This window comes from Elephas maximus, chromosome 20, assembly GCF_024166365.1.
Source record: "Elephas maximus indicus isolate mEleMax1 chromosome 20, mEleMax1 primary haplotype, whole genome shotgun sequence".
Taxonomy (NCBI): Eukaryota; Metazoa; Chordata; class Mammalia; order Proboscidea; family Elephantidae; genus Elephas; species Elephas maximus.
Genome location: NC_064838.1, coordinates 41,384,502 through 41,522,784, shown reverse-complemented (window position 1 = coordinate 41,522,784; position 138,283 = coordinate 41,384,502). Strand labels below are relative to the sequence as shown.

Below are 138,283 nucleotides of genomic sequence, written 5' to 3'. Positions count from 1 at the left end.
AACCTTTTTAGAAAGTAATTTGGTACTATCAAAATTACAAATACAAATATGCACTGATCTTGTAAATGTCATTTTGGAGAGTGGAGCCTACAGAAATAAAAGCACCAGCATAGAAGGACATGTGTAAATGGATGTTTTATTGCAGCATTGTTTTTAGAGGCAAAAAAAAAAAAAAAAAAAAAACCCTGAAAACAATGGGAATGTTTATCATTTGGAAAATTGTGGAATGAATTCCGGTATATCTTTGACATACAATATTATGAGTCTATTTCAAAGAAGAAGATGTCACTTTGAAGACTAAGGTGCTCCTGACCCAAGCCATGAGAGCCATATTTTCAATCGCCTTGTATGTATGCAAAAGCTGGACAATGGCAACATTTTGTTCCGTTGTACATGGGGTTGCTATGAATCAGAACTGACTCAATGGCATCTAACAACAACAACAACATTTAAAAGAATAAGTTAAATGTGTATCTGTTGATCGAGAGCGATAGTGATACTGTGTTTTTTTTTAAAAGCCAGCTGCCAAGAAATATGTATACTATCATTTCTGTAAAAAAAAAAAAAGTGTATTTATTTAGATATTGTTTGTATGTGAAAGAGAAAGAAATAGAAAAACGTGGAAGGAGGCACTTCAGTCTATTAATATTTGTTACTTCTACATATGGAACTGGAGTAGGGTGTGGAGCAGCTAGGATTTTTTTCTTCCATATAACTTTGGATTATTTCACTTAAAACAAGCATGAATTACTTTTAAAATTCTTTCAAGCCTTAAAGAAAATTTAAGAGAAAAAAATCATGATGAAGTCTATAAGAAAATCTAAAACATTTCCGAAATATAAAATGACAGAATAAAAATATTAAACTGAATTCTTGATTTGATTCAAACTGTAAAAATTAAACATGTATGTAGATAAGGACTGGTAAGGACAGAGTAAAACAATTTTTTAGTTTTTTAAAGTGCTAGAAGTATGTATACTTTTTCTGTTTTTGTATCTGAATGTTTGTGATCAATAATAATAATTGTTCTATTACATTAAATATGTAACCCATGGGTGCTGTGGACAAAATGTAAATGAAAAAAATGAACATTGTTTAGTAAGGATGGCAGGCTTATGAATAAGTTTTTTAATTTCCCCCAAACTTTTTGTAATATTACACTTGTCTTTATAATAAAAATAACTCCTCCAGAAATTGGAACCCTCATCCATTGCTGGTGGGATTGTAAAATGGTAAAGCCACTCTGAAAAACATTTTGATGGCTCCTCAAAAAGCTAAATGTACACCTACCATATGATCCAGCAATTTCACTCCTAGGTATATACCCCAAATCATTGAAAGCAGGATCAAAAACAGATATTTTTACAATAATGTTCAATGCAGCACTATTTACAATAGCCAAAAGGTTGAAACAACCTAAATGCCCATCAACAGATAAATGAAGAAATGTAGTAAATACATGGCAATGGAATATTAGTCAGCCATAAAGAAAATGAAGTTCTGATACATGCTACAACATGGATGAATTTTGAAAACATCATGCTGAGTGAAATAAGTCAATCACGAAAGAACAAACAGTGTATGACCCCACTTATAAGATATCTAGAATAGGCAAGCATATAGAGACAAAACACAACCAGAATGCTCCTTGGAAGCAAGGATGGCAAGACTGCATCTCACATACTTTGGTCATGTTGTCAGGAGGGATCAGTCCCTGGAGAAGGACATCATGCTTGGTAAAGTAGAGGGCCACCAAAAAAGAGGATAACCCTCAATGAGATGGATTGGCACAGTGGCTGCAACAGTGGGCTCAAGCATAGCAACAATTATGAGGATGGCACAGGACCAGGCACTGTTTCTTCTGTTGGGCATGGAGTCACTATGGGTCGGAGTCATACCTAACAATAACAACAACATAGAGACCAAAGTTTATTAGTGGTTGCCAGGGGTTAGTGGGAAACCCTGGTGGGGTAGTGGTTAAGTGTTACGGCTGCTAACCAAAGGGTCGGCAGTTCGAATCTGCCAGGTGCTCCTAGGAAACTCTATGGGGCAGTTCTACTCTATCCTATAGGGTTGCTGTGAGTTGGAATCGGCTGGATTCCACTGGGTTTGGTTTTTTGGTTTTAGGGGTTAGTGGGAGGGAGCGGTAAAGGGAACCCATTGAACTTCTGTTGAGAATGATAGAAAAATTTGGAAACAGAGAGTGCAACATGATGAACAAAATTCATATCACTAAATTATACATGTAAAAAGCATTGAAATGGCAAATGTTTTGTTACATATATATTGACCACACACACACACACACACACACACACACACACACACAAAAACTTCTCCCTTGGGTCCTATTTTCGGTTCTCTCTCTTTTTTTTTTTAATTCATGACATTAGAAGAAAAGACAGAACACAAACTTGTATCATGCTACAATTACAGCTTTGACAAATACAACTCTATATGGATAAAAACCATAGGAAAGAATGCAGAGATTGTTGAGGGCTTTCTAGTTATGATTTCCTTTATAGTTATATTGCAGAAAATACAATTCAAGAGTAGGAAAAAAAAAAAAAGAAACTTTTAATTTGTGTTTTCCCAGCCTCCAGCTCTATCTTCTTTTCCAAATAATAAAAATTCCCTCTGATCAGGAAGTCCCTGAGACACACTAACGCGAGCTGTTGACCTTTGGAAAGCAAGTCAGAGACTATATTGAGAAAGAATTGTAACCAGAGCTATTTAGGACACAGCCTCTTGCTCAGCTATAGCCCAGCCATGGGATCGGGAGGGTCATTGGAACATGGTGACAGCTGCTGTGTTCTGGGCACAAGCACAGAAGATCTGAGCCGTCTGTGAAACGGAAGGAAGCCACATAGATTCCTTAGCAGTCCCTGCCAAGCCAGAAGAGTGATATCTGTGTGAATGTGTTTTTGCCATGTCTAAGCAGGGCCTGCGAATTGAATGTGGCCCAAGCAGGTCACATTTCCCTGCAATGTGAAAACACAAAGTCAATCCTAGACTTGATAGAATTCAAATCAATTGGAGCAGGGCCTCTCAGAGGTTGAGAGAGGCTTGGGCCACTTCTAATTTGGTTTATTAGGTATGAAGAAATATCAATAAATTAGGAGTACTTGTAATTCCCGATTTTAAGACATGCTATACAGCCATAGTCATCAAAACAGCCTGGTACTGGTATAACAGTAGACACATAAACCCATGGAATAGAATTGAGAGCCTAAAAATACACCCACACATCTATGGTCAACTGATTTTTGACAAGGGGGCTAAGTCCATTTGATGGGGAAAGAAGAGTCTCTTCAATAAATGGTGCTGGGAAAATTGGATTTCCACATGCAGAAAAATGAAACAAGATCCGTGCCCGACACCATACACAAAAACAAATTCAAAATGGATTAAGAACCCAATTGTACAAACTAAAACAAAAAAGTCTCTATAAGAACAAGGAGGGGCAAAGCTGTCAGACCTAGCTTTCAACAATGGATTTTCTAATATAAAAATAAAAGCACAAACAGCAAGAGACAAAATAAAGAAATGGAACCTCATAAAAATAAAAAATTTGGTTTATCAAAAGACTTTACAAAAAAAATGAAAAGACAAGCTACCAACTGGGAGAATATCTTCAGAAACCATACATCCAACAAGAATCTAATAACCAAAACCCATTGCCAATGAGTCGATTCCAACTCATAGCGACCCTATAGGACAGAGTAGAACTGCCCCATAGGGCTTCCAAGGAGCGCCTGGTGAATTCGAACTGCCGACCTTTTGGTTAGCAGCTGTAGCACTTAACCACTACACCACCAGATTTTCCATCTAAGAACCAAGATGTATATAATACTTGGATAACTTAACAACCAAAAGATAAATAACCCAATTATAAAATAAGTGAAGGACTTAATAGACATTTCACCAAAGAGGACATGAAAAGATGCTCATTGTGATTAGCCATTAGAGAGATGTAAATCAAAACCACAATGAGATACCATTTCATTCCCACTAGGATGGCTATTGGGTCGCTATGAGTCAGAATCGATTCGAAAGCAGCAGGTTTGGTTTTGGTTTTTAGGATGGCTAAGATAAAACAAACAGAAAACACCGAATGTTGGTGAGGATGTGGGAAAGTTGGAACTCCTATCCATTGCTGGTGGGGATATAACATGGTATAGCTGTTATGGAAAACAGTGTGGCGGTTCCTCAAAAAAACTAAAAATAGAACTACCACATGACCCAGCTAGTCCACTCCTAGGCATATGCCCAAAAGACTTGAAAGCAGAGACTCAAACAGATGCTTGTACACCAATGTTCATTACAGCACTATTCACAAGAGCCAAAAGGTGGAAACAACCTAAAAGTCCATCAACAAACGAATGGATAAACACAATGTGGTACATACATGCAGTTGAATACTATTCAGCCAATAGGAGAAACGAAGTCTTGATGCATGATACAATATGGATGGAGCTGGAAGACATTATACCAAAAAAACCAAACCCGCTGCTGTTGAGTGGATTCTGACTCATAGCGACCCTATGGACAGAGTAGAAAATGCCCTATAGAGTTTCCAAGGAGCGCCTAGTTCATCTGAACTGCCGACCTCTTGGTTAGCAGCTGTAGCACTTAACCACTATGCCACCAGGGTTTCCGAAGACATTATACTGAGTGAAATAAGTCAGTCACAGTGGACAAATATTGTATGAACTCACTTATATAAAAAGACATGAATAGTCAGTCGCAAAAGGACAAATAGTGTATGAGACCACTATTATAAGAACTCAAGAAAAGGTTTAAACACAGAAGAAAGTATTCTTCAATGGTTACGAGGGTCAGGAGGGAGGGAGAGGGGTATTCATAACTAGACGTAGACAAGAATTATCTTAGGTGAAGGGAAGGACAACACACAATACAGGGGAAGTCAGTACAACTGGGCTAAACCAAAAGCTAAAAAGTTTCTTGAATATAACCAAACACTTCAATGGACAGAGTAGCAGGGGTGGGGGTCTGGGGACCATGTCTTCGGGGACATCTGGGGCAATTGGCATAGCAAAGTTTATTAAGAGAAAGTTCTGCATTCCACTTTGGTGAGTGGCGTCTGGGGTCTTAAAAGCTAGAAAGTGGCCATCCAAGATGCATCAATTGGTCCCAAGCCACCTGGAGCAAAGGAGAATGAAGAATGCCAAAGACACAAGGAAAATATGAGCCCAAGAGAAAGAAAGGGCCACATAAACCAGAGACTCCATCAACATGAGACCAGAAGAATTAGATGGTACCTGGCTACCACCAATGACCGCCCTGGCAGGGAACTCAACAGAGTCCTTGACAGAGCAGGAAAAAAGCGGTGTGCAGAACTAAAATTCTAGTAAAAGGACCAGACTTAGTGGTCTGACTGAGAATGGAGGGACCTCAGAAGATATGACCCCCAGATTCTCTGTTAGCCCAAAACAAACCATTCCCGAAGCCAACTCTTCAGACAAAGATTAGACCGAACTATAAGACATAAAATGATACTTGTGAAGAGTGTAGTTCTTAGCTCGAGTAGATACAAGAGACTAAATGGGCAGCTCCTGTCTGGACAAGGCAGAAAGGGACAGGAGCAGGTTGAAGGGACACAGGAAATACGGGGTGGAAAGGAGGAGTGTGCTGTCACATTATAGGGAGAGCAACGAGGGTCACATAACAACGTGTGCGTGAATTTTTGTATGCAAAACTAAACTTTCACTTACAGCGCAATTAAAAAAAAAAAAAAAAGATGAGAAAAGGCAAATGTATAGAGACCAAAATTTATTAGTGGTTACCAGGGGTAGAAGGGAGAGGTAAAGGGGAGGTTATTGCTTATGGAGTACTGAGTTTCGGTTTACAGTGATGGAAAAATTGCATTAAGGATAGGGTTGCACAACTAATTTTTGTAATTGCTGTCAATTAGTTGTACACCTGTAAAAAAAGAGTAGCTGCTGAGGCTGCTTATGTGCAAACAAACACCTCATGGAATTTGATTCTTTAGTTTGGAGGTTTAGGGTCATGGTTTCATGGGACATCTCAGTTATTGGCCTAATAACATGTTTAGTGCTTCTGTTCCATCTCCTAGTTTGTTGTGTAGTGCCTGGGGTCTTAAAAGTTTTCAAGCAGTCACCCAAAGCATAACAATTGGTCTCCATTTGCCTGAAGCAACAGAGGAAGAAAGAGAGTCAGGAATGAGAGGAGGATATGGAAAGTGTGGCCAATTGCCTCCATGAACAACTGCCTCCATTGCCATGAGACCAGAACTGGATGGTGCCTAGCTACTATTACTGAACCTTTTGATCAAAGATTCCATAGAAGAATCCTGATCAAAAGAAGGAAAATGTAGAACAGAATTTTAAATTTTCATGTGCTCCAGACTTCCTGGAGCCATACAGGTTGAATGAACCCCTGAAACTATTACCCTGAGATAATCTTTAAGACTTAAACCAAAAATATCCCTGGAAGTCTTCTTAAAACCAAACAATTGTTTTGCTTAACTAGTAAAAAATCTCTGCTTTGAGCATCATGCTCTTTTAAGAACTATCTATATGGCATCAAAGTGACAATAGCAACTTGAAAGATTAGATAGAAAACTTAAGGGGCAGTGAGTTTATGTTAATGGGGGAGTAACAACTCAGGAAAGGAGTGTAAGAATATTTGCACAACTCGAAAAATGTAATCAATGTCACTGAATTGTACATGTAGAAACAGTTGAATCGGTGTATGGTTTGCTGTGTATATCCTCAACCACAACAACAAAATAAAATTTTAAAAAATCAACAACTTAACCCAATAACCCAATAACCAATAACCCAGTCAATAACCCAATCATAAAATAGGCAAAGAATTTAAATAGTTCACGCAAGAGAACATTCAAATGGCCACCAAACACATGAAAAAATGCTCAACATCATTAGCCATCAGAGAGATGCAAATCAAAACCACAATGAGAAAAAAAAAAAATTTGTAAAATGGTGGTATCATGTTTCTTCTAACTTCAGGGGGTGTGGATAATAACCACCATCAGCATTAGCCCAAAGCTGATTCCTGTGAGGTGAAGGTCAGACATACTTCCATTCTGCAACCTTTTTACCAATCTGACACCAATTTTCCCTCCCAGGGTACTCTCCACTTCTCTGCTGGGTTTGATAATTTGTTGCAATGGCCGCACAGAACTCACAGACCATACTCACAATAATGGGGTTTATTAGGGAATTAACAGGTTAAAAATCAGGATCAGAATCAACTTGGAAGTAACATGAACAACTCAGGAGAAAGGATACAGTCCCTCTATCAGGACAGCTTCTTCTCAGTCATGCCTGCACACAGGCCTCTGCTGCTGTGCCCTGCTCTGGCTGGCCTCTGCCGTGTGTTACAGCTCTTTAGCTCACAAATAAGTACGTGGAGTCTCCCGGCTTCACCAGGAAGCCTCCTGCCTAAAGGCACTCAGCTCTCTCTCTCTCTGTGTTGGCACAGCCCTCCACTTCTTACAGCTCTTCACTGTTACAGCTCTCTTCTTGTCTTCTGGGTCTAGGAGATTCTCAGCTAAGTGACCCTGGGTCCAAAGAAAGTGCTCCACTCCTGGCTCTTCTTGATGGTAGTGAAGTCCCTTCTCACCCTATAAGATTGGCTTTTTTTAAGTTGAGCAGAATGGCAAAACTGACAGTCTGCATGGTGGACCACAGACAGATTATTTGAAATGTCCCAGCCGATCCCAGCAAGAGTTTTGCATACCTTATTTGCGTAGTCTTGCCCAGTCAGCTTGAAAGGTTAGAAAAGGATCTAATAGTTCATTTGGTTGGTTCACTGAAACATACACTAAATCAAGTTGAAGTGCCAGACCTGCCTTGGTATACTGTAGAAGAAGGTGTCCAAAGACTTAGGGAAATTGGTATATTAGAGTGGATTTATCAGGTTGGATCCACAGGCTGACCCATGGAGTGCCCAGAGCACACATCTTTTACCACAACTGTGAGGAACAAATTTGTGAAGGGAGCCCCAACATCCTTGAAGACTGCTGTGATTACTATTTATATAAGTCAGATTTGACAGTGGGAACTGCCCTAACTGAATTAAGACACCTAACTACAATGGGGCCGATTGGACCCCATGGTGGTAGGGGCCAAGTAGTGGCAATTAATCAAAAAAGACAAGGTGGGCATGGTTGCTGTGATAGATAGCAGAGTCAAAGCAGTGATCAGGATAGTCTGACTTGTATGAACTTATGTCATTGGCTACTTAGTTGTGGTGTCCCTATGCGTGAAATAGATGAGAAAGTTACTAAATATTTACTTGATCTGTACAAATGGAAAAATTCTGGGTCAAGTGAATGGCAGTCTAACCTGAATCGCCAGAATAGACAGTTATGACCCCTCAATTAACTCCCAGCCTTGAGCCAGTTTGCAGACTTATAACCCCTTGAATGAAGAAGAGGCTTGGTCCCCTTGAGGAAGGACCTCACTGCACTGCCAAAAATGTATACCGTTAATCTTTCTCCCAGCCTTTACCAATCTACAGCCTTTTACAAGAGTGACTGCTCATCAGGGAAAAGGAAATAATCAGACTTTTTGGGTATTAGTGGACACTGGCTCCGAACTGACACATTACAGGAGACCCAAAGTGTCACTGTGGCCCATGAGTCAGAGTGAGGACATATGGAGGTCAGGTTGGAAATAGAGTCTTAGCTCAGGTCCATCTTACAGCAGGTCCAGTGGGTCCCCGAATCTGTCCTATAGTGATTTCCCCAGTTCCAGAATGCGTAATTGGAATAGACATACTCAGCAGCTGGCAGAACGTCTACATTGGATCCCTGACATGTGGAGTAAGGGCTATTATGATAGGAAAAGACAAGTGGAAGCCATTAGAACTGCCTTTACCAGGGAAGATACTAAACCAAAAGCAATACAGCATTCCTGGAGGGGTTGTGGAGATTAGTGCCATCATCAATGTTAGTTACCATTATTAAGTGATCAATATCTTCTCAATAATTTTAAATGGCTGTATAGCATTCCATTTTATTGATATACTGGCATATGTATAATAAATATCTATGTAGTGTAATATAAATATTTGTTTATAGAAACATAAATATATTTATATAATACAGATGTATAACTTATAATATGTTGTTGTTAGTTACTATGGAGTCCATTCCAACTCATGGTGACCCCGTATGTGCAAGCTAGAACTGTGCTTCATAGGGCTTTCAAGGCTGTGACCTTTCAGAAGCAGATCACCAGGTCTGTCTTCCAAGGCACTTCTGGGTGGGTTTGAATCACCAAATTTTTAGCTACTAGTCACCCAGGGACTCCTACACACACATATGTATGTGTACATATAAAACCAAGTCCTCACTGTTGGATGTTCAGGTTGTTCCTTCTTGTTCACTATTATAAACAATCCTGTAATGAACATCCTTACAGCTAAATATTTGTGCACATCAGTAAATATTTCACTAGGATAAATTCCCAGAACTAAAATTGATGGGTTAAATAAAATATCTTAAACATTTCCCAGTTGTTAAACATATTTTGTATTAATTACCAAAGTGTTAACCTCAGCTGGAATGCAGAGGAATTAGGACAAGCACCATGGATTAGTCTTGACCATTTCTGACCTTTTAATAAAGGGAATCATGCAGCGTTCATGAGTGTGAGACTCAGCCAGTTGTTGCATGGTCTTCTCTGCCAAAAAAGGGTGTATTCCACTGCCACACCCTTTGACTGTCTGCTTTTAGTTGCTTCTACACTTAACTATGCATTACTAAAGTCCAGACTTTACCCAACTTCCTAGACTTACTTACATTTATGAGCTAAGAATAGCTATCATTTCCTTTGGATGATTTCTTTTGTGAAAATTCTAGTACCATCGCGAACACTAAGGTTATTGAATAAGTTAGCATAAAAATTCTAAGCTTTGGTGGGTTAAATCTTTTTTATTGGTCTCTCAAGAAACCTTTAAAGACCTTCCCAGATGCCCCCAATAAGAATAAAATCACAAATTAGAAATTTTAGGAAACCTTTCTGCTTTGAAGATGGTTGCTTCTACCCTGCTATTAGCATGCTACCCAGCTTTAGTCATCCAGACCAAAAACGAAAACCGTTGCTTTCAAGTCAATTCTGACTCATAGCGATCCTATAGGACAGAGTAGAACTTCCCCACAGGGTTTCCAAAATGGTAATCTTTACAGAAGCAGACTGCCACATCTTTCTCCTGTAGAGTAGCTGGTGGGTTCAAATTGCCAACATTTCAGTTAGCAGCCAAGTGTTTAACCACTGTGCCACCAACCCTTGGAGAGCATAGTCCAACTCATTTTGTAGAGAAGACAGGTCCAGAGAGGGGCAGTGGCTTGTCCATGCCTCTTAGCTGGTGGCAGAGGTGGACCTGGAACCTCCATAATTTGACACCAAGTCCAGTAGTCCTTCTGCTTGATGACAGCCTGTGTTTCCTAACATGTGACCTTGGCCAGCTATTGCTTCTGCTTGTACTCTTCCCTCTCTCATGATCCATCTGATCACTGAGCAAAAAGTCTGAGCAAGCCGAGATGACGCCGAGCTGAGGGTCTAGGAGGAGTAAGGGTGGGGGTAGAAGGTGATACAGAAGTGGTTGGTTACTCACAGGAGGGAGAGAGGCTCTCACACTGCCAACTGGGGAAGGCATCATGGAGCTGGGCCAGATAGGATTTGAATTTAGAAGGAGCAAGTAAAGGGAATGGAAGTCAGCAGGAGCAACGTAGAAGCTGGACAAGAAAGATCTGGGAAGGAGAGTGGTGGAAAAGAAGTTTGGAAAGGCAGAGTGGAGCTGGCACGGAGGGCCCTGCATGCCAGTCATATTTAGTTCTGCAAAGCTGCGGAGCCAATGAAGGGTTTTGAGCAATGGTGGAATAAGCTCTCTTCCCCATGTCACCTCCCCCACTGGCCTGCTCCAGGATTCCTGAGGGCTTAGGAAATCACTTCTATATGAACTGCCTGCTTTTGGGCTTTGGCAGCCACACCCTGGAGGGTTACTTCTCCTTTTGGTGTTGGCATTTCATTCGTTAGTGATGAACTCACCCATTAATCCTAAAGACGTTCCACTGTAAGAAAATTCTGAGCAAAATGTGAGATCTCCTTTATTCCAGCTAATTTCTGCTTTGCTATATATTTTCTTCTCTCCTTGGAAACTTACTTATTAGAGGCTACTGGATTCAGGGAAAGGATTGGTGTTCTGGCTCTGTAGCCATTAGCAAGTCACTGAACTTTTCTGGACTTGTTGCCTCATGGGGGATTTTGGGAGATGTGATGCCTGAGTTATTTTTTCAGAAGATTGTTTCCCTTGCTACTTGGGGGGGAAAAAAAACCTAGTTGTATTGTATATCTTTGTAGTACTTCTGACATTTCTAAGCTTGATGTTGAGATTTTCAAACTGAGATCCTAATTATATTTAGGTTTACATCTTAAAACAGCTTTATTTTTTTACTGCAGCCCATATGGGATCATTCAAGTACATACTCCACATGCTTTTGGAAACTTGTTATTTTTTATCCATTTTAAAATTATAATATTTATCTTGTCTTGGAAGAGAGCCCTGGTGGTGCAGTGGTTAAAGAGCTCAGATGCTAACTGAAGGGTTGGCAGTTCGAACCCACCAGCCACTCTGAGGGAGAAAGATGTGGCAGCCTGTTCCTGTAAAGATTACAGCCTTGGAAATCCTGTGGGGCAGTTCTACTCTGTCCTGTGGGGTCGCTATGAGTTGGAATCAACTTGATGACAATGGGTTTGACTTTTTGGGGAGGTTTATCTTGTCTTGAATTTTCCTCTCCTGGGAGGATGCTGATAAAGGTATCAAAGCAGTTTTCACTTTTCACAACTTATGCATTTGGGGGTAATCTTTTCAATTTGTTCAAAACCAGCAAACAACATGTAATTTTACATGTGTATGTGTGTGTGTATGTGTGTGTGGGTGTGTGTATAAAGGAGCCCTGGTGACACAGTGGTTAAGTGCTCGGCTGCTAACCGAAAAAAGGTTTACGGTTCGAACCCACCAGCTACTCTGCAAGAGAACAATATGGCGGTCTGCTTTCCATAAGATTTACAGCCTTGGAGACTCTGTGGGGGCAGTTCTACTCTGTCCTACAGGGTCACTATGAGTCGGAGTGGACTCAACAGCAGTGGGTTTGGTTTGGCATGTGTATATATATATATATATATATATATATACACATATATATGCATGTAATGTATATAAACACTTTTTTGTAAATACATTCTTTATAACAATACAATGGTAAGAAAGCAGTGGCAGTGTTTTCTGCTTGGATTATTTTCTAGATGCACCAGCAGTTATTGCTTTGACTTCAGTTTGATTAATTTATAACAGGTAGAAGTGATGAGATTACTGTACATGGAAAATATTACATTAAAAATCTATTAATATAATATTGGAGCCCCGCTGGCACAGTGGTTAAGAACTACTGCTGCTAACCAAAAGTTGGACAGTTTGAATCCACCAGTCGCTGCTTGGAAACCCTATGGGGCCACTCTACTCTGTACTATAGGATTGTTATGAGTCAGAATCAACTCAAAGGCAACAGGCAAGGTAAGGTAAGGTAAGGTAAGGTAAGGTAAGGTAAGGTAAGGTAAGGTAAGGTAAGGTAAGGTAAGGTAAGGTAAGGTAAGGTAAGGTAAGGTAAGGTAAGGTAAGGTAAGGTAAGGTAAGGTAAGGTAAGGTATAATATTAAAATAAAGTCCCATAATAAAGCATGAAATATTTTATATATTTTAAAGTCTATAGTTACATGTAGACTACAAATTTCCTTGCACCAATTAATGCACACTTTTTAATCAAGGTTTTTATGTTACAAGACTCCTAATCAAAGGGCAAAAATACAGAATTTCAAATTCTCTTGGAATCCAGACTTTCTGGAGCCATGGAGACTAGATGAACCTCTGAAACTATTGCCCTAAGATAATCTTTAAACCTTAAAACAAAGATATCCCTGAAGTCTTCTTAAAACCAAACAATAATTTAGCTTAACTAGTAAAGAATGTTGGCATTAAGCATTATGCTCTTTTAAGATCTATCTATATGAGATCAAAGTAACAACAGCAACTCAAAGGATTAGATAGGAAACTTAGGGGGCAGAGAATTTATGTTAATGGGGGAGGACCACCTCAGAAAAGGAGGGTGAGACTGGTTGCGTGACTGAAAGAATGTAATCGATGTCACTGAATTATACATGTAGAAACTTGAATTGGTATATTTTTTGCTGAGTATATTCTCAACAACAAAAAAATTAAAGAAATTCTTTAAAAAAAGATTTATATGATGCAATAAAATCCATGTTTTTTATATTTAACTGGCTTGCCCCAGACTCCGAAGGCCTAAGATATATTGCATATGAACTCTGTTGACTCATTTGTATTTATTTTTGAGAATGACAGTTCTAGAAGGCAGGCTGATTATCTGAGGCCCTGCCTGGTAAAGTAAAATATCTAAAAGCAAACAATGCTTACAGTTGTTCTGATTCAGCACAATTTCAATTCCCTTTTGGCAAAGAAAGCTAAATGATTCTCTGCAACTCCTCCCCAGTCAATACAGAGAGCTCCGAGCTCCTGGTCCAATAACCCCCCTTCCAGGGGCAGCCTCTGAAGAGTGGGGCGAGGAGCCAATGTGGCCGCCTGTGTCACAAGAGGCCCCCCCGCTCCCCGGCAGCACAAGGCTGAGGTCACCTCAGCACAGTTGTTTGCAAAATGAAGGTTGATTTGTACTGTTGTGGTTTTCATTGGAAACAAAATGAAAAAATAATGATTCAGGTAAAGAATGTAGCCCTGATCCACACAGCTTCATACATTTAGGCTCTGGCCTGCACAGTCAGAAATCCTCTTTGTCTTCTTTTACTGAACACTGAGCCTTTTTTGTTGTTTTTTGAATCAGTTGAAAATGTAGAGAGGTGGGGGTTTAGGGATTTTTTTTTTTTTAATGATTAATCCTTCCAAATTACAGTTGCAAATTCAACTCAGTGCGGCAGTTTAGTGGTCTGAGCATTCAAATCCAGGATTCTGCCAGGTAACAAGATGTACCAAGATGCTCCCAGCTGGCCTGGATACACCCTTTCTCTTTCAATTTAACAAATGGCCATAAACACCTACCCTAGGCCAGCATTGGAGAGGCAGAAAAAGTTCTTGACCTAGTGTCTATCCCTGGTAACAGCCAGTCTAGTGGAGAAGAAGCACTCAGCACAGTTCACAGCATACCAGATAGAATGGCAGGCCCAGCAAGGGGGTCTGAAAAGTACTTTCTAAAGAGACCATGTTTAAATTGAAGGATGAGTGATTCACCAGAGAGTCAAGGTTGAATGAGAAGGGAGAGACTGAGGATCTCCCAGGAAGAGCAGACAATATATATTAGGGTATTGTGATGGTTAGTTTTATGTGTCAACTTGTTCAGGCTATGGTTCCCAGTTATTTGGCCAAAGACTAGTCTAGTTGCTGTTCCATAATGTAAATTGTAATATAATCACCTTCTATAACACAATCTGATATAATCAGTCAGATGGCCCATGATTTAATCTGTGATTAAATCAGATTGCCGATGCAATGTGGGTCGTAAACCTAATCACTTCTGAGTTATAATATGGCTAGAATAGAGACAGAGACACACACACAGGAGAAGACAGATGACATGTGAAGATTGTCTATAAGCAAAGGAACCCCAAGGACCACCGTGAGATATTAGAAATTAGGAGAGAGCCTCACAAAAGGAAACAACACAGCTGAGACTTGATTTGGGCTTTTAGCCTCCAGAACTGTAAGACAATAAATTTCTGTTCATTAAAGCTATCCACTTGTAGTATTTCTGTTATGGCAGTCCTAACTAAGGCAGGCATGGAGGCAGGAAACAGTTCAAAAAACTGTCCAAAGTCCAGTGTGGCTGGAGGAAAGGCTGGGAATGAGTGGAGAGATAGGCAGGGACAGATCACATTTAGCACCCAAGTGCTTAACCATTGTGCCACCAGGGCTCCTTCAGCTTAAATAAGGGTATAGCAAATTGAAATCAGAATTGCCTCAATTTGTGCTACTGCAAATAATTTTTAATTGGAACTTAGACAAAAGGGAATTTAAGATAGCTAGAGAATTGAAAACATATGTCCACACAAAAACTTGTGCACAAATGTTCATATCAGCATTATTCATAATAGCCAAAAAAGTGGAAGAAAGTCAAATGCCCACCAACAGATGAATGGATAAGCTGTGGTATATCCGTATAATAGAACATTATTCAGCCATGAAAAAGGAATGAAGTATTGATACATGCCACAACATGGATGAATCTTGACAACATTATGCTCAGTGAAAGAAGCCAGTAACAAAAGGCTACACATTATATGACTCCACTTATATGAAATTCCAGAATAGGTAAATCCATAGAGACAGAGGAAACCCTGGTGGTGTAGTGGTTAAGAGCTACGGCTGCTAACCAAAAGGTCGGCAGTTCAAATCCACCATTCACCAGGCTCTCCTTGGAAACCCTATGTGGCAGTTCTATTCTGTTCTATAGGGTCGCTATGAGTCAGAATCGACTTGATGGCAACTGGTATGGTATGGTATAGAGACAGTAGATTAGTGATTGCCAGGGGCTGAGGGAAGGGAGAAATAGGAAGTGACTGCTAATGGGTATAGGGTTGTTTTGGGGGGTGTGATATGTTCTGGAACTGGGTAGTGGTGATGGTTGTACAAGGAGCCCTGGTGGCACAGTAGTTAAACACTCAGCTGCTAACTAAAAGGTTGGCGGTTTAAACCCACCATCCGCTCTGCAGGAGAAAGATGTGGCAGTCTGCTTCCATAGGATTACAGCCTTGGAAACCCTATGAGACAATTCTACTCTGTCCTGTAGGGTCCCTATGAGTCGGAATCAACTTGACAGTAACAGGTTTGGTTTTGTTGGTTTGATAATAACTCCGTGATTACACTAAAAATGACTGCACTGTATACTTTAAAAGGGTGACTTTTATGGTCTGTCAATTATATCTCAATAAAGCTGTTTAAAAAAAGTCTATCCCTTAAAGTTGTTGTGCAGATTAAACAAGATCATATGGCATTAGAGAGAAGGGCCAAGGATGACTCCAGGGCTTCTAATCTGGACAAATTGATAAATTGTGACTGGCAGGGACTTTAAAAATGGGGGCCAGGTTTTTTTGTTTGTTTGTATGTTGAGCAAAGCATACTGTAGCTTAGACAAGTTGTATTTGAGAGGCATGTGGAATACCCAGGTGAAATTACCCAAATCGTTGTTAAAGACACAGGTCTTAAGCTCAAGGAAGAGGTGGGGGGTAAAGGCAGAAGATGTGTAGTCACTCAGAGATTGCAAATGCAGTCCATGAATGGGTTCCATTTGGCCAGAACATTTAAAAAATAAGTTGCCAGTAGTTAAAAATTCAGAGGTTTCTCATAAAAGTCAAGAATTTCAATTTCTCTGGAAAAATCAAGTTTCTGGCAACCCTGATCCTGTTCCCCAGAGGTGACAATTAGCTGGAGCTGAATGGGGCTGCCCCTTTAGACAGGGGGCACGCTCTGGCTGGTCTCCCTCATTTTCATTCTACCTGGCCCCTGGAATTAAGTCTGTTCCTTTCAGTTCAGGAGTCCCTGGGTGGTCCAAACTGCTAAGCACTGGACTATGAGCCGAGAGGCTGTCAGTTCCAACTCGCCCAGAGGCGCCTCGGAAGATAGGCTTGGCGATCTGCTTCTGGAAAGTCACAGCCTTGAAAACCCTATGGAGCAGTTCTACTCCACACACATGGAGTTGCCATCAGTTGGAATGAACTCGATTCGATGAACTTGGTGTTCATTTTCTGTTCGATTGTCCTTCCACCTCAGCCTGTTTTCTGTGTGTTTCCCTAACCCTTAGCTTGGCTTCCCTTCTTGTTGCTTCATCAAAAATCGAATTATAGTCAATCTTGGAGAATGTAGACCACTGTACTTGGAACTACTTTTCAAATTTCTCCTTTTTTTTTTTTTTTTTTTTTACATGTTAAGGACTTTAATTATTTGCTTTATTATGATGTATGTTTCTCAACTTTGATATAGAAATTTTACTTAGATTCTCTAAGAAACAGAAATCTTTACTTCTGTGTAGACCAATATATCCATATATATATATATTTTCTATTCTTGCCTTGTTTTTAAAAGTCCCTCCTATTCAGAAGGTAAATTATTGTTCATATTTTCCTTCATTTTTATGGCTCATTTTTCTGTATGTTTTATGTTTTCTCATTATAGCTATATGATTTACATTTAACAGTTTAAACCATCTGGATTGTATTCTGATATATAGTATAAAGTTAAAATTTTAAATTATCAGCCCTTCTAGCTAGCCAATTGTCATAGTGTCATTGTGGAACAACGCTTTCTTTGCCCAGTGATTTTTGATGCCTTATTTATGAAGAATTGAATCTTATAAAAATAGTTTTTATTTCTGTGCTTTTTAATCTGTTTCAGTGATCTGTCCATTCTTTGCTGTAGCTTTATGTTTTGATAGTTTCATTGCATTGCTTTTTTCTTTTATATTATTATCTGTTCACTCTAACATATGAACTTTAGAATCATTTTCTCAAAATAAATAAAATCCCCTTTGGACTTTGATTCGATTGTGTAAATACTACAATTAACTGGGAATAAATGACCTTTTTTCAATATTAATTTCTTTTGAATCAGAAAATACTATTTTTTTTAATTTTTAAATCTCGTTTATTTCATCTTTGCCTTTTAAAAAAAATAATATTTTATTGTGTTGTAGGTGGAAGTTTACACAGAAAATTAGGTTCCCATTTAACAATTTGTATACAGATTGTTCTGTGACATTGGTTACATTTTTCACAATGTGTCAGCATTCTCATTGTTTCCATTCTTCTTGTTCTGTTTCCATAAATCTAGATTCCCTGCTCCTTCTTACCTTCTTATCTTTGCCTTAGGGTAAGTGTTGACCATTCAGTATTATATAGTTGATTAAGGGAACACAGTGCTCATGGGTAAAACGGTTTATTTTATAAGCCAATCTATTATTTGGATGAAAGGTGACTGCTAGGAATGGATTGAGTTCCAAGTTCAAAGGGTATTTTAGGGTGATAGTCTTGGGGGTTCCCCTAGTTTCTATCAGTCCAATAAGTCTGGCTTTTTTTGGAATTTGGGTTTTGTCCTACATTTTTCTCCCATTCCACCTGGGACCATCTATTGTGTCCCTGGTCAGAACGGTCGGTAGGGGTTGCTGGACACCATCTAGTTCTTCTGGTTTCAGGCTAAATGAGGATGTGATTCATGTGGGCTATTAGTCCTGTGGACTAGTTTCTTCTTTGAATCTTTGGTTGTCTTCATTCTCTTTTGTTCCAAACAAGTAGGGACCAATAGTTGTATCTCAGATGGCTGCTTGCAAGCTTTTAAGACCTCAGGTGCTACTCACCAAACTAGGATGTAGAACATGATCTTTATGAACTGTGTTATGCTAACTGACCAAGTTGTCCCACGACACACTTCCTTTATCCCTCTTTCTCTGTCCCAGCAGAAGACAACTGGAAATCAGAAATTAAGATTAGCTCTATTCTTCCAATTCATTTTAGTGAAACTCTTGGATTAGATAGTAAGAGTGAATGAGATAGGAAGTCTTCAGGTATTTTGCCCAAATGGTTAACTGACCAAAAATGTAGAAGAACCACTGTGATATAGGGTAAAAATGGCGGGGCATAATTACCCTTCATAAGTTCCTATGAGTTGTTCTCTAATATTCAAATAATAACATATGAATAGCACTTTATAGCACACTTCTTATGTACTTTATCCTCAACTACACAACCCTCTCATGAAGTACGTATCAACCTTCACATGGTACCATGTTGTTGTTGTTAGCTGCTGTCAATTTGGCCCCAGACTCATGGTGACCCCCCCGGGGTCTGACTTGTGGTGACCCTCCACCCATGGGGATCCCATGCCCATTGGAACAAAATGCTGCCCAGTCCTGCACCATTTGTAGTTCAGACTGTTGTGATCTATAGGATTTTCATTGGCTGATTTTCATGAGTAGATCACTAGGCCTTTCTTCCTAGTCTGTCTTAGTCTGGAAGCACCACTGAAACCTGCTCAGCTTCCTAGCAACATGCAAGCCCCCACTGACAGACGGGTGGTGGCTGCACATGAGGAGCATGGCCAGGAACTGAACCTGGGTTTCCTCCATGGAAGGTGAGGATTCTACCACGAAATCTCAAACCTCCCATGATACAGTAGTTCCATTTAAAAACCATTCGTATTTCTATCAGTCTAGGAGATGCCAGATTCTGTTTACTGTACCATTGCAAAGGCCAGCATAAAACATAAGCCAACCAATGTTGTCATCCAGCAGATCAAGGCTAGAAGGAACTTAAGTCCAACAAGAAATACCTGTGGAAAATGAGGTGTCTCTAGGACTTTCTAGCAAGATATAAAGAATGCTGAATCCGAAGAAATCAACCTGAGATATCTCAGGTGTGATGCTGAGAGAAAAGGGAATATTCATCCGATAATAATATCTTGAAGGCCTACATTCCAAGTACTCAGGTACAGGGACTATAAAAATGAGCTAGACCTTGCCTACTGTCTTAGTTATCTAGTGCTGTTATAACAGAAATACCACAAGTGGGTTTAATGAAGAGAAATTAATTTCCTCACAGTAAAGTAGGCTAGAAGTTCAAATTCAGGGCGTCAGTTCCCGAGGAAGGCTTTCTCTCTCCAACAGCTCTGGAGGAAAGTCCTTCCCATCAATCTTCCCCTGGGCTAGGAGCTTCTCCACGTAGGGATCCCGGATCCAAAGGACACACTTTTCTCCATGCACTGCTTTCTTGGTGGTATAAAGTCCCTGCTCTGCTCCCTTCCCTTTCCTTTTATCTCTTGTAAGATAAAAGGTGGTGCAGGCCACACTGCAGGGAAACTCCCTTTACATTGGATCAGGAATGTGACCTGAGTAAGAATGTTTGGATCCCACCCTAATCCTCTTTAACCTAATCTAATCTTGCCTCATTAACCATAGGCAGAGATTAGGATTTACAACACATAGGAAAATTACAATCACAAAATGGAGGACAACCATACAATACCGGGGAGTCATGGCCTAGCCAGGTTGATACACATATTTTTGGGGGACACAATTCAATCCATGACACCTGCCCTTGACCTTGTAGGGCCTACAGTTTAGAATCATGTGATGAAACTTGGAGATTTGTTTTCAAAGATTTCCTTATTTTAATTTTCAGAGTTGTCTGTTTTCCTCCTTTATTGTGGATCTTAAATGGTTTCATTTTTTATGCCCTTCCACAATATTCCAAGGTACTGTACCTTATACAAGAATATATAACCAGTTGCCATTGAGTCTATTCTGACCCACAGTGACCCTATAGAACAGAGTAGAACTGCCTTATAGGGTTTCCAAGGAGTGGCTGGTGGATTTGAACTGCTGACCTTTTGGTTAGCAGCCAAGCTTTTAACCACTGTGTCACCAGGGCTCCACAGGAATATATAAAGGTCTTAAACGTGGGAAGGGGAAAAAAGTGGGTAAGGGTCTGTGGGTATGTTGTTGGGAACCTTGAGGTGGCTGTTCTTCATTCAAGAAGGACCCATCGAAAATCAAAAGTCCTGGGAAATCTAAGACCCTTGGCCAGTGTCCCCCAACCTCTCAGTGGAAATTATTCATTGGCTTTTATTCAGCTGGGACTACTACACTAAGACTTCTGGAAAGATAATAGTCAGGAAGGGTAAAAGGGAGATGTGATAAGGAAGAGGGACAGAAATCAAAGACAAATTTCACATTCCTGTTTAGCCTTAGGTCCCCCTGAGGCCCAATCAATATTCTTGGGGTTGTATATGTTGAGAGGAGGCTTTTTAGCCTTCCTCCGATGTCATTCTTCCAGTTATCAGGGCTTTTAAGGTGCTGCGTGCAGGTGTGTGCATATCCACCATCCTTAACCATCCCTCTATTAGTACTCCACTCCCCTCTGCATCACCAGCCCCTCACACACACACACAGAGCTCTGTTGGCAGTTTCCTTGGAAGAGGAGGCATCGGGAAGAGCCAGTTTAGCTGCCGGTCTGTAGGCATTCAGTGTTCCAGGCACTCACTGTGTGCTCCAGGTTCTGCCCTGGAAGTGCCAGGCTACAGAGGCATGAAGCAGACACTTGTTTCTGTCTTCTTCTCCCAGCCCGCTCAATTTAAAAACACTGTTAATCCTCAAGACCACTAGGCCAAAGTGTCATGATTACACAATAGAGTTCCTAACGGAATCCAAGGAGAAAACTTTCTTATGTTTTACTTTTAGTGGTATTTCTGGAGGATCTTTTCTCCCAACATAGTTATCACACAAATGACTCTGACAACAGATCCTTAAGGCCTGTAAAAGTTAGAAGGCAGATACTAATATTAGGTGGGAGGCTCTGGAAATGTCTCCACACCCTCTCCCTCTCCTCCTCCACCATTAAAGCCAGTTTTCCAGTTGTCACCGAGTGGACTCCAACTCATGGTGACCCCATGTGTATCAGAGTAGAACCGTGCTCCATAGGGTCTTTAGTGGTTGATTTTTCAGAAGTAGATCACCAGGCCTTGCTTCCAAGGTACCTCTGGGAGGACTCAAACCTCTGACCTTTTGGTTAGCAGCTGAGTGCTTTAAACATTTGCACCACCCAGGGACTCCCCACTGTTAAATGTCACTTTGGTTTTTACAGTGTGTCCTACACTGGTGCCACTTGCATGGCACAGACTCAGGTTTTGCCAAATTACCTATTGTTGTGCACCACATTTGTGATCGTTTTCATTTTGTTATACTTCCTCTACTCTTATTTACTTAACGCTTATTTTAATTCAACTGGCTTTTTAATTCTTTTTAATTTTAAGAGGAAACTTTATATTACTACCTGTATTCATTTCCTGGGGCTGCAGAAACAAAGTATTACAAAATGGTGACTTTAACAACAAAAATTGATTGTCTATAAGCTAGGGATCCGTTTCTGGAGAAGGACATCATGCTTGGTAAAGTACAGGGTCAGCGGAAAAGAGGAAGACCCTCAATGAGATGGATTGACACAGTGGCTGCAACAATGGGCTCAAGCGTAATGATTGTGATCATGGCACAGGATCGGGCAGTGTCTCGTTCTGTGGTGCATAGGGTTGCTATGAGTTGGAACTGACTCAATAGCACCTAATAACAACACAACAACATAGGCTAGAAGTCCAAATCAACAAGTCAGCTAGCCAGGCCATGCTCCTTCCAAGGTCTCTAGGGGAAGTTCCTTTCTTGTCTCTCCCAGCTTCTGGTACCCCAGGTGTTCTTTGGCTGGCAGATGCTTCTTCACATGGCAGCCCTTCCTCTATTTCTCTTCTCTATAAGACCACTCTGATTGGATTAGGATCTACACTACTCCCTTATCACCTGGTGTTAACTGATAACGTCTTCAAAGAGCTTATTTCCAAGCAAGTTCACATTCCCAGACACCAGAATTAGGACTTCAACACAGATTTGGGGGGGAAACAGAGTTCAACACTGCTCAAATGGAAAGACACTCTAACTTGCCATCTTATCATAATAATATGATTATGTTCTAGATGGCTACTATGACCTGTGGTCTCCTCGTTATGAGAGGTTAAATACAGTGCTATAGAGGAGAATTTCTCCTTGAGATAAATTGAAGGATTGAAAGAGACTCGAAGTGAGACTTTATTATCATATGATTCATCTTTAGCTGGTGCTCTCCCATACACCACCTAAAAGTATTTCACACCCACCCTGTGAGAAACACTATGTTAGGATGCTAACACCTCCTACTTAAATACGTACATCTTACCTGGAGAGGTTGTGCATGAATCTATGAGATTTCTGTAAGGACTACATGAGATAACAAAGGTTAAAATACCCTTGATAGTGTGGCAAATAATAATGTCTCAATCAATGCTGGTTGAATTTTTATGTGCAAACCCTAAAGTTCTATGTAAATGTAGGTTAACATGATAGTCCCTGATGGAATGGGGCAGGTCAACCTTGAAAAGAAAAGAAAATGGCCCTGATCAACCCAGGAGGTCCCTAGGAAACTAGCTGTGTATTTGGAGCAAGAAACAATGAAGCACAAAACAGATAAAACTAACCACCCGCTTCAATTTTGCTCAGAGTTGTCTTTGAATTCTGTGCCAACCCAAAGCAAACTCAATTTTGGTTAAGTCAGTAACATTAAGAGTCAGTTTTACCCCCTTGAGAATACTGCATTGGATGGGGAAGCCAACATCTAACTAAAGGGAAAAATTACTTCCAATCAGTCTTCAAAAACAATACAATTACTCTGATTGCCTGTTCACATATCAAAATATTTCCTTTCTATGCAACGAATCAGTATAGAAAAGGAATTTCATGATATATCAGGCTGTCAGACACTGATCTAATGATATTGTACCTTGGTAAAGCACTTTACAATTGCAAAACATTTGCATATATTAAACATTTTTAAGTCCTTACCAGAGCCCTTTGAAAATATCCAAAGCCACTTTTTCTTAACATTTGTGTAACGTGGATAAAATTTCATGCTCCTAGAAATCCTAGTACTTGCCTTTATGTTTCTGCTGTGGTTGGAAGAAAAATTATAGAAATATATATGTTTCTTCATCAACAATTTGGGCAATTGCAATATTCACATAAATAAATGATTCAAGATAATTTTGCACAATGAATGTGTTGTAAGGTCATTTGTCCAAGCGATGGCTCAAGTTCGAATTGTTAACTACGCAGGGCCTATGCAGCAGTTTCACAAAGAGCACTGCGCCACTCCAAGAGTGACTCACTCAGCCTCGGGAGGACAGCGCTGGCTGTGCCAACTGCTACCATCCACAGCTTTACAGTCAGGATTGCGGAAGCCTGGCTTCCACTTCAGTCCGAGGACAAAGAATAAGCAGCTGTGCAGATGAAAAAATTAGAAAAGAAAAAGGAAGCCTATTACCTGAAATTGCACTGGTTTGGCTTGCCCAGAAGCTATTTCCCTTTAAAAGCCATTTCGTTTGCACTGACCCTACGAAAATAATCTGCATTATCTGTGACTGGCTGGAGGGTGAGTCAGGATTCTAAATTCTGGCTGCAATGCTGAGAAAAATAAATATACCAGTGAAGGAGTTCAGCATGATGTCAGCAGTTTCCAAGGGCTGGTCAAAATGTTGAAAGACCTGGCTGGTTTTGTGATGCAAGAAATGTATCTGATGCTTCCAGAGAATGAGGCAAAGGGTTTTTCTGACAGCAAATTGAAGGACTCATGGCTCCTGCCCTTAAACAGGGGCAAGTTTTGATATGCTCTGTCTAGCACCCAGCACACCACCATTGAAGCAAATTACTGGCATTTAAGAGATGCAAAGGAAATACTACAGTGCCTGGTGGTGCAGCGGTCTCCACGAACTAAATGGGGGCAGCTCTGAACTACCTTCCCTGAATGAAGTCCCTCTGTCCCTTCATCGATGATACAAATCCAAGTGTCAGGAACTCATTATCAATTCCTAAGCTTTCCATTACTTTAAGAAACAGTGATCACCAAAATGTCAGCACAGACAATCTTGTGTAACTGACAAAGGATTACTATCCAGAATATATTAAAAAAAAAAAACTCCTAGAAACTAGTAAGAAAAAGGCAGACAACCCAACAGAAAAGTGAGCAAAACAGGCCCTTCTCAGAAAGGGAAATATAAATGGTCTATAAACATATGACGAGATCTTCGACTTCATTATTGATAATCAGGGAAATGCTAATTGAAATAATGAGATACTGTATAATTCCATTTGTATAATATTTTTGAAAGGATATAAGTCTTAGAAATGGAGAACAGAATAGTGGTTGTCAGGACTGGCCACTGGGAGGGCAGAAGGAAGTGGGTGTGGCCATTAAAGGACAACAGGAGAGGTTAGGTAACTGCTCTGGATCTTGACTACTGTGGTAGATACACAAACCTACACATGAGAAAACTGAATAGAACAAAACACAAACACACACACAAACCTGTACAAGTAAAGCTGGGAAAATCTGAACAAAATCAGTGGATTTTATCGATGTCAATATCCTGGTTGTGACATTGTTCTATACTTTCACGAGATTTTACCGTTGGGGGAAACTAAGTAAAAGATACAACATATCTTTCTGTACTATTCCTTTCAACTTCCTATGAACCTACAGTTATCGCAACAAAAGTTAAAAAAAAAAAAAAAGACACCATCTTTCACCCATTAGATTGGGAAAAAAAAAAAAAAGTCTGACAGTATAAAGTATTGGCAAGGATGTGAGAAAGATATGATTTAGTACAGCCCCTTTTGAGAGTAATATGGCAAGCATTCAGCGAAATTTAAGATACATACCGTTCTTTGCTCAACAATTCTACTTCTGGGTATGTAAACCTACAGAAACTCTTCCACTTGTGCCTGAAGATACTTATAAATAAAGATGTTTATTATAGCATTGTTTATAATAGCTAAAAAAGTAGAAAGAACATCAATTTCCTCCAATGTTGTTGTTAGGTGCCGTCAAGTTGGTTCCGACTCAGAATGAGTCTGTATACAACAGAACAAAACACAGCCCTGTCCTGCATGATCCTCACAACCGTTGCTATGTTTGAGCCCATTGTTGCAGTCACTATGTCAATCCATCTTGTTGAGGGTCTTCCTCTTTTTTGCTGACTTTCTAATTTACCAAGAATGACGTCCTACTCCAGGGACTGATCCCTCCTGACAACATGTCCAAAGTATGTAAGACGTAGTCTCTCTATCCTTGCTTCTAAGGAGCATTCTGGTTGTACTTCCTCCAAGACAGATTTGTTTGTTCTTTTGGCAGTCCATGGTATATTCAATATTCTTCACCAACACCACAATTTAAAGGTGTCATCCTCCCATAGGAGAAAGGATAAATAAAAGGTTTCATATTTATAATATAATAAAATGTAATAAGTAGATAAGAAGGTCTATGTACATGGATTGATAGGTCTCAGAAACACAATACAAGATACAGGTTGATATTTATTCATTCGGGAAATATTTGATTGCCTTCCAAGTGCAAGATGCTGCTGGGAGTACAGCAGAAAACAGATAAAACAAGACAAAATCCCACACGTTCTTGTAAAAGGACATAGACAAATAAAAAGTAGATAAGATACTATTTATGTAAAAATTTTAAGCATGCATCTATTATTTGGTATATATAACAAAAAATGAACCAAAAGGATACATGCCAATTTTATGGTATCGGGAGGAAGAGAAGGAAGTAGGATTTGGAGTGAGGATGGTAAAAAAGGAACATTAGTCATATCGGTTATATTTTATTTATTTAAAACCAATTCTTTTGCCAGGTATAAACACAAATGTTCTCTTTTGTAGCTACAATTCACAATAGAAAGACATTTTCATAGCCTAAAAATTTAGAGTCTGAAGTTAATGCTTCTTAAATTGAGGTCTGAGTACATTTCTCAAGATGGAAAAACACTGAGGTATTTATTGATTCATCCTTGCCAAACTCACAAGGAACTCCTTTATAAACTAGTATGACTATTTCTGTTAATTTCCAAAGAAAAGAACTGGAGAAGCAATGAGCAAACGTATAGTATTAGATTTGCGCTCTTCAATTAATCAGGTCATAAAGATGGCTGGCAGCCCCTTTGATGAGATCTGGGGGGCACCCTACGTTAGTTCATGTTAAAAAAAATCAGTTCTCTTTGGGACTTTGAGGAAGGTTGTGCAACTCTGTAGGCCCCATTTTCTCATTTAAAATGAGAATATTAAGCTAAATACTCTTCTAGATCTTAGATTTGAATTTGCCCAAATATGTAGTTCTTTTTCAATTTAATCTTTAAAAATCAATTATTATTTTTGTAGATTATGGCACTACATAATCCAATTTACACATTATAGTGTTCTCAAAAAACAGCTTAATACAGCTTGTGAAATAACATAAGAAAGCAATTTAAGCATACTATTATTTTGCCATCTACTTTCCACCTAGTCCAAGTTTAACTAAATAATGTTTAACTAAATAATGTAGATGCTTGACATGAAATTACTTTTTTTTTAAATAAAAAAACCAAACTCATTGCCATTGAGTTGATTCTGACTCATGGCAACCCCATACCTGCAGAGTAGAACTACACCACGGGGTTTTCAAGGCTGTGACCTTTTATAAACAGATCACCAGGCCTTTTTTCCTAGGAGCCTCTTGGGTGGGTTCAAACTTTCCCAACCTTCCCATTACCAGTCAAGTGCTTAACCCTTTGCGCCACCCCTTTTCTTTTAAGGAAATAAAGAATGGCTGGCTTTACTTTTAAACCTTTTAAAACTATTTGCAAATAATGTTTTTCTATAACTAGTTAGTTTTCAGAAGACAAGACATTCAATTCAAGGTCACAGAGGAGGAAGTCATGTGATGGAACACTTCCTAAATTATTCATCAGGGTTGCATATTTTTCTGTATTTATCAGAGAGCATTCCCTGCATTGTCACTTTAAGGAGCCAATGGGAAATTGTAGCATTAGGTCTCAACAGTTACTAGGAGGCCAGTACCATAGTCTTTAAGCACATGGGCTGCCTCTGTTTGAAGCCTGCCCCTGTCATTTATTTATTCTGTGACCTTGGGCAGATTACTGAAACTCTCTGAATCTGTCTCCTCACCGGAATAATAAAAGTACCTATCTCATAAGGTTTTTGTGAAAATTTGTAAACAGGTTATAAGCAATGCCTGGCACACAGTAAGCATAAAAAGGAAGAGGAGGAGGAGAAGCACTTTAATAGCAATTATTGTGTGCCAAACCAAAAAACTGAACCCGTTGTCACTGAGTAGATTCCAACTCAGAGCAACACTATAGGATGGTGTAGAAATGTCCCATAGGGTTTCCAAGGAGCAGCTGGTGGATTTGAACTACTGACCTTTTGTTTAGCAGCCTGAGCTCTTAACCACTGTGCCACCAGGGCTCCTATTTTGTGCCAGGCACTGTTGTAAGAACTTTACATATATTAGCTGTTTTCGTATGAGGAGCCCTGGTGGCGCAGCGGTTAGGTGTTTAGCTGCTAACCAAAAGGTTGGCAGTTTGAACCCACCAGCCGCTCCATGGGAGAAAGATGTGGTAGTCTGCTTCCGTAAAGATTTACAGCCTAGGAAACCCTACGGGGCAGTTCTACTCTGTCCTATAGGGTCACTGAGTTAGAATTGACTCAACGACAATGGGTTTTGGTTAGTATTTCTGATTGCTATTTCAGGATCTAGCTTAGTAAACCATGTTTCTGCTTCAGAAGCAGACACAAGAGGTGGAAAGGAAGCATCAATTTATTCTACTCAACCTTGGTTACATACTTTATAAGTCACAAAGCATCATTTCCTTGCTGGTAGAGAAAACAAGACATGGAAGACCTTAGAAGGATATCTGATACCATCTCAATTTAATAGCTGAATCTAAGGCATGTGCTATGCAGTTAGGCATTTCAGCGGAAATGAAGAGCTGGCAGAAACTGCCGCTCAACTGGTACCCATTTAAAGGAATCCTGAATCATGCTGAATCACAGCATTTTAGCTGGTCCTCTCTCAAGACACTTACGTAATACTTTCTTATGGCTCTTGTTATCCGGCAAGTTCAAGGGCAAGGTCTATGTCTTAACTAGCCACCTTTGAAACCTCTGCAGTCCTCAGAACAATACTGGGTAAGACTGATCATTGCAGGGGAAAGGAAGGTAACCAAATTTCAAGGGGGAGGGAGATGTAATAGGAGCCTCTATCTTCAAATACTGTTGTCATTTCATCTTTTGAATGAGCTGGCTTTTTCCTTTCTTCAAGTATTTTCAAACATCTCTAGTGAAACAGGTGTTACCCAAGGGCATACCCAGGCAATATGAGCTACTGTAGTTAAATTCCATCATAGACAGTCATAATGCCTCATAATTGGTCTATGAGCTGGAATTGACTTGATGGTAATGGGCTTTTTAAAATTTTCTTTAACTGGTTTTTCTTTTTAAATATTAGGAACATTCAGCTCCTGGATCTACAATGAATAGCAAACTTTTTATGTAGCATTGTGGTTAGAAGTCAGAAAAATTGAATATTATGGTTGTTGTAACAATTTTACCTTGTCCTCCAGGCATGCTGCGGATGCACCAGCCTGGATTCCATACTCTTGCATGATACTGGCTCACTCATAGGGTTTTAGGAAGTCACTACTTAAATGTTTACAATTGCAAAACCACTCCCTACCTCAAGATATTATAAAGATTAATCAAATTAGGGAGGGGAAAATCTATAAACCTGTATAAGTTTCACGGTGATAAAACTATACAAATACAAAATTCATTTTAATATTGGTAACTTGGGTGCCATAGCTCACTACACAAATAGCTGCTAGGTATTTATTCAATTGGATTAGAAATAGGGCTTTTCATACTGAATTTAAAAACGTTTTTACTTTAAATTGTTTTAAAAAATTATTGATCCTTAAATTAGTACATTCACTCTAATTATTGCTACCCTTTCTTGAGCACTGGGCCTGACAATCTGTTAAAAGCACTAGTAATTTGATGGTGAGCCCTGGAGGCGCAGTGGTTAAATGCTTGGCTGCTAACCAAAATGTTGGTGGTTCAAACCCAACAGCCGCTCTGAGGGAGAAAGATGTGGCCGTCTGTTCCCGTAAAAATTAAATGAAAAAAAAAAAAAGCCCACTGCCATCAAGTTCATTCCGAAAACCAATGGGGCAGTACTATTCTGCCCTATAGGGTCGCTAGGAGCTGGAACTAACTCAACGACAATAGATTTGGTTTGGTTTAATGATTTGATGGTGCAAATGGTTAATGTGCTCAGCTGCTAACTGAAAGGTTGGAGGTTCCAGTCCACCCAGAGGCACCTTGGAAGAAAGGCCTGGAGATCTACTTCTAAAAACCACCCATTGCAAACCCTAATGAGCACAGTTCTGATATACGTGGAGTCGCCATGAGTCAGAGTCTTCTCAACAGCATCTGGATTAGGGATTTGAACTCAGGGTTTTGTTTTTTCTGTGTGTGTGTGTGTGTGTCTACCTCTCAACACCTGTACTCTTAACACTTTGCTATATACTGCCTCCTCACACGAATTCAAAAATCATACAGACTTGGAACTAGAAGGATCCAGTAAGAGGAAACAAGGGGCAAAAGAACAGCGCAAGTCTACACAGCTACTACTGAGCCCCAGCGACCCAGTGAGTAAAGTGATTGTTAACCAAAAGGTCTGCAGTTTGAAACTACCAGTGGAAGAAAGGCGTGGCAGTCTGCAGAAGATGTGGCAGTCTGCTTACCTAAAGGTTTACCCCTATGGGGTCACTATGAGTCAGAATTGATGACAGTGGGTTTGGTTTCAGTGGGGACACAGCTACTAACAGAAATCATGCTACACACTAGGGCTGTTCATGCCAGTTTTAACATCTTAATAGATCTGTGCACTTAACTTCAAAGAATAAGAGTCATTAAAGGAATGAAAAATGCACTGCTGAAATACAGCAGCCAACAACATGGACTGGATGCTGCCCTCAAGAACCAAAATTAAGTTTAACATGAGGATAGTAATTTCAGAGCCTCTTAGAGCTCAAGAGGGGCTCTGGTGGAGCAGTGGTTAAGAGCTACGGCTGCTAACCAAAAGGTTGACAGTTTGAACCCACCAGCTGCCCCCTGGAAACCCTATGGGGCAGTTCTACCGTCCTATAGGTTCGCTGTGAGTCCGAATCGACTCGACGGCAACGGCTTTGGTCTTTTGGGTGTTTAGAGCTCAAGAGACTCGGACTCTTTTTTTTTTTTTCTTCATGTTTCAGATAAAAAACATTACACAAAATTCTAGAATATTTTAGTTCACACTGAACATTTAAATTGGATGATGAGAGCGAGCCTTTTGGTTTCAATCTTGACTATCTGTGATACATACACAATTTCTTTTGCTGAAAATACCAAATCTATATTAAAAGCTATTCATGTATGTGATTCTTTCAGGACCAAATGGCTCTCCTGCACTCTCCGTATCCCTTAAGTTCCAGAGAATGTCACTTGTAAATATGCTAAGCAGGTCCCACGACTGTGTTATGAGACAGGTAAGTCTCAATTCCATTCCCCTCACCATCTTCACACCTCCCCAGGGCAGGCTCCTTTCCCTCATCAGGCACTCCTTATGGGTGGGATACAGCAGTCCCGGCCAGGAGAGCAGCAAGGCCTTCCCGGCCCTGCCCAGGCTCACACAAAACCCCAAGGTCTACAGCCTGCACTCACGTCCATGGCTTGCAGCCCCGGCTTTGAGACAAACCTAAATATGTGTATCGGACAATGTGGCCTGGTTCTGGAACTCTGTCCAGACCGAGTCAAGGGCGTACGGGTAGGCGCCTTCTTTCCACCCAGGGAGGGGAGGAATCTTCCCCGGCTTCGCGCTAACCACAGTCACTTCACTGACACCCGTCCCCGGGCAACGCCCCTCGCAGGCTGCCCGGAGAGATCGCCACAGCAGGCACTCAGATTAGAGGCACGCGGCCGAAAGCTCTCCCCCGGTGCCCGCTTGGTCCCGTCGCCGAGTGGGGCTGGGCTGGCGTCCCAGGCGGGAACGGCCGCCGCGCGCGGAGGAAGAGGACCCTCCCGCGCGGCGCTCGGCGGGGCGTCCCTCTTCGCGGCGGCTCTGATTGGACGGCGGGTCCCCGCGCGCTGATTGGTTGCGTGGGCGAGGCGGAGGGAGCCGTGCGCAGCGGCGTGTGTGGGGCCGTGTGCAGACCCGCGTGTGGCGCAGGCAAGGACCCTGAAAATAAACAGCCGCTACTTCGCAAGCCGCCTTCCCCGGGCTGCGTCCGAGTCTCTGTCGCTGCGGACCCGCTCAGACGCCGAAGGTGAGGGCCGGAAGTGGGGGCCCGGGCTAGGGGAACCGCGGGTGGCCTCTGGACCGCGGCGGACGAGGGGATAGGGAGCGGTGGGGCGGCGATGGCGGCCGCACTTTGGCCTGCACCGTTGCTGCGTCAGGCGGGAAACTCGGCTGCCACCGCCGCCTGCGGCGCGGAGTTCGGGCCTGCCGCAGTCAGGCGACCCTCCCGCCGTCGCTTCCCTCCTAGGAAGCTGGGCTGCCGCGCCTCTGGGCCTCTCCCAGAGCCTAGGCCGCACCCCAGGCCACAGGCTTACGGCCGAAGAGGCCCGGACCTGTGCGCCCTTGGGGCTGAGGTCCTAGGGCTTCGAGGGTCGCCGAGGGAGGGACTGAGGGTCAGTTTGGCGGGAACTTACTGGAAGGAGGCCGGGTGGTGGGAGAAGGCCCTTAGATGTGGATGGGGGGGATGGGATGGGTACTTTCGCAGGCCATGAACCGGGATAGTGGGCCTTCCGGGCCTTGTGACCAGACAAGGTTTCTGGTGGACCTAAAAGGTCCTTGAAGAAGATCTTGTGTTTGGGGTGGCGGGGTGCCCCGGAATGAGGCTTGGGAGCCTTTGGAATCCCATATTATCTGTACTTGATAGCTTTCTGATCTTGAGTTTTTATTGTCGTTCAGATGCTCTTAAGTTAGTTGTCTTATGTTGCCAGTCGAAAAAAGTCTGATAGAACCTGCTTTCCTTGAATCAGGGTGACTTTAGAGGGGCGCGTTAGAAATCCCATTACCAAAACAGCCATCTAAATTTTTCAGACCTCTAAAGCCATAGCATCAGTAGTCTTTATGTTATTTTTTAGGTTAATTAAGCAATTATAATTTGATCTAGAAATAAGAGATGAAGTTTAATTAGCCAATCTCCGTCTATTTTCCATAACGTGAAAACCTATTTTAGGATGGCATAATCGCCCACATTCGGGCTTGGGTGTTGATTTTATTATGGGTAAGGCTTATCCTTGTTGCCACATGTTAACCACATGGCCTCAGCCACAGGGCAGCTCCAAAGGAAGTGACTATGTCTAATCTTGTGGGGGGGGTGTCTTTAAAAAAAAAAAATTTCAGTAATCGTTTGTGCCTTCAGGTAGTGTGTCTCAGGCATTAATTCAGAAGAGCCCGCATAAAGGGTAAGATAATCCAAGAGTCTGCATTTGGCTTTTTGTTATTTTTTTTCTTTTTAAGTAAAAGAGAATTCTTACTTTGCCCCAAATTACAAGTTTTTATAAAAATAGGTGTTTTTCTTTTCCTGTTTGCGTGATTCAGCTTTGGAGAGAAACCAGTTAATCTTTGTATCAATGAGGTGACCTTAGAATTTAAATTAGCAGTCTCATGTTAATCATTTGTCCAAGCGCTACATATTGAGTATAAGGCTTTGAAGGTCTTAAAAAAGATGTATGAAACATAGTCCCTGCTGCCAAGGCTTTTCCTCCTCCTGCAAAAGTTTTTTAAAAATGCTTGTGAAGAATTATTCTGATCAGTGCTTATCAAAACCCTGCAAAGTGCCAGGTAACTAGGTATGTACTGTTTTTAGCTTGCTGAGCCTGCTTTTTGTCTACAAGTAAGCTCTCTGTGTACTAGAATATAAAAGGAATACTTTATTAGCTTCCCGAGGACTGAATTATAAACTTTGAAACATTTCCAAACTGCAGTTACCTTTTGGCAACAGTTTAAAAAAAAAAAAAATGTATTTGTGTACTTACCTATGTATGTCGCATTAGAAACCTAGGGTAAGTTTTCCTTAGGATCCAAAAAGTCCATGTTCTGATACCAAGAGAGGTAATATATCACAAAGAGTCGTGAACACTAAACTGTTTTGAGCTAAATCAGTGGAAAACCAAGGTAAGTCATTTCTTTACACTGGAACATCTGGAAACAGGCAGAGAGGTTTGTTTTTTTAAGGTGTTATAAATTAATTTTGTGATAGGATTCTTTCTACATTTCTTTTAAAATCTGATGATAAATTTACATTGCATGTATATGGGAAAGTAGCAAATTGGTACTTAACAGCAGTAGAACAACATTTGACCGATTGGTCTATTGGCCAAACACTTGCCACAGGGAGATTTTGCTTTCTTTCCTGCAGGAGTGAGAGTTATTTAAAAAAAAAAAAAAAAAAGCTATTTTTCTTCCTAATCTCCTGACAGTAAGTGGAGAGCCAGAAGACTGATGCCAAGGCATCCTGGCCTGCAACGTGAACAGTCTTTACATGCTGCCTCGCTTAATCGAACTCCTGTTCTGGCAATGTCAGATGTACCGCAGTAAGGGAATGCCATTGAGAGATTCCAGTAAGCTTACAGCATTTTCATGTTGAAAAAAACCTGCTGGAATAATAAAATGAGACCATGTGGCCACCGAAATTCAAGTTGTAAGTAGAAGGGTATAGTTACTTAGGAGTATGAGCATACACTATAGTGATCACCTGGAGTGGTTCCATAATTACAAATGAGGGTAGTAAGTAATGAAATCAGGTTGCTAGTTTTTGGGGTGTGTGGTGACACTTCTGGCTTGTAGAAAGTAAGAAAAAAGTCTATCTTGGCTTAAAATTCAGGGAAGCTGTGTGGTGGCATACTATGAATAAATTCAGAGTTACGGCTGTGGATTTTTAAAAGTTCTACTTTGATTTACGTAAGGAGAAATACAGAGCAAATTTTTTTCATTAAAATTAGCATATGCTTTTTATAATTGCTTGCTGTGTGGTTGTAATATTTTTGGAGTAGAGAGTAAATTGGTGTACCCTTCTGTTAATAGCATTTTCTTTATTACTTGACCCTAAGAATTGGTATCAAAGCTCAAAGAATTATACTAATTTGTCTTCATAATTAATATCAGTAATTGTACCACACTTTTGATACTAAGAACAAAGCCAGTAAATTACTTAAATCTAATAACCTTGGTCAAAACTAAAAATACGAGTTCCAGTGAATAAAACAACTGTAAAATTCTCTCTGTCCTAGGAAATACATTTAAAATAAGTAATAGGAAAGCTGAGGGTAAAGATCACATCAGCAAAGTATAGTGGGTATCTGGCTAGCTTTATTGTTTTATATGGTTTTCCTAACACAGCTGTATTCACATTTGCTGTACCCCTAGTTATTTTCCCAAGCTCGGGGTATTCTCGTCTCAGGGTATGTTGACCTAACTGCAGTAAAACTGTAGTGAAGCTTTTGCCCCCTGAATGCACTCACTGATTATTCTTCAATAAGTCCATTTAGTGTTCCAGCATGGTACTGAAACACTTTATATTGTTGTAACAAAAATTAACTACAGACAAGTTCTGCATTACCTGCTTTCTGGCCAAAATGATGGCAAATAGAGTACAATACTAGGAACAATTCTAGGTTCTTAGCCTAGCTTTTGTATTTACTGCCTGACCTTGGTTAATTACAGGGTTTCAAATTGGTTCCATTTGGAACCCCTGCTGAGAATTTGCATTTCTAACAAGTTCCTGTGGTGCTAATGCTGCTGGTTAGGGACCGATTCTGAGAACCACTAGTAGAGCAGTGTTTCTCAAAATTTATATATAAGAATCACCTGGGCATCTTGTTAAACTGTAAATTTGATTCAGTGTATCTGGGGTGGACGTGCAAATTCTCAACAGGGGTTCAAACCAGAATGAGCCAGTATGAAGCCCTGATGAATTATACCTCTTTCTCTCTGCCCTGATTACTTCCGAAGGGCTGTAATAGCTGAATATCTACTATAAGTACTTATAAACATGTTATCTATGATCTTTACAAACCTGCATGTATTCTTGTTCCCATCTTATTGGTAAGAAAACTGAAGATCTGAGACCAAGTCATTTATCCAAAGCCTTACAACTAGGAAGTTCTAGAATCAGAATTTCAGCAAACAGCCTAGCTTTCAATCCTCTGCAGAACTGCCGCATAGGGTTTCCAAAGCTGTAAATCTTCACAAAAACATACTGCCACATCTTTTCTCCTGTGGAGCAGGTAGTGGGTTTGAACCACTCATCTTTCAGTTAGTAGCTGAGTGCTTTAACCACTGCACCACCAGGGCTCCTTCTGTAGCTCATACCACCTCCTTAAGTGAGGTTTATGTCGTAAAAATATGATACGCAAAAACTGAAAATTAGAAACAAATATCTGATTTCTGGTAGTTGAAAATATGAATCCACTTAGAAATCATCCGTTTTTTTCCTCCTCTAGGCCTTTCTCATTCCAGTCAGAAGGTATGTACGAGTTGGGAAGAGAAGAGAAATGAGCGTAAACAGAGTTAGGACCACTCTAAGCCTGCTTTTATATGGCTGTTGGATTGAGTTCTAATTAAAGTCCACCTGTAAGAAATCATTTAATTGGGAGAAATGCAGAAAGGAAATAATTATGTAAGCAGAAGCCATAAACCCTTAAAATGTTCTTTTAAATTGAGTACAAGGAACCCAGTGTAACAGTTTTTACTGCAATTCAGTTTTTATGTTTTCCTATAAAATATATACCACAAAAATTTGCTGTTTCAGCAGTCTGAAGTGTACAATTCAGGAACATGAATCACGTTCATCATGCTGTGCAACTGTCACCACTGTCCATTCCACAAATCCATTTTAATGTCACCCTTTTACAAATAAGGACAGAGGGCTCAAGTGTCTTTTCTGAGGTAACACACCAAGTGGTTAAACTGGGATTCAAACTCAGAGTCACCCATGGTCCTAAAATCTTTGTACTGTGTCAGGATACATCAGTGTAGATATATCAGCGGTTTTTAGCAGCAAAAGGAAGAGAATACATGCTCTCTGGCTGTTCGGTGACACAGTGAAGATACAGTGTTTTGGTTTTCGTCTGAAATTAGTATATATGTTTTGTAGCATTCTGTAAAATAATTTACTGAGGTCTGGTTGCTTGTCAGCTCTTGGAATAATAGGGAAAGCCTTGAACGGCAAGTTACGGACTCTGGCCCTGTTGCTGGCTGTTTTTAAGTGACCTTGGGTGAATGTTTTTTCAGCCAAATGCAGGAATCGTACTAGATAATCTGAAACAGATATTCTTTGATTTTATCAAATTCAGCAGTTTCTTCCTTGTTTCTCCTAGTCTTAGCGTTATTATAGATTGGCAGCCCAAAAAGAACATTTATAAGTGTAGGTTAATGCTGTTTTGGGTCGTTTTTAATTATATTAGCAATATCTTTGAGCAAAAAACCAAACACCAGACCCGTTGTCTACGAGTGGATTCCAACTCAGCGACCCTGTAGGACAGAGTAGAACTGCCCCTCAGGGTTTCCAAGGAGTAGCTGGTGGATTCGAACCACTGACCTTTTGATTAGCAGCCGAGCTCTTAACCACTGTTCCATCAGGGCTCCAATCTTTAGAGCAGTGGGCCTTAATCCCTCTGAGAAGTTGAAAAGTGTAGTCTCTAAAAATTCGTTTGCGCGGAATCTTACCTATGATTCAGGAAGCTGGGAATTCCAGAGAATGAGCCAATCCTTCATGAGTACATAACTGAAAAAACCAGTTGCAGTCGAGTTGACTCCAACTTGTAGCCAGCATTTTTTGGGAGAAAGTGTCCTTCCCAGCTCGTATATCCGCTTTTCTGGAAACAGAATCCACCACCCACAGGGTTAAACTCCAGCTGCCACCATAGCATGGGACTCCCAGCCCCCTGGACACAGCTGTCAGAGTAGAACTGTGCTCCATAGGGTTTTCAGTAGCTGATTTTTCAGAATTGGATTGCCAAGGCACTTCTGGGTGGACTCAAACCTTCAACCTTTCGGTTATAGCCAAGCACTTAATTGTTTGGACCATTATTTTAAATTAATGGTGCAATAACTGTTGTGAGTGGTCACAGAAATTTATGTGTTTGTTAGTGCTTGATGAGATTGGCTTGGGTCTCTATGAGATATACAATTGGTTTCATTCAGTAAATGACTATTAGAAACCCCTCCCTGTAGACTGAAAGAAGCAGTTAAAATCCTGAGTTATATAACTGCTACTAGAAGGATAATTATATGGGGTGCTGTGGTGATTCAAAGGTGAATTACTACTTGGTCTCTGCCCTCAAGGAATGTGATAAAAGGCAGTATGGCAGTGCCATCAGATAGATACTAATAAAGCTCCCTTGGCCTTGATAGGAAGGAGAGTTCCAGGCTGGGTGATGTGGTCAGATTCTTTTATAGAATTGGCATCTGAATTGGCCCGTGAAGGTTGGAAAAGATTGTGACAGGTGGACAGGACAGTACAGCAGAATTACAGCCAGGAGCGGTCATGGAGCAATTCTCCACTCAGATTTTGTCTTACCTCACTGCCTGTAGTTTGCTTAAGTAGTTTCATGAAATTCTCTAAAGATTTTTTACCTAAATACATTTTTGTAACACAGATAACTGCCTCCGAGGGTAGGTAGCATGCCTCCAAAAACACAGCAGGAACCAACTGGTTTAACAGTGTTATTAAAGAGACAAGTCCATCCCAAGGGACCAGAGTGAAAGTATAGAACCAGCTGATTCAGTGTTTATGACGGGCTTGGCCAAGAAGGCAGATTGCATACACATTAACTAAACCCACTGGAAAGATCTCTTAAAAAAGTATGGGTCCTACTGATGATGGATCTTTGGGATGTTAATGGTTAATGTTTTTTCTCTTTAAGACTTACTGCATTTTCGTTTTGCTTTGTTTTTTACCTTAATTCAGAAAACAGAATTATATGAGGCTAAAATTTGCTGATGGACCAACCAAGCATTCAAAACTAAACTTGTTACAATGTATGAAGTTCTGCCTGTGCCACTGAGTTGTGCATGTGTTTTTTTCAGAGTTGTTTAATTACAGTCTTATAAGATGCTTTGTTAACTAGATTATTTTGTATCTAAATGGAGAAATACTGCTTTCTCTAAATGTAATTTATAGTTCATACCCAAATGATCACATTTGTAATCAGCTTTCATTTGAGAGGAGGTAAAGCTTAATATTTAATCTTACGATGTCATTTTAGCTGTCTCCTTTCTAGAAATAGTTCTTTTCCTGTCTTTTATTTTCCCCTTTTACATACTGGAGCTAGGTCCCACAAATAGAAGGAAACAGAAGACAAAATGGAGAAAGGGAAACAGTTCAGGGAAAAAAAAATCTTCGGATTGGTTCATCAGTTCTTGAGTAATTAATTTTAAGTAATATTTATAAGCCAAAGATAAACCTAAAGTTATAACTGCTGACTTTATTTCACTGATAAGCATGCAGTGATTTATTATAACATTCCTTTTCCTTTGTACTTTGCGATTATAAAATAAACGAGGTCCTGTTTTGAAAAAGACAGTCCGAAGGGGAGATTATGGCAGGAGCGATCATTTCTGTAGCTCTAGAAATGCATTCTGAAATATTGGATTGTCCGAGTTCTGTTTGTCTTTTCAAAAAGATAAGTATCTTGTTTACATATTATAGAATATTCAGGATTTGTCAAATTGCCTAGATTACATTGTCAAAGGATATATGATAATTTCTTTGTAATAGTTAAATGTGCTCAAATGATCTGACTAAACAGAAGAAGATGCACAGTGAAGAAAATAGGGATGGAAGGAGGGGGTGCCGTAAACAACTTTTTTCCATTTTTGTATACAATTTTCTGTTTACTTTTTATTGCTAGATTTTTTTTAATAAATACTTTTTTAGTGCTTACATAGCAAATTAGGTTCCCATTTAACAATTTCTATACACATTATTCAGTGATAAGTGGGTTTATGTTATATTTTTCAGTGTGCCATTATTCTCATTCCCTTCAGGTTGTACCGTTTCTAGTACTCTAGTTTTCCTGCCCACTTAACATTTCATCTTTATTTGGGTGTGATTTCTGACCATTTGGTCTCCTATAGTTTTTTTTTTTTTTTAAGAAGCTTATTAGTCAGGGGTGATAGTTTTTATTTTATGATCTGATCTGTATGCCAGTCATTTTTTTTACCTTGACTATTCTCTGGGGGAAATCAGTACCTCATTTAGAATGCTAACATTAATAATGGTGTAAGAACAGTTACAAAGGAAATCTAATATCAGATTCTGTAAAAATACGTTTTTAATCTCCTTCACTGGCTGATTTCAATTAAAATTGCACATTATACATTTGAAACCACTGATTTTACAAGTATCCCATACAGCCAAGTCTGTTTTTCTTTATATGTTCATGTAGCAAGTGCAAGAGTTGATAGATTATTCTTTTGAACATTTGATTCCAGAGAGTTGGAATAAGTGAGAATTGGCATTTCTTCAATGTTTGACAGTGTAAACTTCTTGAAACTAAACATTTTTGGTCACTAATTTAACTCTAACCTAATAAACAGTTACTGAAAGGGTGAGGAGAGGAGAACTTGCCATTTTTCTAAATGCCATTTGGTTTTTTGGGACTTGGGAAAGAGACTGTGCGGCTGATATAGCTAATTTTACTATTCAGTCAGTTTCTGCTTAAAGTTGAAACAATGTGATTTTTTTTTTTTAGCTCGTTTATTTTTTAAAAGCCACTCGACTAGGAGTTTAATCTATAACTTATGAATTCAAGGGATAGCCTCAGTTTATTTTTAGATTGTTATGTAAAGTACAGAATCCGTTTGATTTAGTGAGAGTTTTTAATTTTATTTTAATGAGACCTAATAAAGGAATCTTTTGTGGAATTTCAAATAGCCTTGCTTTAAAAGTAAAATTACAGAAAAATTTGGTAAAGGGGGAGGAATGGTCCCAGTACTGTAGGTGCTGTTATCATTTTGTTGTACCTCTTTCTGGTCATTTTTCTAATATTTTAAAATGCATTTGTCTTCTCTAAAGTTAACATTTATATCCTTAAAAAAAAAAATCCATTCTGTAGAATATCTCAATTAGCAAACATTTGAATGCTGTTGTATAACTAAGGCACTAAATTAGGTGCTAAGGTATGAGAGAGAAATTGTTTTTCTTCACCTGCCCCTCACTCCCAAATTCTATACTATAGCTCCATTGGTTTGGGTTATTCCAATTTTATGAACAGTAAATGACTTCCATTTGCCCAAAATAAAGCTACTGGATTATAACCATGAAAATGTGTTCAGTAAGTTGGACCTGGAATGAAAAATTACTACATCTTATTTCCAGTACTGGATGTTCATTGACACTAACCCTGTAAATCCCATCCCGTCACTCTATGAGTAACTTTATTAATCTGTATGGGTTCATCTTAATGGTTTTAAAGATCAAAAATTGTATGAAAACATATACAGTGTTTTATAATGCTTAATATACATACACACATATATATAATTTTGTTTAGAATGTAAGAATTTAAGCAAGGAGGAGGGCATCAAATCTGGGGTAAACCCATTGCCATCAAGTTGATTCCAACTCGTCGTGACCCTGTGTGTTACAAAGTGGAACTGCACTCCATAAGGTTTTCTTGGCTGTAATCTTTACAGAAACAGATTGCCAGACCTTTCTTCATAGCGCCTCTGGGTGGATTTGAACCACCAACCTTTCAGTTAGTAGTTGAGCTCCTAACTGTTTATGCCACCTAGGGACTTCTCTTAATATATCCTAATTATCCGTGTCAATGCATAAAATTTAATATCTTATAACAGGTATATAATGCCTAGGTATGTAGGCATGTAATATTTTTTCCGAACAATATATTGGCTGACTTTTTCCTCTGGAATAATTTTCTAAACATGTACTTAAAGGGGGATTAAAAGTGAAAAATAATTTCAGGTGGTTTAATGTGTGACCATTTTTAATATTTAGAAGACCTAACTGCAACCATGAGCAGCAATGAGTGCTTCAAGTGTGGGCGATCTGGCCACTGGGCTCGGGAATGTCCTACTGGAGGAGGCCGTGGTCGTGGAATGAGAAGCCGTGGCAGAGGTGGTTTTACCTCGGATAGAGGTATTTTGTCGAATAAAAAAATTTGAAGTATTGCAATATTCATGAATATCAAGACTGGTCTAATTAGCCACGTTCTTTTTTTTTTTTATTTGCTCAAAATAGGTTTCCAGTTTGTTTCCTCATCTCTTCCAGACATCTGTTATCGCTGTGGTGAGTCTGGTCATCTTGCCAAGGATTGTGATCTTCAGGAGGATGGTAAGTATTTAACACTTCCTTTTCATACCCTACTAGAACTAGGAGAGGTGAGCACGTACTGCTGCAGCATAGCATTGGGAAGGATTTTCCACCTTTGAGGCTTTGTATTGTGTGGTTTAGAATATAGCAACACTTTTGTAAAGGTTTTATAGTCTTGGTCTGCTTCTTTTCCTTATTGTTGAAGCCTGCTATAACTGCGGTAGAGGTGGTCACATTGCCAAGGACTGCAAGGAGCCCAAGAGAGAGCGAGAGCAGTGCTGCTACAACTGTGGCAAACCAGGCCATCTTGCTCGTGACTGTGACCATGCTGATGAGCAGAAGTGCTATTCTTGTGGAGAATTTGGACACATTCAAAAAGACTGCACCAAAGTGAAGTGCTATAGGTAAGTTTTTAAAATGTTGTTGGAAGAAACTCATTGCAGAAATTCTTATGTAGATGAGTTTTCTGTAAACAGAAAGACCTTGTGGGTTGGTACATTTGGTGAAATTTCAGATGGGACAGGTTGTTGGCATTCATAACCAGCAACCTATCTGCACAGCAATCAGTGTTCTGCCATGATAGCTTGTGGCTTATGGGACCTGGACAGTCCATACAACTATGGGATCTTAGAACTCAAATATGAATGTTACATTGTAGTAATTTGAAGCTTCCAGAGACTCTTCCCCCCCAATAAAACCAGTTAGCCGTTCTAGAATGCTCTCTGAAAATCTCTAACTAGTACAATCCCAGTTGCCTTTCCATTCCCAGAGACTGTTTGTATAGAAAGTTGTATAATTCATATGTATATATATAACTTTGTAATGTATGTAGAAGTCTTTTGCTTGTTTGTGAATGTGACTACAGTAGACTGCACATTTTGAAAGTGTACAGTTGTATAAGTTTTGACACATACACACCTGTGAAATCTTAGGCATTAATTTGCAAAAAAAAAAACTAATCTTGGTTAGTATTTTAGACTTCATGTTGGTTGATGTCTTATGGAGAAAATTTTAGTTTTATGGCTTAGGCTGTACAATTGAGAGTAGCTCTGTTATGTAATTCCTCCTTCTGGCATTATCTGCCTTCAAGTTTAGGATTAATGGTTAGATTTATTGTTTAAAACAGAAAAATACATGGCTTGGCTTGTGGCTTTTTGTCCTGCAATGTCTGTTGCATTGGTTGTCAATTTTACATTTTCTGAATACGTGTGAAAACTCTTAATTTCTTTTTTAGGTGTGGTGAAACTGGTCATGTAGCCATCAACTGCAGCAAGACAAGTGAAGTCAACTGTTACCGCTGTGGCGAGTCAGGGCACCTTGCACGGGAATGCACAATTGAGGCTACAGCTTAATTATTTTCCTTTGTCGCCCCTCCTTTTTCTGATTGATGGTTGTATTATTTTCTCTGAATCCTCTTCACTGGCCAAAGGTTGGCAGATAGAGGCTACTCCCAGGCCAGTGAGCTTTACTTGCCGTGTAAAAGGAGGAAAGGGGTGGAAAAAAAATCGACTTTCTGCATTTAACTACAAAAAAAAAAGTTTATGTTTAGTTTGGTAGAGGTGTTATGTATAATGCTTTGTTAAAGAACCCCCTTTCCGCGCCACTGGTGAATAGGGATTAATGAATGGGAAGAGTTGAGTCAGACCAGTGAGCCCGTTCTGGGCTTCTTGAAGTGTTCCCATGTAGGAGGCAAAACCAATTCTGGAAGTGTCTATGAACTTCTGTAAGTAACTTTAATTTTAGCATATGATGGCCTTGGATTGTCTGACCTCAGTAGCTATTAAATAACATCAAGTAACATCTGTATCAGGCCCTACATAGAACATTCAGTTGAGTGGGAGTAAACAAAAAAAGACAAACATGAGCGTTAATGCCTACGCGAGAGAAATCAGGATAAAAGCCTAAACAGAAACAACTTCATCACAAGAGTTGATGATGGATATACACGTGGTGATGGCAAAGGTTTAGAACACATTTTTTTCAAAGACTAAATCTAAAACCCAGAGTAAACATCGATGCTCAGAGTTAGCATAATTTGGAGCTGTTCAGGAATTGCAGAGAAATGCATTTTCACAGAAATCAAGATGTTATTTTTGTATACTATATCACTTAGACAACTGTGTTTCATTTGCTGTAATCAGTTTTTTAAAGTCAGATGGAAGAAGCAACTGAAGTCCTAGAAAATAGAAGTGTAATTTTAAACTATCCAATAAAGCTGGAGGAGGAAGGGGAGTTTGACTAAAGTTCTTTTTGTTTGTTTGAAATTTTCATTAATGTATATAGTGCAAAATGCCATATTAAAGAGGGGAAATGTGGAGGACTGAAAGCTGACAGTTTGGACTTTTCTTTTTATACTAACTCAGTTATGTCTTCAGTAAAGAAAAACAGCTATTATAAGGAAGCGTAGGATTTAAATACTTTGGTGTCATTTGTTCTACAGGGGTATGGAATATTTAATACTTCTTTGTAATCCATTATAATGCCTTTTAGCTCTGTTCATCTCGAACTGTCTCTGAATACCATTGCTGTGTTTCAACATTAGCAGATATTTCCTGGGCTTCGTAAGGATATGAAATGTTGGATTCCTTGATTTTCTAGGATCTGAAATGGACCTTAGAAATCATCTGGTTTAATGGGCTCACTTTATAGATGAGTTATTAGAAGCTTAACTTGCTTGAAGGGTGTATATCTAGTTTGAGCCTACAACTCCAAGCGTTCTTTCCATCCCATGCCCCCCCCCCACTAAATTAAATACATTTTGCATATACTTTCCCAACTTCATTTTCCCCTCCACACTGCTGTGTGATTTCTCAACCTGGATTTATTGTGTGCTTTACATCCTCCATGTAGTTTTGGTCAATTTTTGATGATATATCACTTGTTGGTGTCTCAACTGTGCTTTGCACATTGCAGTTTTATAAACATCATAGTCCAAAACAAAGACTTATTTTGAGGGTGTCACTGCTAAATATAATTCCGGGTTGGGGGTAGTGTACATGGGGTCATTTCCATCCATGGTTTCTGGCCTTATGTAGGAAAACTCAGAACATAGCAAATGATATGCTGTGGCACTTTAGGTCACCTCATTTCTGATTAATAAGTCATTTTCTTTCTCCTGTGTTAAACCCAGCTTTATGTGTTGGGAAGGGAGAAGGCAAGGAGGCTTTGTTAAAATTTAGAACTGCTTTGCATCACACAGCCATTCATTGTGCTGCATTTGTAGAACCTAGCTGGTTGTGTTTTGAGATCCTCAATACACATAATTAAGGATCTATCCCAGCAGACCACAAAATGTTCCTTCAGAGGGTATAATTTATTTGCATTGATCTTGGTGACTGAGTAAATGCAACATGAAAATATATTTTATATGGAAATCAATCTAATTATAAGACCCAATGTGCAGTTTATGTAGGAATTAATGTTTTGTTGTGAGACTTGGTTTTAAGGTGCCTTTTTTAAAAAACAGTTTTCAGAGAGTAGCCTTGCCTTGACTGTCTGAGAAAGGCACACTGCCCATCTTGTGTTCCTTCAGAATGTCACATTGATGTATGCATGGCTTTGTCAAAGTGAGGTTTGGAGGGGAGAGCTTTCACCTTTGAGTAAGAAACCTGGATTCTTTACTTGACGTGAATTCCTCCTTCCCCGGGGAGAGATGGGCCAGGAAGAAAACCAATCCCTTATGTTTCTGTAATACCTGCTTAGGCTGCCCATCCCTACAAGTAGCTAAAAGGTTAAGGTTCCCCCCCCCCCATCATGGGTTGAGGGGATGAGAGAAATATAAATGGAGGTACTACAATGAATTATGCATTATCTAATGAATAAAACTTCATCTTGCTTTTGCCTTCCTCTTCAGTTTTTGCTGTCTTGGTGCCTAATTGATTAATCTTAATACTTTCAAAACCACTTGTAGAATAGCTTAGTCTCCTCTGCCTCTTGAGGCTTCATCAGTGACTTAAATGAGTTGACCAAATACAGCTCTTTCCCCAAAACTTCTTTTGAAGAATCTTATAAACAGTTAAAAGAATAACCAGTGTATTGAACACCTATATTTATATTCTGTATTAGGATTCAACAATTGATATTTTTTGAACCATTTGAAAGTTGTAGATGTGATGCTTTACCCCTGAATATTTCAGTATGCATCTCAAAAGTAGACATTCCACTTCATGATCACAATACCATTTTCACACTTAAGAAACGTTAACGGTTTCCCTAATACTTAATATCTAATGCCATACACCAATAGCCCCAGTTGTCCCAAAGAAGTCTTGTATAGCCAGTTTTTCCAAACCAGGATGCAGTCAGGGTTTATGAATTGTTTTTGGTTAATATGTTTGTTATGTGCTGTTGAGTCAGTTTTGACCCCATGTGACAGCAAGAACTGCTCCATAGGGTTTTCTAGATTTTTTGAGAGCAGATTGCTGGGCCTTTCTTCAGTGGAGCAGCTGGGTGGGTTCAAACTGCCAGCCTTTCGGTTAGCTGCTGAGCATGCTTAGCCAATATGCCACCAGAGCTCCTTTGTCTCTCTGTCTCCTAACAGTTCTCAACTTTTTTTGCCCATAACCTTGACTTTCCAGACTGGAACTGTTTTCTTGAGTGTCCCGTATTTATCATCCGATTGTTTCCTCGAGGTGTCATTTAACTGGTTCTGTATCTCCTGGGCTTTCTGTTCTAGAGGCTTGATCATTAGGTTCAGCATGAACTTTGTAGCAATGACGTTTTAAAGGTGTTATGTACTTTGTATCACTTGAGTTTCACCACAGAACTTGATCACTTAATGTTTCCAGGTTTTTTTTTCAGTGTAGTGGTATACATTTCCTTTGGAAATTTAGTGATGTATTTCTTCCCCAGTATCCTTTTACTTAATGCTTTTAGCATTTATTAACCTTCCTGGAGGTGCTGCTTTGAGCCTGTAAACTTGTTACACAATTGATAGAAATGTAGATTTCTATCTGGTTTGCTTCCACAGGTTTAGCGAAAACTAAGTTATATTGGGAGTAATAGTCCACTTCCAAGATCTTTATAAATATTGAATATTGATTAACAAACCACATAAGGAAAAATTGGTTTTAATTTTTTTTTTTTTAAATAAGTTATTTGTACTTATCCTTAGCACGCAGCAATTCCAGGGTCAGAAGATTAGACCTAATTTTTTAGTCGTGGCAGAGTATGAGACATTTTCTCTGGGAAGTAAAGTGGCCCATCTAGCTGGAAGTGGGAAGCTTTTTTTAGCATTGTATTCTTATTCAGAATTATGTATAATTTGAATATGCATATCAGAGAAGCTACGCTGTTGGTATTTTTTTAGCTGTGATAATAGCACAGCAGTCCCAAACTTCTGGCCAACAGGAAACACAGATTTTGGTACCTTGAAATGTGGTGCTACTGTTAACAACTATCTAAAAATGTGGAGGTGGCTTTGGAATTGAACAATGGACAGAGGCTGGAAGACTTTTGAGGAATGTGATAGAAAAACTCTGTAGACTGCCTTAAACAGGCTGGTAGTAGAAAAATGTGGGTGTTAATACTGCTAATGAGGATTCGGAAGTGAAGAGGACAGTAGGGAAAACCATCTTAGAAAATGCTTAAATCATAAAGTCTGTTAGTAGAAATAGGAACATTAAAAGCACTGCTGATGATGGCTCAGAAGGAATTGAGAAACTTCACTGGATACTGAAGTAAAGGGGATCCTGTATAGTGGCAGAAACTTAGCTGAACTGTGTCCTGTAGCTATATGGAAAGCAGAACTTGTAAATGATGAACTTAGATATTTAACTGAGGAGATTTTCTGGTTTCTTTTTGCTGTCTATAGTAAAATGCAAAAGGGAAGAACTGTTAAAATGAAACCAGGGCCTGATGATTTGGGAAATTCTCAGTACCAAGTTTGCAAAAGATGCTAAAATTAGGATTTTCACTTTCAGAAAATTGTGCTCTGGAAAGAAAACCACATAGGGTGGCTGTCGTAGTCATCTAGTGCTGCTGTAACACATACTACTAGTGGATGGCTTTAACAAAGAGAAACTTACTCTCTCACAGTTTAGGAGGCTAGAAGTCCGAATAAAGGGTGCCAGCTCCAGGGGAAGGTGCTTTCTCACCTCTGGGGAAGGTCCTTGTCATCAGTCTTCCACTGGTTGAGGAGCTTCTCAGCATCAGGACCCTGGGTCCAAAGGAGGTGCTATTCTCCTGGCTCTTGTTTCTTGGTGGTATGAGGTCTCCATGTCTCTGCTCACTGCTTTTATATCTCAAAAAAGATTGGCTTAAAACAAAACCTAATCTTGTAGATTGAGTCTTACGTCATGAACATAACTTGATAATCCCACCTCATCAACATCATAGAGATAGGATTTAGAACACAGGAAAAACTCGTAACAAAACGGACTGTCACACATTTTGGGGGGACACAGTTCATAACAGTGGTCATCAGGCAAAATGGACTCTACAGTAACAAACAAATCTTCAGTCTGGTGATTAAAGGCTGAATAGAGCTTTTACAAAGTCCTGCAAGACTTTGAGCCTGATTCAGCTGACTACATGGAGGTTAGGCAAGGCTTCATAATAAATCTGCAGAGCATGGGGCTTTTGTTTTTGAAATAATTGAGAACTTTATGTAGATCTGAGCACTATACATGCAGTGTCTTCTTCAAAACAACAGCTCTGTAAGGCAAATACCTCAATTTCACAGATGAAAAATGAGAACAGGAAGGTAAATACCATTATACCAATTTCACAGCAGAGAAAAAAGTAACAGGTTCAGTGTGTTATCTAAGGCAACAGAGCTAATAAATAGTGGAACCTGTTTATGAATCCAGGTAGTGTACACTGTCTCAAAAGATAAGTAGGCATTTACCAGACAATCAAGTGGAAGAAGGATGGAGGAAGGGAGCAGCAAGGACAGAGGCAGCACCAGTATGAGCGGAGAAAGAAAGGCCATTTAGCAGATTGTGGCAAGAGAAATGGTGTTAGGGTGCTCTCAGTTTCAAGTACCAGTAAGTCTGACTTATATTCAACACTAGAGGGCATTTATTGGTTCATATAAAAAAATTTTTTTTTCTTTTTTTATAACTGAAGATCTAGTAACTGAACGGGCTTGAGGCAAAGCTTCATTGAGCAACTCAATGATATCAAATACTAAATGTCTAGGAGTCCAAAAGTGGCTGACATCCAGCAGGAAACACTGTATTCTAGCATTGCAAGCAAGTCCTGAGACTGAATAGGTGGCTTGGGTCTTAAGCCCACCTATCAGTATGCCTAGGGAGATGGGATAGGCTGATTAGCTTAGGGTTTGGAGCTCCCTTCTCCAGAACCTGAGAGTTCTCCCAGTAAAAGTCAGGTAAATGGGTGGGGGGAATGGACGTTGAGGGGACAGGCCACATAAGGTAATGCTTCTTGGATCCTGCTATATGCGATCTCTGCATCCCAGAAGAAACTATCAGGTCAGTGGTTTAATGGATAAAGGAATGGAGGTGTGAGAAAGCCTCATTTGAGTGGGGAAATGATACTGCCTTTTGGAAGTAGGTATAATTTAAAGGTTTTTTGTTATGCAGTAGCATAAACAAAAGTTTCTCGTTTTACAGAGCTTGGTGTTCCAAGGGCTGGGGGTAGGGGTGTGGGGGGACTCTGGCATGCTCACGAGACTTCCATTTCTGAGTTCAAGGTGGTGGTTTCCCTCAGCTGGCAGAAAAGGGGTAAGGGGAAGGCAGGCCCATTCATTTCATGACGTGTATCCCTTTGACTCACTTCCATTGTCCATTATTTAGTCACAAACACCTCACTATCAGAGAGGTGCAAAAATGTAGTTCTGGCGGGGTGACCATATGCCCGCTAAAACTTGAGGAGAGAAAATTTGCTGTCTTTGCCACAGTTCTGGCATGAGATCTGATGTCTCTTTTCCTAAGTACTTGTCCTGTCTGATCCTGAACCACACGTCTGCTGCTTCCTGCTTGTGCCTTGCTGGCCACAGGCAGGCTGCCCACCACCGGTTAGGTCTTCTGGTAGAGGTAATCTCCATGCTTGAGAAGGGAAAGCTGCTGAAAACTAGCTGAATTTGATGCAGGCCCTCACAACAGTTTACCCCATTGCTGACACCACGTGGGCATGCAACCCACAACCACTTCTATCAGTGGCCTCCCCTCTCTTCTGGTTCCTGCAATGTGCCCATCACACAGATTGACCGCATCTGGCAATCTGCCTGTCCAGGTAGTGACTTAAATCACACCTAACTACCCTCCTCCCCCAAGTGATTTTTTCTTTCGTAAGCTTTAAATTCTGTATTTTAAGAGGTGACTTCAAGCACGGGTCCAGCTCTGAAAGAACACGCGATTCCAGGTGAAGATAAACGAAGCCCGTAAAAGTACGAGACTTAAGGCCTTCAGTTCCCTGTCATTTACTTAGGGAACTGAAGGAGTTTGCGAAGCCCGGCCAGCACCACCTCCTGGAGGACAGACTCTCGCACTGATCTACCCTGAGAGGCGTTTCAGCGCCTGCTAACCGGAAACTGCGGGCTCGGACAGCGGCGCTACTGGGGCAATAGTTCCTTCGTCGATGCAGGCGGGGTAAAGACCCTGTCCAGCAACCCCCGGCGGTTGTGAACCCAGTTCATTCAGAGGAATGAGGACAAGTAACTTCCAAAAGGGGCTGCCTGCTCTCATATCTAGAGTGGCGACTATGAATCCAGACAAGTTCCCACACTGTTGTACCCAAAGGCGCAGGCTTCTGCCGCGTCTAGTAGTTAACGCGAGAAAGCTTGCCTTTATTATCGCGAGAGTAAAGCCTGCCTCCCGGCACTGAGCCGGAAAAACGTCAGATCCATTTCGCAAGTTTGGTCTACGCCCCATCCCACGTACGCGTGAGACGGTGGGACGTCCAGATGCTATCGGAAGGCGGCTCACAGAGGCGTGCCTGCGTTTACTCCCAAGACCCGGGTCAAGTCGCTCACCCTCACTTCCGGTCCTTTCCATTTATCCTTCCGACATAAAGGCTGGGTTCTGCAGGCGGGTAGAGCCTTCAGTTCCGGTCAGGGCCGGTCTGCGACGATTGTGAAGCTACCGGGGACGGGGCCGCGCCGCCCGGGGGTGGCTCCCTTCCCCGCAGCATGGTGAGTGGGGTGGGCGTGGGGGTGGGCTAGCGGGCAGGCGGGGAGGACTCCCAGCCCCTCCTGGGGCGCTTCTGGCCCTGGAGCCCAGCCGGACACCGCTGCTGGCCTCATGCTCCTCGGCTGTACCTTGGGAGTTCTCTTCCTGCCTTGTGTAGCTGTCATTAGTTGGAGGAGAAAGCTGGAACCTTGGGGACCGCATGATCATCTTGGACAGTATTTAATCCCATTGACACTCTTTACGTTATCAAAAGGAAATCGGGGCACAGAGAGGCGCAAGGACCTACCCGGAGTCACGGTGCATGGCGCGGGCTGAATTGTTGGCTCCCAAGTCCCACAGCGGAGATGAAGAGTAGTTGTGGCTATATGTTTCTGGAATTGGTTTAATAATAGACCGCCTGTTGTCGGTCTTCCTCACAAGAATATAAGGTTCTCGAGAGTAGGGCCTGTTTACCATTGCTTCTTTAATGTCTAACAAGGTGCCTGACACGTCGTAGGTGTTCCGTAACTACTGAATGAATAAATGGCATGGACAGGAGGTATTGAATACGAGTGTGCTCGCTTGGTTTGGCGTCCTTTGATTCCTTCATTAGTTCAAGAAGCGTTCACGTCGTGGAACTATGAGAATGCACAGGACTGGTGCAAAGGAATCGCTCGTGCATGTTAGTTACTGTGATATTTTCATTAATGAAGCTGATATAAGATGCACATGACACTATATAGTAAGGCTGTAAAAGAGGTATTGGAAGCCATTGCAGATCGATGATCACAAGAGCCCAAGTAAGGAGAGACACTAGTCCTAGAAGCAGCCTTTTATGTGAGATTTGCCCCAAGTCACTGCTTCATACTGCCCTGCCCAGACTTGAGGGATTTTCCTTTCTAAACTCTGACAGTCATAGGGAATCCCCTCCCTCCATTCCCTAGCAGGGGAGAAGGAACCTTGAGCCTTGATGTTTCTATCTACAGGAGCTATTAGGTATTTTCTATAACTCTCACTATCACATATACATATTTACAGACTTCCATCACCTTGAGTATGTACCCTATTACTATATTAATTTGTAGTTTTCTGGGGGAGCTCCTATGAGCTCCCTTGAAAGCAAGAATCATGGCAAAGTTCCTAGCACCTAGCACAGAGTTGGAGGCAGTGGTGTTTCAGTGGCAGAATTCTCACCTTTCATGCAGGAGACCTGGGTTTGATTCCTGGTCAAGGCACCTCCAGCTTAGCCACCATCTGTCTATCACTGGAGGCCTGTGCGTTGATACGATGCTAAACAGGCTTCTTGGGAACTTCCAGGCTAAGACAGACTAAGAGGAAAGGCCTGTCGATGTACTTCCAAAAATCAGCCAATGAAGACCCTATGAATCTCACTACAACACTATTCACAAAGCCAAAAAAGGCAGAAACAGCCTAAATGCCCACCAGCAGATGAATGGGTAAACAAAGTGTGGTATATACATTCAATGTAATATTAATTAGCCAGTGGGAGAAATGAAATCTTGATACATGCTACAATGTGGATGGAGCCTGAAGACATTATGCTGAGTGAAATAAGTCAGTCATAAAAGGACAAATATTGTATGACCTCACTTATGTAAAAATACAAGAAAAAACGGAGGTACAGAGACCAAAGTTTATAAGTGGTTACCAGGGGTGGGAGGGAGGGGGAAGAGGGGGCTATCATTTATGGAATACTGAGTTTCGGTTTACGGTGATGTGTAGATAAACAAATCACATTGATTAAGGGTAAGGTTGCATAGCTATTATAGTAAGTGCTATCAATAAGTTGTATGCCTATAAAAAGTTGAATTGGCGAAAGTTGTGTGATAGATATATTTACAATGACAAAAAAAAAAGTAGCTGCTGAGTCTGCCTGTGTACAGCCAAACACCTCATGGGATTTGATTCCTTGGTTTGGAGGTTTAGGGTCATGGTTTCATGGGACATCCCAATTAATTGGCCTAATAACGTGTTCAGTGCTTCTGCTGTACCTCACAGTTCGTTGCGTAGTTCCTGGGGTCTTAAAAGCTTGCAAGCGGCCATCCAAGGCACAACAATTGGTCTCTATTCTAGTGGAGCAACAGAAGAAAAAGGAGACTCAGGAATCGGAGGAGAAAATGGAATGTGTGGCTAATTACTTCCATGAACAACTGGCTCCTTTGCCATGAGACTAAAAACTGGATGGTGCCCAGCTACCATTGCTGAACATTTTGATCAAAGATTCTATAGAAAAATCCTCATCAAAAGAGCCAAACCGCATGACAGAATTTAAAATTCTAAATTCCATACTTTCTAGAGCTATGAGGCAGGATGAACCCCTGAAATTATTGCCCTGAGATAATCTTTAAACCTTAAACTAAAAATATCCCCTGAAGTCTTCTTAAAACCAACCAACAGTTTAGCTTAACTAGTACAAAATGTCTGCCATGAGCATTATGCTCTTTTAAGAACTATCTACATGGGATCAAATTGACAACAGCAACTCGAAAGATTAGATAGGACCCTTAGGGGGCAGTGAGTTTTTGTTAATGGGAAGGAACAACTCAGAAAAGGAAGATGAGAATGGTTGCACTACTCAAAGAATGTAATCAGTCACTGAATTATACGTGTAGAGACTTTTGAATTTGTGTGTTTTGCTGTGTATATTCTCAGCAACATCCATTGCCATTGAATTGATTCCAACTCATAGTGACCATATAGGACAGAGTAGAACCACCCCACAGGGTTTCCAAGGCTGTAATCTTTATGGAAACAGACCGCTACATCTTTCTCCTGCGGAGTGTCTGCTGGGCTGAAACTGATGACCTTTTGGTTAGCAGCCGTTCAGTTTAACCACTGCACGTCCAGGGCTTCTTCTCAACAACAGCAACAAAAACCTATCTGTGTATCTCATGTACAACATAATGATCCAATTATGTTGTACATGAGGTCCCCATGAGTCGAGGCTCAACTCGACGGCAGCTAACGGCAGCAACACAGTGTTAAACATGGAAAAACACTGAATTTAATATTTAAAATATGTAAGCTTTAATGGCTACCACATATCTGTCAGTTTGTCATTCTGTGGGGGCTTATGTGTTGCTGTGATGCTGGAAGCTGTGTCACCATGATTTCAAATACCAGCAAGGTCACCCATGGTGGGCAGGTTTCAGTGGAGTTTCCAGACTAAGACAGACTAGGAAGAAGGACCTGGTGATCTACCCCTGAAAAATTGGCCAATGAAAACCTTATGAATAACAGCAGAACGTTGTCTGATACAGTAGTGCTGGGAGATGAGCCCCTCAGGTTGGAAGGCACTCAAAACGCGACTGCGGAAGAGCTGCCTCCTCAAAGTAGGGTCGACCTCAACAACGTGGATGGGGCCAAGTTGTTGGCATGTTCATTTGCTCATGTGGCATGACTCAGAATGAGACAAAACAGCTGCAAACATCCATTAATAATAGGAACATGAAATGTACGAAGTATGAATCTAGGAAAATTGGAAGTCATCAAAAATGAAATGGAACACATAGACATTGATATTTAGGCATTAGTGAGCTGAAATGGACTGGTATTGACCGTTTTGAATTAGACAATCATATGGTCTTCTATGCCTGAAATGAAAAATTGAAGAGGAATGGCGTATTCATCATCAAAAAGAGCATTTCAAGATCTATCCTCAAATACAACGCTGTCAGTGATAGGATAATATCCATACACCTACGAGACAGACCAGTTAATACGACAGTTATTCAAATTTACATACCAACCACTAATCCCAAAGAAGAAGAAACTGAAGATATTTACCAGTTTGTGAGGTCTGAAATTGATCAAACATGCAGTCAAGATGCTTTGATGATTACTCGTGATTGGAATATGAAAGTTGGAAAAGAAAAAGGATTGGTAGTTGGAAAATACGGCTTTGGTGATAGAAATGACCCCAGAAGAGACTGCACTATAGAATTTTGCAACAACATAATTGGCAAATATACACATGGGCCTCACTGGAAAGAATACACAGGAATCAAATTGACTACATCTGTGGAAAGAGACTATGGAAAAGTTTTATATCATCAGTCAGAACAAGGCCGGGGTGGACTGCAGAACAATCAACTGCTCCTATGTAAGGTCAAGTTGAAGCTGAAGAAAATTAAAATGAGTCCATGAGAATCAAAATAGGATTGTAAGTATATCCCACCTGAATCTGGAGACCATCTCAAGATTAGATTTGACACATTGAACACTAATGACCAAAGACCACAAGAGATGTGGGATGACATCAAGGACATCATGCGTGAAGAAAGCAAAAGGTCATTAAAAAGATGAGAAAGAAAGAAAAGACCAAAATGGATGTTAGAAGAGACTCTGAAACTTGCTCTTGAATGTAGAGCAGCTAAAGCTAATGGAAGAAATGATGAAGTAAAAGAGCTAAACAGAAGATTTCAAAGGGTGGCTTGAGAAGACAGAGTAAAGTATTGTAATGAAATGTGCAAAGACCTGGAGTTTGAAAACCAAAAGCGAAGAACACACTTGGCATTTCTCAAGCTGAAAGAACTGAAGAAAAAATTTGAACCTTGAGTTATAATTTTTACGGTTTTTATGGGAAGAATATTAAACGACACAGAAAGCATCAAAAGAGGATGGAAGGAATACACAGAGCCACTGTACAAAAAAGAATTAGTTGACCTTTAACCATTGAAGGAGGTAGCATATGACCAAGAACCGATGGTATTGAAGGAAGAAGTCCAAGGTGCACTGAAGGCATTGGCAAAAAACAAGGCTTCAGGAGCTGACGGCATACCAGTTGACATGTTTCAACAATTGGATACAGTGCTGGAAGTGCTCACTCATCTGTGCCAAGAAATTTGGAAGACAGCTACCTGGCCAACCGATTGGAAGAGATCCATATTTGTGCTCAATCCAAAGAAAGGTGATCCAACAGAACGTGGAAATTACATAACAGTATCATTAATATCACCCGCAAGTAAAATTTTGCTGAAGATCATTCACAGGTGGTTGCAGCAGTACATCCACAGGAAACTGCCAGAAATTCAAACTGGATTCAAAATGAGGGATATCATTGCTGATATAAGATGGATCATGGCTGAACGCAGAGAATAGCAGAAAGGTGTTTACCTGTGTGTACAAAGGTGTGGATCATAACAAATTATGGATAACATTGTGAGGAATGGGAATTCCAGAGCCCTTAACGGTGCTCATGTGGAACCTGTACATAGATCAAGAGCCAGTCCTTCGAACAGAACAAGGGGGTACTGTGTGGTTTAAAATCAGGAAAGGTGTGCATCGGGGTTGTATCATTTCACCATACTTATTCAGTCTGTATGCTGAGCAAATAATTCTAGAAGCTGGACTATGCAAAGAAGAATGCAGCGTCAGGACTGGAGGAAGACTCATTAATGACCTGTGATATGCAGTTGACACAACCTTGCTTGCTGAAAATAAAGAGGACTTGAAGCACTTACTGATGAAGATCAGAGAGTACAGCCTTCAGTATGGATTACACCTCAACATAAAGAAAACAAAAATTCTTACAACTGGACCAATAAGCAACATCATGATAAACAAAATATTGAAGTTGTCAAGGATTTCATTTTACAATCATTTCAACGTCCATGGAAGCAGCAGTCAATAAATAACCTATTGCACTGGGCAAATCTCCTGCAAAAGACCTCTTTAAAGTGTTTAAAAGCAAATATGTCACTTTGAGGACTAAGGTGCACCGAACCCAAGCCACGATATTTTTAATTGCCTCGTATGCATGCAAAAGCTGGACAATGAATGAAGAACACCAAAGAAGAATTGATGCATTTGAATTGGGATGTTGGCGAAAAATATTGAATATACCACAGACTGTCAGAAGAACCAACAACAAGTCTGTTTTGGAAGAAATACAGCCAGAGTGCTCCTTGGAAGTGAGGATGATGAGACTTTGTCTCATGTACTTTGGATATGCTATCAAGAGAGACCAGTCCCTGGAGAAGGACATCATGCTTAGAGGGTCAGCAGAAAAGAGGAGGACCCTTGGCGAGATGGATTGGCACAGTGGCTACAACAGTAGGCTCATACTTAGCAACACTTGTGAGGATCATACAGGACAAGGCAATGTTTCGTTCTGTTGTACATAGGGTCACTATGAATCGAAACTGACTCGACAGCACCTGAGAACAGTAACAATAGACTTCAATGAAGAATTGAAGTAGTGTCTTATGGTTCTCTAGAGAAACAGAACCACTGAGGTATATATATGAGTGTGTATATGTATATGTATGTGTATATATATATATATACACACACACGAGGGTAAGTCAAAAAGTATTGCTACAGAATCATAGAAACCTTTATTAAACAAAAATATCAAAACGTGAAATTATTATTTCTCGACATATCCTCCATCTAGGTCGATACACTTCTGAAGGTGGTGTTTCCATCTCTCTAATCCTTCCCCAAAGAATTCTTCACTCTTTGATTTACACCACGCCAAAACAGCAGTTTTCGCATCATCAATGGACTCAAAACGTGTTCCTTTTAAATGTTCTTTGAGTTTTGGAAACAAAAGAGAAGTCTGAAGGGGCAAGATCAGGGCTGTAGGGTAGGTAAGGTTTCCCATGAAATTCTTGTAAGGGAGCCCTTGCTGCCCTCAAAGAATGAGCAGGTCCATTGCTGTGCTGGAAAAAAATTCCTCAGTGCAAATTTCCTGGCCTTTTTCTCACCAATGCAGCTTTCAGTTTTCTTAAAACTCCTTTGTAATAAGCCCCTATAATCTTCCTGTGTCCTTCAAGAAAATCTATCAAGATTATCCCTTTGGAATCCCCCCAAAATAGTCACCATAACCTTCTGAGTAGTCTTCCCTCTTTTGGCTCATCTTTGAGGTCTTCCTGACCTTCCATAAAGTGCTTGATCCTTCTAAAACCTGTTGTTTTATGTGGAGCAGCATTCCCATAAGCTGTTGCAAAGCTCCAGTGATTTGGGAAGATGTCCACTTGAGTTTTGTTAAAAATTTGATATTAGCTGTGACTTCAAAATCAAAATCATTTTTTCCCATGGTATAACAAGTATCCTTTTTTTTTGAAGGCACGCTAACGAGACTAAGACAGGTGTGTTAACTGAGAGAATTTGTTGGCAGCCATCCACTGATTGCAGAACTGAACCCGAGTGGCAATACTTTTTAACTTATCCTTGTGCGTATAGGTAGATAAATAGATGTTAGCTACCACTGAGTTGGCCACTGGCTCATGGCAACTCATAGCACAATGGAATGAAACACTGCCCAGTTCTGAACCATCTTCATGATTGGACTATTGTGATCCATAGGGTTTTCATTGGCTGATTTTTAGAAGTAGATTGCCAGGCCTTTCTTTCTAGCTCATCTTAACCTGTAAGCTCTACTGAAAACTGTTCAGCATTGTAGTGACATGCACACCTCCACTGACAGATGGGTGGTGCTGCGCACAAGGTGCATTGGCCAGGAATTGAACCCCAGTCTCCCACATGGAAAGTGAGAATTTTACTACTGAACTACTTCTCTCTCCCTCTATAGATAAATAGATACAGCTTTACTTCAGGGGGTTGATTGACGTGATTGTGGGGGCTGGCAAGTCCAAAATCTGTAGGTCAGGCAGCAGGCTGGAGACTCCTGCAGGCTTATTTCCCAGGATCCATAGGTCAGGTGATGGAAACAGTGCAGTGTGGAGCGAGAGTTCTACCAAAATACCTATTTGTAGTTTGGAAGCAGAACACACCCTAGGGAAACTCCTTTTTCACTTGATTGATTATATTAGATTAGATTACGTTATGGAAGAGCAACTAGCATCATGTTTGGCCAAACCACTAGGAACCCTAGCCTAGCCAAGTTGATTCATAAAATTAACCATCACAAATAGGTAAGACACAGCCTTAGCCTTCAAGGTGATGGCTTCCCCTGGGAAAGCCTCTCTCTTTTATTCCATGATAGATGTCATTTTTATTTATCCACTAAGTATTTGCCAAGTTTGTCCCTGGGTCAGTTGAAAGGGAGGGTATGAAAGGAGATTTAAGTTAGATTCACTTTTGCTGAGTATCTACGAACTGCATGGCTGATATCTTCATATCTTTATTTCATTAAATCCTCACGGCATTCCCACGAGATGAGAAGTATGATCCCTGTTGTAAAGATGGGGAAAATGAGCCTTAAAGAGACTACTTCTCAGGAATGGTAGGTGGTAGAGCTAGGAGTAAAATTCAGGTCCCTGACTCAGCAAGTACTCTTTCTACTTACGCTACAGCTCAGAAAACGTGTTCTCTCTCTGATGGTAATGTCACTAGTATGACAGTGCTTACATAAAACTCACTTTGTAGAAGCCAGTCTTGAGGTTTTCCTTCCCCAGATTCCACTGGCAGAGAACAGACAGCTGTCATACTGGGTATTAAGTGCTGTGGTTGGTGTAAGCCCAGATGAAAGGGCCCCAGCCCAACTGGGAAGAAGGGGTGAGGGAAGAACTTCCTGGGGTGGTGATGACACAGGTAAATTTTGAAAGGTGAGTAGGAGTTACAAGGGGAATGAGATACAGGGGGAGTGAGGACAGTGGGGGAGGAAACCGTTTAGGTAAAGGGAGCAACGTAAGTCACAGGTTTTGGATTTCGTTTTTTTTTTATTGTTGCTGTCGTTCATGGACTGGTTCAAGCATTCTGTGTATGACTGTGTCTTTGTAAAACTTTTCACTAAGGAGTAAATGGAAAAAAAAAAAGATATTTTAAACATTGGCATTTTTCTTTTTCCTTCCAGGCTCGAAATGCAGAAAAGGCCATGTAAGTATCAACTGGTTTTTGGATGTAAATTTTATATAACTCACTATCTACCATGGAATGGTTTTTAATATTTGGCATATGAGCCTTTCGAGAAGTTGTTTCTATCTTCATGTGTTTTAAAATAGCATTCTCATATCTGCCCGTTTGATTTTCCTGTTAGTATTTTCTGACAGCTCCCAGACTTAGGGTGAATAAACATTTGTTCACCAGGAGATGGTACAGGGGCTGTGCGAATGACACCTGGGGCACCCTGTGATACTGGTCTTTAGGATATTTTGTTCACCACAGGGGTCTGATTAGTGGAGTTTCTCACACTCCTTACACACGGTGTAAGTAAAATAGATACTTGTTTGTTCAAGAACTCAAGTGGCCTCCTCATAAAAACTACTTCTTGGAACGTGGAAGCCCTTAACTGCCCTGTGGTTTCTTAATCACAGTGTGTATATGGATGACATTAAATATGGCCGCGAGCAGTCTACCCCATCGAGGAACCTGGGTGATAAGAAATCTGTGAGCAGAACCTAACAGCATCTTCTCTATCCCTGGTAGGACGGCCTTAGCAAGATTTCGCCAAGCTCAGCTGGAAGAGGGAAAAGTGAAGGTTGGTGTATCGCTTCCTCATGAATTGTAAAGTGTCAAGAACAAATGCAGTAAAACTCCCAGGGAGACTTTAAACTCCAAATCTTACTATTTCCTGTCTGTGCTTGCTTTAATTAAGAGTCTATACACTTGAATTCCAGGTGTGCCTTCTTGTAATTAGGGCAGTGCAATAATCTGGCTTTTGCTTCTTCCATCTCCTCTGTAACTTGATGGTTGAGTCCCCTTATTACCCCAGCTCTGTCGAATACTGAATATTGGAAAGTAGAGTGTGATCTGGGGAGCAGCTCTAAGCTGAAACTAGTAAGTGATCTCAACTCATGGAGACTCAGCCAGGCTATGGATACTATATACCACTCTTTGAAAATTTTTCTTTCTTTGTTTTTTTAAAATTTGTACTCACACACACATATATCTATGTTCTATCTCTTTTTAAAAACATTTTTATTATGGAAAGTTTCGAATGTATACAGAAGTTCAGAGAATGTTATAAAGATCCCTCTGAATGCAAACTCATCATTTACCTTCAACAGTTATCAACTGTCATTTTTTACGAAAGCAATATTCATAGACAAGTTAGAAAAGAAAGAAAAATAAAAAGAAGAGGGAGGATAGTCTCTTATATTTTTACTACCCAAAGCCAACTGCAGTTATTAATATTTTCTGGTTATTTCTTTGCAGTGTTTTTTTCTCGGCTCAAGTGTATGTGTACATATTTTAGCGTATTTATTATCTCATAAAATAGTTTTATATCTTACTCTTTTTACTTTAAATAATATAAGCATATCTTTGTTCTAAACACTAATAACCATCGTTTCTTAAGGTAGTATAAATATTTCATGAAGTGGATATAACCTAAAATTTATTTAGCCAAGTCTCCGTTGGATAGAAAGAATCTCAATATAACAGTAATTGGACATTAAAGTTGTTTCCAGTGTTTCACTGTATTAGATACACTGTAGCGAATGTGTTTGCCCGTATGGTTGCTTCCTAAAGAGAGATTGTAGAGTTAGGTTTAGGCTTGATGACGGTCATCTGGAACTGAAACTTCAAGTGTGGTTAGACCGTTAGACATTTTAGGCCCCAGATCTGAACCCGCTGTGAATGTTGCAAGAAGCTTGTAACTAGCGCAGTGGCAACGTGTGCATTTTATTACTCCCTAGGAACGAAGACCCTTTCTTGCCTCAGAATGTACCGAGCTGCCCAAAGCTGAAAAGTGGAGACGGCAGGTACGTTCTGGGTGAATCTGATCTTAGTAGAAGAAACAAGTCTCTGAATGCTTCTTATTATCTGATTGATTTTTAAGCCAGAATTCTAAGTATTTTTAATTACTAATTTTGAATTGTATTTTTAATATGCTTTCAGGAATATTCAAGTGTCATGAAAATTTATTACCTTTCATTTCACAGATTATTGGAGAGATCTCTAAAAAAGTGGCTCAGATTCAGAATGGTAAGCTAACCGTCCTCCTTAAAGTGCTGGATTCTCAAATCCACAATTGGACTTAGAGACTTTCATCCCCCTCTCTCAGTAATTGATACAACAGTAGACAGAAGATCAGTAAGGACATATAAGACCTGAATAATACTATGGAATAGTGTGACCTAGTTGACATTGTTGTAACAGTTAACAACAGCAGAATACAGTTTCTTTTTTTAAGTGCACATGGATAGAACATATTCTGAGCTATAAAACAAATGCTAACAAATTTAAAATAATAGAAATCATGCAGATATGTTCTCTGGTTATAACAGGATTAGCCTAGAACTCAATAATAGAAAAAGATCTGGAAAATTCCCAAACATTTGGAAATTAAATAACATACTTCTAAATAACCCATGTATCAAAGAGGAAACCACAAGAGAAATTGCAGAATATTTTGTATTGGGTGAGAATGAAAAAAAACTAGCGTGTCAAAATTTATGGGCTACAGCTAAAGCAGTAGTTCTTAGATGAAAACTTATAGCATTAAAATAATAGGAAAGAAATGTCTCAAATCAATTGTATAAGCTTCCAACTAAGAAATTAGAAAGGAGAGCAAATTAAACCCAATGCAAGCAAAATGAAGGAAATAATAAAGATCGGAAATCAATGAAACTGATAGGGAAAGTAAATTAAAAAGATCAATAAAATTGATAAACCTCTAGCCAGACTTACTAAGAAAAAAAAAGAGTGAGGACACAGATTACCAACATCAGGAATGAGATTGGGAACATCACCTCAGACCCTAAAAATTATTAAAAGGATAATAAGGGAATATTACAAATAACTTCATACCCATAAATTCAGTAATTCAGATGAATGTAAAAACAGCATGGAAGCAGTGCCTGACCTCCTTTAACTTCACACAGGGAAAGGAAAATCAAGATCAACATCCCAAAGCTGATTCCCATGAGGCGGAGGTCAGACATGCCTTCTTTCTCCTCCATCTTTACCAATTCTGACACCAACTTTTCTTCCCACACCACTCTCTACTTCTCTCCTGGGTTTGATTATTCTTTGCAGTGGCCACACAGAATTCACAGACCATACTCAGGCTTATGGGGTTTATTAGGGAAGTAACGGTTACAATTCAGGCTCAGAAACACTCGGGATACAGTTACCTTGGCCTCTGCCCATAGGCACTCAGCTTTCTCTCTCTGTGGGCTGGGAACCCCACCAAGCTGTCTCCTGCTGCCAGGTCTCTGCTGTTGGGTCTTTCCTGCCAGTGCACCTCACCGTGTTCAAGGTTATAGCTTGCTGTCTCCCAGGTCTAGGAGCTTCTTAGTGCAGGGATCCCAGGTCCAAAGGATGTGCTGGCTTCTTGCTCCTCTTCCTTCATGGTTCTGAGATTGTCCTCTCTGCTCTGGAATTGGCTCTCTTTTTAAAGTGAAACTGACCAATCCCCTTGGTGGGCCACAATTACCCTGTCTTACACAGTCCCACCCAGTCACCTGGGCGGGAGTTTCAAGACCATGGCTAGAAAGGCCACACAAAAGTAATCAATTGCACTGCAATGAAATGGACCAGTTCCTTGAAAGACACAAACTACCAAACTAACTCAAGAAAGGGGGGCGATTTTACCCCTCAGGGGACATTTGGCTGAGTAGGAGAAATTTATGGTTGTCACAACTGGTGGGTGGAATAGGAAGGGAGGGTTGCTACTGGCGTCTGTTGGGTGGTGGCCAGGGATATTGTTAAGCATCCTACAATTCGTCCTACAAAGAATTTTCTAGCCTGAAGTGTCACTAGTGCTGCTGTTGAGAAGCACTGCTCTAAAAGCAATACATAAGCTGAGTAGCCCTATATCTATAAAAGAAATTGAATTCATAGTTAAAAACCTTGCAACAATGAAATCTCCAGGCCTAGATGACTTCAATGATGAATTCTACCAAATATTTAAGGAAGAAATAATGCCAGTTATACTCAGTCTCTTCCAGAAAGTTGAAGAGGCCAGCATTACTCTGATACTAAAATCAGAAAAAGATATTACAAGAAAAGAAAAGCTATAGACCAATATCCCTCACAGATAAACATATAAAATTCATTGACAAAATATTAGCAAGTTAAATCCAGCAATATATAAAAAGGATGATACATCACAGCCAGTTGCATGGCTGGTTGAGCATTTAAAACCTAATTAATGTAATTCACCATATCAACATTCTAAAGAATGAAAACTATATGATCATCTCCATAGAGGCAGAAAAAGTATTTGAGAGAATTCAACATTCATTCATAATAAAAACAGAAAACTGGGAATAGAAGGGAACTCCTTTACCCAGAAAAAAATGCTTCCACCAAAAAAACCTACAGCCAACATCATACTTTCTGGTAAAAGACTGATGCTTCCCTCCTAAGATCAGGAACAAGGCAAAGATACCCATTCTCCCCACTTCTCTTCAGCATTGTCCTGGAAGTTCTAGCCAGCATGATAAAGCAAGAAAAGGAAATAAAAGGCATATGGGTTAGAAAGGAAAAAAAAAAATTGTCTCTATTCTCAGAGGACATAATTTTATATGTAGAGAATCCCAAGGACTCTACAAAAAGGCTCCTGAAATGAATAACTGGGTTTAGCAAGGTTACAGAATACAAGCTCAGTAAATAAAAATCAATTTTTGTTTTAATATACTAGCAATGAATCATTAGAGATGGAACATTTTTTTTTATTGTGCTTTAGGTGAGAGTTTACAAATCAAGTCAGTCTGTCACATATAAGCTTATATACACCTTACTCCATACTCCCACTTACTCTCCCCCTAATGAGTCAGCCTGCTCCCTCCTTCCAGTCTCTCCTTTTGTGACAATTTTGCCGGTTTCTAACCCTCTCTACCCTCCTATCTCCCCTCCAGACAGGAGATGCCAACACAGTCTCAAGTGTCCACCTGATACAAGTAGCTCACTCTTCATCAGCATCTCTCTCCAACCCATTGTCCAGTCCCTTCCATGTCTGATGAGTTGTCTTCGGGAATGGTTCTTGTCCTGGGCCAACAGAGAGTTTGGGCACCATGACTGCCGTGATTCCTCTAGTCTCAGTCAGACCATTAAGTCTGGTCTTTTTATGAGAATTTGGGGTCTGCATCCCACTGATCTCCTGCTCCCTCAGGGGTTCTGTGTTGTGCTCCCTGTCAGGGCAGTCATCGGTTGTGGCCGGGCACCATCTAGTTCTTCTGGTCTCAGGATGATGTAAGTCTCTGGTTCATGTGGCCCTTTCTGTCTCTTGGGCTCATAGTTATCGTGTGACCTTGGTGTTCTTCATTCTCCTTTGATCCAGGTGGGTTGAGACCAATTGATGCATCTTAGATGGCCGCTTGTTAGCATTTAAGACCCCAGATGCCACATTTCAAAGTGGGATGCAGAATGTTTTCATAATAGAATTATTTTGCCAAATGGCTTAGAAGTCCCCTTAAGCCATAGTCCCCAAACCCCCGCCCTTGCTCCGCTGCCCTTTGAAGCATTCATTTTATCCCGGAAACTTCTTTGCTTTTGGTCCAGCCTGGTTGAGCTGACCTTCCATGTATTGAGTATTGTCCTTCCCTTCACCTAAAGTAGTTCTTATCTACTAACTAATCAGTAAATAACCCTCTCCCACCCTCCCTCCCTCCCCGCCTCCTAACCACAAAAGTATGTGATCTTCTCAGTTTATACTATTTCTCAAGATCTTATAATAGTGGTCTTATACAATATTTGTCCTTTTGCTAGAGATGGAACATTTTTTAAAAGTACTTTTTATAATAGCACCAAAACACAAGAAATATTTAGGTATAAATGTAACAAAATATGTGCAGGATCTGTGTACTGAAAACTATGAAACACTGATGAAAGAAGCCAAAGATGACCTGAATAAATGGAGAGATATATACTACGTTCATGGATTGGAAGACAACATAGTAAAGATATCAGTTCTTTCTGTCTTCGCATACAATCGCGATCAAAATCCCAACAGGATTTCTTGTATATGTTGAAATCCTTGAAGAAAGTCTGTCCTTTCCTGAAAGGGCGAATCCCACACAGAATGCTGCCAGATGTGAATGCTTACACCAGCCTCTCTGCATCTTTGCTGGCATTTGCCAAGTGTTTTTTATATTTTATTTTCAAGATTTGCTATTTTAATAGATGTATAAATGGAACTCTGCAGGGTTTTTCCAGTTTGTATTTCTTCAGTTGCTAATGAGATATTTTTTTTCTCTGTGCTTGTGGGAACTCTGCTCATAATTCTTTTTCCTTTCATTTATTTGTCAATTTTTTCTTATAAATTTGAATGAATATTTTCATGTAATATACCTTTGTAGGTATGACATTTTTAAGGCTGTGACATTGCATGGTATTTTGAAGGAATGACGCTGTTAATATTTTTGCTTTATAGCTGGGTTAGGTGAATTCCGAATCCGTGACCTGAATGATGAAATTAACAAACTGCTGAGAGAAAAAGGACACTGGGAAGTCCGGATAAAGGAGCTGGGTGGCCCTGATTATGGAGTAAGTGAGCAGCAGCCTCAGTCGAGTGTGGTTTGTGAGCTGGTGAGGTTTTTGGCGGGCTGAGTAGATTCTATCTGGCTTTGCAGCTTCCAGCCCCTGCCTGCCACAGAGTAGCATTCAATAAATGAAAGAAGGCTTGAAAAGTGCCTGACACATATGGACAGGAAACTTGTGAAAAGGATGGGCAGGATAATGCATAAAATTCCACAGCATAGGCCTTAGAGACAGACAGGGCCCTTAAAACTACCAGCCTGATGCTCTTGAGTAAACCACTTAATCTCTCAGCGCCCCAGTTTCCTTTTCTTTAAGATGGCCATGGCCTCCTCATATACCTTCACTGAGCTCTTTGGGAATTGGGTGCAGCCATGCAGTCATTTGTTGGCTTCTTTAACTGAGGGACCTAAGGAAACTCCATTCTTTCCCGTCTTTAGATTCTTACAGATGCAATACTCTAGAACGGTGGCTTTCAAACTTTTAGAACTGTGACACATTGCAAAACACACATACACAGTTTATGTCAACACCCGGTACACAGAAAACGTACTGAAAAAATACTGCGTATGAAGCACTTTGATATTTTTTATTCTGTTCTGTTTTTATTTTTTTTTAATGACGGTTATGACCCACTTAATTGATTTTATGACCCACTAATGGATCTTGACTCTGAAAAATGGTGCTCCAGAACCTAACCCATTTACCTGTTTGTGAGGAGATCTACCTCAGATCATTTGAATCATATCTAATCAGGGGCTATAATATATTACATAAGAAACATATGCTATTTTCCTACATATTGGTGTTCTTACCTTTATGGAAGTCTAACACAAAACCAGAGTTCTTACTTTACTACCTGGCCTACAGATGAAGCATTTATTTCCCTGTTGCTCATTTATTGAGAGTACCTGTTCTCTTCTAGTCACTCTGCTGGAACTTTCTCATGGATGGTCTCACTTAACCTCTTCAGCAGTTCTGTGATGCAGATTTTATATTTCCTGTCAGACTGCTTTAAAGTAATGCATAATTTTGCTAACCCTTCTAGAAAATTGACCTCACAAGCATTAAAAAATGAATTTGTAAAATATTCTTAAGTTCCACCATAAATTCAACATCAGTAATGTTTTTATATATTTTCTCCTAGACTTTTTTTTAATGCTTAAGAATTTTATTTTCATTTTCTAAGTCTAAAAACATTATCATTGTAGAAAATTTATAAAGTTCAGAAAAGTGTGAAGAAGCAGAACGGGATTCAGGCATAATCTCATTTCCTTGGTACAAGCACTAGAATACTTCATTCCATTGTATTTCTGTGAATGCTTTTCCATAATTCAGATCACACTCACCCTATGTATTTTGGTTCCAGGTTTTTAATTTCTTTTCAGAGTACTAACTTTGATTATATAAACAGTATGTATTTATCTTTCTATAATTTTTTCTGTGTATACATTTGCTTGTTTTTACAGAATTTAGTTCATATTCTAATTATATGCCCTGTTTATTTAACAGTAAGTCTTTCAGGAACACATTTTCATGTCAGTAAATAATCATTTGAAAAAACTTTTTTGAACTCATAGAAACTTGGAAAAACAGGATAGGGAACTCCCATAAACCCTTTCTGCAGATTAACCAGTTTTTAATGTTTTTGCTGTATTTGCATGATCATTTTCTATGTGTACCTTGAGATTTATTTTTTTGAACCATTTGAAGATAGGTTGACTACATCCGGCTCCATTGCTCCTGAATGCTTCTTTGTGCGTTTTCTAAGAGTAAGAATGTTTCCTTATATAACCATGGTATGTTATCAAAACCTAAGAAATTTAACTTTTATACAATAATTTTTATCAAATTAACTCCGTGGCAATGGTTTTGTTTTTGGTTTTGTTCTTTAGAACATTTTTTTCTCTTCTACTACAGGACCCAGCCCAGGATCACATACTACTTTTAGTTGTTGACATTATTTTTGTTTTTTCTTCTCAATTTTGTTTATTTTGTTGTTGAGAATATACACAGCAGAACATACACAAATTCAACAGTTTCTACACGTACAATTCAGTGACATTGATTACATTCTTCAAGTCGTGCAACCATTCTAACCCTCCTTTTCTGAGTTGTTACTCCCTCATTAACATAAACTCACTGCCCCCTGAGGTTCCTATCTAGTCTTTCGAGTTGCTGTTGTCAATTTGATCCCATATTGATAGTTCTTAAAGGAGTGTAATGCTCAAGGCAGACCTTTTGTAATAGTTAAGCTAAACTATTGTTTGGTTTTGAGAAAACTTCAGAGGCTTTTTGGTTTAAGGTTTAAAAAATTATCTTAGGGCAGTAGCTTCAGGGTGTGGACATTGTTTTCAATCGACAGAACGCCTCTTCTGGATGTATTTAATTTGTCTTCTACTGATTCCCATTTAGGGCGTTTGCAACTTTTTCTTATGCTTGGGTCACTTAAGATCATATCATAAGCATTTTTCTTAGTCAATGTAAGAGTTTCATAAGAACGATGGTTCATAAGGTATAGAAAATATTTCATGAGTGACTATGTTGTAATTTACTTAAATTATCCCTACTGTTAGATAGCTAGGTTGATTTTTAAGTGATAAAAAAGTATAATATTCTTCTTTGCACATAAATAATTTTCTATGTTTAGCATTATTATCTTGAAATATATTTGCAAACATTGGAATAGATTGATTTTCTCTTTTTCCCTCCCAATAAGAAAGTTGGCCCTAAAATGCTGGATCACGAAGGGAAAGAAGTCCCAGGAAATCGAGGTTACAAATACTTTGGAGCAGCAAAAGATTTGCCTGGTGTTAGAGAGCTATTTGAAAAAGAACGTAAGTAACTCATGTTTGTGAAGGTTTTAGCCTCTAGTTGGTAATAAACATAAGAGCAGGTGTGCTACATGCTGGGCGCTTTCCTGTATTATTTCCTAGCTGTCCAACAGCCCTGTAGTGTAGGAATTATTGTTCTGTTTTACCATGAGAAGCCGTAACTGGGAACTGAGCTCCCAGGCCCAAGGCCACACAGTTGGGGCTGGAAAGTGAGTCCAGAATTGGCTGGTGCTAAATCCCACACTCTTCGCACATGCGAGTCTCTCAGTCTCAATGAAGAGTTTCCCTGTTTGAAGTTTCCTGAAACTGTCGGGGCAGACCCTGAAGTTCATTAAATCAGGTTCATGTTTCAGTTACTTACTAGTTGAAAAACTATGCCTGAAGAACAAATGAAATCTTGGGCAGAGCTCCAGTATGTGAACATGGATCACAGGGGAGCTGCCCTGTGTGAATAAAGTGGGGAGTCCTTGTCTGCCTTCCCTTCCCCTCCATTCTCCACCCCACACAGTGGCCCCTGGGGAGCTTTAGCCAAACTTCAGGGCTTTCAAAAGTGCAACTTGAAACCTCTGGTCTAGAATTTTAGTGCCTTCGAATTTTACTTTTTAGAAAAGTAGTCTAAATACATTATAGAAAAAGATGTGAAAACCAAAGAAGCATGACACCAGTATTCTCTCCACTGTTGGCATTTTGCTCTATTTCCTTCCAGTTGGTTTCCCTGTTTTTTCAAAACACAATTATATTTTTACTAAATCCTTTTTTTAAAAAATTGATTATACCAAAACTGTTTTTGCATGCTACATTACCATCACTTAAAAATCATTCAAAGTTTAAATATCATGCTGTTATTTATGAAAGCAATATATTTTAGTTACAAAAAGTTGTAAAATACAGAAAACCAGAAAAATATTACTCACATTTTCACAACTTGTAGATGATGATTGTTAACATCAACATGTTGACGATGGCAAATTTCACTCCAATTTTTAAAGGGTTGTGGAGAGAGGGCTCCTCAATTGAGATTATGCTATGTATGTGTAAAAACAGCTTAGGGGAGGAGAACCAAGAACAACAGCCAAGGTTGATTCCTACGAGGCAGGGGTCAGACATGCCTCCTCTCTCCATCGTCTTTACCAATTCTGACACCAACCGTCCCCCCCATGACACTCTCTACTGGATTCGGTAATTCATTGCTACGGCCACACAGAACACTCTTTCTCTATCACATTGTCTCTCTGTCTCTTTTTCTTCCTCTCTAACTCACGGATCGTTTGGGTTCAGGAGTGACTGAATCCAAGTCACACTTTCTCCACATTGCAATTTCAGCTTCCACTGTGTGAGTCTCTCTCTCTGCTAGCTCCCTGCTTATGGTGGCAAGTTCATCATCTTGTCCTCTGTGAGCAACCAATTTTTTTTTACCCCAAGCAGCTCATACAGAATTCTCAGAATTGAGCCTCCTTGGTTTTGACTGGATCATAGTTCTGTCCTAAGCCAATCTTTGTGGCCAGGCTTCAACTATATACCCTCTCCTGAATCTAGCCAATATGGTGGTCACCACTCAGAGGACATGGATTGAGAGAGGCAGAGGGTGGACAAGGTGCCATTACCAACAGGGGAAGGGGATGGATGGCGGCCTGCCAAAAAACAGTGACTTCCCCATATGCGTTGTATATAATGTTGTGAAGAGAAAAAGAAGTTAAGGTTGTACCACTATACAATTCCATTACCATAGAGACATGCCTGCTTCACTTATCTTCATGGATGTACGTACTGTGTGGATGCATAGCTCTGTACAGGGAGAAGCCTTTAGTGTGATTGTGTTTTGGGAAACTCAGCTAATTCATGCTGTTTTTCTTTTAGCTCTTCCTCCTCCAAGAAAGACACGGGCTGAGCTCATGAAGGCAATCGACTTTGAGTACTACGGTTACTTAGATGAAGATGACGGTGTTATCGTGCCTTTGGAACAGGAATATGAAAAGAAACGTAGGTCTCTGGGCATTACACGTTATAGATGACACCTGGTTTCTGTTCTGTCCTTCGAAAACAGTGCTCTATGCCAGAAGGGAGTTTGTTTTGTTGTTAATGATCTTCAGCGTAAATGGAGTTACTATCTTCTTCCTAATAGCTATGAGAAGAGCCCTGGTGGTGCAGTGGTTAAGCACTCAGCTGTGAACCAAAAGGTTGGCAGTTTGAACCCACCAGCTGCTCTTCAGGATCAAAGACCTGCCGATCTGCTCCTGTAAAGATTACAGCCCAGAAAGCCCTGTGGGGCAGTTTTACTCTGTCCTATAGGGTCGCCATGAATCGGAATCGACTTGACAGCACAAAACAAGTATGAGGCGGTCACGGCTGTGCTGGGCCAGAAGCACTTTGGGAAAGTATACACAGCTGCATCTGGCCTGGTCCCTGTCCCTCAGGAGTTTACCATTTCGAGCCTTTCCAGACTGACCTTTCTCAAAATTGTGAAATGGTGCCCAGTTAAGTAGCTTTTAGATCTGCTTTAAACACAGCCACAGAACATCAGTGGGTGTTACTCTCTGAGCACTTCCTGTATGTCAGACACTCTGCTGAGCATTTATAAGTTATTCTTTTGAGGCCTCACAACAATTCTGTGAGGGACAAGCTATTGTTAGTCCCCATCTTACCCGTTGAGCTAGATTTGGCCAGAGCTCTTTTCCAGAATGCTCCACCACTGCTCCTGTTTTCTAGTGGGCGTGTGGAACCCACTCAGATTGTTGAACTAGAGAGGACCCAGGGACCTTTCCTCAAACCTACCTTGTAGAAACATAAAGCCAGGGCTGAGGGAAGACCAGACTGCCCCTCAAATCCATTTCCCGCCCACCAGAGCAGAATGAAGGGTGTCCTATTCAGGAAGGGAATCTTGGCTTTTCCCTACATAGTGTCTGAAGCTTTTTTAGAGACTAGAATAAGTAGCACCTGCTCCCTGTTGTCTTTAGTCAGAGCTGAATTAGTGGAAAAGTGGAAAACAGAGAGAGAGGCCCGGCTGGCAAGAGGAGAAAAAGAAGAGGAGGAAGAGGAGGAGGAAGAGATCAACATTTATGCTGTCAACGAGGAGGAGGTATGCCTTGCTTCAGGAGAGTGGGGGGAGTGGCAAGAAGGAAGCTCGGCTGCCCCTATCCCCAGCCTAGTCCTCAGCTTCCTTGCCTGGAAGATGGGCATGAAAACCACCTCAAAGGATTATAGGGAGAGTTTCAGGAAGGAATGGCTGTGAGAGCACTTTGTAAACTGCTTTACACCAGGGATTATTTATTTAGTTATTAGAGATAGACCCTCCTGAGATATACTGGAATTGGGTTTGTAAACACATGACCTCATCATTTCTTTTAAAATCTCAGTGCCCGTAGCTCTTCTGTCGTCTAGCGTCTCCATTCGATGGGAAACAAGCCCAGAGCAGAGAAGAGACTGCCTCGGCAGTTCATGGTCGGGAATGGAGCTATGATCCCTGCCTCTCAGGTGGTGCCCCCCAGCCCCCAGGTCTCCTGAAGTGCCTGGAGTGTGCAAGTGTCCCTCCTGGACAAGCTCAGACCTGAACTGACTTGCTTGTCTGAGAAAGAGGAAGGCAGTCACTCGTGTGGGTGATGGGTCAGGCCCTGTGTGAGGAGCTTGCTGAGACATCACTGATGATGTCAGGGTTACCCAGGATGTAGAGGACCTAGGCTGAGCTCAGGTCTGGCTGACTAACGGGGGATTGGCGAAGGGTTGAAGCAGGATGGCAGCCTGCTCGAGGAGGATTTTCTCTGGGTGCCAACACTCATCTGCTCATTCAGCAGATGTTTGTTTAACGAGCGGTACTCTGAGCCAGACCTGGCCAAGTCCAAAGGGCCCAGCAGTGAATGTGCTCCACATGAGCTCAGAGTCTAGGTGGGAGACACCCAGTGAGCACAGAGACGAGTGGACAGTGGCAGCCACGATGTGACAGAACTGAGAGAGCGACGACGTGGAGCTGGGGGAGCCTCGAGGGCTTTTCTGGGGAAGTGCCCCTCAGCTGAGATGTGGAAGATGGGGAGCAGTTAACTAAGTGGAGGGTGAAGGAAGAGTGTTCCAGGCAGAGGGAATGGTGTGTGCTGAGAGTACCGTGGGAGTGTGAGGGAAGGGAACAGGCTGGTGTACAGGGTGCTCTGTGTGAGAGGAGCCAGGGCAAGGCAGGGGTGGGACCTACAGGGCCTTGGACTCCACACTGAAGAGGGTTTTTTCTTCATCAGAGGAACAATGGAAGGCACCCAAGGATTTGTATTTTTTTACTTTTTATTTTGAAATCATTATAGATTTACAGGAAGTTGCCAAGATGATACATAGAAGTCCCATGTACCCTTCACCCAAGTTGCCCCAGTGGTTACATATTACATAGTTATATGGTATCCAAACCAGGAAACTGACACTGGTGTAATGCCTGTGTGTGTGTTTCTATGCCATTTTATCATATGTGTAGATTCCTGTAACCATCATTGCAATCAAGATACAGAACTGTTCCATCACCACAAAGATCTCCTCCTGCTCTCCTTTGCTGTCACCTCCCACCACCACCATCCCTAACCCCCAGCAACCACTGATCTGTTCTCCATCTCTGTAATCTTGTCATTTTGAGGATGTTACACAAACGGAATCAGGCAGGATGCCAACTTTTGACGTTGGCCTTTACACCCAGCACCGTGCCCTGGAGATCCACCCAGGTTGCTGCAGCGGTCAGTCATCCCTTCTCATTTGCCGAGCAGTAGTCCATGCACAGAAAAGTCCCCTGTCGTAAATGTGCAGGTCAGTGAACTCCACAAGGTGCACACCCACATAGCAAGTGCAGGATGCTGGAACAACCGGATTGGCCTCCAGGAGCTCTGCCCATGTCCCTCCTTAAGGGCCCGCCTGTCCCCAGGGTGCCGCTCTCCTGGCCTCTAATAACCCATTAGTCTTAGCTGTTGTTTTCTTGTTTTTTAAATAACGTTTTATTCTATTTTCGGTGAAAGTTCACACAGCAAATTAGGTTCCCATTTGACAATTTCTATACAAATTGTTTAGTGACATTAGTTACATTTTTCACAATGTGTCAACATTCTCTTTGTGTTCTGGTTGTTCCATTTCTGGTGCTCTAGCTGCCCTGCCTCCCTTGTCTTCCCATCTTTGCTTTAGAGTAATTGTTGCCTATTTGGTCTCATATAGACGGTTTTTCAGTGGAGCCCGTACTCACAGGTAATATCCTTTATTTTGTGTGCCAATCTGTTGTTTCGCCAAAAGGCGACCTTGGAATAGTTTTGGTTCAGAGTTTACAGAGTGCCTCAGAGCAATAGTCTTAGGGTGTCCTCTAGTTTCAAATGGTAGAGTAAGTCTGGACTTCTTAAGAATTTGAGTTCTTTTCCTCATTTTTCTCCCATTCTTTTAGGGTCCATCTATTGTGGACCTCATCAGAATAGTCAGTAGTGGTAGCCGGGCACCATTTAGTTCTCTTGGTCTCAGGGTAGAAGAGGGCTTGTGTAGGCTATTAGCCCTGTACTAGTTTCTTCTCTGAGACTTTGGTTTCCTTCTCTTTTGCTCCTGACAAGTGGAGACCAATAGTTGTATATTAGATGGTTGCTCACAAGCTTTTAAGACCTCAGACGTTACTTACCTCACTAGATGCAGAACATGAACTTTGTGAACTACATATTATGCCAACTGACTGAGTTGTCCCATAAGACTAAGTCTTACCTGTTTTTGAACTTTATGTATAAATGGGATCATGCATAGCCTGTGTCTAATGTCCATGGGTCTTTGCTTAGTTTTCGGGCTGGGGCCTTTATAAATAGGGTTGTTGTGAACTTCCGTGTGAGTGGTTTTGGTCGACACAAGCCGTTGTGTCTGTTGAGTATATACCGAGGTATGAAATTACCAGATCATCAGGGAGGCATGTAGCCAGCTTTGATAAATACATCCAAACGGTTTTCCAAAGTGCTTTTACCAATTTGCATCACTACCAGCAGTGTATGTGAGGTTCCCACCCGAGGATTTTACAAGCCAGCTCCATCGGGGAGCCCGTGCAGAGAAGGGCTGTGCTGGGCCTCTGGCAGAGGGGCACCCAGTGGGCTCCAGCCTCTCACAGCAGTCCTCCTCTTTGACATTTGGAAGTCAACATTATTTCCCTTGTTTACTAGTAATCCATATTGACTGATATGCAGCCAGGGTTGATCCTTTTTTTTTCTGGTGGCCTACTTTTTTAAAATTAATTTAAAAAATAGGTAATAAATTCACAAGGTTCAAAAACCAAAAAGTGTGTAAAGATATTCAGCAGAGAGTCTCATTCCCACCCTGTCCCCATCCACCTTGTTCTCACTGCTGTTAGTAGTTCCTGTTCTTATTTTCTCCCCTTATGCAAAAGATGGCATAGAACTCTTAATAAAGTGTCTTAGATCTCTTTCTGTCCTAGTCCTGGGCTTCCTCACTCCTTTCTTTATTTTAAAACAGCTGCAGAGTAGTGCATTTCATAGAGGCACCAACATTGGTTTAACTGGTCTCCTATTAATGACCTTTGGGTTGTTCCCTGTTTGCAGTCTGATGAAGAAGGTGGCCAGGAGAAAGGAGGTGAAGACGGGCAGCAGAAGTTCATCGCTCACGTCCCAGTGCCGTCACAGCAAGAGGTAGGACAGAGAATGTCACCTGCCGTTTGAGGCTGAGCTTCCCAAGTGCCAGGGAGGGCTCTCCTCAAAGCAGACTCCACAAAACACTTGAGTGGATTTTCTTCATTCTGCTCACTCATTAGGGCGGCTCTGAATCCCAACCACATGGCACTTGTCATTGTAGACTCCAGAAGAGGCCAGCAGCCTCTGCTTTAGATGAAGCTGACCAAGTGTCTCTTGGTTCCAATGTTTGCAGCAGGAAAAAGCTTGGAGAGAGGCTCCCTGGAGATCATCTGGGTTTTGAGTTAGACCCCTCAGTGGACTCCCCTCCAACTCCCTTTTGGCGGGGTCTACAGTAGGGGAATGAAACATCAGCCCGTCTCTCTTGATATCCGCAGATTGAGGAGGCACTCGTACGAAGGAAGAAGATGGAGCTTCTTCAGAAATATGCAAGTGAGACCCTGCAGGCCCAGAGCGAAGAAGCCAAGCGGCTCCTGGGATATTAGGGCCCAGCAGGGTGCTTGTTGGGGTCCAGGAGGTCTTACAGCAGTTCTTCCATCCCCCGCTGGCTCATGTCCAAGCTGTAGGACCACTGTCCACTCTGCCGTGGTGGGACTGCAGGCAGGCAGGCTGGCAGCACGCTTCTTTACCCTTCCCTCTTCTCTCACCTTTTCCTCGCCTCATTTGCTGCCTGAGGATGGGGGTCTATCCCTTGCCTCCTTCCTGGCAGATGTCTTGATGCTGAACATTTCAGCCAGCGCCTTTGTACAGATATTTTGCAACTGGATGAGTCCGTTCGTTTTTATTCTGGAGTGTGTAAAACAGATTGCTTCCTGGCTGCCTGTAAGTGTTTTACTTAGCATTGTACTGTGATTTGGGGAGGGGGAATCAATTCCTGGCCAGCATTAAGAAATGCAGTTTTCCTTAAAAACACATTTATAACTTCTGTTGAAATAGAGAGGACGTTCCACCCCTGTACCCACAGCCCCACTTGTTAGCAGTCAGCAAGAGCTGCCCCCTTGGACCAAGAGTGCTCTTGGCTCATCAGGGCTCTACTGCCCTAGCCTCGTGTATTCCTACCTGGAGGGAAGACTTTGAGTTTGCTACTTCTGTTTTATAACTTGTTGTACGAGACCTATTTTCATTAAAGATTTTTATATGACAGGAAACATCCATCTGCAGCTCAGTCCCCGGGCTAACTACTGAAGCGATGGTTGCGTTCCACTGTGAGGTTCAGAGTCCCTGAAATGGCCAGCTGTCCTGCTGTCCAGAGAGCTTCCATAACACAGTCCCAGGGTGTGAGGAGGGTGTAGGGGGCTGGGATCAAACCCCAGGCTCCACCTCAGAGCTGAGGTGGGGGCAGACCCCATCCTCCCCACGGCCTCCGTGGCCACAGCTGAGAACAGGCCAGTGACCGCACCTCACGGATCAGGGCATCACACGTGGATGTGTGAGAGCCTTCCATCACAGAGCCATAGGAACACAAGGGAGCCCAAACCTCACAGCTGAGCTGGGTCTTTCCTCCCAGGGGAGACCCTAAAGCAGAGGCTGCAGCATGGGGCGCCGCTAGCTGGGGCACCTACACTCTGGGTCAGAGCTTAGGGTCAGACCAGTGTGTGTCCTTTGGGCTGGGGCTCCACCTGGGCTGTGTGAATGGGACTCCTGGCCTGCAGACGCTGTCACGCACAAGGGGCCAGGTGTGGTCAGAGAATTGCCACGTGCAGGGGCTAAAGTGGCCATGTCTCTTTAAGAAGGCCGAGGGCAGCAGGGAGCCCTGGAGAGGTTCTGAGCAAAAGAGCAGTGACCTAGTGGGTGTGTGATTTGCTGTGGAGGCCAGTGGCTGGACCAGGCCAGGAGGAGGCAGCGAGGCCCTGGAGAGAGGTGGGGACTGGGGGGGTGGGGAGGAGGGAGAGAGAGGAAGTGGGGTGGTGAGGAAGGGATTGCAGAGCCTCAGTCCTGTGAGGCTGGGGGATCTGTAGAGGGGACGAGAGGGGAGGGCCCCCCAGCAAGCACCTGGGAGTGTGTGCAGCGGGGAGAGGGGTCAAGGCTGGAGGCAGGGCAGGTCAGGTCACCCCTAGGACCCGGGATCCTGCCAGGGGCCTGGCTTTGGGGGGGCTCAGGAGCAAACTTGGTGAGTGCTCAGAGCAAGTCCTTTCTGGGGCTCAGCCTCAGTCTCCTGTTTCTAAAGCCCAGGACCAGGCCTGGTGTCTCTGAGTTTGCCCTGGGGTCCGGCAGTTCCATCATGTGGCTGGGGGCATCAGGGGCCTCAGAGACACCCTGACCCTGTCTCAGCCTCTCGGGCATGTAGGACGGCCAGGCTGAGGCCCAGTGACCAGTTCTTTCGAGGAACCTGTATGCCGCAGGGCCGCCCCACATTTTGATGAGGGTGGAAGTCAGGTTAACAGGCCTGGTCAGCAAATGCCTGGGCCTGCGGCCTCTCAATGGGGGGCTATGGGCCCTCCTCACCCAGTCGACAGGTTCTACAGCCGCCAGGGACGGCCAGGCACGGGGGCTCCTTGGGTCAGCCTTCAGCTTTCAGAGCCCCCCACCCAGGGTCTCGTGAGGCATCCAGGGTACAGGCGGGGGAATCTGCATCCTCCATCTGAGGACACCAGGCTCAGGGTGGAGAAGCAACCAGCTGGAGTTCACGCAGGGTCCCCACCCGGGTTCCTTCCTGCCATTGAGCCCTGTCTGCTCATCTGAGGGGCTGGGAGAGGGAAGGGCAGCAGGGCCCCTGCCAGGCCTGGAGACAGAATGGGGGTGTGACCCTGATGTGGATGTGGTCCCCTTGGCCCAGGTCACATTGCTCAGAGGCAACAGAGCCAGTCCCAGGAGCTGTTTGGTTACCAAAATCTGTTTAATGATTTATATTAGCTCTGGTGCTACCAGCAGTATCAGAAAAGAAACTTTTCCATGGACGTATTTCCATAGACTTCCCTCCCGGCCCTGCCCCAGCCTTCCCCCTGTGAGAGTAAAACACCAGTCTCCCTCCTGTTTTGCTTTAACACCCATCACCGGCTCCACCCAGGCCTCTTCACGGCCCTTCTCCCATGGCCCTGGTGGCTGACTGGACACCTGGTCCTCCTCCCCCTGCACCCCAGCCCCCTGAACTCTGCCCTGACCCCACCTGCTCCTGCTCTTGAGCAATTTCTAAACTAGGAAGAGGTGAAAACCTTTTTCCTCTTGCCTGAGAGGCCCTGGGCTGCTGGGAGAGGCCAGGCCTGGCACAGGGAAGGACAGGAGCTGGTTTTGTTCTGTCTCACAGACTTCCCCATCCCTTCATTCCCTGTGACCTTGGGTGCTCAGGTAGCTCCTGGGGAAGAGGGGCATCAGCATCTCACTGTCTCCTCCCAGAGCCCCAAGAGAAGACAGGGGGTGGGGGGGCTTCCTCAAGCCCTTAGCATTTAATCTTTTCTTACAGCAGCATGTTTTTGCTGAACACTGGCCATGGAGCAGCAGAGCCAGAGCCTGCCTAGGGAGATCTGAGCCTTCCCCAGCCCAATACCCACCCCCTTCTGGCATTCCCCCACACATCCCTTCTCTAGCTCTCCTCCCTGCTCCCTCAGGAGGTAGACTGGGAAGCACTTCTGGAGGGCTGACCTAGGACTTTGTGGGGACCTGTAAGTGACCTTGACCACAGCTGGTATTGCCACAGCTAGGAAGTGGAGCTTGAGGGGGAATGAAGAGGCAAAGAGGTAGTTGGAGAAGTGAATTGGAGTAAAGCTGTGGAGACCTTCAATTTATGGGCTACCCTGAGGGTCTGGAGCTGGCTATTGAAGTGGTTGCACAGGGGAGTGACAGGACCTGGCTTTCTCTGTGAGATCCCTCCTGGCAGGCTGTTTGGGGGTAGGGGGCAGGGAGGGCAGGTTGGACTAGAGACTGAAAGGTGGAAGGAAGCCGGGGCACCTCCAGACAACAGCATGGGGTCTGGTCTGGAGCTGGTGGAGGTTGGAATAGAAGTGCTGAGAGGGAGGTGACCCCATATTTTGAGCCGGAGCCTCAGTGAGGGACTGGTACCATTCACAGAAGCAGGGAGGGTAGGGAGCTGTTTCGGCCATGTGTATGAAGTCTTGGGATTCTGAGGTGGAGAAGAGGGAATGCCTGTGTTTCTGTGGACTCCGGGTGAGCTAAGGGCATCCCTGGAGGAAGCCTGTCCAGCCTCAACCAGTGCCAGCCGCCAGCACCTAGCTCTTTGCTGCATGTTTTTTCTTTATTGCTGCTTTTAGTTTCTAGTATTTTGCAGCAAGCACTCTTCTGTATTAAGAGCACAGTATATTATGATTGGTGTCTGGTCTTCTTCGTGGGTTTTTTTTTTTTTTTTTTTAACATTTATTTCTGATTGAGGGCACATTTTCAGCACTAGTCCACATAAAGCTTGGATGATACAGCAATGGTGATTGTAGAAAGAGGGAAAAAAAGAAGGAAAGATGAGAGGGAGAGAGAAGAAAGAAGGGAAAGAGGGAGGAGAGAGGAAGAAAGGCAGGTACATTGTCACTGTAACCCTTTTGGACATGTTCTGATCCATCAAAGTTGGTGTTGGAGACACACTTCCATTTATCAGCTAAGATGGCACCATGTGGCAATAGCACAGTTTAAAATTCGCAGCTCACCTGCCAGCCAGCTTTACTGGGCAGTTGAGTGGATTCTGACTCATAATGACCCTATAGGACAGAGTAGAACTGCCCCATAGGGTTTCCAAGGCTATAACCTTTATGAAAGTTGACTGCCACATTTTTCTCCTGAGGCCCGGTTGGTGGGTTCAAACCACTGACCTTTGCAGTTGGCAGCTGAGCGCTTAACCACTGTGCCACCAGGGCTCCTTCAGCCAGCTTTAAGAATGTTAAATTCTTGATACATTGTTTAAAATATAGCACTTGGCATTTTTTCAAACTTTGGGTGTAAAGTGAGTGATAGATCTTTAAACTGCATAATGAATTCGAATTAGCATAATGAGGTTTCAAATAAAATGCCACTGCGTTATTCAGGAATTTACCACTGGAAGAGGAAATTGTTATGCTATTTATTACTTTTTTTAACAGCTTTATTGAGATATAATTTACAAACAAAAAAATTCACCTATTAGAAGTGTCTAGCTCTTGAGTGGAAACCCTGGTGGTATAGTGGTTAAGAGCTGTGGCCGCTAACCAAAAGGTCGCAGTTCAAATCCACCAGGCGCTCCTTGGAAACTATGGGGCAGTTCTGCCCTGTCCTGAAGGGTCGCTATGAATCGGAATCAACTTGATGGCAATGGGTTATTTTGGGGGGGGTGGTTATTTTAAGTGTATAATTCATTGACTTTAGTAAACTTCCTGAGTTGTGCAGCCATCACCACAGTCCAGTTTTAGTGTATTTTCATGTTCTAAACCCCTAGTTCCCTTCTGTCATTTACACTTAATGTCAGCGCCCACCCGTGCCCTGGGCAGTCACTGATCTGCTTTCTGTGTCTATAAATCTAATACACGTTTTTTTTTTTAACTGCTAAATAATATTTTATTTGACAAATATGCCACAATTTATTCATTTTTTTCTACCAATATACATAACGACTGTTCCTTTTTTTTTTTTTTTTTTGCTATTACAAAGCTGAAATAGTTTTTTTTTTTGGCTTTAATAGAAATTTATTTTCTCACGCTCTAGTAGGCTACAAGTCCAAATTCAGGATGTCGGCTCCAGGGAAAGGCTTTCTCTTTCTGTCGGCTCTGGAGGAAGGTCTTTGTCCTTAATCTTTCCCTGGTGGAGGAACTTCTCAGGCGCAGGGATCCTGTGTCCAAAAGATGTGCTCTTGCTTCTGGTGCTACTTTCTTGGTGGTATGGGGTCCCCAGCTCTCTGCTTGCTTCCCTGTCCTTTTACCTTTTTTTTTCTTTTATTGTGCTTTAAGTGAAAGTTTACAAACCAAGTCAGTCTCTCATACAAAAACTTATATACACCTTGCTATATATTCCTACTTGCTCTCCCTCTAATGAGACAGCACAGTCCTTCCCTCCACTCTCTATTTTTGTGTCCATTTGGCCAGCCTCTTCCCCCCCGCCTTCTCATTTCTTCTCCAGACAGGAGCTGCCCACATAATCTCATGTGTCTACTTGATCCAAGAAGCTCACTCTTCACCAGTAATATGGGTATTTTTGTTTATTTACTTTTTTATACTTTATTTTATTTTTGTTATTGTTGTTGAGACTGTACACAGCAGAACGTACACCAGTTCAAGTATTTCTACATGTACAATTCAGTGACTGATTACTTTCTTCAAGTTGTGTAATCATTCTCACCCTCCTTTTCTGAGTTGTTCCTCTCTTATTAACATAAACTCACCACCCCCTAACTTTCCTATCTAAACTTTCCAGTTGCTGTTGTCATTTTGATCCCATATAGATAGATCTTCAAAGAGCATAATGCTCGAGGCAGACATTCTTTACTAGTTCAGCTAACCTCTTGTTTGGTTTTAAGAAGACTTCAGGGGCTATTTTTGGTTTAAGATTTTAGTTTAAAGATTATCTCAGGGCAATAGTGTCAGGGGTTCACTAAGCCTCCATAGCTCCAGAAAGTCTGGAGTCCACGTAATGCAGGTGTTTTTAAGTCTAATCCATACATCAGCCTTTCTGCTCTTTCCCAAGGCCCTCCTTCACCACCACCCACCCAGTCCTAGCCACACTGGGCCCTGTGGTGAAAGAGCAGGCTTATCCCCCCTTTCTGCTTACAAACATGCACGCCTCTTTCAAGGCAAGTTCAAACCTGTCTTCCCCCGTGGAGCTTTCCTTCCCTGCCCCTGGCAGAGTGAGTGAGTGGGGCCCTCTTTCCTGTCCCCCTTGCACTTGGCACCGATCAAGTCCTCCTCCCTGGACCCCTCAACTCCCTCTGTGTCAGTGCCTCCACAGCCTTACCTTCTTCCCAGTCTTAGAAGAAGTCTACTTCCTGGAACCCTCTTCCCATAACAGCTTCGTAAAGTTGGTGTTCTTTGGGGCTCCACCCTCAGACACTAGACACTCCATGTAGGGCAGCTCCATTAGAGAATAAGCTTCTTAAGGACAGGAACACTTTTTGCTGACTGCCATACTTCCAGCCCAGCATGGAGTCTGGCTGTTGGAGGTGTTCAGTACACGCATGGAATGAAAAATCAAATGAAGGAACAAACCATCACTTCCATTGTCCTGGCCCAGTTTCACCTTGATACTGAGGACCCCTGAATCTCAGCCTCCAGCCCAGACAGCCCTTCCAAATTTCAGACCTAGATGGAAATATCCTCCGCTGAGGTCATGCCGCAAATCCCACCTGGCCCGCCCGAAACCTCTGTTTACTCTAAACCTACTCCTTCTCCTCTTGTGCTTCTTCTTCTTTTTCTTAATAGTAACAGCTTCTTTGAGATATAGTCAACATACCAAACAGTTCACTCATTTAAGGTGGACAGTGTTTTGTTTTGTTTTTTTTGTGGTAAATATATATAACAAAACATTTGCCATTTCAACATTTTTTCACATGTAGAATTCAGGACTTCTGAGGAGAAAGGAAGGAACTTGAGCGGAATGGGCCCCAGAAGGGTTTCCTAACAACCCCTGGGTAGGCTGAATTGGCAGGGAAGCACTTTACTGTAAATGTAGAATGTGGCCTGGGCCATATGTAGCTATTTAAAGTTAAATAAAATAAAGCATTAGTACGTCGTTTGTGCTAGCCACATTGTAAGTGCTCAGTAGGCACAGCTAGAGGCTACAGTATTGGACAATACAGGTTTTTATAACATTGCAGAAAGTTGGGCAATGTTGTTATGGAGAGTTTTAGAGGTTGTTTTGAAAAGAGGAGGCCTTGCTTTTAACATCCATTTGGGCACTTTAATAATTTGGTGGGAAGACTGAGTCAGTTTGGTTGAAATAAAGTGCAAGAACCTCTTCTTCCGCTGTGTCCCTACTGTGTGCCTGGTAGGCACGCGTGCTGGGTGTTCTCCTTACTGTCTCTCATGCAGTCCTGTGATAATTCTGAGGTACTGTCATCCCATTTGGTACATGGGGAAACTGGATTGGAGGGAGACTACATTGCATGAAGCCTCTCATTGCACCAAGAATCAAACACAAATTCATTACAATGCTGATAAGGCCCCCCATGACCCAGGCCTTGACCCCATGTCCTACATGCCCCACTTCCTTTTCACTCTGCTCCAGCCATATTTTTTTTGTTTTCCAGCCATACTGGCCTTTCTTCCCACTGAACATGCCAGCCTCATCTGTGGAATGGGGACAATAAGTGTACCTGCCTAATTAGGGTTGTTCAGAGGATTCAGAGTTGATACTTCCAAAGTGTTGTGAACAGTGCCTGGCCCCGGGTGTCTCAATGAATGTTAGCTACTAATACTGTCTACAGATGAGAAAGCTGTGGGTCAGAGAGCCCTTGTGACTCATCCAAGACCAGTGAGCTCTTCTGTAATGTAGTGAGAAGTTCTCTGAGACCCAGGGCCCCTAACTCCTCACAGGTTTTGTTTGTTGGTTTGTTTTTTTAATGGGGAGAAGCAAGAAGAGAGAACCATTCCTGAGAAGCTAGGCTTCTCATTACTTAAAAATTTTAAATGTTGACAAATCATTTCCAAAAGGGTCATCAGAAACTTCATATCTGTGAGTTGAAAGAAATGAAATTAATCTTATGAGCTCGAACGGGCCAATTGACGTAGGTATTGGTTACTAAATCTTCCAACTTCTTGATAATTTAGCAGCAATTATCTCAGGGGAAAAGGAAGGGGCCCCAGGCTCAGTGTCAAATTCTAACATCGAATGAGAGCAAATAGTGGGAGGTGGGGAGAACCGTGTTAAGGAAATGGGTCTGCTCCCTCAATAACACCAGATCCACTTGTGACAACACGCAGGTCATCCCAACTCCTCCTTCATTCACTCACTGGCTCACTCTAATTACTGAGCACCTGTCGTGCGCCATAACAGCACTGTGCATCGAGGGTATGATGGTGAACAAGGTGAGCCAGGCCCTGCACTCAGAGCTCCCTCTAGATCAGAGGGTCTCAACCTTGGCTGCGCATAGACTTAAGACATCCCAGTGCCCTGGCTGCACCCCTCACCAATCAAAGCAGAATGTCCAGGGGAGGGACCCAGTGTTATCAGTATTTTTTAACGCACAGATCATTCCAATGTACAGTGAGAACCCGGAGCCCAGTGCTCAATAGATGAGACAGAGGAGATACGGGATGGTGCTGTGGTAAGCGCAAAGACAGAGTGAAGCAGAGGGCTGTGGGTAAACGGGGAGTGGAAGCAGAGACTGGGAGCAAGGAAGGCTTCTTGGAGGATGTAGTATTTCAGCTGAGACCTGAGACCAAGTGGAAAGTTAGGGAAGGGTAGAGGTCAGGGACCAGCCAGGGAGAGCATCAAACAGTCAGTGAAAAGGGTAAGTAATCCTGGAGTTAAAACAAGGGATTTGGATTTTATCCTGAGGGCACCTGGCACCCAGGAAGGGTTTTAAGGAAGAGCGGGTAGAACTGAAGAGGACAGTTTAGCAACTCTGTGCAAACCCTTTAGAATAACTGTCATGTAAAACCCAACAAGTGACAACATCACATATTTCCATCACGGAAGAGCCTCTGGCTACTTGGCTACTTGTGAGTAACAAGATTATCTGTTCAGGTTATTTCCCCAAAAGGAAGGCAAAATCAAGTCCAGATCACTCTGAAGAGAGAACTGCTTGCAGTTTTCAAATGCAAGTTTTTCTAACTTCTGCAAACCCCATTAAGCTTCTAGAGACCTTTTGCCTTAATGTGGAGAACACGAATTGTTACTGTTTTTAGTTGCCTTTGACTCAGCTCCAACTCATGGCAACCTTGTGTACAACAGAAGGCAGCATTGCTTGGTCCTGCACCATCTTCATGATCATTGGTATGCTCTAGTCCATTGTTGTAGCCACTGTGTATTTGAGTGTCTTAAAGCCTGTGGGGCTTATCTTGCAGCACTATATCCGACAATATTCTGTTGTGATCCATATATGGGTTCCCACTGATTTTTGGAAATAGATCACCAGGCCTTTCTTCTTAGTCTGTCTTTGGGTGCTCTGCTGAAGCCTGTCCACCATGGGTTACCCTGCTGGTATTGGAAATACCAGTCGCATAGCTTCCAGCATCACAGCAACACACAAACTACCACAGTAAAACAAACTGACAGATGAGTGGTGAAATTAGGCCTACTTATATGTCAGCAGCCCTGGTACCCCAATGATTAAGCATTTGCCTGCTAACCACAAGGTCAGCAGTTCAAATCCACCAGCCACTCCTTGGGAATTGCATAGCGCAGTTCTACTCTGTCCTATAGGGCCGCTATGAGTCGAAATCGACTCAATGGTGATGTGTTTTTTTTGTTGTTTATTATATGTTAGGCACAAGGTTTACAAGACAGCTAGGGGGACATGGCTGCTTCTTGGAGCTTACAGCACAGTCGGGGAGATAATAACAAAATAATAAAAAAACAGACAGCAGATAGGAGCTATCTGAAGGAAACCAAGTTTCATCTAGACTCAAGGTCCAGTGAGGTTAAGGGTGGCTCCTCCCTGGCATGAAGCCTGGGGACAGGGTGTTAACTCTTCACCCTCCCACATCTTACTGCAAGGATCACAACCTACCCAAATGCAAGTGGTGACTGGGCTTTCTGGCAAAAGCCACACTCAGACCAACAGGCCCCTACTCCACTCAAACCAATTCCATGTAAGGACAATGTAAAGGCCAATTCAGCCACTTGTCTACCTGCCCCCCAACATACGCATACTTGCAACCATCAGTGTTCTTCAAATGGGTGGGACCCCCGGGATCATCCTGTCTATTGACTCATCTCTCCTTCCCCCCACTCCACCTCATGCTGTGGGTAGCTGCTTTGAATTGGAGGTGGGAGGTTGTTTTATGGGGTTCTGTGCTTGGACATGTCCCACCTTCCCACAGCCGAATCCAGCATACAAAAGTCTCCCATCCCCATCACCTTCTGTCTCATTTTACCTGGGAATGGAGGCTATTTCCTGCCCCTCTAGGTCTCTGGTCCTGTCCAAAGGACCAAAGCTGAGTTCCCAAAATTGCTTTCGATAGCACTGTGGGGATTCCTGTCTGGTACTGTTTGGTATTGTCTTAGTTATCTATTGCGCTATAACACAAGTACCACAAATGGGTGGCTTTAACAAACAAATTTATTTTCTCACAGTTTAGGATGCTGTAAGTCTGAAATCAGGGTCCTGGTTCTAGGAGGAGGCAGTTTCTGTCAGTTCTGGGGTAAGGTCCTCTTTGCTTCTATTCCTTGACTCCTTGGTGATCTTCATGTGACATGGCATCTATCTTCCCCCATCTCTGCTTTGCTTCCGTGCTCAATCTGCTCCTTTTATATCTCAAAAGAGATTGACTCAAGACATACCCTACACTAATACTGTCTTATGAGCATAACAAAGAAAACTCATTCCCAAATGAGATGATAACCACAGGTATAGTGGCTAGGATTTACAGCACATATTTTGGGGGGGAACACAATTCAATCCATAACATTCTACCCTTTGCCCTTCCCAAATTCATGTCCTTCCCACATGCAAGACATATTCTCCCCATCACATCATCCCAAACATCTTAAATCAACCCCATCTTCTGAAACATCTAAATCAAATATGGGTAAAACTTTAGGCATATTCCATCCTGGGGAAAAATTCCTCTACATTTGTGAACCTATGGAATCTATAATACAAGTATTCTGCTTCCAAAGTTCAATGGCGGAACAGCCACAAGGTAGACATTTCCATGACAAATGGGAGAAATTGAAGGGAAAGAAGGGATAACAGGCAACAAGCAAGTTCAAAACCCAGGGGAACAAACTACATTAACTCTCAAGGCTTGAAAATAGTCTTCTTTTCTCTGAGATTATTTGGGTAATAATGGCGCTCCCCTCAAGACTTTGGGTGTTGGCCACACTTTCTGGATTCTGGGTGGAGGCCCCTTGGCCCTGGGCTTCAGCCTCACTGCCCAGGCCCACTGGGATGGCAACTCTGCTCTCTCAGCTTTGGGTAGCCCCATTCTCCTAGTCCATCTAAGCACCAACCTCAGCCCCTTGGCCATGGCAGGCCCCTTCTGCTTCTTGGGAATGGCAACCCCACCCACTCCCGTTTTGGTCAGTGGCCCCAATCCCTGGGCACACCAGAAGGGCAGCCCTTCACTCTGGAACCAAGTTGGTGAAGATCTGACTCTTTCAAACCTAGGAGGCTGTGGCTCCACCCTTTGAGATCTAGGAAAACTTAGCTCCACCCTTTGAAACTTAGAAGGACATAGTTCCACCCTTTGAAACCAAGTCAGCCCTGCTTCCTGTGCTCCTTTGAACATTTCTGCTGAACTTCAAACTTCTCCAGGGATGATCCTTTTCTTGGAGGACAATAGATGTATCTCCTTTGGCTTGTTTCATGCCTGTAGAATTCCAAGAGCTAGACAGCTTTCTTTCCTTTAGTCCTGTCCCTATACCCTTCAGTCTAAACTGATAGGTTTTCTGCTGTGGTAGTTGGTTAGATCCATCAGCCCTAGGTGCGGTGCAGTGAATTACTTAATATGGCCCTTCTGGCCATAGTCTTTGTGACTCCCACACAATGATTGGGTGGGACTATGCAAATGAGGTATTGTGGCCCACCAAGGGAAATGGACAGCTTGCTGCTAATGCAAATAAGGTGTATGGGATCCTTGTGGGGTGGGACCATGCAAATAAGATGTGTGGAACCCTGATGAAGGGATTGGTCAGTTTTGCTATCTGCTAGGCTTAAAGGGAGACACACAGAGAGAGAAGCAGCAGCTGTAACACAGAAGAGAGGAAGAGAGGGCAGGGCAGCAGTAGCAAGATGGCATGAACCAGGAGACTGGTGTGAGATGGCCATGGTAGGGCTTGCTCACCCATAGATCTAACGCTTGCCCAGAGAAGGCCCCGAGCAGGGCCCCAAGAAAGGTATAGATTTTTCTGTTTTGTTCAATGATGTATTCCAAGGCCCTAGAACAGCACCTGGCTCATAAAAAAAAAAAAAAAAAATCGTTGCCATTGAGTTGATTCTGACTCATAGCAACCCTATAGGACAGAGTAGAGCTGCCCATAGGGTTTTCAAGAAGTGGCTGGTGGATTCGAACTGCCGACCTTTTGGTTAGCAACCATAGCTTTAAACCACTGTACCACCAGGGCTCATAGTGGGCATTAATCAAATTTATTGAATTAAATAGAACTGGGGTACTACAAAGGGGCTTCCTGAAGAGGTGTGTTCTCAGTCCCACTGTGGTAGTTGCGAAGCCCTTTGGGGGATATGTCCTATTTGATCTTTGGGACTCATTCTTTCTGAGGACTCCTGCTTCACCGTAGCATCTCAGAAGCTGTCTGTCCTTCCACAGAGTTCCCCACAAGCCTCCCTTGTTCCTGGGCTTAGGCTGGTCTTTGGTGATTTTGGCTAAGTCAGTTCCCCCAGCTGGATACATAACTGCAACTGAGCCAGTGGGACTAGTAGGCTGTCTTTTGGTGAAGGGATCACCCAACTCCTTCTGGACTAACGTCTCATCAAATGGGGGTCCCTAACTCCCCTCTCTTGAGAGTCCTGGGCGGGGTGGGGGGGGTAGGTTTCACCTTAAGCACACAGCCTTCAATTCCCTCTCTCCACAAAGAGGTTGGCTCCCTCCCCAGCTCTGCAGCCAGTTTAGCTTCTGGCCTCACTGATGCTGTCCCCTTCCCTCCTTGTAATATGTCAGGCCTTTCCCCTCTTCAGTATGGGTAAATGCTCATGCCTCTGTTAGGATTCTCCATTGTTAGTATGAGCACTGTGGTGACCTGCCATAGTTGCTCCCTTTGCCAGTGATCTCGGGCTAGTGGAGGGCATTCTGAGAGCAGGGTTAATAGGCTCCCAGGCCTGCAGGCCCAGAGTCTCCCCTCAAGTCTGGGAGGGCAACAGGAAGCAGAGCCCAGGCAGGCCGCCCAGGTCTGCGGGTAGCCGCACGCCCGGGACAGGCTGGGACTCGGGACTGGGCTGGCGGCTGTGCTGAGAAAGGGTCTGAGGTGGGCTGTGATGGTTGGGGCAGTGCGGAGGGAGAGACAAACACACCGTGGGACCTCGGCGAGGTGCCGAGGGCGGAGCTGAGGAGGTGTGGGCGGGGACTGCGGAGATGCTGTGGGCGGGGACTCGGGCTTGAGGGCGGAGCTGAGGCGCGGGGTGTTAACGGAGGACCGAGCCGAGGCGGCACCCAGGGCGGAGTCGGGCCGGGGGCGGCTCCGCGGGCGGGCCTCAGGGCTGGACTGCCCCAGCCGGGAGCCGAGGGTCGGGCCCGGAGCTCGGCGGAGGGCTGGGCTAGGCGAGTCCCGGGAGGAGCCGGGGCCGGCTGGGTCCTTGTCCGGCCGGAGGTGGTGCGGGGGCCGGGGCGGGGCCGAGCCGAGGCCGGCGGTCGGCAGCGTCAGTCCCCCAGGTAGCGCCGGCGGCTCCACGTCGCCAGGCGGCTGGCGGGCGGGCGCGGGCGTAGCTCGGCCCGCGCGCGGCATCCGTGCGCCTAGGCCGGCCCTTCGGCTCCGCGAGGTCATGGCGGGGCCGGGCCCGGGCCCGGGGGACCCGGACGAACAGTATGATTTCCTGTTCAAGCTGGTGCTGGTGGGGGACGCGAGCGTGGGCAAGACGTGCGTGGTGCAGCGCTTCAAGACGGGCGCCTTCTCGGAGCGCCAGGGCAACACCATCGGCGTCGACTTCACCATGAAAACGTTGGAGATCCAGGGCAAGCGAGTCAAGGTGGGAGGCCCGGCCCGGGCGGGCTGGCCCCGGGGCTGCGGGCCCAGGTGACGCCTCTGCCCTCCCGGGCTGCTCTGCGGCCCGGGCACCGGCGGGCCCCCGGCAGGTTCGCCCTCCGCAGGCGGGCGGGGGGCTACCTGAGCCCCAGGCCGGCAGCGAGCGACCTCCGGGTGGTTCTGAGATTTCTTGCAAACCCTTTTTCTTTGCCTTTCTCTTCCTTCTCTCGGAGCAGGCCTGGGCCTCGGGGTCTGGGCCAGGTTCAAGCCCGCAAATCTGGTTTGACCCCGGTTCTTCGCAAATCGCCGGCCCTTGGTTCTGTGTGTGAGCGGGGCGGTGGATGGAAGAGAAGTCCCTGCCCTCCCGAGCTTACACCCTGGGGGGACCGTGCTCTGAAATCACTTCGCCTGCGGACGGCAGCCTGTGAGATCGAGTTCTGTAGCCCGCCCGACCCAAGCCCTGGCCGTTCTGACCGCTCCCCACCGGGGGCCACTCCGGGGACTCGGTGCGCGCCCCCGGCGCAGCCTGCTGGTGGGGAATCCAGCCAGAGAAGTACACCCCCACTGACAAGGAGGGATCAGGAAGTAGCTGCTTCTAGGACCTGAGGGCCAAAACTTTTTGTCAGAATTTCCAGCCTGGCCACGCCTCTCTGCAGTCTCTTTGTGGACCTGGTGGTGGAACTTTACTCGAGATGGGCCAGCCCCGGGTCCCCTCCCCCAGCTGCTCTGGAGTTAGATGGAAACTGAAAACTTCACAGATACCGGAAGGTGGGGGAGAGGACCAAGTTTTAGCAATGGCTCCGCATAGAAACGGCAGGATGTAGTTGCCTTGGGGGGTGCGATATCCTGGTAATGTTTTGATAAATAATGTTTGTGATTAACAAAACAGAGTTTCTTACCTAGGTGTCAGGACCGAGCATTGTTCTTGTTCACAGGTGGCACTGAATACCTTTACTTCACTGTACTGTACAGCAAGGCTTTTCGTTCTTTCATGGTTTCCAGTTCCCAGGACAACTCTTAACAGCACAGGGCCGGGCAATACAGGGCAGGTGTTATCTCTGTGTCTCACAGATGGGGAGACCCTGGCTCAGAAATGTTGTGTGGACAGGAAGTAGAGCCACAGTGGTTGGCATCTGTTGAGCCCCTGACCAGAGCTTGCCCAGGCGCCCTCCTGCCCGCCTGCTCTACCACTCTCGGCTGCTGTAGGCCTGCAGAGTGTGGTCTTTGGCTAGGATACTTAGCTGGTTGTCTTTGTTTCAGTACAATTGGGATCCTTTCTGGGTGTGGCTTCCCTCCTGCCCCTCCGTGGAGAAAAAAGTAAATCAGCAGTCTTTACAACAGATGACAGTGCCTCTCTGGAGTAGATGTGACATGGGAAGCAGAAACTCTTGACAGTTTTGCAGTCTCCTGATCTCTGTGTCCTTTTGGTCTCCTTGGACTAGAAGGAAATGAGGTGCAGACAAGAGCTCTGATTCATTCAGAACCATCCCCTTGGAGCAGGTGGCTTGGGAAGGGCTGTGTCCATGGAGGAGTTGGTGTCGCTCTGATGCTGCCAGCAGTGACAGAGGGAGTGGAGTGTTTAAAATAGAGCCATAAAGAACAGCAGTGTTCTCAAGGCGTCTGCCCGCTCCCCGAGTGTTTGTGGCTGCCCAGTGCTGACGGTGGTCAAGGAGGGGGCAGAGTGTTCCTGTTTACCTGTTGAGATAACAGCTTGTGCCCAGTGGAGCTCAGGGTGTACTGTGTACCCAGGCATAGGTTATGCAATGAAGGGCAGAGCAGTTAGTTGTTTCTTTTCCAATGGCCACTTCCAGATTGTTCCTAGGAGACAGGCTGGTGGACTGGGAGTAGAGAGGACCCGCAGTGTAGGCATGGTCAGACTTCTTAATAGTTATAGTGGCTGCCCTTCTCCACAGGTTGGGTGTGCCAGCTGCTTTACAGATGTGTGCTGTACCCCCCGCTGTACGCAGGTAGTAAGTGACAGAATTGGGAAATTTTCTTCTAGTTTTTTTGACTCCAAAGTATTGAGGCCTCTTCTCTACCCCAGACGACTGTTTGTAGTGGGAAGCCTTTGGCAATTGTTTACCTCTTCATTTTACCGTCAGGGAAACTGAAGCCCAGCACACTGAAGAGGCTCAGTCACAGCCACCTGAGTTAAAATTGAGCAGCATTGAGTGGGGAGCCCTGTCTTTCAGGTCAGGATTTCTGGAATCTGCTGACCCAATATAAGTATCAGCTTTAGCTTTCCTCTCAGTAAAATCTCTCGAAGGGGTCTTCCAGCAGTGTGATTTTTTTTTTTTTTTTTTAAAGCTGGGCTTATTGAGATTTAATTTACACACAGTAAAATTCCACCTATTTTAAGTGTACAGCTCTATGAATTTTGGCAAACATGTACAGTCATGTAACCACTACCACAAAGGGATATACACTACATTTCCATCAACCCAAAAAGTTCCCTCGTGTCTCTTTGTTGACAGTTTACTCTCTTTACCCTAGCAACCCCCTGATTTCTTTTCTGTCTTTTTAGTTTCAGCAATGTGATTTTTTTTTAATTGTAAAAATACACATAACAAAGCACACATCATCTCAACAATTTCTACATGTGTAATTCAGCAATGTGATTTTAACTGGAACCTTTACTGAACCAGATTTTTTATTGTTTCTGCAGAAAGCGAGCCCATATCACAGATTTACTTGAAAATCTTTTCAGGGCCCGTCCTGGGTTCAACAAGCATATCGCTCTATTTCCTATCCCTCTTCTCCCTATAATTCTTTACTATAATACTGGGTTTTGTTAGAGCTTGAGGAACCTTAGAGACAGATCACCTACTGGCTTTCCAGCTCTTAGTTCTAGTGCTTGGGAGGCCACTAGGGCAGAGGTTTAGAAGGTCTTTAAATAGCTTCCCACCAGCCAGAGGAATACTACTTTTATCTAGTTTTATATTGAGGTTCCACTTGTTTTTATTCGGTTACAGAGTTCTGCTGCTAAAAAAAAATGAAAATCACAACTCTAATTAAACCATCTTAGTTCTATGGTGACTTCCCATTGCAACCAGAAAACTTTCTAAACTCCTTACCCTAAGAGATTGGCCATGTGCGTGCCTCGCTGACTTTGTCTCCCTCCACTCTGCCTCTCATTCACTACACTCTAGCCATACCTGCCTTTTCTGTTCTTCCAACAAGCCAGGTTCATTCTTGCCTCAGGACCTTTGCATTTGTTTCCCTGCAAATGCAGATCTTGTAACCACTACTTCCTTATCATGGAGGTCCCAACTCTGCAGAGAGGCCTTCCCTGAACTCCAGTCCCTCTGTTCCATTACTCTGTTTTACATTTTCGTAGCACTTACCAGTACTTGAAATTACCTTGTCTTCCCTAGTAGGATTAAGTGTCTTGAAAGTACGGGGGTCTGCTGGTCTTGTACACCTGTGAACCCTGCACCTAGAATAGTGTCAGACACGTAGTGCTCAATACATGTCTGTTGATTGGCTGATTTTTTTTTTTTAATTTTATTGTGCTTTAAGTGAAAGTTTACAAATCAAGTCAGTCTGTCACATATAAGCTTATAGACACCTTACTCCACACTCCCACTTACTCTCCCCATAATGAGTCAGCCCGCTCCCTCCTTCCAGTCTCTCCTTTCGTGACAATTTTGCCAGTTTCTAACCCTCTCTACCCTCCTATCTCCCCTCCAGACAGGAGATGCCAACACAGTCTCAAGTGTCCACCTGATACAAGTAGCTCACTCTTCGTCAGCATCTCTCTCCAACACATTGTCCAGTCCCTTCCATGTCTGATGAGTTGTCTTCGGAAATGGTTCCTGTCCTGGGCCAACAGAAGGTTTGGGCACCATGACTGCCGGGATTCCTCTAGTCTCAGTCAGACCATTAAGTCTGGTCTTTTTATGAGAATTTGGGGTCTGCATCCCACTGATCTCCTGCTCCCTCAGGGGTTCTGTGTTGTGCTCCCTGTCAGGGCAGTCATCGGTTGTGGCCGGGCACCATCTAGTTCTTCTGGTCTCAGGATGATGTAAGTCTCTGGTTCATGTGGCCCTTTCTGTCTCTTGGGCTCATAGTTATCGTGTGACCTTGGTGTTCTTCATTCTCCTTTGATCCAGGTGGGTTGAGACCAACTGATGCATCTTAGATGGCCGCTTGTTAGCATTTAAGACCCCAGATGCCACATTTCAAAGTGGGATGCAGAATGTTTTCATAATAGAATTATTTTGCCAAATGGCTTAGAAGTCCCCTTAAGCCATAGTCCCCAAACCCCCGCCCTTGCTTCGCTGACCTTCGAAGCATTCAGTTTATCCCGGAAACTGCTTTTGGTCCAGTCCAGTTGAACTGACCTTCCAGGTATTGAGTATTGTCCTTCCCTTCACCTAAAGTAGTTCTTATCTACTAACTAATCAGTAAATAACCCTCTCCCACCCTCCCTCCCTCCCCCCCTGTAACCACAAAAGTATGTGTTCTTCTCAGTTTATACCATTTCTCAAGATCTTATAATAGTGGTCTTATACAATATTTGTCCTTTTGCCTCTGACTAATTTCACTCAGCATAATGCCTTCCAGGTTCCTCCATGTTATGAAATGTTTCACAGATTCATCACTGTTCTTTATCGATGCGTAGTATTCCATTGTGTGAATATACCACAATTTATTTATCCATTCATCCATTGATGGACACCTTGGTTGCTTCCAGCTTTTTGCTATTGTATACAGAGCTGCAATAAACATGGGTGTGCATATATCTGTTCGTGTAAAGGCTCTTATTTCTCTAGGGTATATTCTGAGGAGTGGGATTTCTGGGCTGTATGGATTGGCTGATTTTTATTTACAAAGAGAAAGTTGAGGCCAAGATAAGTGAAGTGATCGGCTTACCCAAGTTTACACATGAGTCAGTGTCAAAACCAGGAGTTGAACCTAAGGTCTGGCTGGCTCCTAAGCCTAGAGCTCATTTTTACGCCGGGCCACCCTTTTTATTTTCTCTGAGTTCCCAACGATGACGCTGAGGTTCTTTCTGCAAGTTAATGAGGCTAGTGAAAATGCAGTTGTGGCCACTGTATTTACTGAGAGAATTTGGACCTGCATCTTCTAAAGATTTTCGATACCGAGTGTTGAAACCCAAGAGAGCTTCAGGGTATTTGTCGGTTAACCTGAACATTTAGGTAGCCCCAAACAGCTCATACTCCGTGCTATTGTGGTTAATAAGATTTTGTATGTGGTCATCCCTTGTGGATTCATTTGGCTCAGGCTACACAGACTGGACTTAGAAAGTGAGTCTGGTGCTGCTAGTCTCTCCAGTTGTAGAGTCTCTGATAAAGAATACTAGGTTAGCAGCCTGAAGGTCTAGATCTTACTTCCAGCCCTGTCACAACCTTGGGCAATGTATTTTCCCTTCTTGGAGCCTCAGGTTTCCTCATTTATGAAATGGTACTAATGATCTTTGCTCTGCCTATTTCTTAGGGTTGTTGGATAATTATGGATGTGCTTAAAATTTCCTTTACTTATTTTTGAATAGATAATATAGTCAAATGGTTCAAAATTTGACAGATTTGAAAGGGTATACTGTAAAAAACCTCCCTTCTACCTTTGTCAGGAGTCCTTGGGTGGTTCAGACGGTTAAGCACTGAACTATTAGCTGAAAGGTTGGTGGTTTGAATCTACCCAGAGACACCTCTGAAGACAGGTCTGGAGATCTGCTTCCAAAAGGTCACTGCCTTGAAAACCCTGTGGAGCAGTTCTACTCTGCATACATAGGGTCGCCATGAGTCGGAATTGATCGGAAGGCAACGAACAAAAACAATCACCAGGCCCACCTTTGTCCCCCAAGCCACCCATTTCCTTCTTAGAGGCAATCAGTGTTACCCATTTCTTGTTGATCCTGAAAGTGGTGTTGCAAATAGAGCCCAGAAAATTACAAATATAAGGAATTATTTTATTATTGCTGTTGTTACCATTCTCCTCCTTAGATCAGCCAGGTTGTTACTTAACTCACTCCTTCCCTGCCCCTCACTCCTCCACATCTTACTGTCCCCCAGGAAATCTCAGCCAGCCCTAAATCCTTAAAACATCCAGACCTCCCTCTCTTCTACCCAGTCTTATCTAGGACAACACAAAGGCCTGTTATGTAAATGCTTTTTTGCAGGTCGCTTAGGGACACAGGCCTGAAGTGCATGCACAGAGGTTAGCCTTGTAGGATCGTACTCCGTTGATTTGGTTCTGTATCAGATTCGCTCTCCACTTGTCGGGCATGTTGCCAGACCGCTCCTTCACAGAGGTAAAATTTATGCCCTCGGGCCTGGGCCTCTAGATTTCTGGACCTTTGACCTGGCAATCAAACTTTCCTTGGCCCTACAAGTCCTCTTTCTTTTTGTAGATGCCCCTGGTACCTCCAAAGAGGGGACAGGGGTGGGGTAAAGGGAGATAGTTTTCTTTTTTTAAATTGTGCTTTAGGTGAAAATTTACAGCTCAAGTTAGTTTCTTATACAAAAATTTATACGCACGTTGTTATGTGACCCTAGTTGCTATCCTTATAATGTGACCACCCATACCTCCTTTCCACCCTGGATTTTCTGTGTCCATTCAGCCAGCTCCTGCCCCTTTCTGTCTTCTCATCTCGCCTCCGGACAGCAGCTGCCCATTTAGTCTCGTGTATCTACTTGAACTAAGAAGCACACTCTGCACGAGTATCATTTTATGTCTTATAGTCCAATCTATTCTTTGTCTGAAGAGTTGACTTTGGGAATGGTTTTAGTTCTGGGTTAACAGAGAGTCCGGGGGCCATGTCTTCTGGGGTTCCTCCAGTCTCAATCAGACCATTAAGTCTGGTCTTTTTACTAGAATTTGAGTTCTACATCCCACTTTTCTCTTTCTCCGTTAGGGACTCTCTGTTGTATTCCTGTCAGGGCGGTCATTGGTGGTAGCTGGGCACCATCTAATTCTTCTGGCCTCAGACTGCCGAAGTCTCTGGTTTATATGGCCCCTTTTGTCTCTTGTCTCTTGGGCTAATTTTTTCCTCGTGTCTTTGGTGTTCTTCATTCTCCTTTGCTCCAGGTGGGCTGGGATCAATTGATGCATCTTAGATGGCCGCTTGTTAGCTTTTAAGACCCTAGACGCCACTCACCAAAGTGGGATGCAGAACATTTTCTTAATAAACTTTGTTATGCCAGTCGACCTAGATGTCCCCTGAAACCATGGTCCCCAGCCCCCTGCCCTGACTGCACTGCCCCTCAAAGTGTTTAGTTGTGTTCAGGAAAACTTCTTAGCTTTTGGTTTAGTCTGGTGGTGCTGACTTCTCCTGTATTGTGTGTTGTCCTTCCCTTCACCTAAAGTAATTCCTGTCTACTGTCTAGTTAGTGGAAACCCTGGTGGTGTAGTGGTTAAGCGCTACAGCTGCTAACCAAAAGGTCGGCAGTTCAGAGCCACCAGGCGCTCCTTGGAAACCCTATGGGGCAGTTCTGCACTGACCTATAGGGTCGTTATGAGCCGGACTCGGCAGTAACAGGGTTGGTTTTTTTTTTTGGTTTATCTTGTTAGTGAATTCCTCTCTCCCTCCCTCCCCACACTTGTAATCATCAAAGAATGTTTTCTTCTGTGTTTAAACCTTTTCTTGAGTTATTATAATAGTGGTCTCATACAATATTTGTCCTTCAATGACTGACTAGTTTCACTCAGCATAATGCCTTCCAGATTCATCCATGTTATGAGACGTTTCGTGGATTCATCATGGTTCTTTATCAGTGTGTAATATTCCATTGTGTGAATATACCATAATTTGTTTATCCATCTGTCTGTTGATGAGCACCTAGGTTGTTTCCATTTTTTGCTATTGTGAACAGTGCTGCAATGAACATGGGTGTGCGTGCACATACCTATTTGTGTGATGGCTCTTACTTCTCTAGGATATATTCCAAAGAGTGTGATTGCTGGATTGTATGGTACTTCTATTTCTAGCTTTTTAAGGAAGCGCCAAATTGATTTCCAAAGTGGCTGTACCATTTTACATTCCCACCAGGAACGTATAAGTGTTCCAGTTGGGAGATGGTTTCTTTTTTAAAGTTTGCATCCTTAGTCCTTCCAGTCAGGCGTCTGGCTTCACTCGTGCACTTTTCAAATTTGGATAAAATTAGGTTGACTTTTTTCAGTTTTGGTCAGAAATAGCAAAAGGGCTGTTAGATAAGAAAGAAGTTCTAGGTCATGCTGTTTGTCTGAAGAAATCTGTTCTCGATGGCAGCAACAACCAACCTAATTGTAAAATAAACCTTGCCTCCCGAGGCTTCTTGTGCTTCTGAGGCAGCATGCACAGTGGAAGATGGCAGAAAGGGAGTCAGCTTTGGAGCCACGCTGTACCAGGTTAGAATCGTGGCTTTGCATTGTCTTCCCCTGGCCATGCGACTTCATCTCTTCCATCTGTTTCATCCCTCCTTTTCAGGACCTGTCACAGTAAATGGGAACTGATGTTGGTGCAATCACCTGATAAGAGGGGGTGGCATGGGGAGTCAGGAAGCCCAGTTTCTTGGCCTGGGGGCCTGGTTGCCCAGCTGACCTTAAGCAAGGCACTTCACTGATCTGTTTCCCTATCTGTAAAATGAAGACAACAATATCTTACATAGGGTTTTCTATGTAAGAAAAGGCAATAGCCTGGACCCCGGGGGCGGTTCTAGCACTGGAAAGGAGATCTGAACAGTGGTTCTGAACCATTATGGGTCACATGGAAGGAGCGTTGAACAAGGCCTTTAGCACCTTACCAGTTTCCCATTGTGACCCAGAGTATGGACATGTTTTGTTTCTTCTCTTTCATGTCTTTGGTCTTTAAGCCCTGTTAGGTATTCTTTACCTTCCAGAGGCCGTTGTGCTGTGCTAGGCCCTTGCTGATGCCTGATGCCGTATGGTTTTCTTATTCTGTGAATAAGATTGGTGCTTTGGGCAGGAAGAAGTCAAAGTTTAGCTCTCCCTCAACGTATACCACATCTTACTGGTTTTCATTACTTTTCTCGTACATTGTTCTACTTGTTACTAACAGTCACCCTGTGAGATATTCCTGTTGTAGAGGCGGAAATGAAGGCCCATATATGGCAACATCTGAACCAGAACCTAGCCTTTTGGGTCCTCGTCTACGAGGTGCTTTTTCCTCATTGCTGCATTATGCCCTCTAACCACTACCAACCAACCAACCAACAAAAAGGTAGGACCAATTTAAAATCTAGGCCATCATATATCACTTGCATTTTACACTTTGATATGGACATCCTAATGCCAGGGGCTTATTAAACAAATCCTAAGTGGTGGAAAAGGCCAGAGTGAACGAAAAAGCTCCTGTAGAATGACCTACAAAATGCTGCTTTATTGAACATATTGGTACACGTAGGAACAGAAACTGACTGCTGTTAGATAGAAGACCTGTCCAACCTGCTTTGATGAGTTCATAAATCTCCAGGACAGTTTGCCACCAATGGCTCCTCTGGCTAAGCACTTGGCTGTTAAGCGAAAGGCTGGTGGTTTGAGTCCACCAGCTGCTCCACGGGAGAAAGATGTGGCAGTCTGCTTCCGTAAAGATTACAGCCTTGGTTGGAAACCCTGTGGGGCAGTTCTACTTTGTCCTTCAGCATGGCCAAGAGTAGGAATTGACTCAACGGCCGTGGGTGGTGGTGGATCTATACAATTACAAACATGTCCTCCTGTAATCTTACTTGTGTTACTTTGCCTTGCAAAACCTCCCTTTCCTGGATTGGAAAAAGGCAAACTTAATCCTAGATGAGGTAGGTGTATTAGCGTGAATTCTTAGAGGTTTTCATGATCGAGATGATTCTACCCCAAATATAGAGTGTAACTGAAATGTGACATGAGCAATCTTTAAAAATAATAGCCTAGAGCTTCAGTGTGTATTTCCCAAATGTTCCATCAGTTATGATGCTGCCTATTCAGAATTATCTTCAGAACCTGCAGCTCTTTCTTTTGGCAGGTCTTTCAGGGGTGGATTTGATGATTAAAAATATTTAGAAGGCCATTAGGGCCACCTATAGTGTTAGCAGAAACTCTGGTGGTATAGTGGTTAAGTGCTACGGCTGCTAACCAAAAGGTCGGCAGTTCAAATCCACCAGCCGTCCCTTGGAAACTCTATGGGGGCAGTTTTACTCTGTCCTATAGGTTGCTATGAGTTAAAATTGACTTGATAGCAACAGGTTTGGTTTGGATTATAATGTTAGCAGTTCTTTGGTCAAACATGAGGTATAACTATAAAATAACAATTCTGGTTTCATCTAGGCTGGGGGCCTTACCCAAGGGCCCTGAAGGCATTTCCAGTCTGTTTTCTTTAGGCAGAGATAGGTTACTGAAACCAGTGCACTGCCTTCTGAGGTGTCTACTTTTGAAGGGACAAGATTCACCTTGATTCAAAAGGTCTGGAAGGTTCTCCTGCAGCTAGCAGCGTGGCTGTTACAGGTCATTTCCCCTCCTTGCATCAGTTTCCTCATCTGTTAAGTGATGGTGTTGGACCCTGCAAGCTTTGGAGCCTTTCCTGGTGCTAGGATCCTATCATTCTCTGAAACAAGTTCCTTGTAATTTCAAGCCGGATAACTCCCTGCCCCCCACCACCCACTTTTAAGAATGAGGAGTATAAAAATTAGATATTTTTAAAATTAAAAATATTCTGTCTATACTTTCCAATTAAAAGCTTTGTTTTTGTTTGCTTAACTTTTTTTTTTTTAAGTTAGAGAGTTTTAGTTATGTATGGTTATACTAATAGTGGATGATTTCATGACAAAAAAAGAATCATGGCAATCAGAATAAACTTCAGTTTGCTAGTGTGAACTGTTAATATCTGCTATCTTTACATTATAGATGAAATTCACTCATGTAGAAAAGAATCGATTTTATTATTGAAATGCCAAAGTTAATGCTTCAGTGTAAACTCTGATTCTGCAGTGTTCTTTGGATTATTTTCTCCCGAATAAGCCCTTGACAAGTGTTGGCTGGTTGAATGAGTGATTAATGGAGAAGGGAGGCACACACTTGCGCAGGGGTGTCGCTGGGTATCACTGGATATCTGCGCTGAGTGTATCGGGAGTCTTGATGCTCAGAGCGGGACTCCAGGTAGGTCAGTATGGGAGGGCACCGGGCAATTTTTAACAAAGGACGTGTGCAGGAGGAAATCAATGGAGGTGAAAGGAGAGACCCTCATGGGAATTCAGGGGCTCTCCTGCCCCTGGGAAGGAGGGTGGTAAGATAAGCTTTGGGGCAGTTTGCTGTGTATTTGTATACATGTATATGTACATCAACAAATTATTTTGCTTTACATAAATTGCCCTTACCTGACTTTCCTGTCTAAAGTAGCATTCTACCAAGTTGCTTTATTTATTTATTGTGGTAAATATGTATGTAAAATTTATTTATTTATTTTCTGGGATCAAAGTTATACCTTTCCTTTGTTCTTCTGGGTTAAAAAAAAAAGTTCTAAGGCATTCAGGGGATAATAAACTTTGTAGATTATAATAAAAAGATTCTTCTTCTAAGAAACATCTTTGTTGAGATATAATACATATACCATGAAATTCCCCCATTTAAACTGTACAATTCAGTGGATGTTAGTATATTCACAGAGTTGTCCAGCCATCACTACAGTCAATTTTAGAAAATTTTCATCACTCCAAAAAGAAACCCCATGCCCATTATAGTCACTCCCATTCCCCCCTTACCCCAACCCTAAGCAACCACTTATCTACCTTTCTGTCTATGGATTTGCCTATTCTAGACACATTTTCATATAAATGAAACCATACAGCATGTGTCCTTTTGTATCTGACTTATTTCACTGAGCATAATCTTTCCAAGTCAGGTAGGCTCTGCCCTGGCATAGACTTTGTCTTATGTACCAGTGTTCCTGAAGCACCTGTAATGTTGTCCACACATAATCCTCCACGTTACTTGTTTGTTGTTGAATGAATGAATGACTCATACTATAGTCACTGTCTGGTGATTTACTTTTTCCACTTAACAGGCTATGTCTTGGCTTGCCTTTGTTGGAGTGATTAGTTGTCTCTCTTCCATGTCTCCTCCTACTAGTTTGGAAATATACATGCTAGTTCTACGCATCTTTTTAATTCTAAATGCATCTTTAAACTTCTATCTACAGTCTAGAATTAGTATCTCTTTCACCTTGTAAAATGGTGGTAGTAGTTGGAACCTAACTTTAGGGGGAAAATGAGAATCAAGATGGGCCTAAGGCTGATCCCTATGAGCTAGAGGTCAGACATACCTTCACCCTCCAACCTTTTCACCAATTCTGACACCAGCCGTCCCTCCCACAGCGCTCTCTACTTCTATTCTGGGTTCAATAATCCATTGCAGTGCCACACAGAACTCACAGACCATACTTACAGTTAAGTGGTTTATTAAGGAAGTAATAGGGTACAACTTGGGATGGGCTTAAGAGGCTACAACTTGGGATCTGGCTCAGGAAGCATGTAGGCAAAGCCTTCCTTCTTCATGCAGGACAGCTCTCTCAGCTACTCTAGGCCCCATGAGGAGAGGCTCCTCTTGGCCCTGCCATCTGTTACCACCAACTCTCCTGTACGGCCCGTTCCAGGCCTGTTGGCTGCCAGCTGTGCCATTGAGACCCTCTGGGTCTTTCACTGTCTTCAGTGTTACAGCCCTTGACCCATGTTACAGCTCTTTTAGAAGGTTCCTTGCCTCCTCTCTCTCTGCTGCTTCTTTCTTCTCTTATCTTTGTTCCTTCTGCTTCTCTTCCTGCTTCTTTCTGTCTGAAAAACCTCTGTGGGATTGACTGCTCATATACACAACTCCTCGTCAATTTATAGCCCTACTTTTTTTTTTACGGAGGGGCTATAAACTGACCAATCCTTTCTCTGAAAGCCACAGACACTTCATGTGCATAGTAGGCTACAACTCACATTATTTGTGCAGTCTATCGACCAATCCCTGCAAGGTGCATACCAATCACAGGGCAGCTTGAAGCCCAGGACCAGAAAAGAGGTATCAAACGAAGTTGTTTACAGCTTACCCAGGAAATTTCAATCAATATCGACAAAAGTAACAAACGCTCTGGAGGTAGAAAACTAGGGCAAAGGTAACTTCTCTGGGTTTAGGGGAAAAGTCTCTTAAAGTGTTTTTCCAAAGAACCAAGATAAAAGGCCACGTAAAGAAACTAATGTCACCACACACCTGAAGAAGACAAGGACCTTGGCACCCGCTTTTACTCCTTCCTCATTGCCCCTACCCCCACAGCTCCCAATTGGAATCATCCAGGATTTGAGTTCCAAATTATTATTAATTTTTCTTGTATCATGCATCAATGTTTATTTAGACTTAATTCTGAGTTTTATTTATTTAGTTTTTGTTTACTATGTTTATTTCTTGGATTCATTTTCACTTTGCCTGAATTTTTTCTCAAGTAGTTCTCATAGAAAAACTCTTTAAGTGATAAACTCTCAGAAATTATGTATCCAAAATTAACTTTATTTTTCCCTCACTTAGATACTAGTTGGAGTTCTTGGGTGACCGAAACGGTTAAGTGCTTGACTACTAGCTAATAGGTTGGTGTTTCGAACCCATCCAGAGGTGCCTTGGAAGACAGGCCTGGTGATCTGCTTCTGAAAGGTCACAGCCCTGAAAACCCTATGGAGCAGTTCTACTCTATACACATGGGGTCACCATGAGTCAGAATCAACTTGATGGCAACTAACAACAACTAGATGTTAGATGGGCTAGATATAGAAATATAGGCAGGAAATCATCCAGCTGCTGCTGAGAAGTTGGATTATTGTTTGTAGTTAATTCACTTTTTCTTTTTGGAAGTGTTTAGGTTTTTAAAAAATTATATCTGGTCTTCTAAAATCTGACCATAGTATGTCTAGGTATGGGATCTTTTTCTCTCCTGCTCTGAACTCGATAGGTGTACTCCATATGAAAATTCCTATATTTCTAAAGTTCTTGCTGCTCCTCAGGAGAAAAGACCTGGCAATCTGTTACCATAAAGATTTCAGCTTAGGAAATCCTATGGGGCAGTTGTATTCTTCCCTATAGGGTAGCTATGAGTTGGAATTGAATCAAAGGCACACAAAAACAACAACAAGGATTTTTTTTTTTTCCCTTGATTAGCTCCTTCTTGTCTGTTCTCTTTTCTGGAGGCTGCACAAGGTAGGGGTTGGAACTTTGGAATCTATCTTCTGTGTTTCTTACCTTTTTGTCTGTCTGGACATCTTGTTCTATCACTCAGGGTTTTGGACACTCCCAGAGCTCTACCTTCCAGCTCACTGATTTACTTTTCAGCTGTGTTTATTCTGAAATTCACTTCATCTCTTTGTTTCTTTATTTTGACAATTATATTTTTAGTTTTCAAGATATTCAACTGGCTCCTTCTTGTATCAGTAATACTTTCATTCTGAAGATATTATTAATACTTTTATTTTTTCTCACCTTTTTATGCTGTGAAAATTTTCAAACAGAGGAAAGTTGAAAGGATAGCACAGTGAAACCCATATATATCTTCCACCTAGATTCAACAATTGTTCATGTTTTTGCCTTATTTTTCTAAATATATGAGTATTTTATTTGAAAGAGAGTTTCAGACATCATAATACTTTACTCCTGAATACCTCAACATGCAACTTTTAAGAATAAGGACTACAAGAATAAGCGCAATATCTTTATAACACCTAAGAAAGTTAATATTTCCATAATAGCATCTACACTCTAGTCCGTTTTTTATTTTGGACCTTTCTTCTTTTTGATGTGTGCATTTATTGCTATAAATTTTCTTCTGAGCACTGCTTTTGCTGTGGCCCAGAGGTTTTCATATGTTGTCTTCATTCTCATTTGAGTGTAAGAATTTTTAAACTTTTCCAATGACCAGTAAGCCAAATCATGATAAACAGAGAAAAGATTGAAATTGTCAAGGATTTCATTTTATTTGGATCCACCCACGGAAGCAGCAGTGAAGAAATCAAAAGACGCATCGCATTGGGCAAATCTGCTTCAAAGGACCTCTCTAAAGTGTTGAAAAGCAAAGATGTCACCTTGAAGACTAAGGTGCGCCTGACCCAAGTCATGGTATTTTCAATGGCATCATATGCACATGAAAGCGGGACAATGAATAAGGAAGACCGAAGAAGAACTGATGCCTTTGAAGTGTTGGCGAAGAATATTGAATATACCATAGAATGCCAAAAGAATGAACAAATCTGTCTTGGAAGAAGTACAACCAGAATGCTCCTTAGAAGCAAGGATGATGAGACTGCATTTTACATGTTTTGGACATGTGTCAGGAGGGATCAGTCCCTAGAGAAGGACATCATGCTTGGTAAAGTATAGGGTCAGCGGAAAAGAGGAAGACCCTCAATGAGATGGATTGACGCAGTGGCTGCAACAGTGGGCTCAAGCATAACAATGATTGTATGATGGTGCAGGACCGGGCGGTGTTTCGTTCTGTGGTACGTAGGGTCGCTATGGGTCAGAACCAACTTGATAGCACCTAACAATGACAACAGTAGTTTTTAAGTAAGGTATTATTCAGTTTCTATGTATTTAATTTTTTTTTCCTTGTTCCTTCCATTATTAATTTCTAGTTTTATAACGTTATGGTCAGAGAAGATGCTTTGTATTATGACAATGTTTTTGAATTTATTGAGGCTTGCTTTGTGAATGATCCATGTGTGTGGGAGAAGAACGTGTACTGTGCTGCTTGCTATTGGGTGGTGTGTTCTTTATATGTCTATGAGGTCGAGTTGGTTGATTGTGTTATTTAGATCTTCAGTATCTTTATTGAGTTTCTCTGTAGTTCTATCCATCATTGAAAGTGATGTGTTAAAATCTACTACTATTGATGAACTCTTTCTCTATTCAATTCTGTTAGAGTTAGTTTTATGTATTTTGAAGCTTTGTCATTGGGTGCATAAATACTTATTATTGTTATGTCTTCTTGATGAATTGACCCTTTAATCATTATATAATGCCCTTCTTTGTCTCTTATAATGGATTTTTGACTTGAAATCTATTTTATCCGAAATTATTATCACTACTCTTGCTCTCCATTGGTTACTATTTGCTTGATATATTTTTTTCCATTCTTTGATTTTTAACTTATTTATGTCAGGTATGTCTCTTATAGGCAACATTCTGATGGGTCCATTTGCCACTCTCTGTCTCTTGACTTGTACATTTAATCCATTTACATTCAGTGTGATTAACAATAGGTATGAATTAATTGTAGTCATTTTGTTATCTTTTTTTTTTTTTTGGTGGTGTTGATGGTTTCTTTGCTCCTGTTAATTTTCTATGCTGAGTTCTTTTTGCATATGGATTTTCTTTTCCTATGAGTTGTTGTTTTTGTATTTACCGAGTCTTTTCGATTTTCTTCTTTATTTTGGTGAGTAGATTTATTAATTTTATTTGTGGCTACCCTAAAGTTTACCTTTATCCTCTTAAATTTAAAAGTCTGTTATTTATTGAAATCGCCTTGATTTCTGCTCCATATGGAAGTTCTATTGCTACACCTTTTATTCCCCCTTATTGTTTTGAAGTTGTCTTTGTTTATAGCTTAACATCTCTGGTTCCCTGTAGTCAGTTTTGTAACTTTATTTTGCTTTTGTGAAATCTTTATCTGGGTTGGTATCTCGGTGATGCTGTCGTATGTCTTTATCTCAGGTTGTTGTCTGATGTTGTTGGTTCTCTATCTGATGAAGTCCTTTAATATATCTTATAAGGCAGGTCTGGTTGTTACAAATTCCCATAATTTCTGCTTATCTGGGAATGTCTTAGTTTTGCCATTGTTTTTGAAAGACAATTTTGCTACACAGTTTCTCTGTCTTCTATTGGGAATTCCATGAAGTTGCCTTTCTGTGCTCCGAACCTGGGGTCGTTACTCGCCTTGTCTCAAAGTGGCCATGCTGCACCGGGCCAGCTGGCAGGGCACCTCAGATCTGTAACTCTCCTCGTTTTGCTGTTTTCGTTCAGTTTCTCCTTCCAATCACTGTTCAGTCTAATTCTTTGTCCTCCGTTTTGACACTTAAGGTTCCAGGATTGTTGATGTGTACCTGTTTCACTTGGTTTATCAGGCCTTGCTGTGGCGGGGATGAGATGATGTACCTGACTAAGATGCCATCTTGGGCTGTTTTCCTGTCTAGTCCATTTTTAAGTTTCCCCAAAATGTCTTTTGTAGTGTCTTTCCCCCATGAACCAGAGTCCAGTATGGGTTCTTGCCTTACAGTTGGCTTTGCAACACCTCACTTTGTTTTTTGTTTTTTTTTAAATAACATTGAGTCATCTTCTGGATTTGTTTTAGGGTTTCTTCATGGTGTCTTTTTACTTGTTCCTTATATTTCCCAGGAAACCCTGGTGGCGTAGTGGTTAAGTGCTACCCATAACCAAAGGGTCGGCAGTGCAAATCCACCAGGCACTCCTTGGAAACTCTATGGGGCAGTTCAACTCTGTCCTATAGGGTTGCTATGAGTCAGAATCGACTCAACAGCAATGGTTTGTTTTTTTGGGTTTTATATTTCCCTTATTTGTTATGTTATACATTCCCTTATTATATTTCCCTTGCTCCCTTATATTTCCTGTAAACTAGAAGTTAAATTTCGAGGCTCAACATTTTTGGCAAGAATATGCCTTAGGTAGTGTGTACTTTCTATTGTGTTCAGCCAGGTAGCACATGGTATTAGGTTACCCTGCTATTAGTGATACTAGGTTTGATCACTTGGTCAAAGTAGTATCCACCAGATTTCTGTTTATATTTACTTACTTTAAAAAAAATAAAAAGCTTATTGAGTATAATTGACATACAATAAAGTGTACAACTTAGTGTTGTGAAACTTATTTGATAAATTTTGAAACCATTGCCACAATCAAGATAATGAACAAATCTATCACCCTCAAAAGTTTCCTCATTCTCCTTTGTAATCTATGCTTCTGCCTTCATCCACCGTCCCTCTTCATGCAAACAATGATCTTCTTTCTCTAATTGTGTATTAATTTGCATTTTTATAGAATTTTACGTAAATGGAATCATACTTTTTTTTGTCTGACTTCTTTCAGCATAATTATTTTCAGATTCATTCATGCATAAGTTGTTGTGTGTATCAATTTGTTTATCCATTCCTCTTGACATTTTTTCCCTATTATAAATAAAGCTACTATGAACATTCGTGTACAAGTCTTTATATGTATATATATATTTCCTTTTTTCATGGATTTTTAAACCTAGGGGCGGAATGGCTGGATCATATATTTTAAGTTTTTAAGAATCTGCTAAACTGTTTTCCCAAGTGGCTGTACCATTTTACATTCCCAACATCAGTGTATAAGAGTTCTAGTTCCTCCACATCCTCACCAACGCTTGGTATGGTCTAGCCTTTCTAACAGGTGTGTAGTGGTATCTCATTGTGGTTTTCATTTGCATTTTCTTAATGACTAATGATGTTGAGCACATTCATTTTCATGTGCTTATTTGCCATCGGTATAGCTTCTTTGGTCAAGAGTCTGTTCAGATACTTTTCCCATTTTCACTGGGTTGTTTTCTTATTGTTGAATTTTGAGAGTTCTTTATATTTTTTGTCCTTTATCAAATATATGCTTTGTAAAGTTTTTCTCCTAGAAATTTTACAGTTTTAGGTATTATATTTAGGTCTATGATATAATTAGAGTTAATTTTTGTATATAGTATGAGGGATAGACTGAGATTTATTTATTTTGCATATGGATATTCAGTTCTCCCAGAACATTTGTTGAAAAGGCTATTCTTTCTCCACTGGATTGCCTTTGCACCACTGTCAAAAACCAGGTATCTATACATGTGTGGAATTATTTCTGGACTCTTTAGTCTATACCATTGATCTCTCTATCTTTATGTCAATACTATATTGTTTTGAATACTGTAGCTTTATAATAATTCTTGAAATCAGGTAGCGTTAGCCCTTCAACTTGTTGTTTTTCAAAATTATTTTGGCTGTTCTAGAACTCTTGCCTTTCCAATGAGTTTTAGAATCACTTTGTCAATTTCTACCAAAAAAAAAAAAAAAGGCTTACTGGGATTTTAATTGAAATTGTATTGAATCTATAGGAAAACTTGGGGAGAATTGAAATCTCACAATATTCAGTCTTCCTATGCATAGACAATGTATATCCCTGCATTTATTTAGGTCCTGTTTAATTTCTCTCAGCATTATTTTTCAGGATACAAATCTTGCACATCTTTTGTAACATTTAACATCTCATATTTTTGATGACATTGTAAATGACATTTAAAAATGTTTTAATTTTCAGTTATTTGTTGCTCATACTTAGAACTCACTGAGCTGGAATTGACTCAACAGCAGCGGGTTTGGTTTTTGGTAGTATTTAGAAATGCAATTGATTTTTGTGTATTGATCTCATATACTTCAACATTGCTAAACTTACTTATTAGTTCTAGTGGCTTTTTGGTAGATTCTGTCCCATTTTTTTTCATAGACGATGATGTCGTCTACGTCAAGACAGTTTTACTTCTTCCTTTGCAGTCTGGATGTTTTTATTTCTTTTTCTTGCCTAATTGTATTGGTTAGAAACTCCAGTACAATGTTGAATAAAAGTGATGAGAACAGACATGTCTGTCTTGTTCCTAATCTTAAAGGGAAAACATCCAGTTTTTCAAAATCAAGTATGATGTTAGGTGTAGGGCTTTTTTTTTTTTTTTTTAAATAATTTGTTTTGTTTTTGTTGTTGAGTGTTTATATTTATTTTTAAAGGTTGCACTTTGCTCTATTAGGTTCATTTCATGGGGTGTCATTTAAGAGCCACAACCTTGAACTGATCTTTTCTGTGTAGAACAGTGAGCAAGTTGAAATGGGATGAAAGGAGAAAAATGCCTGAAACTTAAAAGTTTTATGGTTACTGGGTAGGAATTTCCCATCTGACACCTGAGACATAAACTGCTTATTGAGGAGATTACTCAGTGTCAACTAGTTCACTGTTCATTCATTTCATACTACTGTCTCTAGGCATTGTTCTAAACATGAAGAAAAAAGGTAGGTAAGAGACGCCTCTGTTCTTCAGGAGCTCATAATCTTGTTGGGGGAACAGATATGTAAACAGATAACTAGAATGCAATGCTGTTAATTCTGCAGCTGTCGTGACTATAATTTCTGAACCAGGAATTGGAACACGTGGCCTGACAAGTACAAGTGTATTTATTGATTGAATGACAGCAGACTGGAGTATTTAAGGTTAGGACCGTTCCTACAAAGCAGGGCCATGCAGTTGCTGTGGCTGTAACAGAGATGCACCCCAGTGCTACTGGAGCAATCTCCCCAGGGCACAGAGACAGAAAGGTAGGTGGGATTTTTCCTAATGATGAAAGACGGAAAGACCTTTTTACACTAAGGTGGCATCTTTGCAGAGCCACGAAAGTGTGAGAAAGGATTTGTAGCTATAGTGCAAGTCAAGTGTAGCTGGAGTATGGGACCAGCCTTGTAGTCATGCTAGGAAGTGTGTGACCATATCCTGAGGGCTGTAGGAAGCAAATGGTCATATTTTTTCTGGAAGCTGTGTGGAAGCAGGATCGGGGAGACTAGTTAGACACCTGCTCCTCTTTTCCTGAGAGTTGATAAGGGCTGGAGGCATAATCAGCAGTGACTGAGAGGATATGGAGAATTTGTTAAGGTTGAGGATATGACTGAGGCTCCCAGCGTGGGCAACCCTCCATTAATTAAAGTAGCAGGGTATGGTGCAATGGATTGCTTTGTATGCCCTTTCTTGCCATGGTCTTGTAGCTCGCACCAAATGATTGAGTTATGCAGATAAGGTGCTTGTGGCTCACCAAGGGGATTGGACAGCTTGCTAATAATGCAAATAAGGTACACGGCACCCTTGTGGGGTAGGATCATACAAATAAAGTCTATGGAACCCTAACAAGGGGATTGGTCAGATTTACCATCCACTAGAGTTAAAATGAGCCATCCCAGAGGTGGAAAGGGGGGACCTCACGACCACCAAGAAGGGCTAGGATTAGAGGGCATCCTTTGGACCTGGGTCCCTGACTGAGAACCTCCTAGATCCAGGAGATGGAGAGAGAGCTATAACACTGGAGATGGTGAGAGATGGCGAGAAGCAGTGGCAGAGAAATGGCTGCAGAGGCAGCAGAACCAGGAGACCAACAGGAGACAATACAGTGGGCTTCCTGGCCCACAGAGCAAGAAAGCTGAGCACCTTTGGGCAGGAGACTTGCTGGTGGAGAGGGGTGTCTCCAGGCACTTGGCAGAGCTAGGCTTTCCAACCCATGGAGCTAGAGAGCTGAGTGCCTTTGGGCTCAGGCTTACTGGCAGAGGGGGGTGCTTCTGGGCACTTATCAGTGGAGCTAAAGAGCTTTGTAACACTTGTCCAAGCAGGGCAGAGAGCAGGCTGGCCCAAGGGGCCGAGGACCATGGAGAGGCCTGCCTGCAGTGGGCATGGCTGAGAAGAGGCTGTCCTGATCGAAGAACTGTATCCTGAGTTGTTTCTGATCCTGAATTGTAACCTGTTACGTCCCTAGTAAACCCTGTAATTGTGAATATGGTCTGTAAGTTCTGTGTGGCCATTATAACAAATTATTGAACCCAGCAGAGAAGTAGAGAGTGCGGTGGAAGGGATGGCTGGTGTCAGAATTACTAAGCATGTCAGAGAGAGGAGGTACGTCTGACCTCTGCCTCATAGGAGTCAGCCTTGGGCTGTTGATCTTGATTCTTCTCCCGCCTTGTGAAGTTAGAGGAGATCAGATGCCTCTGCCACACCATTTTACACAGGGGCATGGGGAGGCGGGATGGCCTGAAGGAAGGGAGAGTTCAGTTTGGGACGTAAGGCAGCTGAACCCCCTCAGGATGGGCCCTTGTGGAGGAACTTTGGAAAAAGAGAAGGCCTGGGGGTTTACGGGAATTATTGTGGAGGCTCTGAGGGCTCCCAGAGACCATTTAGCAAGGAGGTCAGACTCTAAAATTGCTGTAGTTGTTTGGTATCATCCTTTCCTGGTAGGCATAGTTTGCCTGTGAGGAGCTTACCATCCATCTTGTTCATTACGGGATCCTGCTTTATTTTGGTGACCCCATATGTTTCCCCATAGTTCTTCAGGGAGCCTGTGAGCTTGGTGTAGGTGGCAGCAGGGAAGAGGGCCACTGGAGGAAGTACCTTGGCTTGTAGATAGAGGGAAGGAATGGGTGCCTGAGGAGTTGGGTGATTGAGGCAAGAGCTTGTTGGCTAGATGTAGGGTCCTTTCCCACATTTGTTTTTTTTCACACCAAAATTGTTCAGGAAAGGGTTTGCCTGACTCCTGCAGAAAGTGTAAATCTCCAGGGAATTTATATGCTGTGGAGGAACCATGGGAAACCCTGGTGGCCTAATGGTGCTACGGCTGCTAACCAAACGGTCGGCAGTTCGAATCCGCCAGTCGCTCCTTGGAAACTCTATGGGGCAGTTCTACTCTGTCCTATAGGGTCGCTATGAATCGGAATCAACTCGCCAGCACTGGGTTTGTTTTTGTTTTTTTATTTTTTGGAGGAACCATATTATATACACAGTAAAGAGTTTCAGAGTCAGGCAAACCTACATTCCCTTTTCTGCCACTTTTTTTCCTGCGATCCTATGATCCCCTCACCTGTAAAAAAGGAATAGTAATAATACTTGCCAACTTTGTTCATAATGTCGCCGTGAGTTGGCAACTAACAACAACAACAGTAATACTTACTTTCTAGGGTTATTGTGAGGATTAAATAGAAACTGACTGCTAGATATGAAGCCCTAACAGAGTGCTAGGCACCTATTGGTTCTCAGAAAACGTTCGAATACTTCCTGTACCGTTTACAAGGCATCTCTCACATCCACACTTCCAACAGGCTGGTGAAAAAGGGCTAATTACTGTGTTGTTCACATTTTACTGATGAGGAAGCTTAGATCAGGGAAACTAAAGTGACTGACCTTAGCTCACGCAGCTGTTGGAGTGGAACCAGAGCCCCAGGTCCCCGATTGCTCTTTCAGTTTGTATTGGGGAGGGCCCTGCCAAAGACAGCTGTGTTTTAACCAGGGACAAAGAAACATCTGTGACACTGGATCTTGGGCAAACATGGTTAGGGGTAGGAGTGAGTTTGGTGTCAAGAGTTTGTCCCAAGCCCTTAACACCTCTCTCCCGCAACTGGCACTGCATTCAAGTCCACTTTGCTTGCCCCCTCCCTGGACAGTCACTAGCCTAGCACATTCTCACCCTTCTTTTCTCTCTCTTGGTGCCTGTATCTACCTGCCTGCCTGTCTACAAGTAGGCGATCCCTGTCTTTTACCAGTCAATATTATTAGAGGCTTTGCTGTGTCTTTCTACTGCTGTGAATGGTGCATGGCTTTTTTGATCTGTGGCTGGTTTGCAAGCCTTGAGCTGGGTTCCTCCCTGGAGAATTGAGGCATAGCAGAGAGAGTGCCCCGGAGCCTGGCGGGAGGAGTGGCCCACAAGCTCTGCTTCCTGGTTTGATTTAGCACCTCCCAAGACATGATGAAAAATAGCTCAGGAACTTGTATTTGGGTCATTCTGACCGGTTTTAAGAGCTTGTCCTGAGAACTAACTTTTCCAATGTCCTTTTTTAATATGTAGAAGCAAAGAAATTTCCATTGCCTGCTTCTTTACTCAGGAGGAAGTCTGTTAAAATGAGATCTTCTTTTGTTTCCATTGGGAGGGACGGTGCTTGACACAGGTTCTCAACCTGAATTGGCAACAGTGCTTTTAACCTAGTAAGCACAATTGATTCCCCACTGGGGCAAATAGGAGTTTACTCCATAAGACCATTGATTGTGAATCCCTGGAAAGCACCTTTTCAGCCTTGCTGCCTTTCTTTTATCTCTCTGCACTAGCCTGACTGTCAAGACCTGCTTTCAACTGATTATTTGTTGAGGGCCTCCAATGTGCCAGGCACTGTGCTAGCTGTGGGTGGTAGAAAGAGAAGTAAGTTGGGCTCTCCCTTCGAGCCCATTCTTGATGACAAGAAGGAGATGCGTAAACCAGGAGTCACACTTTGGCAGCCCTCATTCAGCTCGTTCCCATTCTAAAGCCCACTGTGTTTGGCCTACAGAGTGATGGTTTGCTTGTTTATGGAATTTGTCCGGACCTCCTTTTCTCTGTGTATTATGTTCCCTGCCTGGCCCCAAAGGCATCTTAGTTTGGGACTTTTGACTTGGAAGTGGATAATTAATATTCTGTGATGTGTGTTGTTATAGAGGCAAGAATTAAGGATCATGAAAACATGAAAGAAAGAATAATTCTGCTGGGGATTGGGCCACAGGCCTGTGGTGTTAGGAAAACTATGCAGAGGAGATGACTTTTAACTGGGGTCCTGAAGAATAGGTGGGAATTCACTATAGGTTAGGATGAATGTGTAACCGAACGCCACTCGGGTTCTTGTCCTGTCTTATCAGCCAATTGAAATAAGATGGACACCGATTGCAATGGAAACAGAAAGTGACAAGTTTATTGTGTGCGTGTACAAGGAGTGCGTGGGGTCTAGTGACCATAAGGCCACGTGCTCGCCGACTAAGGGGACTGGGGAGCTTTTTATTTCCAGTGGCCTCGGGGGTCGGGTTTGGTACCCACAACTGTCTGCCCTTAGCCCTGCCATCCCCATATTTGGAGGGGGGGGGCGGTCAGTTGAAGGATGTGATTTCTTCAATCTGCGCATGCTTCCAGGTGGCTAGTTCAGGGGGTGGAGCCACTACCTGCTGTGACTTCCTGAAAAATGTTGCTCATAACAAGCTTGTGGTTAGCAAGACAAAGAGGGGGGGAAGGGGTGTAGATTGGGGTTTTCAATATGGCTGAGCAGCCTGTTTCAAATGTAGTAATCCTAGAAAAAGGACCCAATAACAAGAATACTAATATCCCATCACAGTGTGGAGACACAGGGACAAAGTGAACTGGGAGTTCCTAGGTATGGGGCTTAGAAGTTGCTAGGTCTGAGACTGCTTCACAGATGAGGTGATCAGTGGACCTGAGTCCTCCCATGGTCAAGGGAAAGGCTTCTCCAGGATAAAGAAGGGCCTGAAACGTAGGACTGGAACTCTTCCTGCCTTGACACCCCCACTCCACTCCACCCCACCCCATTTGAAACTCAAAGGACCCTGCTGAAGCTCTAGGTGCCCTTTTCTGTCCCAGCTGGCCTCACCCATGCCCTCTGTGTCCAGCATGCTCTGGCCTGCACTCCAAATATAAACAGCCTAGAGAATTTTTCACACAGGTCGGTTGTAAGACAAAACAGCCTGACTGGGAAAGGTTTGAGAAGCTAGTGATGTGACAGTTGGGAGGGAGAATCGTGGGAGGACTTGATTTGTGATACGAAGTCCCCTGTTGGTTTGTCAAATGAGAGTGTAGGCAGAAAACTTCCGGTGGGTGGAGAAGTCAGGGGCTGGGCTGGTGGTTTCAATTGGCAGATGTTCTGGGTAGTTTAAGGCTGATTATATATTGTGGGTAGTGAAAAACTCCCTTACCCTCAACAGTATGCAAATTATTCAGTGGTTAGTTTAATACATGGAGCCCAGGTGGGGCAGGGTAACAGGCTCCATGGGTAGAAACAGCACTCATTCATTCAACATTGATTTATTGAGCACGTTCTCGACTCCATGGCAACAGGTTTCTACAGGCCAGGCACTGTAGTGGTGATGGGAACGTAGCAGAACAGCATACAGACACAGCCCCTGCCCTCATGGAAGCCTATGAGGGAGAGACAGTAAAAATTAAAAAGTGTGTGTGTGTGTGTGTGTATGTGTGATGGGGATTAGGAAATGGGGGTCAGTGTGTTGTTGGACCAAGTGGCTCCCATGTGGTATTTTTTCATAAAACAGGCCAATGAAGTAGTTAAGCAAGGGGCTTGGGGTAGGGGGTTAGATAAGAAACAGAAATACACGGGTGATTGAGGCGTAGGCCTTAGCTTCAAGTGGAAGTGACATTTGAATACAGATTGGAATAAAGCGAGGGAGGGACCCCTGGGAAGGCCTGGGAGACCATTTCAGCTAGAGGGAACATCAGGGTAAAGGCCTTGATATAGAGACCTTGGAGTTCCCAAGGCACAGCAAGGAAGCCAACAGCGCCCAAGTGAAGTGGGTGAGGGGAAAGTGGTAGCAGATAGAATCAGAGCATGTGGGGTCCTTTAGGCCCGAATCATAAGGACTCAGGGGATGCCACACCAGGGTAAGAGCAGAGGAGTTGCAAGATCTTAATAATGTCTTAGAAGATGGGCATTGGCTGCCGTGTGGAGCATGGACTCTAGGTGTTCAAGGGTGGCAGCCTGGAGACGAGTTGAGGACTTGTAATCATCCTGGTGAAAGGCGAGGGTGGCAGTGGTGGAGGTGGGGGGAGTGTGGAGGAGAGAAGAACCTCAGAGACAGATGCAGTGGGGAGTCTTAGTGCACTTCTGGGGACTGCCTCCCTGTGCCTGGCAGAGTAGATGGTACATTTAGAAGGGATGAGAGTAGAAGATGGTGTCTGTCTGAGGGCCTGTCATTGGTGACCTTCCAGTGGATGGCTCTGGTGGATGGCATGTTTGAGAGAGGAGCTGGAACTGAGTTGTGGAGTCCTAGTAGCCTAACCTTTGGTTAGTCATTGGCACTGGCACAGCCTTCTTGAAGTGGTGTATAGCTAGTGTGGATACACCTAGCCCGGTGTCAGCGAGGGGCTGCTGGGTGTAGATACAGATGGAGATTGGAGGAAGGACCAAGTGGTGAGGAAAATAAAGAGCCTGGAGCTTAGACCAGATCTGTGAGCAATTTTACCATCAGGAGGAGGTGAAAGGGATTGTGGAGTTATATGAAAGTTTCCTCAACTTAAGAAAAAGATGGTGTCTTAGTCATCTAGTTGCTGCCATTACAGAACTACCACATGTGGATGGCTTTTACAAAAAGAAATTAATTTTCTCACAGTCTTGTAGGTTACAAGCCGAAATTCAGGGCATCGGCTCCAGGGGAAGGCTTTCTGTCTCTGTGGGCTCTGGAGGAAGGTCTTTGTCCTTAATCTTCCCCTGGTTGAGGAGCTTCTCAGGTATAGGGACCCCAGGTCCAAAGGACATGCTCTGCTCCCGGTGCTGCTTTCTTGGTGGTATGAGGTCCCCAACTCTGTATGCTTCCCTTTCCTTACATCTCTTGAGAGATAAAAGGTGGTGCAGGCGACACCCCAGGGAAACTCCCTTTACATTAGATCAGGGAGGTGACCTGAGTAAGGGTGGTGTTACAATCCCACCCTAATCCTCTTTAGCATAAAATTACAAACACAAAATGGAGGACAACCACACAATACTGGAAATCATGGCCTAACCAAGTTGACAGACATTTTTGGGGGGACACAATTCAATCCATGACAGATGTGTAAACTGAGAAAAAAGAAGTACCTTATTTATTCACTCACTGATTGATTTATTCATTGTTCTTTGATGTAACCACTTTTACTCATTCAGGTACGTGAGAGTCCTGACTGTTCAGGGCTATTAGCACGTTGCTGTCTTTGAGCCTGGCAAGGTAAAATATTGTGTTTCTCTTTGGTTTGGGGTATAGTAGCTAATTATTGGGGCGATTGAAACTTATAAATTTAAAAAAGGAGAGAAAAACACATTTAATTTCTAATTTGAGTGGGTAGTCTGAGGGTTCAAAAGTCGCCCTTCCACCCCACTTACTCAGCTGCCTTTCTGGAAATAATCCATTTTCCCAATTACATATACAGTATATCCTGCCAGAAACTGTCTCTGCATAGACAAGCCATTTATATTATTTAATTCCCATCCCTCCCTTCTCTGCATGCTTGCTAGCACACACTCCAGTCTCACATGTACTTTATTGTTTCACTTAGTGGTATAGTGTATTTTGGAGATCATTCCATATTGTCACTAAGGGAAGTCTTTTTTGCCACTGCACAGTATTTCTTGATACCATGTGGTGTGCCCAGTGCATGTGCATTTTTCCCCCCTTACTAAAACCAAGGGCCCTGGGTAACATATAGGGACAGTCAACCACTGGCTTTCACAAAGGTTCATGGCCGCCATCTCCATTCGACCTGTATGGAGAATGATAGTTCCATCCTTGCTGTCTCCTTATGAGTCCTTCTGAGCCACAGGCAAACAAGCTTACCAGTGACTTTGTTGTTCTTAAAGTAATGAAAATATCCAGGCTTCATCTTGATGTCAGCAGTATTTGGCCCTGACTGCTCCCTTATTCACTGCCTTTCCTGGCTTCAGTAAGATACTACTTTCTTGGTTCTCTTTCTGACTGACCTCTCTGTCAACCTTCAGACTCCTACTCAAGCTCTTCTCTGTCTTGTGCATGTCTTAATTGTCAGTTCTGTCATCACTACCGTGACTCTGACTTTTTTTCAGTCATTTGACAAATGTTTACTGGAGGCCAACTAGATTCCACCTGGGGAAAAGTGAGTATGATAAAACAACTTCAGATATTAGGAACCTTATGATAATTCTGGAGTATTGAATGCTGATTGGAATCTGTCCGTGCTAAGCAGAAACCATGATCGTGTATAGACTATACTTAGCAAATGCAGCCTGGTTGACTCCATCTTTCAAAATGTGGGGGCCATGGAAGATAAAGTTAAAAGATCCTTATTGGTAAAAATACTGATCTAGATAGTTTTGAGGACCCATGATTTCCTGATTGTCCAGCCTCTGCTGAAAGGCAGATGGGCATGAATTGAGGATTATGCATTCAGGTCCCTTGGACAAGCCACTGCGCCCTTCCAAGCCTTTGTTTCTCGTTTGTGACATTGGGCTTCTGGTCTCTTTGTGAGGAATAAGTGAGGTGACTCACAGTGCCGGTGACATTTACCCCGGGACACCCACGGGATCCGTGGGGTGGACTCTGCCCTGGCTTGTGTGATGCTGAGACAAGGACTGTCCTTTTTGATACATAGTTCAGAGTGATTCCTGGTTGCTATGTCTAGTCAGCATGCCTTCCTCAACTACCTGTTTCTTAAGAAGCTAACATTGCCTGATCAGACTCATTAAACTTTTCACCCAGCCTCCCTTGGGGCCCTGCATAATGGCAGCCTTGGGGCTTTGGCAGAGCAGGCTGTGCTTAGATGCCTGGGGTAGGTAGTGGGGGAGGTGGAGCGTCTACACTCTGGGAAAGAGGCCAGCTCTGGAGATTGGCATTTCTCTCCTTTTGTGGAACTTGGGACCCTGGTGGCTCAGTGGTTAAGTGTTCAGCTGCTAACTGAAAGGTTGGAAGTTCAAATCCACCAGCCACTCCTTGGAAACCCTGTGGGGCAGTTCTTCTCTGTCCCATAGGGTTGCTATAAGTCCGAATCGACTCCATGGCAATGAGTTTGTTTTTTTTGGTTTGTGGAACTTAAAGGGTGTTCGAGTCAAGTGGTTGAGCCTCACATACAAAGCCTTCTCTGAGACCCCTGACAGGACTGACCATTCACCACCCACAGTGGCATTTTAAAAGCATAGGTCAGAGCTGATCTTGTCTTGGCTTGGGCTTCCCCTGGAACCCAGAGCCTGGGGCAAGAGCTTGGATACTGGTCATTTGTTTGGGGAAGTATCCCAGAGAATAGACGGGGTGGGGGGAGGGGGGCTGGTGAGAGTGAAACTGGGAAGAAAGGGACTTTCTGAGGTACTTAGTATGTAGGATGTGTCTCAAAACTGTCCCCCAGGGGTGGCAGAGGAGAGCATTTTTCCACTGGTTCTACATCCTCTCCCCACCATTGGTCAAGGGTTGATCACCAGGGAGGTAACCCTTCAGTCTTCTGGGTCGTGAATACATGAGTGCAGACTGGTTCCCACAAGCCTCCTGCCTGAAGATCTGAGAGAAGCTTCAAGGCAGGAGAGGCCTGCCTGGCCCAGCGAGGTGCTGCCAGGTTATGCTACATGAGGCTGGTTGCTGCAGCCATGCCTGGGGTACACGGTGACGGATAAGATATGTGAGGTGGCCTAAAACAGGTGTCTGACACATATTTCCCTGCTTCAGACAATCTCCAATGGCTTCCCATTGCAATAAAGAGAAAATCCACACTCAATACCTTGGCCTGTAAGATCCTGCACGCTCTGTTCTAGCCTACCTGTCTAACTCCATCTCCTTCCATCCATCTTCTTCACTACCTTCCAGTCATTCTCAGACAGCTCAGATGTTTTCTGCAGTGTTCACGCTGCCTGAGCACTGCCCTATGATTGGCTCCTCATCCTCAGGCCTCAGCTCAAATATCACCTACTCAGAAAGGCCTTCCCTGACCTCCCTAGGTCAAGTAGCCCCCTTCCTTCAACCCAAGGAATCTCTCCCATTATCTTTATTCTTTGTGCTCATTGTCACGAAGTATCCAGTTTGCATTTTTCTTGTCTGTCCAGCTTACTAGGATGTGAGCTCTATATTTGTTTTACTCCCTGCTCTATCCCCAGATCCTACAACAGGGTCTGTGACATGGCAGGAGCCCAGTACATGCTGAATGAACAAAGGAATGACCCATGCACACAGCCCAACACATTTTTCTTTTGGGCTTTATATATTCTACTTAGCATTAAAGCATATATTAGTATAATCTAATTTCTCAATTATTGTTATTAAAGACGCTAGCCACAAAGTCATAATCGCTTGATAAATATTGCTAAGTAGATGTATTTATCAAGCACCTTCTGTGCGCTAAACACTGCACACATTGGCTCTATCATTTGACCCTACAGCACATTTTTTTTTCCACAGGTGAAAAACTGAACTAAGTCTTAGCCCAAAGACACAAAACTGGAAAAAAGTGCTAGAAATGGTTTATGATCTCAGGCCTGTTGGGCTCTAAAACACTGACTCTTCTTTTTTTCCTTCCCTTCCTCCAATTTAGGGGAATAGGATAAGAATATTATCGGTATGGGAGGGGTCTACTTTCCAAAAAGATCTCCTCCATTACTGCCGAAATTTCACCAGTCGATACCTTAATCATTTTATAGTTATCTTGTTGGTTTTAAATTTAGTTTTTATTTTTATTGAAGTTAGATTTATAAAGAGTTACATAGTTAAAGAGTTAGACGGTTGAAGAGTCAATTGGTTCTAGGAGACTTAGTGCAAAACGGTCTCCTGATATCCCCAGCCCCACCTTCCAGGGGCAGCCACTTCTAACTCTTTTTAGTTGGTATGATTTACTTTTTTTTTTTTTTTTCCAGTTACGGGCATAATCTTACTGACTTCCCACTTTGGAAGATGAGGGTTTAACTAGCTGGCTTAGCACTACACTGGCCCCCATCACACACATGCATACTTTGCATCCTCCCAATAGAGTTTAGTTGTAATATTGATGAGATCATTAAGTTCCAATCAGCTCTATTTTCAAAATATATCTGGAATTTCATCACTTCCCCGTCTTTTACCTGGGTTATGGCAGTAGCCTCCTGTCTTAGTCATCTAGTGCTGCTACAACAGAAATACCACAAGTGGATGGCTTCAACAAAGAGAAATTTGTTGTCTCACAGTCTAGTACGTTAAGTCCAAATTCAGGTGTCAGCTCCAGGGGACAGCCTTCTCTCTGTTGGCCCTGGAGGAAGATTCCCTGACATCAATCTTCCCCTGGTCAAGGAGCTTCTTAGGTGCAGGAACCCCAGGTCCAAAGGACACACTCTGCTCCTGGTGCTGCTTTCTTGGTGGTATGAGGTCCCCAACTCTGTACTTGCTTCCCTTTCCTTTTATGTCTTGAGAGATAAAAGGTGGTGCAGGCCACACCCCAGGGAAACTCCCTTTACATTAGATCAGGGAGGTGACCTGAGTAAGGGTGGTGTTATAATCCCACCCTAATCCTCTTTAGCATAAAATTACAATCACAAATGGAGGACAACCATACAATACTGGAAATCATGTCCTAACCAAGTTGACACATACTTTTGGGGGGACACAATTCAATCCATGACACCTCCTAATTGGTGTCCCCGTTTCTGTCCTTGCTCTCTTTTTGACTGTTCTCAATACAGCCAGCTGCATGATCCTGTTAAAAAGTAAATCTGTTTTGCTCAAAACTCCAGTGGCTTCCCATCTCACTCAGTGTGAATGCAGAAGGTCTTACTGTGATCTGTAAGGTGCTACATGACCTGCCCCCCTGATGCTTCTCTTATGTCATCATCCCTTGTTACTCTCTCCCCTTTTACTCTGATCATTCACACTGATCTCATTGCCTTCTTTGAATGTACCAGTCACATTTCTGCCTTGGACCTTTGGACTTGGACCTTTTTTTTTTTTCCCTGGAATGCTAGTCTCTCAGACATCTATAGGGCTAACTTCCTCACTTTATTCAAATTTTTACTCAAGAGTTGTCTCAGTGAGGCCATCTGTGGTCATCCTATCTAAGATCTCACTCCTCCCCAGAACTTTATGTCTTTTTCCCCTGCTTGGTTTTTTCCCTTCTTATCTCTTACCATTATCTAAAAAAAAAAGGATGCTCTATATTTATTGTAAGCTTCTTGAGGACAGGAATTTGCATCTGTTTTGCTCAACTCTGGTATCTCCAGTACCTAGCCAAACCAAAAAACCCATTGCCTTTGAGTTGATTCCAACTCATAGTAAATTCTCAGCAGGTACTTTTTGAATGATTGTATAAATGTGGAAACCCTGGTGGCGTAGTGGTTAAGTGCTACAGCTGCTAACCAAGAGGTGAGCAGTTCAAATCCACCAGGTGCTTCTTGGAAACTCTATGGGGCAGTTCTACTCTGCCCTATAGCGTCACTATGAGTCGGAATCGACTCGACGGCAACGGGTTTTTCGGTTTGTATAAATGCATATGGTTAGTAATTATTTACATTTCCATTTCTTGTTTTCCTCTAGTTTTTCCTGGCAATAATAATCATCTTGTTTTTGCTTAGGTTTCTATGTATTTACTGTTAATTCATCTCCAAAGTCTCCCCCACTTGGAATAACTCCTCCCCATATATTTTTTTCTCATTTCCATACTCTTGAAGAAGTCACTGCCAGAGCTTTCCTGATTTCTCTTTAATATTGTTTTGTGGTTAGAGTATTCCATAAGAACTCAGTCTTTTAAAACTTATGGTCCAGCATTTGGTTTATCTTGGTGACTATTCCATGTTCACTTGAAAGAAATGTAGTCTTCTGTAGCACTGAGTGTAGTGTTCTGGAAATGTCAATTGTGTCAGTAGTGTTGTTTAGATATTCCATATCCATAATGACTTATTTATTTATTTTTTTGTTTACTAGCTCTATCAGTCACTGAGAGAGGGATATTAAAATCCTCGACTATGATTGTGGACTTGTTCCTTTTAGTTATGTGAGTTTTTATGTCATGAGATTTAAAAATCTGTTATTAGGTGCATACATATTTAGTATTGTTATGTCTTTCTGGAGCTGTGGTGGTGCAGTGGTTAAGAACTTCGCTGCTAACCAAAAGGCTGGCAGTTTGAATCTACCAGCCACTCCTTGGAAACCCTATGGGACAGTTCTACTCTGTCCTGTATGTCTTTCTGATGAATTACCCCTTTTATCACTATAAAATGTCTTTTTACCTTTTGTAATACTTTATTTGGAGGTCTACATTGTCTGATATTACTATAGCTACCAATCCAATACTTTCTTAATCTTACTTTTTGTACAATATATATTTTTTTCATTCTTTTACTTTCTACCTATTTGTGTCTATATATTTAAAGTGCATCTCAGACAGCATATAGTTTGGTGTTGCTTTTTTTTTTTTTTCAGTCTTATAACCTATGCCTTTTTTCCTTTATATTGTTGTTGAAAATATAATATACGCAACAAAGCACACCAATTCAACAATTCCTACATGTACAGTTCAGTGACATTGTTTACATTCTCCAAGTTGTATAACCAGTTCTCACCCTCCTTTTCTGAATTGTTTCTCCCCCATTAACATAAGCTCACCCCTCCCCCAAGCTTCTTACCTAACCTTTCAATTGTCACTTTGATCCCATATAGATAGTTCTTTGAAAGAGCGCAGTGCTCAAGGCAGACATTCTTTACTAATTAAGCTAAACTATTTTGTTTAAAGAAGACCTCAGGGGATATTTTTAGTTTAAGGTTTAAGGATTGTCTCAGGGCACTAGTTTCGGGGGTTCATCCAGCCTCAGTGGCTCTAGAAAGTCTGGATTACATGACGATTTGAAATTCTATTTGGCATTTTTCCCTGTTTTGATCAGGATTCTTCTATAGAATCTTTGATCAAAATGTTCAGTAACGGTAGCCAGGCACTATCCAGTTCTTCAGGTCTCATGGCAAAGGAGACAGTTGTTCGTGGAAGCAACTAGCCACATATCCCATTCCCTCCTCCTATTCCTGATTCTCCTTCCTCTGTTGCTCCACATGAATAGAGATCAGTTGTACCTTGATGGCCATCACAAGCTTTTAAGACCTCACAACCTATGCCTTTTAATTGGAGTGTTTAGTCCATTTATATTTAATGTAAATTGCTGAACATGGTTGAGTTTAAGCCTACCATTTGCTAGTTGCTTCAGCTTTTTTTCCTTTCCCACTTTTTTTTTTTTTTCTTTGTTTTTGGAAACTTTTTGGGATACCATTCTATTTCCTCTATTGGTTTATATATATTTTTTTTCACCAGTTGCTATGGGGCTAACAATATGTATTCTTAACTTATAACATCTGTTTAGAGTCAATATTGTACCACTTCATACTTCACACCTGATGCTTAACACTTCCATTTCACATGTGACACTTTACACTCCCATTTCACTAGTAACCTTACAACAGTATAATTTATCTGGCCAACTTACCCTTTGTGCTATTGTTGTTATATTTTTTATTTCTAATATGTTATAAACCCCACCTTACAGTCATTGTTTATACTTTTGGAGTCAGTTGTCTTATAAGGAAATTACAAGAAGAAAGAAAATAATATTTTATATTTATCAGCTATTTACTATTGCTGGTGCTTCTTGTTCCTTTTGTAGATCTGAGTTTTCATCTAGTATCATTACCCTTCAGCCTGGAGAATATCTTTTAGCATTTCTTGTAGTGCAGGTCTTGCAGTGAGATTCTCTCTACCTTCATTTATTTGAAAAATCTTTGTTTTTTTGAAATTAGAAATACCCTCATTTTTGAAGGATATTTTTGCTAGGTATAGACTTTGGTGTTGAAAGTGTTTTCTTTCAGCACTTCCCCCTACCACCTCCCAGCACTTTCATTATCGTCTCTGGCCTCCATTATTTCTGATGAAAAGTTATTTGTCATTTGTATTGTTGTTCTCAATATATCTTTTTTCTGTGACTGCTTTCAAGATTTTTTTTTTTAATCTTCAGTTTTCATCAGTTTGGCTGTGATCTGCCATGGTATGGTTTACTTTGCATTCCTTTTGCTTGGGGTTTCCTGAGCTTCTTGGGTCATTAAGTTAATATTTTTCATGAAATTTGGAAACATTTCAGCCACTTAATTCCTCAAATACTTTTTTTTTTTTTTTGCCCCATTTGCACCATCTTCTCCTGGGACTGCAGTTATATAAATATGAGACTATTTGATGTTGTCCCCCAGACATCTGTGACTGTCTTCATTTTTTTTCAATTTTTTTGACTTTTCTCTTTGATCTTCAGACTGAATAATTTCTGTTGATTTTTCTTAAATTTCACTGACTTTTTTAGGTTTTTGTTTTTTGCCATTCCAATCTGCTGTTAAGCTCATCCACTGAATTTTTCACTTCACTTATTGTACTTTTCAGTTTTAGAATTTCCACTCTTTTTTTTATAGTTTCCATTTCTCTGCTGAAATTTCCCACCTGTCCGCTCATTGTTATATTTTCCTTTAATTCTTTCAACATATTTTACTTTATTTCTCTGAACATATTTTAAATAGCTGCTTTAAAGTCTTTTTCTGCTAAATCCCGTATCTGGGCCATTTTGGCACCAATTTCTATTGACTACTTTTTTCCTTATCTGTGGATTATATTTTTCTGTTTGCAGGTTTAGTAAATTTTATTCGTATATTGGAAATTGCAGTTTATACCTTGTAGAGAGAGCATTGGTGGTGCAGTGGTTAATAGCTAGCTATGGCTGCTAAGCAAAAAGTTGGCAGTTTGAGTCTACCATCTGCTCCTTGGAAACTCTATGGGGCAGTTCTGCTCTGTCCTGTAGGATTGCTATGAGTCAGAATTAACTCGATGACAGTAGGTTTGGTTTTTTGTTTGGTTTAGGGCAGATCTGGGGAGGTGTTACTCTAGGCATGGCCCTAACTTATAGGGCACAGCCTTTCTGACATCCCAGCTCAGTATCTGGAGTGTTAACAAGGTATTAATGAGACTTTTTCACTGTGACTATGTAGGAACTTCAGCATCCCCGAGCACTTTGTTGTTGTTGTTAGGTGCCAGCAAGTCAATTCCAACTCAGTGACCCTATGTACAACAGAACAAAAACACTGCCTGGTCCTGTGCCATCCTCACAATCCTTGCTGTGCTTGAGCCCATTGTTGCAGTCACTGTGTCAGTCCGTCTCACTGAGGGTCTTCCTCTCCTTCACTGACCCTCTGCCCTACCAAGTGTGATGTACTTCTTCAGGGGCTGATCCCTCCTGATAACATGTCCAAAGTATGTGAGATGTTGTCTCGCCATCCTTGCCTCTAAGGAGCATTCTGGTTGTACTTCTTCCAAGATAGATTTGTTCGTTCTTTCGGCAGTCAATGGTATATTCAATATTCTTCTCCAACATCACAATTCAGAGGTGTCAGTTCTTCTTCGGTCTTCCTTATTGGTCATCCAGCTTTTGCATATATGTGAGGCAGTTGAAAACACCATGGCTTGGGTCAGGCTCTCCTTAGTCTTCAAGGTGACATCTTTGCTTTTGAATGCTTTAAAGAGTCTTTTGCAGCACATTTGCCCAATGCAATGCATCTTTTAATCTCTTGCCTGCTGCTTCCGTGGGTGTTGATTGTGGAGCCAAGTAAAATGACATCCTTGACAACTTCAGTCTTTTCTTCATTTATCATCATGCGGCTTGTTATGAAGATTTTTGTTTTCTTTAGGTTGAGGTGTAACCCACACTGAAGGCTGTGGTCTTTGCTCTTCATTATTAAGTGCTTCAAGTCCTCCTCACTTTCAGCAAGCAAGGTTGTGTCACCTGCGTAACGCAGGTTGTTAATGAGTCTCCTTCCAATCTTGATGCTGCTTTCTTCTTCATATAGTCCAGCTTCTCGGATTATTTGCTCAGCATACAGATTGTATGGGTATGTTGAAAGGATACAACCCTGACGCACACCTTTCCTGACTTTAAACCATGCAGTATCCCCTTGTTCTGTTCAAATAACTGCCTCTTGATCTATGTACAGGTTCCTTATGAGCACAATTAAGTGTTCTGGAATTCCCGTTCTTTGCAATGTTATCCATAATTTGTTAGGATCCACACCGTTGAATGCCTTTGCGTAGTCAATAAAACACAGGTAAACATCTTTCTGGTATTCTCTGCTTTCAGCCAGGAGCCATCTGACATCAGCAATGATATCCCTGGTTCCACATCCTCCTCTGAATCTGGCTTGAATTTTTGGCAGTTTTCTGTCAATGTACTGCTTTAGCTGCTCTTGAATGATCTTCAGCAAAATTTTACTTGCATGTGATACTAATGAAATTGATAATTTCCACATTCAGTTGGATCATCTTTTTTGGGAATAGGCATAAATATGGATCTCTTCCAATCAGTTGCCAGGTAGCTGTCTTCCAAATTTCTCGGCATAGTTGAGTGAGCACCTCCAGCTCTATATCCATTTGTTGGTATTCTGTCAATTCCTGGAGGCTTGTTTTTTGCCAGTGCCTTCAGTGCAGCTTGGACTTCTTCCTTCAGTACCATTGGTTCCTGATCTTATGCTACCTCCTGAAATGACTGGACGTCGACCAATTCTTTTTGGTATAGTGACTCTGTGTATTCCTTCTATCTTCTTTTGATGCTTCCTGTGTCGTTTAATATTTTCCCTGTAGAATCCTTCAGTATCGCAACTCGAGACTTAGAATTTTTTCTTCAGTTCTTTCAGCTCGAGAAATGCTGAGTGTATTCTTCCCTTTTGGTTTTCTATCTCCAGGTCTTTGCACATGTCATTATAATACTTTACTTTGTCTTCCGAACCCACCCTTTGAAATCTTCTGTTCAGCTCTTTCGCGTCATCGTTTCTTCCTTTTGCTTTAGCTACTCGACATTTAAGAGCCAGTTTCAGAGTCTCTTCTGACATCCACTTTGGTATTTTCTTTCTTTCCTGTCTTTTTAATGATCTCTTACTTTCTTCTTGTAAGATGTCTATGATGTTATTCCACAACTCGTCTGGTCTTCAGTCATTAGTATTCAGCGTGGCAAATCTATTCTTGAGATGGTTTCTAAATTCACATGGGATATTCTCAAATTTGTACTTTGGCTCTCATGGACTTGTTCTAATTTTCTTCAGTTCCAACTTGAATTTGCATACAAACAATTGATGATCTGTTCTGTCGTCAGCTCCTGACCTTGTTCTGACTGATGATATTGAGCACCAACCACTAAGGCCAATGATGAAGAAATTGAAGATTTTTACCAACTTATGTAGTCTGAAATTGATCGAACATGCAATCAGGATGCATTGATAATTACTGGTGACCGGAATGTGAAAGTTGGAAACAAAGTAGAAGGATCAGGTGGAAAATATGGCCCTGGTGATAGGAATGATGCTGGAGATCACATGATAGAATTTTGCAGGACCGATGACTTCTTCTTACCCCAGCACTACTTAGTCTTTATCTCTAGTCTGCTCTGAAACCTGTCAGAGCCACTCCTTGCTAAGACATTAGTAGTCTTATTCTGTGCGTGTATAGGCTAGTTGTCAGTCAAGGACTCAACAGGGACCCCCACATAGACTTTTGGACCTCCCTCTGCATGGTACTTCATTCCAGCTGCTTCAGACTCTGATCTCTGTCTCCTCAACTTGGTGCTCTGCTTGGTTTTAGCCCACTGTCCCATGGTCAGGAAACTGTACCCAGGTAGAGAGTTGTGGTAATCATGAGGCTCATTTCACGGGTTTTGCTTCTTTCAGGGATTACATTTTTAAACTACTTGTCTACATTTTGAAAACAGAAGCTTCATATATTTTTCTCCAGTTTTATGATTGTTTACGGAGGGAGGACTGGTCTACTACCAATTATTCTGCCATAGCTGGAAGTTGCTCCCAGAGCCTTCTGAAGATCTGCTCCAATTTAGATTTGTTGGTCTTTTTTTTTTTTTTAGAATTAGAGAACCCAAATGCTGGAGGAGCTCTTACATACTACCACGTATAGTGGTACATTTTACAGGCCCAAAGAGGGGGAGGGACCTGCACCTGGACACAGCACAACATAATAGCTGGCTTGGAGCCAGCTTACTAGACAGGTGGAGAGCATCTAGCCCCGTGTTTAGGAGATAATGAGAACACACAAAGGACCCCTGGTCAGGCCCTCTTCTGCTGTAGTTCAGAATACATCTCTTTTCATCCCTCCCACTGCCCTGGCCTTTCCCTGAGGATTTTAGAGGGTAGGGACAAGGGCTGCCCACCTTCCCTTTAGGTCCTCCTTCTCTCCTCAAAGTTTGGCCACTGAGTTGCTCTCTAGGGTCTCGGAAGGCTTTCCCTCTCTCTGTCTACCTTCTAGCCTCTCCTATGTGATTACCACCAAGGTGCTGGGCTGGTGGCCTACCCAGTGGAACTACTGCTTTGGGTTTGGGTTTGTGGGATTGGTCTTCCTGTCTCCTGTGTTGGGCCACATTGCCAAGTTCACCAGAGGCCTCCTCTTTCCTTTAGCTGCAGATTTGGGACACGGCTGGCCAGGAGAGGTTCCGCACGATCACCCAGAGTTATTACCGCAGTGCGAACGGAGCCATCCTTGCTTATGACATTACTAAGAGGAGCTCCTTCTTGTCAGTGCCTAACTGGATTGAGGATGTGAGGAAGTATGCGGGTTCCAACATCGTACAGCTGCTGATTGGTGAGTTTGGAGAGATTAGAGGCAGTAGCGTGGGGCACTGAGGTTGGGAGAGTTCCTTGGGACCATGAGTCCTGTCTCTATTTTTTTGTGGTAAAATATGTATACCAAAGCATTTGCCATTTCAGTCATTTTTGTGTGTACAATTCAATGACATTAATTACATTCACCATGTTGTGTAACTATCACCTCTATCTGTTTTCAGGTTTTTTCATCACCCTTAACAGAAGCTCAGTGCCCCCTAAGCAGTGACTTCCTCTTACACAGCTGTGCTTACTTATATCTGGCAGAGAGGGGTGGGAATGCTGTGGGTCTCAGGACAGGCTTGCCCTACACCTGTGGGCCTCACCAAGCTGCACCTGGCCTTTCTCTGCAGGGAACAAGTCGGACCTTGGCGAGCTCCGGGAGGTCCCACTGGCCGAGGCACAGAGCCTGGCTGAGCACTACGATATCTTGTGTGCCATCGAGACGTCGGCCAAGGACTCGAGCAACGTTGAGGAGGCCTTCCTGCGGGTGGCCACGGAGCTCATCATGCGGCACGGAGGCCCCATGTTCAGTGAGAAGAGCACCGACCACATCCAGCTGGACAGCAAGGACATCAGCGAGAGCTGGGGCTGTGGGTGCTGACTGGGGTGCCGGGCACACAGGCCGGGCCTCCCCACCTCTGTCTCTCTCTGGCCTGCCAAACCAAGCCCCGAGCTAACCCTCCAGGGCACCGGTGGTTCTAGAGTGGCTAGAGAGATCCTGGAACTACCCCTCCCATGACCTGCATGTGGGCAGGAAATCGGCCTTTGAGGAAGGAAGAAGCAAGAAACCTCTTGCAGGGGCTGCTGGTCACTGTGGACCCAGCCTGCTGCCCAAGGCCTTCCCTCAGTGTCTTCACATTCCAGGACTGGCCTGAGCTGCCAATGTGAACAGCAGTTGGGGGATCCAGAAGTGGCCCCTCCTCCACATCTACTCCTGAGCATTTCATATCTTGCATTTGCTGCAGCTGTGGCAGCAGGTAGCTGCTTTCTAGGGATGCGGCTGGTGACCTGGGTCTTCAGGTCACTCCAGGGCCCCAGTGTGTAGCAGCAGACAACAAGAGTTATTCGGCAACCAGACCAACAGGCTGTCCCGTGGGTCACTGCCCTGGAGCAGCCTCAACACCCAGCTGAGGGACCTTCTTCCTTTCTTCACTGCCAGCTCTCGGTTCCCAGACACCTCCTTGGGGCCTGGCTTACTGCCTTATACACCACCTCCTATGTGCTTTGATGTCCAGAGGAGCTTCTCATTTTCTCTGGCACCAAGTGTGGGGTCATGACCACAGCCCAGTGGGGTCTGTCTTCTAGCTAGGGCCCAGAGTTTTGCCACTCAGATTGCAAAACCAGTTAATTCTTCAGCACTGGCTTGCAGGAACCTGGGATGCGGGGAATGAGATAGGAAAGTGAACATTTCAGATGGAAGTAAAACCTTGCCTCCCTGAGGCTCAGGTCTTAGAGGGACCCTTAAGTCACCCAGTCAGACCCCAGGTGCCAGAATCCTTCCTGCTGTGTTCAGAGGCGCCGGTTCCCCCACTGGACCCAGCCTAGCTTCTGTGTTTCCCAGACAAAAAAGGTGAGACCCTGGCTGTACTTGGTCTGGCCATTTTCACCCCCTTGGCCCTTTCGCCCTTAGCTGCCTCCACCCGAACTGGGGGGCTTCTCTCAGAGTGGCAGTGCTGGAGGTCCTGCCTCCCTTGCTTTAACACCTCCTGAGGTGCCCTAGGGCCCTCCGAAGCGGTCTGTATCCCATACAGGTGCCCAAGGCCTCCACAGCTCCGCCTCAGCTTCTATCCGGCACTTCCTGTCCCCTATGAGTGTCTTCTCTCCATGCCAACTCAGTTTATCTTCCCCAAGCCCTTCCTCCCTTCCCCAACTTGCCAACCCTGCCCTTTTATTTGTGTCATTTAGGATCCCACAAATGGCCTGGCTGGACATACTTCTGAGGAGAGCTGCCCCATCCCTGGCTCTGTCCCTTGCCCATATACCCTCTCAAGCAGGAGTCCTTTCCCCCATCCCTTGGCCTGGTGGTATCCCTTGGGGCCGGGCTGAAGCCATTTCCTGCAGGCTCCCAGTGGAAGCACTCTTCCCCTCCCTCCTGTCTGACCTCAGAAACAAATGATGTTAAGAAGGGGCTCAGGCCCCTCGGTGGGTTGACTGCATGTGGGGTGCTGGCTGGCCTCTGTAGTACCCCCCAGGCAGGGCCCTCACTGTCAGACAGGGACTGGACTGCAGTAAGAGAAAATAAGGAAGTGTGAGAACAACCCAGCCTGTTTCCTTCCCCCGGCAGGCTTGGCCCTCTCCCAGCAGCCCAGGGCCTCTGGGGCAAGAGGAGAACAGTTTAATCTCTTCCTTTGTTTATAAACTGCCTAAGAGCAGGAGCAGGTGTGGTCAGGGGCAGAGACGGGGGCTGGGGTAGGTGCAGGGGTGGGGAGGCCAGGAGGTGTCCTGGCAGCCACCAGGCCATGGGAGAAGGGCCACCTGAGGCCTGGTTAGGGCCAGGTGACAGGGCTTAAAGAACAGGAAGGAGACTGGTGTTTTACACTCACAGTGGGAGCCTAGGGCAGGACAAGAACTTGAAGTCCAGACTCCTAAAGGTGTTGAATTCTTGGCAGCTCCCAACTAGAGAGGTGGATCTCTGTCCTCCCAGAAGGGGGTTTTGACTCCAAGGACACAGGCCCCAGCAGGTGTGGAGCTGGAGAAGCTCCTAATTCATATTGAATTCAGTTACTCTTCCCCAAGAGGGCTGCCAGGGGCCAGCCCCACCAGCCTGGCCTCTGCCCACTGTCAAACCTGGACTCTTGGGGGTGGGGGGATGCCATTTGCATTTGGGAAATTTTTCATGTTACCTATTTATGAATATATGAATCTTTATATCAAATCTATTTTTTAAGACATGGAAAAGTTGCCTTTTTGGAAACTTAGCAGAGCCAGAGTGTACACATTCCTAAACCATTAAACAGATTTCTGTAATGAGCCAATGACACCAGACTGGTTCTCTCACCTTTGAGCCCAGGGCCGGCCCAGGTGACCACATCCTCACAGATGGTTTCACCTGCCTAGCTGGTCCCCACTATGGCGTCTCCAGGCCCTGGGCGTCTCCAGGCCTGCCTTTGAGCCCTGCTGAGACCTGCTCTCACCCAGACCCCACTCAGACTGTGGGGCAGAGAAGCAGCCTGTGCCTACGAGACAGGAACAAGCTTGGGTGGTCCCATCTCTGCCAGGGACACCTGTATGACCCCAGGCAAGTCGCAGCACCTCTCAGGGCCCCGGGCTCCCTTAATTGGAAAATAAAAGGCTTGTGTAGGGGATAGGGGTTCTAGGGTATGGTTTGGTGATTGCTAGGGCATCTGGCCCAGCATCGTTCACGCTTTTCTTACAACTCTTTGAGGGAGGGGTCACTAGCCCTGCTTTGTACAGTGAGCAAACTGAGGCCTGGAGGCTGATTTCCTTGCCTGAGCCTTACAGCCACTATGAAGCAGAATGGCTATTCCAGGTCAGGGTCTGAGCCCCATGAGGCTGACCCTGGTTTGCTCACTGCTACACACCAGTTCATAGAATCACCCAGGCACAGTTGGTGCTCAGTCAAGGTTTGTCCGTGCCCCAGGAGGCCCATGGTTCCATGGTCAGCCAAAATTCTCTGGGGTCTGGTCACTAAGAGGGGGGCCTCTGGGCAGAGATCATGGAGCACTACCTGGAACCCTGCTGGCTGCTTCCTCTTTCAAGGAGAAGGAGAAGAGGTCAGGAGGACTGCCCCGCCTGAAGGCTCTGTTCTAAGAAATCGACAGGATGGGTGTCACCAACAACCACTGTCACCCAGATCTGCCCCTTACTGGGACTGTGACCCCTACCCTGGGCCTGGTACCCTCAGGAGGATGCAGATTCCCCCACTTGCACCCTGGGAAGCTTCAAGAGACCCTGGGTGGGGGGCTCTTAAAGTTGAAGGCTGGGCCAGGGAGCCCCTCCCCATCCCCTGCATCCAGCTGTCCCTGGCGCTTGTGGTACTTGCCCAGTGGATGAGCAAGGCTTGCGGGCCCCCCATTGAGGGCCCGCAGGCCCAGGCACTTGCTGACCAGCTTCCTGGGGAAGGAAGGCGGGCCTGTTACTTGACTTCTGCTCTCATCTAAATGAAGGGCAGCCCCTTAGCACGTGGGTCCCTTGGAAGGAAAACCTGTCACTGGGCCTGAGCCTGGTCATCCTACATGCCCCCAGAGGCTCAGATGGTGTCAGGCTGTCTTGGTGGCCCTCGATGCCCCCGACCACACCATGGGACTGCCTGACCCCGGGGCAAACTCAGAGATAGCAGGCTTGGTCCTGGGCTTTAGAAACAAGAGACCGAGGCTGAGCCCTAGAAAGCACTTGCTCTGAGCACTCACCAAGTTTGTTCCTTAGACCTCCATGAAGCCAGGTCCCAGGCAGGATCCTAGGTTCCAGAGAGGACCTGGCCTGACCTGCCCTGCCTCCAGCCTCGACCCTTCCCTCCTCCCTGCACATACTGCCAGGCGCTTGCTGGGGGCCCTCCCCTCCTGACCCCTCTACAGATCCCGCAGCCTCACGGGACTCTGAGGCTCTTCAATCCCTTCCTCACCACCCCACTTCCTCTCTCTCCCTCCTCTCCACCCCGCTCCCAGTCCCCACCTCTCTCCTGGGCCTTGCTGCCTCCTCCTGGCCTTGTCCAGCCACTGGGCTCCACAGCAAATCACACACCTACTAGGTCACTGCTCCCTTGCTCAGAACCTCTCCAGGGCTCCCTGCTGCTATCAGTCTCCTTAAAGAGAACTGGCCACCTTTAGCCCCTGCACATGGCAATTCTCTGACCAGACCGGGCCCCTTGTGCATGCCATCATCTGCAGGCCAGGAACCCCATTCATATAACCTGTATGGAGCCCCAGCCCAAAGGTCTGACTCTGAGCTCCCGGGACCCCCAGAGCGTGGGTGCCCTGGCTAGCACTGCCCTGTGCTGCCCCTGGGAGGGAAGAGCCAGCTCAGCTGTGAGGTTTGGGCTCCCTTGTGTTCCTGTGCCTCTGTGACGGGAGGTTGTCACACATCCATGTTTGAGGCCCTGATCTGTGAGGCGTGGTCCTGGCCTGTTCTCAGCTGCGGCCATGGAGGCTTTGGGGAGGTTTGAGTCTGCCCCCATCTAAGCTCTGAGGTGGAGCCTGGGGTTTGAATCCAGCCCCCTACCCCTTCCCCACACTCTGGGGCTGAGTTCTGGGAGCTCTTGGGACAGCAGGACAGCCGGCTATTTCTGGGACTCCGGACCTCACAGCCGAATGCAACCATAACTTCAGTAGTTAGCCCAGGGATCAAGCTGCAGACAAGGGAGTTTCCTGTCATATAAAATTCAAAGATATTCATTCATTAGCATAATAACAATTGCATCTGCAGTATCGTGGACCTCCATTACTTTAGGAGTTTGAGGGTCTGTGTGCTAGTCAGAAGGAGCTGACTTCCAGGTCCAGGAGTTTCTCCGCACAGGGACCACTGGTCTAAAGGGTGCACTATCCACTCCTGGCTGTTCTTCCTTGGTGGCAGTGGAATGCTCTATTTCCCCCCTCTGGGGTGGCTCATTTCAAGCCCAGCAGGATAGCAAAACTGACTAATCCCTTTGGTGGGCTACAATTACCCTATTTGCATGGTCCTGCCCAATCACTTGGGTGGGAGTTAGAAGACCATGGCTAGAAAGGCCACACAAAAGCGATCCTCACACTGCACTGGATCTCTCTATAAGCTGTAAACTCTTTCATCAGAGAAGATACAAACCCACAGACAGACCCAAAATATGATGGCATCGTCAGGAGTCAGTAGACACTTGGGTGAAGGCTGCCCAGTTTACATGTTTAAACCAAAAACCAAACCTGTTGCTGTTGAGTTGATTCTGACTCATAGTGACCCTACAGGACAGAGGAGAACTGCCCCATAGGGTTTCCATAGAGTGGCTGGTGGATCCAAACTGCTGACCTTTTGGTTAGCAGCCAAATGCTTAACCGCTGCGCCACCAGGTTTTCAGTTTTCATGTTTAGGACCTTCAAACTTCTATCAGAATGATGGTACAGCCACCCGAGATGATGGAGGCTGATATTTACTGAGATGTGACTAAGGGCTTATATTGTTCTAAGCACTTTACGTGAATTCACAAGAGTTTAAGTGCTTTTCCCCAAACCACACATCTAGCAAGTGGCAGAGATAAGATATGACCCCAGGCATTCTGTGCTTCCTTATTTGTTGTTGTGTGCCATTGAGTCAGAAACCCTGGTGGCGTAGTGGTTAAGTGCTACCGCTGCTAACCAAAGGGTCAGCAGCAGTTCGAGTCCACCAGGTGCACTTTGGAAACGCTATGGGGCAGTTCTACTCTGTCCTGCAGGGTCGCTATGAGTCAGATTTGACTTGATGGCACTGGGTTTGATTTGATCTTTTTACCATTGAGTCAATTTTGACTTAGAGCCACCCCATGTGACAAAGTAGAACTGCCCACAGGGTTTTCTAGGCTGTTATCTTGACAGAGCAAATAGCCAAGTATTTCCTCTTTAGAGCCACTGGTGAATTTGAACTGCCAACTTTTTGGTTAACAGCTGAGTGCTTATCCATTGAGCCACCAGGGCTCCTTAGTCTGTGCCTTAACCACGTGAAATCCCGAGAATGAACATTGAGTATTCCTAAGGAGCACTGGTGGCACAGCGGTTAAGAGCTCAGCTACTAACCAAAAGTTTGGCAGTTTGAATCTACCAGCTGCTCCTTGGAAACCCTATGGAGCAGCTGGACTCTGTCCTATGGGCTTGCTATGAGTCAGAATCAACTCAATGGCAATTTTTTTTTTTTTTTTAGTAAGGGGACCCTGATTTAGATTTGACAAAAAGGACACGGTTCTAAATGGACATCTCTGAGAATAACACCTCTTGGTGTTTCAAGGTGTCTGTCTCCTCACCCCCTCACCCCGCCCCATGTGTGTAATCTGCCTTTATTTTTCTCTTTTTAGAACTCAGAAATGGTTAGGTTTAGGATCTGCTATACTCTGGTATGGAGCCCTGGTGGCGCAGTGGTTAAGAGCTCAGCTGCTAACCAAAAGGTCAGCAGTTTGAATCCACCAGCCTCTCCTTGGAAGCCCTATGGGGCAGTTCTACTTTATCTTATAGGGTTGCTATGAGTCAGCTTCTACTCGACAGCCGCAGGGCCTGTACACTCTGGTATGACATCACTAACATATCAAAAGAAAAATCCTACTTCCAAACAGGGTTTTATTTTCAGGTACATGGGTTAGGATTTCAACACATATATTTGGGGGACAAAATTCATAACAATCATGCATTGCTTATATATAATCCGGAAAACCAATACAGCTATTTCCATTTAGAAAAAAAATTTGAAATAAAAATGTCTGGTTGTGATCTGAACCACATACAGCTTTACAGAGAAAGACCTCAGGAGGAAATACCGCAGCTCCGCCTCTGGGTGATGCACGTATGCCTGACTCTGGCCCTCTGCTTCTTTATATGAGTTGCCTTTCAATGAGCATGTATTCTTTCCGGAGCTAAAAAACTCACTGCCGTCAAGTCGATTCCGACTCATAGCGACCCTATAGGACAGGGTAGAACTAGAGATGAAAAAAGAAAGCTTATGTATAAAAAATACATACACACCTAAAACACCAATGTGTTGATAGTAATTGTCTTTGGCTAAAGGAGCTTACAGAGATTTCTTAGATTAATTTTTTTTAAGTAGTGCATTTTTAACGTGTGGTAAAATAAATATAACATAAAATTTACTATTTAACCATTTTTAAGTGTACGATTCAGTGGCATTAAGTACATTTCACAAAACTGTGTAATGTACTCATCACCACCACCTGTCTCTAGAAAGTTTTCACCATCTCAAATTATATTATTATTTTTTCTAAATTGTCTTAGTTATCTGGTGCT

At 42.9% G+C, this 138,283-nt stretch overlaps 3 protein-coding genes across 6 annotated transcripts; all 3 read left to right on the top strand.

Annotated features, from left to right (window-relative positions):
* Positions 1-31,716: 31,716 nt before the first annotated feature.
* On the top strand, positions 31,717-44,214 carry CNBP (CCHC-type zinc finger nucleic acid binding protein). Of its 4 annotated transcripts, none has more exons than XM_049863156.1 (5): positions 31,717-31,868; positions 41,574-41,693; positions 41,817-41,909; positions 42,091-42,292; positions 43,123-44,214. In XM_049863156.1, exons 2-5 carry the CDS (start codon positions 41,591-41,593, stop codon positions 43,238-43,240), a joined length of 516 nt encoding a protein of 171 aa, XP_049719113.1. In that variant the 5' UTR covers positions 31,717-31,868; positions 41,574-41,590; the 3' UTR covers positions 43,241-44,214. The 4 variants fall into 4 exon arrangements, with proteins under 4 accessions (XP_049719113.1, XP_049719110.1, XP_049719114.1 ...); XM_049863153.1 differs by having other exon boundaries at positions 41,574-41,714; XM_049863157.1 differs by having other exon boundaries at positions 31,720-31,868; positions 42,094-42,292.
* Positions 44,215-50,889: 6,675 nt separating this feature from the next.
* ISY1 (ISY1 splicing factor homolog) lies at positions 50,890-77,611 on the top strand. The gene is made up of 11 exons (XM_049863159.1): positions 50,890-50,982; positions 59,742-59,764; positions 60,314-60,365; positions 61,525-61,590; positions 61,771-61,813; positions 66,207-66,319; positions 69,030-69,147; positions 71,002-71,124; positions 72,099-72,220; positions 75,678-75,764; positions 76,142-77,611. Exons 1-11 carry the CDS (start codon positions 50,980-50,982, stop codon positions 76,247-76,249), a joined length of 858 nt encoding a protein of 285 aa, XP_049719116.1. The 5' UTR covers positions 50,890-50,979; the 3' UTR covers positions 76,250-77,611.
* A 12,355-nt stretch (positions 77,612-89,966) lies between these two features.
* Positions 89,967-134,493, top strand: RAB43 (RAB43, member RAS oncogene family). Its single transcript, XM_049863150.1, has 3 exons — positions 89,967-90,471; positions 130,167-130,350; positions 130,724-134,493. The coding sequence occupies exons 1-3, from the start codon at positions 90,268-90,270 to the stop codon at positions 130,972-130,974; spliced, it is 639 nt and encodes a 212-aa protein (XP_049719107.1). The 5' UTR covers positions 89,967-90,267; the 3' UTR covers positions 130,975-134,493.
* The last annotated feature ends 3,790 nt before the right edge of the window (positions 134,494-138,283 follow it).

Excerpts from the sequence above, each read along its gene's own strand:
- CNBP (XM_049863153.1), top strand. The coding sequence starts at position 41,591 with ATGAGCAGCAATGAGTGCTTCAAGTGTGGGCGATCTGGCCACTGGGCT. Across the intron at positions 41,715-41,816 it reads TGGTTTTACCTCGGATAGAG|GTTTCCAGTTTGTTTCCTCA; the intron begins GTATTTTGTCGA and ends TGCTCAAAATAG. Across the intron at positions 42,293-43,122 it reads ACCAAAGTGAAGTGCTATAG|GTGTGGTGAAACTGGTCATG; the intron begins GTAAGTTTTTAA and ends TTTCTTTTTTAG.
- ISY1 (XM_049863159.1), top strand. Across the intron at positions 61,591-61,770 it reads CTGAAAAGTGGAGACGGCAG|ATTATTGGAGAGATCTCTAA; the intron begins GTACGTTCTGGG and ends TTCATTTCACAG. Across the intron at positions 71,125-72,098 it reads ACAGGAATATGAAAAGAAAC|TCAGAGCTGAATTAGTGGAA; the intron begins GTAGGTCTCTGG and ends TGTTGTCTTTAG.
- RAB43 (XM_049863150.1), top strand. The coding sequence starts at position 90,268 with ATGGCGGGGCCGGGCCCGGGCCCGGGGGACCCGGACGAACAGTATGAT. Across the intron at positions 90,472-130,166 it reads TCCAGGGCAAGCGAGTCAAG|CTGCAGATTTGGGACACGGC; the intron begins GTGGGAGGCCCG and ends TCTTTCCTTTAG. Across the intron at positions 130,351-130,723 it reads CATCGTACAGCTGCTGATTG|GGAACAAGTCGGACCTTGGC; the intron begins GTGAGTTTGGAG and ends CTTTCTCTGCAG.